Source organism: Pteronotus mesoamericanus, unplaced genomic scaffold (genome assembly GCF_021234165.1).
Source record: "Pteronotus mesoamericanus isolate MK-2021 breed Mesoamerican mustached bat unplaced genomic scaffold, CSHL_Meso_final contig_182, whole genome shotgun sequence".
In the NCBI taxonomy this organism is placed as follows: Eukaryota; Metazoa; Chordata; class Mammalia; order Chiroptera; family Mormoopidae; genus Pteronotus; species Pteronotus mesoamericanus.
In genome coordinates this window covers 35,162,649-35,295,613 of record NW_026555078.1, presented here as the reverse complement: position 1 = coordinate 35,295,613, position 132,965 = coordinate 35,162,649, and the positions used below count along the sequence as shown (strand labels likewise).

Sequence of the window (132,965 nt, the reverse complement as noted above, 5' to 3'; positions counted from 1 at the left end):
TCACCTGAAAGGGGATTACCCTAAGCATTGGAAGGGCCCTTGGAGGGCCAATACGTTTTTACTTCGTTGTCACTCTGCTCTTGTCAGTCCTTGGCATTGCCCCATCTTGGATCCTAGATCTCAGAAAGGAATTCTCGGGTGCCTCATTTTCTTTCATTTATTTTTTTAAGGATTCAAAGATTCGGGTTTCTCAGCTTCTCAGACCCCTGTTTGCCTTGTCCAAAGCCCTCTACTGCTCGTCTGTAGACGACATACTAATCAGAGTCAGGAAGTCCTGAGCTGGACCTTGGGGATGATTAGGAGGCAGGGCTTTTACCTTGAGTTTATTTTTGAACAGAAGGGGAACAGAGTGGGGAGAAAAGAGAGGATGTGTATGTGGAAAATGAAGGGATAACTCACCGGTCAGTTGCCTTGTTTACATGAAACAAAGCAGTCTGTGTTAATCGTTAATCAGCAGTAGAGGCAGATCTTTGCACCGTTCACTTCCGGCTTTGCAGGTATTTATTTGTTCGTGTGTTCCCCTGTTTTCCCCACCAACCTTGGCAAACACAAACACATGGTATTCTAGAATGTCAGAGACTTTTTCGTTTTCAAGAAGAAGTAGTAGTAGTAGAACTGACAGATACACTTCACCTGTGATAATAAACCGAAACTGATTATTTTGAGTTGATGCATTAAGGCATGGGGGCAGGATTATTTGATGCAGGCTACCTGCAACCTTCACTATAAAAATGAAAATTCAGATCGCAGAGGCTGGTAAAATATCCAACCCATTGTACTCCAGGCTTCAGGGGTTTAGACCCTAGGCCGCTGGGGCAAAACTGAGACTGACTTTTTGACTCATGCAAAACCTGAGACACTGATGATCTGCATAGAAAGGCATTTATAGGAGAGGTGGGGATGAAGGTGCAGCCAGCCAGCTGAGGCCAGAAACACCCTGAGAGAGAGCAGAACCACATAAAAATGATTGATCTTACAGAAAATAACTAGGCCTGTGTGGTAATGTTTGGGGGGAGGGGACTGAAAGAGAAGGGTCTTGACAGATTAGATAATAAAAAAATGTGTTCTTAAAATCAGTTTTGAATACCCCTTGGATGGTCACAGCATTAAGCCAATTTTGAGTTATGTCGGTGTGAAATAGCTTGATCAGCTTTAATAGCTGGATGAAAGAATAGGGCGGAACAGTGGAATGAGAGGAGGGATCTGGGTACATCTTACTTCCTGGGAAACCTCTGGGCAGCAAAAGGCAAAATAATGTCTGGGCACTCGGGTGGGGAGTAAGGAATTAGGGAGTGCAAAAAGAGATGGAAAACTCCAAGGGCAAACTTACTGTTCCTTAGATTTGCTGAAGAGAGTTTCAAAAGAGTGGATTCTGCCCCCACTATCTACCTAGATGTATTAAATTCTTGTTGGAAACCCAAGATAATAATGAGCTAATAAACACACTATTTACTCGATTCAGTCCCTAGTCAGTGAGCCCACACCCCTGAGCTGAACATCTCTCAAAGGGGAAAAACTCACCTATAGATTGTCCCAACTATAGAACATGCAGAGGGACTGCTAGTCCACCCCATGTTAAAGAGAACTTCACGGTACCAGACGCTTTGGGTACTCCACAGATCCAGGCTTAAATGATGATAAACCACATGGTCACAGATTATTCCCTTTTCACTTCTCTTTTATTCTTTCTGTAAAGTCTTTAATATTAGCCTGTCTTTAAAACTCATCCATCTATACTTTTCACAGAAAGCAGGCCCAGACTCTAACCTATCTTCAGATTTTAACATTTAACGAGGATTCAATAACTTTGTCTCCCATTTAAGATAAGTGATACTTTCCTAGTTTATGTTTCAAAATAAACTTTGCTTTTTAAATTTTAAGTAAAGAGAAATTAAAGAAAAATAATATAGTTTGGGTGGAACATGTGTTGGCCAAAAAGTAGAGTGTAAGTGTAACTGAAGTTTGGGCAACACAGAGCTTCTGGTCTCCCAGATCTGGTTGAAATCTGACACCAGCTTGTTCTGCACTCTGGTCCAGGACACTGAGGCCGAGGGAGGTTAATTTGCTTGACCAAGAAGGTTATCTTCAAAAACCTTCTCTTGCCCTGGCCGGGTGGCTCAGTTCATTAGCGCAGCGTCCCTATATGCCAGGGTTGTGTGTTCAATCCCCGGTCAGGGCACAAACAAGAACCAACCAATGAGTGCATGGATGGGTGGAACAACAAATTGATGTTTCTCTCAAACCAATAAATAAAAATTAAACAACAAAACAAACCTTTTACCTCTCCTTGACCAGAAACACCAAAAACTGTAATTCCCTGAGAAAGTATATATGAAGTTGCTCACGTCTGTTTACACCAGCCTTGCCCCCAAACTTGTGTTGTTCCTGTTTCTCATCTGTGTCTTCCCCGGGGCTGTTGTGGAGAAATGTTGCCTGTGAATAATGGGCAAGCTATCCAGACCTCACAGGACAAGTATAAGTTGCCCACTCTTGGAAAAGAACCTTTGGAATGTGTATTAGTCTGGGTCTTCAGAGAAGCAGAAGAGAAGATAGGATTAAACATGCAAGGATTTTATTAGGGGAAATGTCTGTGGGAGAGAAAATGGGGAAGGAGCCAAGATAGCAAGGAAGAGCGTTAGAATGTGCTGCAAGTCTGAAAGTGAAAGGGGGAGGGGAGGATGGGAGGGAGCCCCTCAGACTGCCCTGCAGTCCCAGGAGACCAGCAAGACCCCTGAGCAGTTAATGGAACCTCAGTCAGCTGTCAGAGGAGTCCCCATGCTCTTAGTCATCGATGGGAGCAGCCCCTGGGAGGTGAGGCTTCTGCACAAACACAGCAAGGACACCTGGGGACCCTGGTTACGCTCCCTGCAGTTGGATGTCTGTTAGGCCCGGTCCAGTGGCCATCACACAAAGATACGGGATAAACAAACACTGGTTAACAGCCATTATGTTTCAAAGTAGGCCTTCCTGTGTTGGCACACCACTTTCAGGTTCATCAGAACTGCAAATAGTACTTTCCAAGGGCTCCGGCTTGGCTGTTAGTATGCTTTCCTCCATTTAGTCCTCTCACAAGCCCTCTGAGGCAAGTTCTATTGTTCTTCCCATTTTACAGATGAAGAAACCAAGGCTTAGAGACATTAAGTAGTTTGCTCAAGATCACTTAACAAGTACGTGGCAGAAGAGGTTTTCAAATCTTTCCTTATTGCTTTCCCTCCTCTGAAACAGGGTTTGGGGTCTGTTAATAAACCTGAATTCTGCCTGCCCCCCAGTGGGCTCACTCACCCTATGCAGGGTTTGTACTGCTCTCTGGCTTTTTGGCCTACTTCTAATCAGTTCTGAAATTCAGGAAAATGCCAGAGGTCCAGAATGGCCCAGAAACAGGTCATTTGTCCTCCAGAGATGAACAGCGTAAAAAATGAGCTAAGCTTTCTGCTCATTGAATACATTTCAGTATATTTCACACAGTGTTTATGTATGAATCTATCAACCAAAGTTACTACATAGGTGCTGCTGTTTTAAATATTTAGTAAGATGACTGAGAGCCTTGATTTATAATACAATCGAATGTCCTTAGAATATGTAGGCAGCACGGCTGACTGCACTGCCATCTCTATAATTGGCTGTGGCTGTGACCATTCGCTTGTTACCTGAATATATTTGGCTTGTCTTGAAGCAAGTAGGTGATTCTGGCACTTTCAGGTCCTGTCATATTTGATTTGCTCATTAATACAGCAGTTTGACTTGTTAGGTGTGGTCTGGTGGGAGTTCCTGAGAAGCCAGAGGTATTTAACAACCCATCTTCTCCCTGCTCCTCAAATCACTTACAAATTTACTAATGGGCTTATTGTGGGATATGCTGAGACTGGGGAATCGCTCGGTGCCTCAATTTTGATGTCTGCAAGGTAGGGATAATGCTCTCTGTCCTATTCACTCCATAAAATGGCTAAGCTCCAAAAATATATACGAGTGGAGAAGTGCTAGGAAATGTTAAAAGCATTACTAAGATGTCAACTTTTGGGTTGGGATTATGTTCTGACATATTTTGAAAAGTCAGTGTTTGGCTTTTCCCCTGTAGTTTACCCTTTTCCTCTCTACGTTGAGAAGCCCCTCTAGCGCCTGTGCTTTGAATCTCTGAGGAGGTACGTGAGCGCCCCTGGGTTTGTCCTGCTGGCCTAGGTTAACGCTCAGGAGACACACCAACGGTAATAATACCAGAGGGTATTATTACTAATGCAACCAGACTTGTGTTTCAGAACGATCTTTCATCTTGTGATGGGAATGAATGATGTTAATTCTGGGAAAATTTTGCAAAAAGAGATGACCAAGCGCTGGCAGAGGAAGGGAAGCAAGAAATGTGCTAAGCCCAGGGTTTCAGCTGATAATCGTGACGCGACATGCACCTTGTCTCAGGGCCTCTGTCACACAGACCCCTGGTGGGGCCCACATTTGGACCTGCCCTTTGAGTGAGATTAATTGCAGGATTTACCATATAAAGCAGACAGCTCCTATACAAATATTATTGGCTTTAGAATTTTGCTCCCTTAAGGGGTAAATCTAAGGAATCACAACCACCACCTTCTCAAGTGCCAAATACCTGAACGCTCTGAACTGTTTAATTACCCATATTTAAAGCTCTAACCAATAAGGTGCTCAGATAAGGAGGGATAACATTTGTTAGCTTAAGACATATAATACAGAGACAAATAGCTTCCTTTTCACCTAGTATTTAAAAAAATGGAGGCCAGAAGTCTGGATGATGTATGAAAAGCTGATGTCACACAAATATGGGGCTTTTTTTTTTTTGCCTTTCTTGTTGTCTTAAATGTATTATAATCCATTAAACATAGTTTTGCATAACATAACCTATCTCTATTTTACAAAGTCAGTGTTTTAATGTATTGACTTATTAGAAAGATATTTGTTAAGCACCTACTCTGTGCCCAGATTGTGTTGGGCATTTGGGATACATCAGTGAACTAAACTGACCATAAAGTGGATAGACACACTGTTTCCCTGGTACCTTGTTTTCTGGGAACTGACTCCCTCTCCTTATTCCCACCCTTGCCCCATTCTTAGGTATAAATCCCTACTTAGATTGTGGGAGTGGTCATTTTCTAACCTGAGCTAGATTTTACAACTACGGGTATCGGAGTCCCCTAAGGGCATGCCCCTGGTGAAAGAAGGGCCTGGAAGTGTTGGCCAACTTAGAAAATCAACAAAACATCACCAAATGATGTACCCCCATATGTTTATAAGGTACTGTTCTCACTATTAATGGTACAAAAAATACAGGCCATGTCTCCGCCTTATAAGAGCTTTTAAACTAGGTTAAAGCACCATAACTACATAAAAATACAAGACCAAATATGCTAGAGAAAACAAATAATTAGTCCAGCCCTGACTGGTGTGGCTCAGTGGGCAGGGTGTTGTCCCACATACCAAAAGGTCACCAAAGGGCATGTGCCTGGGTTGCAGGCTTAGTTGAGGCAATTGATTGCTGTTTCTCTCATGCAGCCATGTGTTTTCCCTCTCTCTCCCTCTCTTCTCCGCTCTCTAAAAATAAATAAATAAATAAATAAATAAATAAATAAATAAATAAATATTTTTAGTAAGCAATTAGCCCAGACCTTAAGTGCTATCTAAGTTCACAGGAAAGAAAAGAGAATCTTATATTTGTCTTAAAGCCAAATGTCAACAAATGTTTCTTTTTCTTCCTGGAAATTCTATTTACTCCTCACCCTCTTGAATGATATAGCATCTAACTTATTGAATCATTATAAATTTCCAGTTTAAGGTGAAAAGATGAAGTTTACTCCATTCATAATTTTCATGACAAATTATCTCTTTTTTTTGAGGCAAGGATTCGGTGTGAGAACTGCAGAACAGGCTTACACCAGCAGGTGGAGGTATTTGCCATTTGAACTTGACATCTCAGGCTACTGAGTGGTTCAGCAAAGGATGTGATTGCAATTTTAATTATTGCTTTATTTCTTTCTTTGTTCCAGACGTTTATGCACCAAAACACTGTGAAGAATTGCCCATATTCTTTTTTTAATCTTTTTTATTTTATTTTCTTCCATCACCATTGAGTCCCCTTATACCCACCTCCCCCCTGCATATCCATATTCTAAAGATAAATCAAAATTGATTATTCTCATCCCTGTAATCAGAGCATAAAGTAGATGGCACTTTCTCCTTTACAAAACACTAAGTGTAAATATATTGAAATCTAAATAATTTATCCTGATATAGAACATTGATGAAATCTTAAAAATTAAAAAAAATGACCATGGACATGGACAACAGCGTGGTGCTTGCCAGGGGAGGGGGATATAAGGGGACTTAATGGTAAAAACACAATAAAAACAAAATATAAAAATGAAAATCAAAAAAATAAAAATTAGAAGTGAAGCCATGAAAAAAACAACATGGGATCGTAACATTCTTTTGCTAGATTTGGAGCACACACAAAGCTGGGTAGCGGCTTGGACTTCCCAGACAACCACGTGAGCTTAGAGTAGCAGAGTAGATGCATCTCTACATTGATTTATCTGGGGTCTGTCACAGGTTCTCTAGCCTGTGTAGGCATGTCTGCAAACTGGTGAGAGAGGTGTGGGTGAAGTCAGTGTGCCCAGGGGAGCTGGAGTCATCAGGAAAGACGTCAGGCCGTGCCCATTTCTGGGACTTAGGTACACACAGGTTTGTCTAGCAAGCTGTGGGTGGCTGGTGGAGGCTGAGGAACTTCTTGGGTGAGAACTCACCCTAAGGGTAGAAAGAACCTGTTAATTAGCTTGAGCCAGGAAGAAGCCTTAGTTGCCAGAGGATGGAAGGAAGTCTGGTAGGGGCCTTGTAGCAGGTTCTTGATTCTGCCCTCTGGTCTAGCTACCTAGAAGCATGCGTCCCACTGGACAGAGAGACCTGTCAGTAAAAACTAAAAGAATTTTCTCACTAAGCTTTGTAAAAAATAGTCAGATCCCAGAAATACTATTTTACCTTTTGACAGGAGCAAGAGAGTCATTCTTGCACTTCATTCCTGCACGGCTTAGAGGAAGGAGGTTCTGGAGGAGCCCCTGTGCTCGGTGGGCTGAGGTGTCGCCATTCGGGTTGTGAGCCTGTGAAGACACCTTCTGGAGACTCACAGAATCACAGGACTTGCTGTGCAGGGGTTGGAGGTTTGGTTAGGCAAGTGGGAGCAATACCAGTGACATTTCTGTTGGATTAATGAGATGTCCTCTGACTCAAAGTCTCCTGAGAACTAGAGAAATAAGCATTATGTACATACTATTAGTCAGGTCCTTAGATTGATTGAACATTTACTAAAAGAACCTTAATAGCTGTCTCTCTTTTGATGTACAGGATGGGACAAAAGTAGGTTTACAGTTGTTGGTATGGAATATAACACAATAATTAATCAATTATATGAGAATAAACTCTGTTTCATATACTCACAACTGTAAACCTACTTTTGTCTTACCCTGTATAAGCTCTTTGAAAACACTTTTTTAGTGTGTGTAGTATTTTTATAGGAGTAAAAAAGTTACAGACAGATGTATAAATCTTGAGTTTGTATTACAATACATTTTTACAAATGAATAACTTGTGCAAAACCCACCCAGACTGCACAACGGACCATTATGAGCACTTGGAAGCCTCACTGTGCTCCCTCTGGTCAAGCCACTGTCCCGTCCTAAAGGTAATCACTATCCTGATTTCCAATATTGCAAATTACCTTTGGCTGTTTTAAACCCTACATAAGTGGAATCATGCAGTATATCTCTATTTTGCCTGACATTTTACTCAACATTATGTTTGTAAGTTTCATTTATGTTCACGCCAAACATCATATGTTTCTGTCGTTGTATCATGTTCCATTACACGAATGCAGCGCTATTGTATTCTGAATAAACTCTGGGCATTTTGATTTACTCCCTATCCCCAAATCCCTTAGTCTCCAGCACAGAGGTGCTCTTTTCACTTAAGACTGGCCCTAGTTCACGTAAGCTAAGGAAGCTTCTTTAAAGGCTTGGGCAGGGGGTGGGGGCTGGTGGCAATGGAAGAGGAGAAGTATCTCACAACACAGGAAACAGCTTGAAATCAGTCATCAGGCATCTTCGTGCCCAAAGACCACGAGGCAGACACTGTCAGAGGGAATTCTTTGCTGGCTCTTCCTTTGCGGGGGTCCTACTCTGCTTCCATATTTCTAGAAACCACACTTTTAGAGTGTTTTTTCCGCTTTTTCGTTCCCTTGAGACCCCCAGCTGCAGCCTCTGGGATGCCAGAAGGAAAAAGATGTCCCTTTTAAAATGAATGAACAGACAAACAAACAGAAAACAAACCTCTCTGCCCAAACCCTGTCTGCACAAAGATGAAACGCTCACATTACTGCACCGAACAGTTAGCTCCATATTCTCTCGACCACCCTCACTGGGCTAGGCTGGGACTTTCCTTTTACACAATCAGGGGTCCCTTTACATTTTAACAAAAGGAGAAAAAACCCAGAAGAAAAGCAATTTCCCCGCAAAGCTGTTGCCTACAGTGTCCTCGGTGCGGCAATGGCAGTAGTTTTGAAAATCCTTATGCTCTAGCCATGCTGCTCCGAACTCTCGCTCTTTTTGTTCTGCTTCACTGAGGAAACTAATTTTTATCTTCAAGTATATTAGCAAAACACCCTTAACATGGCTGGCCTCTGAAGATCTTCCTTCCTCAGCCCTGAGAGGCCAGCACCCCTCCTGCCCACAGCTGAGGTGTGTACTGGGAGGCATGGTCCTGAACGGATACAGTAAGAGGAGGGGGGGCAGCAAGACATGGCTTCCTGGGTGAAATTCTGTGCAGACCCTGCATTTCTGAGCTGGGTTCTGATGGGGGTTGGGTGACCCGAGCTGCTGCTTCTCTCCTTTCAAGGTGATCATGCTGCTCTGTCTCAGAGGGTAGTGTCTGTTTATTTCAACAAGATCCCTTTTACCTTGGCCACAGCTATGTTTTGCAGGTCAGCCTTCTTCATGCTGACCTTGGTCCAGATTCTTTTTAGGCTCTGTCAAATAATGGATAGGATTTCTCATGCGGTTGAAACTTGTCTTTTAAGAAGCTTATATGCAGAGCTTAGTGGGAAGTTGTAAGAAACTGTATTAGAGATTTTTCTCTGATAGAGCAATAACCTAGAAATTGAAGACTAGAGAATTTGATTAATGAGGGAAATGGAAAAGAGATGGAGCTGAGTATGGCTCCTGAGGTGTGGGGTAAGTTGTAGCTGTTGGAAGCTTTCAGTACTTTAGATACTGTATTCTGGGTGAGAAGTGGTGGCCACAGAAAGGAGGGTGGAAGGGTGCCAAAGAGACACTTTGTTTACTTTGGAATTTTGCCTGGAATTGATTTTGTTCTCCTTCCTCCAAAAAAAGCTCAGAGAAGAGAGCCTCCTAACCTCAGCCTGGTGACCATCCAAGAAGGCCAAGGTCAAGGGCCAGGTTGCAAGAATACGAGATCTCTATCAGAATTTTACCAGGCCCTGGACTTAAACCTTAAAAAACTTTTTCTTTTTTACTGTGGCAAGAACACTTTAATTAGATCTACTCTCTTGGAAAATTTTTAAGTGTACAATATAGTATTGTTAACTATAGTGCAATGTTGTTCAGCAGATCTCTAGAACTTAGCTCGCTTAGCTGACACTGTATGGCCTACTGATTAGCACTTCCCCAAGCCCCCTTCCCTAGCCTCTGGCGACCACCATTCCACTCTTTGATTCTATGTGTTTTATCACCCCCACGTTCATTGCAGAATTATTCACAAGAGCCAAACAATGGAAGCAGCCTAAATGTCCATCTGTGGATGAATGAATAAAGAAAAATATGCTCTATATGTAAAATGGAATATTCTTCAGCCTTAAAAAAGTAGTAAATTCTATAATATGCAATGACATGTATGAACCATTGGAACATTATGCTAAATGAAATAAACCAGTCACATCAGGGCAAATGTTGCATTATCCCACTTATATGAGGTATCTAAAATAGTCAAATACATGGACATAAGCCATTTAAATCTATTCTAGAAAATGGGGAGAAGGCCTGTTTCCCTCTACTTCCAGGCCCCTATCCAATCCCAATTGATAATATCTTCTTCATGCCAAATATACCACTCTAATGGACAGATGGAGCTGAGAAGCGTGACCATTACCAGATGCTATAGGTGTGTACGTAGGTGGGTGTGGTTGGTTTGCTCACATTTACACAGAACAGCTTAAAGGGAACAGTGGGCATATGGAATAATACTGAAGAACACATGGTCTCTGTCTTCAAAAACCTCACATTCACATTAAGTACTTTCCTAGCAAAACTTAAAACTTGAAAAAATTTTAAGTATATTTTTGGAGAATCAACAGTTACACACATAATTTTAAAATTGGAGTTTTAATTTGTTACTCCAAATGGACAACTTTGCACCCAAGGAAGGAAGTGGAACAGCCCACTGGGGTGTGTGTGGGTTAGTGCTTCTTTGCTGTTTGGAGAGTACAGCAGAATGGTTAGGAGTGAAGGCCCCAGACCAGCACGTGGGGATTCAAATTCAAGCTCTCTCACTTACCAGCTGTGTGACCTTTGGCAAACTACATACACTTGATCTTTAAAATGAGGGATAATAGTAATGCCACCTCATAAGTCTGCTTTTAGATTAAACAAGTTAATAAAAATGAAATATTTACAATAGTGCAGGGCACACTGTGAACCCTAAAGTAACAGCACCAATTACACAGAACAGCTTGAAGGGAACAGTGGGCATGAAACACAGTGGCCCTAAGAAACACTGGCATGAACTATACTCAAGAAATATAAATCTTTTAAAGCTATTTAAGGTCAAAACATTTTGTAAACTTTTTCCTCCCCACATCCACAATGCAAACATTCTAGCAATGGGCATTTAATTACATACTGACCACATGCCACTGGAAAGGTCAACAAGAGCTTAACTAAGAGGAACCCCAATGAGGTGCTGTGTTAAGCACTTCACACATTATTTTCTAATGTAATCCTCACAATCACCGTGTCTCATAAGTATTATTACATTCGCTTTGTGACAAATTAAGGGTGAGTGAGGTTAGATTAATTTGTCGAAGCTCGTATCCAAAAAGTGGTTGAAGTGGGCTGGGAACCTGGTTTTTCTGACTTGGAAGTCCATGTTGAGACAGGTATTCAGATCAGCAATACCCAAAGAATGAATTTTTTTTTTTTCCTTTTCAGCTGGGTATGCCATGCAAAAAAAAAAAAAATAAATAAAAATCCCAGTTCAATTTTGAGTAGCTTAGAGGCAGCAATTTCTTGTGTTCATAGCTTGGAAAAGATGTATTAGGTAATGCTGGCTGTGGCCCCAATTTCGAATCGGTTGTGGAGGCTCTGTTGTTTTTTGAGCTAAACCAGCTTGAGTATTTGATCTTCTGAGAAATAAAGTCAAGGCTGAAGAGAATTTCCCCCTTCACTGTTTATTCTCTGCAGAGATTGACACTGAGCCTCCTTGCTTCCTTCCATTTCTAAAACCTTGGCTTTTGTAAAGCAAAGAACACATTCCGGAAATTAAAGGCACAGACTTAAGCAGCTTTCCTTCATTCAAAGCATGACAGAGGTAGAACCTGCCACTCTGCTCATTTTGCTGCCAGTACCCCTCCCACTTTTCTGGAAACAGGAGTCAGATTGGATGCAGTGGTTGGGGTGCTAGGCCGTGATGTCTTGTCTTCCTTGCGTTGAGAGGCAGACACAGGACTCAGCAAAATCAGACCCTGTCTTTCAGGAATGAGAGCTTGAGCAGAGACAAAAAGGCGAGAAAGAGTGGGAGATTTTTGTGCGACGGGAAGGGGTGGTGGTTGAGGGGGGCTCAGAGGAGACAGGCTGTTCATCACTTCCTGCTCCTTGATTCTCAGCGCTGCCCTGGTTTCCATTGTTCTGAGCTGCCCTGCACCATTCTGGTACCTTCCTTCTGTGCCTTTAGGTTAGCTAGAGTCAGGTTTGGGTTTTTGGTAACCTGGCCTGCAGTGGCCCTTGTATCTGGCCCTTCCCCTCTGCCAATGTTGCCTCTCCTCTCTCCTCTCTCTCCCTGTGAGCCCACTGCACTGACTCTCCATAGTTCCTGGGACAGGACCAGCTTGTTCCTGCTTCCAGGCCTTTACACCGGCTCTTCAGCCTGAGTGTCACCTCCTCAGGGAGGCAGTAGTTGACCACCCCAAACTTCCTATCACATCAGCTTGTTTGATTTCTGCTATTTATCACTCTTTAAAATTATCTTGAGCATCCTCTTTTCCTCCCTTCCCTCCTTCCCTCTTCCTTCCTTTCTTCCTCCCTCCCTCCCTCTCTTTCACTTTCATTTCCCTATTAGTATATCAGCTCTAAGAAGATAGAGACCTTGTACATTTTGTTCACTGCTACCCCTAGTAGTTCTAACTGTTTAGCATTTAATATGTGCTCATTAAGTAGTTATTGAATGAATGTGTTGTATGTGGTACACCCTATGTGTAGCAATCACAATATCCTGTAACCAAGTGATTAAGAGCAGGAGTCCTGGACTGAGGCTGTCTGGGTTCAAATCTTGGTCACGCTTGCCTGCTCTGTAACCTTGGGCAGGTTACTTAACCTTTTGTGTTTCAATTTTCTCATCTCTAAAAATTCATAAGTCAAATGAGGATTAAGTCAAATGATTCACTTAAAGCCCTTCATACATTCCATGGCAAACAATAAGATTCAATATATGGCTACTAATATTAGAGTATTACTTAATTGTAAGATGCTTTTGTCAGACAGAGCTTGCAAAATGCACAACTGACTTAATATTGGTTCTCCTAAAGAAAACCAGATACAACATTAAATGCATACAACTTTTAAAAAACCTAATTTATAATAGTGTACATCCCTCCCACCCCCAAATTTAGGGTCCTTTCCTCTTCAAAGTGACAACCACAACTGGGGTCTAAAATGTCTGTCTACCAAGTATGGCCAAAGGCAGTTACATGTTCTGTCATGCGGACACCTGCTCATGATTTGGGCCTTGTTAACAGATTTGTGGTCCTGAACAATAATTTAAACACAAATCATAGAATACTGTGAGGGTTATTTTTTGTTTTTTTTTGTTTGTATTTCCCTTTTGGCTACTTTGGATTGCTGTGTTAATTGAATTATAAATACAAGTAAAGAGAATTCCTGGGAAGTAGCTGGAAGCTTTTGACAGATTTGAACATCGGAATGGTAATTCTTGACAGGTCTGCTGGTACCGACAAATAAAAATCTGTCATCTGTTCTCAAAATTTTGGCAATTTTTAGCTGCCTTCAATTGTATTATCCAGTGCGTAGATATTAATTTTGTGCATACATGAAAATATTTTTCTATCTTGCATTATATGGACTCTTAACAGACCTTTTAAGTGACAATCATGATGTGAATTTAAATCGATCAGATATCCCTGAAAATAACTCACAGAAGTAACAGACTGATGAACTAATGCTTCCCCAATCTCACATCGTATTACTTTTCTGAGTGTACAGGCAATAACACTGTCTGACTATATGCTACCCACTCACTCACTGCTGCATCCTCAACCTTGGCTGCCAGTTAGAACCACCCGGGGAACTCAAAAAACCCCACATTCTTAGGCTGCATCCCAGACCAATTAAATTAGTAGTCTGGTGCCAGTATTTTTAAATTCTCCAGCCCTGGCTGGTGTGGCTCAGTGGATTGAGCACCAGTTTGTGAACACAAAGGATGCTGGTTTGATTTCCAGTCAGGGCACATGCCTGGGTTGCAGGCCAGGTCCCCAGTAGGGGGCATGTGGGAGGCAACCACACACTGATGTTTCCCTCTCTCCCTTCTTCTCCCTCTAAAAATAAATAAATAAAATCTTTAAAAAAAATAAAGTTCTTCAGAAGATTTCAATATGCAGGAGAGATTGAGAACCATCACCTTGCTGGTAGCTGATGAGTTTCTTTGACACATGTAAGGTGTATCTTCATTGCAGAGATGTTAAAGTGTGAAAAACAAAAATCAAAACACGAAACAACTCTTGTATCTGTGAAATAATAAAATAGGGTATTATTGTTATGGTCATTATTAATCTAGTCCTTAGGAAGATTCAGAACATGAAAAATATCATATTGGGTCAGACACATTTTGAAGGAGAATGATGCTCCCTAATTGTCCTGTTTTAGAGTCTTTGAAAAAAGTTTCTACTGGGAATGAGCCTCAGTGATTATTGTTTCCTTTCGTTAATGCCAAACACCTGCAAGAGGCTTAAAGGTGAAGCCCCAGATCCACTTCTAAAGGAAAAGACACATGTGTGAAATGCATTTGAATACCATTGTTACTGAGTCTGCCCCTGTGCCTTCTCTCCTGTTTCCTTTGAGTCCCTGATTTGACATCCCCATCGTCCCTGGACTGGCCCTCAGTGCTTCATCTGCTCCACTGAGAGCCTCTCTCTATCCATTCCCAAGGAAGGGAGAACAGATGCTCAGATTCTCTTAACATCAGCGGTCCCCTCAACTTGGTGATGGACAATGATCTTACACATAGTATATGTATTGTAGGTGGTAACTGCACTGCATCTTAATTCTTGATCTTAGTTAAAATCTTGAAGACATGGGGTTTAATGGTGGCATGAAGTTTTGTGTGATCCTCAGAAGTTTCTAAGATTGACTAATTTTTTTTCTGATAGATATTTATAATTTTTCCTGCAGATATATCAGGTCTGAGTGCATCACTGTACCTAAATAGCTAAGATTTGCTATTCTGCAAAGCCTGCGGTATTGCCAGACATGAAACCAGCCTCTTGAGAAGCTGCAATTAACCTCCAACTACTCATCATTTTAAGCCTGCCCAAACGATAAGACTGGAGACATTTCTTCATATCTGACAACCACATAGCCCATCAGGCAATTAGGAAAATATATTGAATGGAATGGTCTTTTTACAGGTCACATGTGGAAATCAGCATTATAGAAGGAACCATTAGGATCCTTATTGACCTCAGATGACTTGTTCATTATAAACCCATTAACTGTTGGGTTGAAAATATAGTCCAGGAACAGAGTGCAGAGTAGTTCATATTTAATACTTCAATCTTTCCTTAAAAATAGTTTGTTGAATAGAAGCATAGCAATAAATCAATACATTCAATAAATCTATAGTATGAGAAGTGGGTTTAGACAGGATAAAGATGGGTCCAGGTAACTGAAGAAGAAAACAGATAACTTGTCTGGGCAAGGATAACAAAGAAGAGTTCACAATGTGAAATATAAATTGGAGAGGAGACTTGGAAAATGGATAAGCCAATTGCATAATGTAATTCACAGTAACTCAGGCCTCCTTGAGAGGATGAAATGAATATTTGCATTTTTTCTGATTTATTAAAGTTTTAAATATTTTATGTTTAACACCTTAACATCTGGAAAATGATATGGTTAAAGATATAGTTTTCCTTTCCAAATAGTTAACCAATTTTCAAATAATATTTTTCAACATTTTAAAATAATTTTCATTTCCTCCCTGTGATTCTCTATTCAACATCTACTGAAATCTCTCTTTCTGAGATATCTTGTAGTTGTTTTTAGTAATATTTACACCATGTTGATTATTGTGGCTCTGAAATAGTTTAATGTGTCCTACAAGTCAAGTTACTACATTTTCTCAGAATTTCCTTGCTGACATTCTTTCATTAATTTTTGCAGAAGAATTCAACGTATTGTCAAGTTCCCCAAATATGCATCATGTCCCAAGAGGATGGTGAGCACCATTACTGACGCTCAAATGGGATCTTAGTAATAAAGAAGGGAGGGGGTGGAACGGAACTGTGGCACCGTGAGCAGGCTGCACGCAAATAAAATACCATAGCACTCATTATGGGCCAGGCACTGCTCAGAGTGTTTTACATGTGTTGTTTGGTTTAACTCTCAAAACAATTTTATTATCCTCTCCACTTTAGAGATACAGAAACTGTGCATGTGCTTTCATTGCTTGCTCCAGGGCACAAGCTGGCACCCCTGGGGGCCAGGACCAGAATTCAGTCATGGCCCGAAACTGTGCTCTCAGCCGCTGTGCTACCACTTGCAGGGCTGCTGATATGCAGAGCGTAGAGGTTACAAAAATTATACTTGCATTTAACATGTCTTTCATCCCTATTGTGCAAGTCACTTTTACATGCTTCATCTCACTTTGTGTCCCTTTCTTGGTGCAGAACATATATAAATGCAGAGTTGAACATATTGCCCTTATGCAAGAATTTTAGCTGTGGTTGAGAAGCACTGGTTTATACCTTCATGAAGTTCCTCTCTTCAGAGTGGTTTCTTTAGCTTTATGGTTTTTCATACATTAAAAATCATGGCCATCTATCAAAAGATAGTTTGTAATAGATGGTAATTAAAATTTAACATTCAGCCATGCTTACTAGTTAATTATTTTTATTATATTCATTAATTATTAGAGAATTTTAGAAAAAACATTGGGGTAAAGAGGCAAGATTGTGAACCACAATATGCTCCCTTTTAGATTTCACGGTGAGTGTTTATTTTTACCTGGTAGGAGAAGGAAAAAATATGTGAACACGATTTATAACCACAGAGAGTATGTAAGAGCTATTTTGATACTTCCCTAATCATTCTCAGGTTTTCTACTTTCTCCACCACTGTGGCTCCTCAGGAAAGGGGCAGCTTAAAGTCCCTGACAGGAAGGTAGAGAGTGAAATGTGGAAGTGATCTCCACCAGGCCGAAGAGGAAGGAAGCCAGAGCGCTCCCATGACTGGGGGAAGGTAGCAGGGAAAGAAAAGGAAGGGTCAGGAGGTCAGCTGTTAGGTGCTTGACACCCCTCCCCCTCTGCTTTGGGCTTTACCTCAGAGGACAGGTTTGGTAAAATAGGAACGGACTAATAGGTGTGGTGTGAAGGCGGCTGTAAGGAGAGTCCTGGCCATGTTCAACATGGTCCTTTACCCTTTCAAAGTGCACAGTTCAGTGATTTTTCTTCTACATTCAGAAAGTTATACAACCATCCCCACTTCCTAATTCTGTGATATCTAATTCTATACCTGCAGCTTTTTTTAGCACAGCTGTGGCAGAGTGAAGCAGATAACAAATTCAAAGGACCAGACTGGTGTTATTGTGTATTTAATTAGGTGCTTCCATTGTTCACTCTTATTCAATACCACATATTCTGTGTGTAACCAAAAAGCTGGTTCTCCAGATAAAGACAAGATTTAGGTAGCCTCAGTTATGTGTGATGTATGTAAGACCTAAGCTTCCCTAAATAGCAGTCTCAGTGGAAGTAACTGGCACATATATTTGAAGAGTATACGTAGGTATCTTTAGCATAGTCATATAAATTATAAGGTAGTGTGATCTAAGATCTTCTTTAACTACGAAAGTTCCCTTGATTCATAATCAGAAATCCCGATTCAACAGCAAGCCTTCCTTTCTTACTGGTATGTTGAATAGAGGGGCAAAAGATTAATGCAGACGGTAAAGGCAGAGAAAATGATCTCATTTCCAGAAAACGGGATGATTTCTTGTAAATCACTTAATTGCTCCTATGAAAAAATATCAGGAATCAGAAATTCTATTATCCTTAGGACCATGAGAAGAGTAAAAATTTGCCAAAGTGTTCCATTGGGGAGTGAACAGAAGAGAGAAAAAAGGGAGAGAGAGAAATAGAAGAAGAAAAAAGCATTAGGGATGGGGGGGGAGGGGGAGAGAGGAAAGAGCAGAAACCCGGAGGAAGGCAGAGCAGCAGCTGCTTCCAACTGCTTAACGCTCCACTCTGAGGTATTGTAATAACCTGCGCCGTATACTGCATTTTGCCATGTATAATGCACACATTTTGCCCAAATTTTTGAGGGAAAAATAAGGATGTGTGTAATACACAGGTAGCACCTAAAATACCTTGCATCTGTTCTTGTGTTTTGTAATTATTTGTCACATAAAATTTCTTGTACCATAATATGTTCAAAAAGAAATGCTAAATTTTTTTTAAATACAAAAAACAAGTATCTAAATATAAATAAATAAATAATTGAATTAAAAAATTAAAACAAAAGATTCTTTTCCTGAAAGTCTGGACCAACAACATGGGTGTGCATTATACATGAGAGCGTATAGGTGATGTTTTTCTTTTAATAAAAAACAAAGGCAGTTTATCTTAAGAGGCTATTAACAATGTAAAGGAGATCAATAATGTAATTGTTTAAAAGAATCACATTGGTTAGCCATATGAATGTATAAAAGACAACTGTATTATTTAGCCATAAAAAACAATCAAAGAAATGTTGAAGGTTTGAAAAATTCAGTGACACTATATTTTGCAGTACAAGTTTGTGGCATCTTTAGAGCAGGTTTGTTAAAGTTAAGTCCCCAATGGTTGTAGGCAGACCCCACCTGCATCTCAACTTTGTTTCACGCTAAGTTAAGATTGAGGAAGGGGTGAATAACACATGTTTGATTCAAGAGCTCTGGGGGGCTTTCTAATTACACTTGATCGAAGAAATGTTGCTTTGACAAAGGCAAACTGTTATTCCCAAATAGGCAAAAAAACAAGATATTCTAAAGAGACATATGATGTTCTCGCATAAAAATTGTTTATTGGCACACCAGAAAGATCCATTTTTTTTTAGTACAGTCGCTGTATGCATCTATAATTGCCATTCTGTGTAAACTACATGTTACAAGTCACTGGAAATCTAATTAGCAGGATGAATTTCATAAAGAACAGGGGTAACTATGAGTCTACAGCGGCCCAGCCATCGAGTCTCATTGGAGAGTAAATCAAATATCAAACTAGTGTTGCCCTGCAACAGAGTTTTTCTGTAGCCAAGAAAAACCAGGATGGACATAAACAGGATAGCACCCATTCAATAAATTAGGTACATGTAACTACAAAAACTATAACTAATAGAAATAATCTAAATCAAGTAAGCACAAAAGTGAATAATTAGCTATTTACATATGTTACTTTTAGCCAAACTTTAACTTGTTAGCTTTCGCATCCTACTTCTTTTTTATTTGTTATTCTCAACCCCCCCCCCCCCCCATGGTGAATTTCTTGGCTCTCTGGTAAATATTTAGACCACTATTCAGAACCTCTTTCCAGATCTTACATTTTCTAAAATGTCTTGTCAAACTAAAGAATCTGAAGAGTAACTTACATGTAAGTCTATCTCTATATAGAAATAATAAGCACTATTAGTTTGCTACCACTCATAGCAATGACCTACAATTTCATTTTCTTCCAAAAATTATTTGAACTATTCTAGAAAGTTGGGCGGTAAATGGCAGCGAGTGGGTGGATCTTTCAGCTGTAGCAGGCACGGAGAGTATGCAGGGCGACAAGTGTGTTTATCCTGAGAACGTGAACGCTGTGGACTGCAACTTAAGATCCTCTGTTACTAAGGATGGGTCCCTCCTCTGGCCACTATTTTTTTCCCCACATTCATTTTTAAGGCTTAGTATTGTTGCAGTGTTAACAAATAAGAATGCTGACATCATTTCTACCAAAGAAGGGCTCTGTGATGAACGCCAGCAGGTACCGTAATTAAAATAGCATGCCTGAAAATGCATTGAGTTGGTACGTTTCTGGTGCTATGGCCAGAATATGTAGATTTTTTAGCATCGTTCTAGGGGATTGAAAAGATCTTGCCATTGAGTCCCTCTCTCTCTCGTTTATTTCCTTTCTAGTTCATAACAATTTGTCGTTATTATATTTTTGGTTAGTTCTCCTAGGAGAATATAAACTCCAAGAGGGCAGAGACCACACCTGTGTATTCACCACAGTGTTCTCAGTGTCTAGAATATAGTGGCTGGTCTATAGTAGGCTCTCAATTAAAAACTTGTATTAAATAAACAAACCAAATTATTAAGTCCTCTTGTCTGCTTATGTCTGGAGACTTTCCAATTTCATTCAATGACCAGGGTTCCTGGCCTCTCCTAATGACCCAGCTATTCTAATGACCTACCCACTGTGAACCTTTGGGTAGCTACGTTTAGCTGTATTTTTGTGCTTCAATGGATAGTAACACTTTTCAATGCTACATTCACTCTGTCCACCTCTCAAAGATTAGCTATGCAGAGCTAACCCTGCAGGAGAGGTAATGCGGCAAGAACATTCTAGGAGGTAAACTGCAGGTTCCAAATTCAGCTCATTCTTCCCTACTCTCCCTACAACCTCTGACAGAAAGCTGAAGAAAAAAGTTATCCGGAGATTTTTTTCTTGGTAATGCCACAGTTCCATGTGTCACCAATAACATGATCAGAAAGGAAACAAGATATTACTCACTGACATAAAAATTAAGTTAAAGAAAAGCAAAATCTGAAAGTGGAAATGAGTGACATGGTGGGCTGGCTAGGTCCTTTGTTGGCTGGAACTGCTGACGTTGGAAGCGAATGCAGGCATTACAGCAGTGGAGAGGTTGGAAAGGAAAGGGGCGGAGCTGTGGGGTGTGACTACGGTAGAGGACCAGCTTTTCTCTCCTTCTCCCCCTCCTCCCGGCTCTCTGGCATCCCGCCGAGCTCTGGCTGAGCTCCTTGCTGTGGCTTCTCGGGCGGGCGGGCGGAGGCAAGAACAGGCAGCTGGCGCCTCCACAGCACATCCTTAGGCTATTGATGCTCTGCTGGAGTAGAAGTCAGGGACCGGGAGCCCAGTGTGAAGCGTGACCTGGGGGAAGAGACTGTGAGTCCTGGAGGCACTGCAGGAACACTCCCCTTTTCCCCCAGCCCCAGTTGCATTCTCCTGCCCAGGGCATAGTGGGCGTTCCTATTTCAAAAGGGAGTTACTCACTTTTCTTTAACATCTATTCTAGAACACTTTAGGAGAACTCTAGTAGAATTCTGCCTGTGCTAAGAACCTGGTCATCATGGTGGGCTCTCAAATCCTGGAGACACTTGATGACGGGGTTCTCATTTTAGGATTCTGGGGAGCTTGTGTTCCTGAAGATCCGGGCAGTGATCTGCAAGTAGCCAAGCCTGTTGTCCGGATCATAGTGATCTCTGCCAGATCCGTGGTTAGAGAACAGATGAGCAGGCAATACTTCCTTTATCGCTTGTCCACTAGTTATTCCAATTAAGATAAAGCTTTTATTTGGGGATTGCATAGCTGATTGTCAGGTATGAAGAGGGCACTTACACTATTTCACTGATTTCTGTCCAATCTCAGACCTCAATGGACAAGAACCCTTTCACGCAGTACTGTCATCTCTCCCGTTCTTGTCCCATCTGTCTTCCCCATCCCAAGAGTCTTTCTTTATCTAAAGATACTCAGAGCAGCTAAAAATGTGGAAAACTTTGAGGTTTTCCTAAGGCTCATTTCTAGGGTATTTTATGGTTTTCTTTCTTCCACCGTAGAGGCTGAACCTGATAGATTAGATTTCAGCCTCCCCGAAAACCCTGACTAGTTGCAGGAAGGGAGGAAGGCAGAGGTCACTGGGTTGCCGTCCCTTCTACTGTACGTACTGATAAACAACAATGGATTTTTAAAATAGCTCCCCAGGCTGGTTCTGAAAGAGCAAAAGTCACCCGCAGTATTTCGATTCTCAAGCCTTAACTATCTAAAGGTAGCCCTTTGCTGAATGAGATTCGTGACTGACAACGAGGGCTCCACCTCAAGGGGGAAATGAATGCCCAAGTCTTAGCAGCGGCTGGCAGGGCACAGCCCTCCCTGCAGGGTTCTGGCCGTCTCTCCCACCGCCTGTCCCCCCGTCCCCATCTGCTCCTGCCCGTGGCCTCTTGGCCCTTCCTTGCTTGTGTGCAGCCCCTCATGGCTGAGAAGCTTTGCTCTGGCTGTTCCCTCTGCCTGGAAAGCTGCACACAGCTCGCTTCCTCGCCCCTTCAAGGCTCAGCTACCTGTGGGCAGATGGCAATAAGGCCTGCCGACGCCGACCACCCTGTATAAGAGGGCAACACCCTCCCAGCCCTGGCACCCTTGATCCCCTTACCCTGCCCCCGGGCTTCCACCTTTTCACTTGTTGCCTTCTAACACACTATATAATTAACGTGGCATTTGTGCTTAATTGTTGTCTGTTTCCTACAACTACAATGCAAGAGCTCAATGAGGGCAAGATTTTTATCTGTTTCCTTTTCGCTGATAAACAATACTTAGAAGAGTGCCTCACATATTAAGGGCACTCAGTAGATATTTGTTGAATGAATGACTGAGAAGAGGCTGTTGTTTTTCTATTCACAATAAATCAGAAGTAACTAACTTTTGGCCAGGAACTGTTTTCTATCCCCACAGAATTGAATAAGAGTGCAGAAAAGGTGCTTGAAATTTCTGATAATGGTGCTGATTTCTGTCTTATACTTCCTCTCTCAGGTGCTTATGGAACTGCACAAGTCCCTTGTCCTCATGCCAACTGGTTCAAGAGTTCCATTTCTACTAGAGATGAAACCAGGGCTCAGAGGGACAATCATTAGCAAACCATGAAGAGAATTCCAGTTTCCCCCTGGCTGTTAACTAGACTGTGTCCAAGTACAACCGAGGGGTTCAGGTTAGTTCGGAAACGTGTCGGTTGTCAATGTTAATCCTTTCCCCGCCTCCTTTCCTGCCTGTCTTGGTCTGGGCCTTGCACACTGAGCTCCCCTCTCTCAGGGATGATTTACCCATCCACAGGCAGCCTCGGAAGCCACTTCTAAACCCCGGGGCACTGTGCTTACCTGCACGTTCCTATTCAGGCTGACTGCTGGGAAGAACATGCCCTCCACATTCTCGAATGCTATGGGCCCTTGCTGTTCATCGTTGATAAAAAACGTCAAGGTTTTTCTATTTAAATCGAGGAGGACCCCGACTGTGGCCCCTTTTGTGATCCCTCCCTCAGTTCTGTGGAGAAAAACAATTGGGTTTCACTTGACTGTCATCATTCTAGAAGTTTCCCATTTGCGTGGTTAAACCAGTGTTTCTCAACTTGTTTAAAAGTAGCATCTGCTCCATCCAAGGAGCCTTTTAAAACAGTCCCCTCCTCCCTAATACTCCTCTTTACATGATATTTCAATACAGATATACTGTGTATCTGTTTATGTGCTGTATGCACATCTGTGCTTTATTTATAAAAATAATAAGATTTTTTTTTTGCTTTTCTCTCCAAACCAATTGTCACTGCCTTGGGGGAGGTATCCCCCCGTGTTGAGAATGCATAGGTTTAACCACGTTGCTCTGCTGTTGCTGAGAGTGAACTCATTCATATACGGTGACCACCACTGCAGCACAGCTCAGAAAAGACCAAGGAAGCATTAAAAGCATTAAAGACCAAGAAAGAAAGTAGCCTTTGGGCTGTCAGAGTTCTGCCCATTGCTATGATGTACACTTTGCACAAAGAGTGTGGATTAAACATCATTAATTGAAAGTGATTTAATTTGAAAACCAAAATAAAGAAGAAGTTAAGCCCAGCTTAAACATATGCATGACAAGTTGGATTCGGGGCCTTAGGCTTCCCATTAAAGAGGAACACCCATTCCAGAAAGATGGTAATTTTGACATGCTGAGTTTGAATTGAGAAGTTGGAGGCTCTGTAAAATGACAACATCAAAGAAGGGGATTCTCCCCTATAACGTAATTATACTGTAGAAGATGGACTGATTTTAAAGAATCTGCATTCAAATATCATTTTACAATGAACTGTGTCTTATGCTTCAATGGATGGATTCGCAAAAGCCATTGAGCATGGATGGTCAGATTTGTCATTTCCCCTCTTTGAGATCTAACAATATTGAAATTCATCCTCATCTCAGCAGAGCCCAGAAATTTGAGAGTGCTGTTCTTTTTCTCAGGCATGCAGAATACAGCCCACACATGGATGCTGAAAGACGAGTTTGTATGTGTAAAGTGTGTCTTGTTAATTCACACCTTCAACAACCACAGCACAAGTGACATATAGTTTGCATGCAAGCAGATGTGTTCAGCTTTAAGAATGTGTTTCTGTGATGAGTGGCATTTGTGTCATTATTCACTCCTTCACTCCAAAATAAAGAAGCTAAAAGGGAAAAGTAAGCATGGTACGTGGGTGATGGAGTCAAAGATCCAGTTACAGAGGGTTCTGAAAATGTAGATTAGTGAAGATAACCACTATTCCTAATAAAGTTTGAGCTCAGGTTGAAATGGTATGTGTGTTCACTTAGAGTGATAACAAATAACACACATAGCATGGAGGGGTATAGAAAATATCCAAGGGGCCAGGAAGCAGAGGCCCTAGGAGACCTACAGGCTAGAGAAGGGGCAGTAATGAGAACATAGAAAAGGCTGAAACAAGGGAGGCCACCATCCTACTGCTTTCCCACTTTCCTTCTGACCTGACTGGTTTTTTTTTTCCAGAGACACCAATGAGAATGTATCCTGGGGAAATCATTGAGAATAAGGAGGAGCAGTGTCCATGACAGACACTTACCTACCTAGGAAATTTGTGAAAAATACATTTGAGGAAGAAAACACAAATCAAATGAAAAAGGAAGTCTTGGGAAACTAGTACAGAATGGGTTAAATTATAATTGCTTACATTTTGGTGGTAGAGGAAAACCTAAGGAGATTACCATGTTCTCTTTCCCCAGCAAACTGTGTACTCTGAACCTACAATTACAAGAGCGTTTTTCAAGTACAAAGCTATCTAAATTGGCACCCATAAGATTCAGTTGTTAAATGGCTTCTATTCTGAGCAGTGGTATTGAAAATAATCAAAAGAAGAAGAACAATGGCTTCTGTTCCCAGGTGCCTCTGATATGAGGCATTTTTGCATGTGCCATTTAATTGGGAACACTCCTGCATGGAAAAATATCATTATCCTAATTGGGTGGATTTAAAAATTGAAGTTTAGAAAAACTAAATAACTTGTCCAAAACTGCTTTTCTGTTAAGTTGAAAGGCTAGATTTTAGAATCCTGAAATGTTTTCCTGTAATAGACATGCATGGCGCCTCGTAGTTTCCAGCCATGGGTGGGCTGTTAGAATGAAGGGCTCAGGAAAGAGCTCATGTCTCTGCCATTATTCAAAGAATAAACAAACAAAAATAAAATACCCACTAGGATGGACTCCGTTAATACGAGCAGAACTCCTGTGCTATTTAATGAAGACCACCTGTTCAACTTCCCTAACATTGTCTATTTAAGAGGCCTTTGAACTTGGGTTCTCAGTCTTTACCAGCAGCCAACGTGAAGAAGGCTTGGTTTGGGGGCTGCAGGGTACCTGTTGGTGTGCGAGTTGTTGTGCATGAACCAGCTCCGGTTATTGTCCACATACATTGCCCAAGCTTTGTCGTCCTTTCCTAACATCACATCCTTCATCACGTCGATGCGAGCCACACCAAAGGCAGGGTCGGGGTGGTTGTCGTAGCGATCCACAGTTAACTCCCAGTAGTGGACACCCTTAGAGAAGCCGGTCTTCCCTAGCACCACTCGGTCATCGTAGCTACTGCAGGTCACAGTCAGGTTGTCATTGGAGAAGATGATGTCAGAGTGTGCTGAGCCAGGGTCAAAAGCAAACCAGGCCACTGGGAACAACAGAAGGGAGTGGGGTTATTAAGACGGACCCATGAAGCCAACACCATAACAGACTCCTGGGTGGCTGAGGAGCGCTGTGTCCCATTTTCATGCTGCCATGCAGGAGGGAGGCGTCCAGGGCCAGAAGGGGACGTGAGTGAGCAGACAGGGGCCATATCCTGGGAGCCGGTACTCTCTGCACCCAGAAGCAGGCGGAGCACACATGACCGATTCAGCAGGGGTTACCTGGCTCAGACTGCACTCCCAACCAGGTGATCCGGGAGTGAGGTGGCATCGATTTGGGAAGGTGCAAGTCCCTTCACCCGGTGACTGGCAGAACAGTACACCAAACACCATAAAGGGAGAGGGGTGCGCTAAGATGCCTGTGTAACCCTGAGGCGGGGAGGCTAGGATCTAGGGTCCTAGATGGAGGAAGGATAAAACACACTGTGAAACCAGGAAATATTCCTTCCGCAGAAGTGCTCGAATCTAGTCATTTTGAAAATGTCCTTAGTGCTAGCGAAAGCTCAAAAAAAGCTGTGAAGCTATCAGCAACGTAAATGAATTTTCATTAGTGATCATGACTTCGGACATAAGATAGTTTACTTCCTTCATAAAGTAAAAATACAGTTTGCATGTTCCTCCTAACTCTAACGTGTGAAGTATTTTGCTGGAGCGGTAGATATTTCGGACATTAGGTGCAGATAGAATGATGTCTTTGTACACACTGTTATGCCCCAATCTCTAAACGCGCCTACCAATAATGCACTGGAGAGATGTCACTGCTGATTTATGGAACCTGTGAGTCACCTCACATGCACTTCGGTCTTTGCTATTTGTAACAGAATAAGGTTATTTCATACCTGCCAACAGCTTTTTAATGTCAACTGTTGTCATTCCAAGTGAAAGGCATGGGAGAGAGAAATAGGAAGCAAAATTGACATTGATAAGAAAATATGGCTCTTTTAATAGGCTAATACCGAAAAAGGGCTCAATTTAAAACACCACAAACGCTACACAGTTGGTCTGACTGTACCTTTACTCACACTTAATGCTCATAAATAGTGCTTTGCACTGATGTATAAGAAAACTGGCCAAAAAAGTAATCTTGTTTGAGATATAAAATTAAAATACAGCTATTTTTTCCCATTTTTCTAAGTATTTGAGAAGCTCTTATAATTGGATTTGAATGGCAGACAATTTTATTGACATAAAATAAGCTACTGCAATTTATTTTGTGAAGGAAGTTGAGCATACCAGTCACATAAGTAAAAGACAACAATTACAATAGGTATACTTGCCTAATTGAGTGTAAGGTGCAGACTGTGGTTCAAAATTGCATCCTATAAAAAGATACTACACATCAAAGCTATGAAACAACAACCAGGTTGATAAAAATTGTTTGTATATACTTAAAAAGCGCCAGCTAAACAGAGTCACCAGAGGCCTGATTCATGAAAAACCAAAGCCCTTTTTTATGTTCGTTTACTTTGATGAGTAAAAATTTCTTCTCTGCTTTTTTGAAATGAAAAGTACATATCTTTTCTATTTAATAAATCCTCCTCTAATTGATTCTAAACTGTACAGCTTAAATTTTCATCATCTTTGAAAATCAATCTTTTCCACTAAGGTAATTCCACATTAAGAAGGCTTACTATTTAAAAATGAGAAAAATCCATCCCATTGGAATTGGAAAAAAACACTGGATCTTGATAAAACTCTACTCTACATCACTGTTCCATACACTTCTGACTCAGGTTAGGACTTTGTTGTGATTTGGGTCCAAGTTAAATTCTATGTATATAACTAAATGTGAAATGTAATCTATGTGTTAATAAATATATGTAATAATTATTAATAATGACATTAATTAAATGTGATAAAAATTACCTCATCTCCGTCTTAGATGGTTTTGCGACATCAGTCCTTGTCATCTAAGGGAGAGGAGAGGGATGGGGGGCGGCGGGGGTGTGAGTGGCCTCAGAGAGAGCTTAGAATCACCTGTGGAACTTTTCCTTAAGCTTTGGATACCCCTATCTGCCCTGCAAGAAGGTGCATTGGGGTAGAAGAGGCAGTCTTGTCTTAAAATGTTCAGATGTGACAACTACAATTTCAACTGGTGTCGGGGGCCTCTCTAGACAATGTGTTTTTGATGAGCACTAGGGTATCCCTTAGAAAGGATCATTTAATTTTTTTTCAACTCACTAAGACCCTAACATGCTAATTCCTAAAACAACTGAAGGATACTACACTGAATTAAAGAAACTTCAGAAGAATTAAGAAAGAAACTTAGAAAGGACTAATGATTGAGTTAAAAGCAAAATTTAAAAGATTTTGACCTTACTTTTGGTTACTTGATTTTACTGTGGGATAAATCCCATACAAAAGAATCATATTCTCCAGAGAACAGATGGAGTTTTAAAACTGAATCTCATATCCGTCTTTGGAAGTAAATTTGTAGAACTCAATAGGGCTTTTAAAATGTTTAAATGAATCATGCCTTGTGCAAGTCTTTCTCAAAACAAGTTTTCTGAAATCTTACATTACTTTAAACACACCATCATACATTTAGGATTCAACGATACAACTAGAGCAGTGCTGTCAAACACAGCCATCAAATACCCACAAACCCACATTTCCTTTTATTCTTGAGACAGTATACATTACAAAAACTATTACGATATTTGAGTACATGAGACACAAGTGAAAAGAATTCCATAACAAAGCATGTCTGAAAGCCAGTAGTGCACAGAAAAACAAGAAGAAACGTAAAAGCACAAAGAAAAATGTCATTTTAAAGAGAGCTTGAAGTCCCTGCATCCTTTTTGCACTGTCATGCTGTGGTCTTCTTCATTCCAGGAAGTGGGATGATCAAAAACAATAAAAATAAAAAGCAAAAGAACCCCCTGGAAATGTGAAACGTGCATCACGTGTATCCATGATTACAATATAGTCCTGAAGAGATCAAGTAGGTCTGCACTGTAGGCATTTAAGGATTCTATTTGCTAGACAGTTCGCTGCGTGGTAACCCCAGTCTAGCTTCCCTGAGGTCGGCCTAGAGCCCTGTCACAACCTGCTTGGCTGTGGAAAATCAGATCTTTGGCCCTTAAGCTAGTTAAGGGTTTCTAATTCAGCTAGTGGCGATGCCCCCTTTTTGCTTGGAAACTGCCCTCCCTGCCCAGCCTTGAGCCCAACTGTCCTACCAGCGAGCGCAGGCTTTTGCAGAAAAATGTTTTACTTTCTGCCCTCTGGTTTGCCTGCTTTGTATGACGCATTTTGCTGTTGGCGTGTTTTGACTTTTATTTTTTCAATAAAGATCTCTTGAGTCTATGTTTAATCAGACCACTCCAGGCTGGATGCACTGATCCAGTCCCCCAGACACAGCTGGTTTCCTGGATACAGCAGGGCTGCAAACCTCCAAACTAAGCCTTCCACCCAGCCAGTGCCTGGGCCGTGCTTTGCCACTGCATGTGATGACAGAGCAGGCTCTCCGTGGCGGTACCAGCTTGTGCAAAAAGAACAACTTCACTCATCGCTTTCCAATGCCATTGTACATTGACCACAGCTCGATGGTGGGTCCTCACACCACACAAACAAGAACGCCACAAAGCTCCATCACCCAAATGCCCCTTATATGGAAGCAGGCCACAAACAGAGAGACTAGCTCATCGCCATCTCCACGCACATGAATGGCAAGAACAAAACAGGTGTTTCAGAGACGCCTCCAAGGCACAGAGATCAAGAGGAAAGGTCAGACGAGCTGGGCTCACCCGGTGCATTGAGAGACTGTAAGGAGGAATGCAAGCTCAGCTGGTGGGGTGAGGATCGGAAATCAAAGTAGGATCTCCCGGGGAAGCTGGGCTGTAGATTAAGGGTGGAGGAGAAAGGACTCATTCTACGGAGCGGCAATCTTTCCGAAGGCACTGGAAAAGGGAGTGTCTGTTCTTCTGAATCTGTGTCTAAACGTAAGATCAATGCAAACTAGAGATCAGAAATCTGCCCGTGGCCGGTGCACAGCCCCCAAGACCTGCTTTCCAATGCCTCTGTACCAGGCCTCATTCAGCCGGCAGCTGCCACAGGCATTTACTAATCCAAAATGGCTCGGGCTGGCAGGGGATTCTGGGCAGGTCAGAACCCAAGACCTGGCAGAGGTCCCCTCAAACATCACAGCCATTTTCATTCCCCCCAGGTTTTTTTTTTTTTTTGGTAGAGAAAGCTTCCTTTTAATGAAATATTTTTAGAGTTGAATTTAGAAACTTTAGAGGTAAATTTTAACCCCTGATGACCAAGAGGAAATTAATACTTCACCCCCTTTAGGTACTTCCCAACTTACTACCTATACAATAGTGGCCTCTTAAAGGGTTTCTACTTAGGAGGTGATTTTTAGGAACTCTTCGCTGTTCCAAAGTTCCCCCTTTCTCTCTTCATATGCAGTGTTTGGCAGAAGCAACACCTGCTTGAGTGTGGTTGGTAGGGTAATAATATGCATGTAATAATTTATAGTTTTAATTTGAACATTTCACCTAAAATGTCATATGGTGTGCTTGAGTGTGACATTGTTATGTTACAGAATTAAGTGCTTCTGATTTTGTAATAAAAGATTTGTAATAAAAAAGGGGTGTTATTTGTGCTGGACCCTGTATATAATTTTTTCCATTTTGAAATGGATGAGATGATTTTTCTATACCAGCATACTTGAGACTTGCTCTTTGGATACGAGAGGGAAGTAGAGTTGAACTGGTAACTAGGGAAGGAACTTTACCTCTCTTTCTGAATTATGATCAGACCCTAGGGGTGCCACTTGAACGTCTGCTTCTCTAGTAATAGACTGTGGCCAGCAGTAAGGTGCATTGGTAGTAAAAAAAAAAAAAAAAGAAAAAAGTCTTCATTTTCAGATAGTCAGGTCTGGTGTGAAGACCACTATTCCACCAGAGAAAGGACTTATCAATCACTTGATCTGTTTTTAGAAGGGCTTATGAGGTAGTTTCTCTAAATTGTTAAGATCACTCCCTTCTCTTTGGTTAATTGTTAACTGGTTCTTTGCTGAAGGATGATTTGAGCAGAGACAGATGTTGTACGGCTGGGGACTTCTCAGGACTTCGTGTGATAGTCATAGCTCAGGAACTACAGCTGACATGAGGGTGATAGTCCAAAACCAGCAAGGAACTTCCTTGTGGGAAAAAATAATTTTATTTCAGTTGGCAGAGGGTGTTCCTGAGAATATTTTTTCTGTTTTGAGTTTGTTAGCATGTTTCTCCATGTTAAACATACTCTTTACTCTGTGCAAATGCTATTATGGGCATGTTCAAGCAAAACTAACTGCAGTGTATGTGAGCAGAACATCATCCTACTTGAAGGTGTCAGAACAAGGGTGTTGGTGGGTTTTAATTTTAATATTGCCAAGAGTCAGTCTCATTTTCATTTATGAACTTAGAATGTTATTCATGAGGGGATTTTTTTTTTTTAAAAGAAAAGTATAAACCAGATCTCAGGGAAAAGGTATCGCTATTTACGGGGTTAAGGCACTGTGGTCCCAATAATAGTGTATTTAAATTTTCTTCTACCTGAACTTCATATGGTTTGCATGACTCGACATATGTAATCACTTCTTTGTTCAGAAATAGTAAATCAGAAATAATTCCTGTTATAATTACCTCAAGGCAAAATTAGTATTTTAGTTTAATGGAAAAATTTGAAAAACAACAACACAGCATTACAAATTGATGTGGGCTTCTTTTAGAGAGAGAAGGCATGTACTGTGATATTTATGTCAGTAAAAGATTTTTTATTAATAAAAATTTGCTTGCAAATGTAGTTTTCACCAGGTGCTAACAATCAATTCATTATATTGAAAATGCTAGTTGCTTTAAACATTAAGAGAAAGAACATATACAGTAAAATTGATTTCAGAGTATATTGAAACCCCAAGTAATCATCTGAAAGCCAGTGAAGAGATATGTACGGAATCCAGACCTTGGGAGCGTATATGAGCCCGTCACGAATTGTACTTACCTTTTCCCAGCGCCAGGAAGAAAAACTTAGAGTTGGTGATGACACCACTCCGCAGGGTGGGGGCCAAGGGTAGTGACGGTTATTCACGGGATTAATAACTTGACTCTAAAATAATACTTTTTTCTGACTTTTTAATGTGGATCCATTATTTATTGATGACCCAGTTTTCCTTGACTCCTCTCACTCTTGAAGTGTGCCCTCTATTCAGGCAAGATTATTTAATATCCACACACCCATTTCTGTCTTTGTGTTTTTCCCACTTACGGCCTCCCACACCCTACCAACTGGGCTCTTACCCCATTTTCTCTAAGCAGCTCCTACAAAAAAAGTTTTCTACCTTGTCATGAAAACTTCCCAAATGAATTACAAGAGAGGTCGCGTTCCACCTGATCCCAGCCAGACTAGAAAAGCAGTGGCCATTGCCACGAGCACAGAGTGCAAATGCTTGGTCAGTTGCCTGTAAGCCATCTATGCCATTATATAAGATTGTAGGACTCTTAGAGCGAAGGCACATCTTGGTAACATCTGAGGAGTAATCATTTAACTTCCCCTTGAAGTCCCTTGGGTTGAGAAACTCATCACCTTAGGGCAGCCTGTGTCAGGGTGTAGTTATTGCTTACATTGGTCTGGATATGCCTCATTGGAACATCCATTTATCAGTGTAGCACTACTATCTGGGACCACACAGAACAGATCACTAAGTCTTCAAGTATTTGAGGGTAGTCACCAATTCCCTTCAAATCTTTCCTTTTTGGGGATAAATAAAATCTATGTCCAGGCTTCCTTCTATGGTAAGGATTTCAATTCTTTAATCTCATCATGCCCTTCTGTACATGTTCAAAGACATGAACCAAAGACAATAGGACAATATTGGGAACAGTACTGACACTCCCTGGTTTAGTCAAATCACATTGTGCCTACACACAGCTACACATGTGTGCATCTTGTGTTGTACCATGGAAGGCAGGAAATATGTACATCCCACCCCCACCCCTTCCCTTCAAAGCATAAATACTGAGATCTGGAGAAGGTTTCTCAGCCATTAATATTCTATTAGTCAAGACAAATAGGAATGAGATTATCTTTTCTTTTTTTTCCAGGATACATGATACAAAGCCATGTTTTAGTTCCTAGCTAATATCCAGGATGATTGTCATTAGTTTTTAATGTCTAGATCACTGGACAAAGAGAAGTATCTCCTTAAAAGATTTTAATTTCTTGTTATGCTTCATATCATGCAGTGATCCTGTCTGCTGAAGAGCTTTGCTAAGTAGAATCAGTTTAGCAGGAAAGAGCAATGGAATGTGGTGTGCCAGCTGGGAACTGGTACGGCCACTCTCGGTGTATCTGCAACTCTGGGATGGGACTGTCTTCAAAATGGGAATGGGCTAAGGCACACTTTCCATCCACTCTGTCATTGACCATCATTTCTCTCTCGTCCTCGTCTGGATTGCTTTCCCTCCTCCCCTGGGATTGCTCACTACTGATTTGGAGCCTCTACTTGAAAGAAGCAATCAAGAATTATCAAAACAAAGTTTGACTAGGGGACCACACTTATTATTTATTGACTTTTGGGTTGAGGTGAAAAAAGAATAGGTGGTACTGTTTAGCTAACTGCATATTTCTTTTATTCATTAGCTAACATTTAATGATCAGCTACCATGTGCCAGACATTGAATTAGAACTGAGCAGCCGGGAAACATGAACTGCCAGGAGAGCTGACCACCAGAAAAATAATAATTTAGAGAAAATCTGTATTTTATATTATTGATTGATTTTTACTCTTCTGGGAGTTGGATTTCTTGACCGATTACAAAATATACAAAGTACTAAAGATTTCTATGAGTGTTTTGGAACATTTTGGAAATGTAAAGTACAGTATTTGAGGTATTATTTTTGGAATTGCAAGGGGAAAGGCAAACTGACAGAGATTCCTTATGACAGCATGTGCTAATCCAGCTTCTTCTGTGCCCTGGTAGATTCCTTGGTTATCTTCCTGTCTGGTAATGAACACTCCATAATTCCAGCAGCCCCTGGGCATTGGTCCATCAAGATGGTTGCATTTCAGAGCACAGCAAATCAAGACATGTTGCTAAGAACCTCACAAGGCAGCATGAAAGGTGAGTTTCAGTTCAATGACAAACCAGCTGGAAAAGCATTTGCTTTTGTTGGGAAGATTTTAAAGAGACCAAGAAATGGACAAAGGAGGCCAAGTTTCCTTCAATGCTCTAATAAGCATCCAAAGTCACAATTATGTAAATTATGTAATTTACAGTGGAAGGTGGTATTTTAAGCTTTCTTAAGTGTGGCATTAATTTCAGTTGAGAAATGAGAAACAAATCTGCTTTGAAACCTTTTATAAGCAGCAATGAAGCAGCCTCTTACCACCACTGGGACAACTGCGTACTTTGTCACCAAGTCCTCTGCTCCAATTAGAATACCATGGCATTATTTATAAGGAACTGTCATCAGGAGAACCAAAAATTCCTATATATCAAGTAGATAAAAAAATTCCAAAAGACTAACCTGCTCCCCAGAGTATCAACTGCAAAGCACATTCCCAGAACCGCCCCCCAAAATAGGATCTGGATCCAATTCAGTCCTATGGAACAATTCAGGAAGCTCCTTGGGATATCATGTATGTTGTCAAAATGAAAAGGAACAAAGTATCTCTCTTTTCTGGGCTCTGAGACCTGTCATCATCCCTCTCACCTTGGATTTTATAAAATCTATCCACATTTGCTCAGGTATGATCTACCTCCCATCAGGATTTTGTCCTCACAATGCATGTTCTTCTAATTAAATTATATTGGAGGAGGCTTTAAAGCTCTGAGTCAGGAAGAGCAAAGCAGAGGCACAGGAAAAATATCTGCAGTGAAACCGTAGTTTTCCTGATGGGATCCCATAACAGCTATTTTGATTAGTGTTGAAATTTCAGTGTCGAAGGCAGACCTCGAAGGCCTACGAAGACCCTTAGAGGAGGCAGGAGCTGTCTACCCCTGTTCATGGCATTTTCTGAGGTAGTTAAGAGCTTTCAGTAATGATTTTGAAGCAAGAAGCCACAGGAAAAAGAAGAGGGTACCAATTATAAAAAACTTAGAGGTCATCTGCTCTAAGTCTATAAATAAAACCAAACAAAAAACAATAAAACCCCACAACAACAACAAACTGAAATCCTGAGAGGTTAAGGGACACATTCGAGCCACACTGCCAGTTGTAGGGGGACAGGAGAGAGACTCAGGCAGGATCAATTCCTGCTGGATAAAATTTGGAGGGTGACAATGCCACTGTTGCTCTGTTGGGCTTTGGAGAGGCGTAAAGGGTAAAATTTATGCTGCCGGCCCTGGGCGTATACCAGTGGTCTCAGGGGTGATCAAGGTTTTTGTAGGTGACTTAGTATCATCTTTCAAACTCTGTGCTATATTGAAGATGAATCCTTCTCTAAATAGAGTAATTCTGTGGACTCTGGCCGTTAGGGATTGAAAGGCAAACACAGCACCCTGCTCTGGGATTTTGGCCAGAGGCGGCGCGGTGAGGCAGTCCCTGTTGCCTCTGAGATCAGACAGGGTTCCCCACCCCTCCCCCACAAGGTTCCAGCTTCTGGGTGTGTGGGTCTCAGGACTTCAGGGTTAAGACCGCAATACTTATGCTGATCCCAAATCACTGAAAAAGATCTGCCAAGAGATTTAGGGCAGCTGCCTTGGAGCCAGCCTGGGGTTCGATTCTGTCTGCACCACTGAACAGTCTCTGGGTTATTTCCTTTGATGTGTGGGAGAAGCAGCTATCACATTAGGAGGGTACTCTGATGCTGGGTCTAAGGGGGGGGGGGAGAATACATTTTTATCTTTATGAATAATGCTTTCTATGTCCTCTTTTAGAGAACAATTTCTGAGATGTAACATCAAGGATCCCAACCCTTTTATTGCCATTAGACAAAGCAAGCCTGGAAGTGTTGGGGAGATGGACTCCTATGGACATTCAGCTAAGAAGATGCTTAAAAACACTCTTTTTTCCCCCCACTGCTCTGAGCACTTATTTGCCGAAGTGCTGAAATTTACAGCTTTATCTGTAGCCCGGAAGATCTGGCTCCAACATTCCTTTTCCTTCCCAGGCAGTGACCTGGCTCTGCGGACCACGAGGGTCCCCTCATACCAAATGGGGAGAAGGGCCTGTCTAGGTAAGCGCTCTCGTGGGGTGGGGGTGGGGGTGGGAACTGGAGGAAGCTCAAGACATGAAAAAAGGACAGGACCTGAGGAGGAGCTCGGATATTGTGCTGGAAATGACAGCTACTCCCACTCCTCCATTTAAAAGCATGAATGTTTTATTCTTTTCAACAAAACTTGCATATGACTCTTTGAAAGTGTTAACGCCCTGTTTCTGGCTGGGGTTTCTGGATAAACACATGAGACAGCTACACAATGCTGCTTCGTTTTGACAGGATGTTTCAAACACCTGGCAGACAGACCTAGGGTTGTTTCCCCTCTTTCCTTCCCTTGAGCTGAGAGCAGATAGCACTTCCTGTGGTCAGCGCCCAGGTATACTGCGCTGGGCACTGGAGGCTGAAGGGCCAGGTCTGACACGTTACCTAACCTCTCAGAGACTCAATTTCAAATATGTAAAGTGGTGTATTATTAATAATAATATTTTCCTCATGGAGTGTGTGGTAGGCTGAATAATGGTGTACCCCAAAATGTCCACATCATAATCCTGGGAATCTGTGGCTGCTTTACTTTCTACAGTAAAGGGACTTTGCAGATGTGATTAAGTTAGGGATCTTGATTTGGGGGGATTATTTTGAACTATCCAGATGGGCCCAAGGTAAACACAAGGGTCCTTATAGAAGGGAAACAAGACGGTCAGAATCAGAAATTGGAAGAGCGATGCTGCTGGCTTTGGAGGTGGAGGAAGGAACCATGGCCAAGAAGTACAGGTGGCTTCTAGAAGCTGGAAGAGGAAAGAGATTGGATTCTCCCCTAGAACTGCCTGAAGAAACGCAGCCCTGCTGATACCTCATTTTAAACCCAGTGAAACCCATTTAGGATTCTAACCTCTAGAGCTGTAATGTGATAAATTTGTGCTGTTTTAAACTGCTAAGCTTGTGGCAATTTTTTAAAGCAGTAACGGGAAAATAATACATAGGGTAAATCTGAAATATTGCAGCAAGAGAACAGGGGTGTTCAGACATTAGTGATGGGTTCAGAGGTATAGTCTAAAGTCTATGTAGCTGTCATTTTTCATGGAATATTTTAATGGTCCATGAAGAAAGTTCTTAGAAGCATGACACAAAATGAATTAAGGTTTATCATCATAGGTTTTTTTTGAGGGGGGGTGTTGAGAGGCTTATTTCATATTGTGATTCCAGAAAGCCTTCTGAGTTATACCTAATACCTCATTACCAAAGATTCCAGATAAGATACCAACTTTTAAATGCGTAAGATGGAAATCTTTCTAAAATGAATTATGTAACTTCTTAATCAGAACATCTGCCATAGAATGTTCTCTTTTGATTTTTTCTTTGCTCTGTTTAGTTTTTCCAGTTACTTTTTCTGCTCAAAGCTACCAGCAGCCTCAATTCACTTCTATACCAAATCCTTCTTTTCCCTCCCAATGTGCTGCTTCTCGTGCTCTTTGTGAATGGCTCAATGAGGTCAGGGGAACTGTGCGTAAACTAAGAGTAAGTGAGAACAGAGTGAGGCCAGGGGCTCTGCTGCGAGGCTAACACAGGAGCTTCTACACCTGAACTTTGCCTTTCTTTTTTCCCAGTCAGAGGTCATTATGGCTTCTTTCTTGATGGTAAGATAACTATCTAGATTGTGGGGTAGATATCTTCGTTTTAGAGAGATCAGGTGGTACTACATGTTTTAGGTGCTCTGACCAGGTGCAGGATGTTCAGGAAGGAGGAAGAGTAAACTCACACTGTTTAGAGCAGGACCATGCCCTGAGGTCCTGGGGCCCAGCCCAGTGCCTGACAACATCAAGGTGCTCAATTACTGTTTTTGAATGAATGATGTGCTTTTCATAGTCACCTTATTGCAGATTTTGAAGTTTTTGCTTCGTATAAAGCTATTCTCTTTGTTTGGCTTTCTCTCTTTGTTCCTCTCTTTTCTGGGAAGTCTTTTTTCCCCTTTAGCTCACGTTCATTTTATCTGCAATATGTTGTATTTCATGTAGCTCTTAGGTGTAAAACAGACAGGATATTATTCCCATGAAAATATGCATTAAAAACCCTCTTTTAATTCTAGGTGAAATAAGTCAGACAAAGACAAATACCATATGATTTCACTTATATGTTGAATGCAAAAAACAAAAAAAGAAAACACCCCAAAAATAGAAACAGACTCATAGAACAGACTGATGGTTGCTAGAGGGGAAGGGTTGGGAGACTAGGTGAAAAATGTTAAGAGATTAAGAAGTACATATTGGTAGTTACAAAATAGTCACAGGGTATGCACAGTACAGCATAGTGAATATAATAAAAGACATAGTAATAACTATGTATAGTGCTAGGCTGTACTTAAATATCAGGGAGATCATTTTGCAAAAGATATGATTGTCTAACCACTATGCTATACACCGGAAACTAATACAAAATAATACTGAATGTTGACTGTAGTTGGAAAAAAAAAATAAAAAATGTAACTGAAAAAGTTAATCAGGTACAAAAATATCAAAAAATAAAAGCTACTTGTAAAACCTTCCAAAAACCCCTCTTTTAGAAACACTTTTATTTTTTTTTGAAACGTTTTTACTTTTAGAAGAGACTGCTTGTAGGTTAAAATTAAACTCTAACAAGTATAATTAAAGTGATAAAAAATGGAATGGCTCATACATTTCCGGTCCAAAATCTGTTTGGAAGGTGACTTGAAAATACAGATCAAAGACCTTAAAAATGTTCATACTCCTTCGTCCACTAATACCACTTCTAAGAATTTGTCTAAGGAAAATTATCATTTCACACGAAGATTTGTGTTAGAGTATTTACTGCGTGGAAGGTGCAACCCGTCGTGCTCTGGCCGCCTGACGGCTGCAGCGCCCCCTTCTGCTGGGAGGACTGCGGGAAGCAATTCCCCGGCTCAGCGGGAGACCTCTTTTCAGCCAATTAACAGTCTCTAAATTATGTAAGTCCGAGAAATACTACCTTTGGTCTCTTTCATTTTCTCTTCAGATTGAAGGAAAAGAAAAAGGAACAGTCTGTTTAGCTGGACAAAGGGAAAATAGGAAAAAATAGAAAAGTTTTCTATTCTCTTCTCAGCCTTTTTTTTTTTTTAGTAGCCTCTCAGACACAGAACAGACTTTTAAGTATTAAGAAGGTCTTGTTACATAATGTTTTTAATGGATATTCTTTTGCAGATGGTTTCAAAGACTGTAACACAGACATGATGGCTACTTAATGAATTACTTCAAAGATATATACAACCAGGGTTGTGGGCCATATTTTAAAATTTTGTTAACATTTTTAATTGTTTACAGTTATATTTCATCTTAAGTCAGGGTAATTTGGTTTAGACTACAACTGATCTTATTTGCATGGCTGTTATAGGTACATCCCAAGAACTTTGCTTTCAGGGAACTAATCAAATATGCACTTTCCTTTCCTCTTTTAGCAACACATTCTTTATAATTTGCATTGAATCACATGATTTTTCATTGCTTTCCTGACCAATTCTCCTATTCAAATTGTCTTCTTGCTGGTCCCCCTTCCCTCTTTCGCACTGTCATAAGCTGCAAATATGCAACTATTCGTGTGTCTAGTTCTTTAAGGCCTGTCTCTCTTCCCAGGCAGCAAGGGCAAGGTCTGCTTCATACTCTCCACCCAAAGCCCAGTTCAGAGTGGGCACTTATCAAACACTGCCCAACAAATAGATAAACAAACGAATTTGCTTTAAAACAAATGATGAGACTTCATAACAGTGTGGACATTTCTCTGCTAATGTTACCTTTAGGTCAGCAGAAGGTTTTGCGACAGTTCAAAGAGTATAAGTGATAAGTGATTAAACCTCAGACTAAATGCATGTAAATACGAGTTCGATTTGCTGTCACCTATGAATTGTATCCTTCTGAGATACAGACATTTTGTTTTGAACTTTGGAAAGGGATTAACTGCTGTTAAGAAGATACAAAAGATTTTGTTACAGTAGAAAGTCAAAACCAACCGCCACATCACCCCCAATAGCAGCAAAGAAAAAAAAAATCTTCTAAGTAAACCTTTTCAGGAACTATAGAAAATAATATTAATAAAGTGTAAGTTCAGTTAATGTATCAACACTCCATCAATAACATTTTTCTCATTGACTTCTAAAAAACAAAAACAGGATATATTCTTGAATTCTATAGGCTTTCTGTATAGTTACAGATTGATTAAATAGTTTATTTTCAAAAATGAGCTGTTCATTATATTTTTTCTTGCTTTCTAAATCTTGTCTTATTGTTTAAATGAATTAGAATGAGGGAGAAACAAATAGAACAAACCAAAGTTATGGAGAAAGTATGTGTGTGAACTTTATTTCATTATGAGAAAATCACTTCTGTGCAGTAACAGAGAATACTGATATCTACATGATAATGAGGTTTTCTTTGTATTTAGATACATACCTTATATTTGTACACAAGATATAAAATTCATGGAGGAAATTATTTTCTACAGTACAGTTTCTTTGTTGGAAGAGGACTTGTTCCATTAGTTTCTTTTAGAAAACGACCCCCAGTTCTGTGACTGTGGTACCAAGGATCGCAGTTCCAACTTTGTAATTTATTAGACACCATAATCTTATGTACAGTAAGTGAAAGCTAGAAACTACATCCTCCTGCAGGATGAAAAGAGAGACGTAAGTGCTCAGGCTGCTATGCTAATAATTGATTTTAGCAGAATAGTATGATTTCCACGTATGAATAGAAATAGTTTTCCCGTAAGTCTGATGACATATATTAGTAACATTGCTGCAGATGGTTTCCCTCCTCTGATGGCATGCACCTCGCTCCTCAATCAAATGCCCTGTACACACAGGGGAAACCAGGCCATCACCATGAAGGGCCTTCTGCATTGCATCTGAGAACCCTTGGGGGGCTTTAGCGGTTAGCATGGTACCTTGGGAAAGGAGGCAACTGTTCCCATCCCAGAGAGAAGCTGCTAAAATGATCATTCCAGGGGAGGCTCTAGCTACCACATCCCTGTAACCCAAATGGAAGCAGACCATGTGGGCATTTTCCCTTCAAGAAATCCTTCTCTTTGAATAGCATCCCTCACAGACTTACGACCACTCCCCACGCATGGTTTTCACAGCCAGGGGCCTGTCAACCTTGCTGTGGGACTGGAAGTTGTGCTTGTTTTTAACCATGTGGACAATTTTAGGGGTGACTGGCACAGGCTCAGGTTTGTGGGAAGTGGGGGAAAAAAACACACCACCATAGTTTTTTTAGCTAATGTCTTGGATTTGACCCAAATCAACACAATTAGTTCTGCAGAGGGAAGTTATGGAGAATGCCGGTGGTGTTGGGGGCAACTTCTATAATTAAAATCATACCCAGAAGTTCTGAAAATGCTTTGGCACCAACTAAAAATATCTCTTCATAGTTTTAATTTCATGTGTCACAATGGCTTTTAAAATGAAAACGTTAAAAGCCTCAGAGGTGATACCTGGCCATCATATTCAAGCCTCTCTTCTGAGATGGATGGCTTGCCTTTGATGACAATATTTACAGTATAGCCAAGAAGCAACTAGAGGCTGCCCTTTCATGGTGGCCCTAGGCAGCCTAACCAAGCCTAGAGGGGCTGGCAAAGATGCAAATAGCGAGGTAATGTGGAGTTGCTGGTCTCTTCCTGTCTGGTGCCCACAGGAAGCCTCAGTCCTGGTGCTGCTGGCCCGGGGTTTGGGTGTGAAATGGAAGCAGTCCGTGCTGGTTAAGCCAGGGGGCGCCGACAGGCCCTCTCGGAACAGCTCTAGCACCCCAAACCCATTGGAAGCACAGTCAGTCAGACAAATCCACAGCTGGAAAGAACCTCGGCCCCACCCTCAGGAACAAACAAACAAGCACTAAAAGGCAATTTAGAATCATCTGGGCAAAACTGGCACATGATGTGTATCGTGGAGGATGGGAGCCTGCCCTAGAGCCTAGATACATTGGTCTCACATACCGGGGACATTCAGACCTTCATTGTTCAGCTTCTTCAACTGCAGCTTATTTAGAGTGTTACCAAAGGAAGCCGACGGCCCAAGCCATTTGAACTGCCGCTGTGGACTCTTTGGTTTGACATATCCACATACCATGGGCTCTCTAGCGGCGGGAGAGGAACAGCGGCCTGTGCCAGAGTGCAGAGCAAGTCATGGAAACACTTCAGAGTGTGGGCACTGGTGGGGTTACCTCCGGCTCGCCAGCCACGTTAGACGCCTCGCAGCTCTCGCTCTGAGGGGTACTGCTGAAGGGCCTTACCCTCAGACGTTTGGAGGACCAGGGTCTTGCTGTACTGGCTGACGCCTGTTTTGTTGAAGGCCTTGATGCGAGCGTTGTATGTGCTGTTGAAGTGAAGACCATCCACGGTGCACATTGTCTCCTTTCCAACATACACTTCCTGAGGGTTAACAAAGAACAGGCCACCATTTAACAAGAACTGTGGTGAGGAGTTAGGGAGGTAGTGTTGCCCAGTGGTTAGGAGCAAGCGCTTTGGCATCAGCCTGATCTAGATTTGAATCCTTTGAGATATTAGGCCATTTAATTGACTGCTTTTAGTCTCAGTTTCCTCATCTGTAAAATGGGCAGAGTAATACCCACCTTATGAGGTTGGTGTGAAGATTACACAAGGTCATGTGGGGAAGTTGACTAACATAGTGCCTTGTATTTAGCATTAGCATTGCAACTTAATGAACGGGAGTTATTAGCAACTAGGATTTAAAAAATTAAAACTGGATGTTACAGGCAGCATTCTACTTATTATTAACATGGCATTTATATAGTGTGTTACACTTATGGGCTCTTTATCAGTGTGATTTGTGAAAAACAGGCTTGAAAACCTGAGGCTGGCTCTATGCTCCATTAAAGACCTTGGGAACTGTTACAAAGACTATACACTCAAAGCCATAGGACTATAGGGTTTTGTTTCATTTTTTAAGATTTTATTTATTTATTTTTAGAGAGGGGAAAGGAGGGAGAAAGAGAGGGAGAGAAACATCAATGTGTGGTTGCCTCTCACATGCCCCCTACTGGGGACCTGGTCCACAACCCAGGCATGTGTCCTGATGGGGAATCGAACCAGTGACCTTTGGTTCTCAGGCCAGTGTTCAACCCACTGAGCCACACCAACCAGGGCAGGACTATAGGTTTTCATCACAGTACAGAAGCAAGGGGGAGCAAAGAGGGAAGGGAGGAAGAATGACATTTCAAAGGCTTAAAATAAATCCTAGCATAATGCATCTTTAGCATAGGTTAGGCATTTACCTCCCTCTTTAGCTGTTCACTTTGCATGCAACATTATGCTGATGTAATGAGTAAAAATAATTCACATTCAAAGCACAGCCTTAAAATGACAACTCTCCAGTGGGACGCTAAGAAGATGGGAATCTGGGATGGCAGCATGCTAAGAATTTTATGTGGATTATCTAACTGACTCTTAACAACACGTGAGATACATGTTATTGTTATCATCCCCATTTAAAAACTGAGGATGTGAAGGCTCAGAGAGGTTAGAGACAGGCACAGTCCCACAGCGAAGGGACGGAGTTTGGACTTGAATGCAGGTACACTGACTCCAGAGCTCGCAGTGCTGCATGTACTTTTTCTTAAGAAGGATTGTTTCTATTCAGAGACTCCTTCTTCCACCTTTGATATGGTACAAGGGGAGGCAGGCCCTGCCAAGATGGCCTGTCCCCAGGAGAGGTGGTATATGTGGGCCTGAGACTCCACGGTGGGTCCTTGGAGGGGTCACCGGTTTTGGTCAACAAGGAATAGGTGCTCGGCTTACCCGGAACTGACCACCATTGCCGTCATCCAGCTCCAGAATGTATCCTTCAGCAGGCACAGTGGACAGAGGCGGCTGCTTCCAGGACAGCGTGGCGCTGTTGTTGTGGGTGCAACACTCCTCCAGCTGTAGGATGGGAGTTGCTGGGACTGGAGAGGAAGCTAAACAGAAATTAGTGTAACTCTGGCTTCTGCTGAGTTGCAAACATTTCAGTATCTTGGAATGATAAACATCCCTCTGATACACACTTGACAAAGTAGCTCTCCCCTGGGTGCTGGTCTCCAGGAATGGAGCTGCTTCCTAAGCTACTGTGTTGCCTTTTCCCAAGCCCAGGGTGGTGCTTCCCACCTTCATTAAAGGGGAGACAAGTGCTCTGTTCTCGCTCCTTTGAGCATCAAAGACATCATCCCTAAGGAAATGTTTTACACGAGGGACAGACTTCCAGTCCAGCTCAGCCCACTAAAGCTTATTTAACCCAACCATGGCTGATAAATTTATCATACCATTTATTCTGAGCCCTAAACCCCAAGTTTATAAACTTGGAATTACCTATTCTGAAAAATATCTTTGAAACCACTATATTTCTAAGATTCTCTCATTTTTTTAAAACCAGTGAGTCTACTCAAGGCCTTGTGCATATAAGTAGCTAAGATAGTATACTTTTGAAAATTTGGTATCGTTGACACAACAGTTATTTCTCAGATTTGAAACTTCTGAGGAACTTAACATCATTCTTTCAAGGTAGCTATACCTTGAAAACAGCACTAGCTCAAGTCCATTATTTCTGCAGGTATAGAACAGTCAACCTTGAGCCTACAAAGTAGTATGGGAGCAGATGAGGCCTGGCAGTGGAGGGCCAAGGCGTCCTTGTGACCGTGTGAGAACCTGTCAAGTGTCACTGGTCACAGTATAACCCTGTCTCCATTTTGTGCTGAGTCTTCTGTGTTACTGAAAACTGCAGATTAGTTGAGCCTTCAGACACACAGACAGAGAAATGTTAGGTAATGAATAATCCAAGTTCCTAATATACAAACTTAATATACATATCTGGGAACAACGTTTTTAGCAACTGCTTAATTTTTTTTTAGCACCAAAATGTGAATTTATTTTTGTAGCACTTTAGCAATAGGAGAGAACAGTTTGGATCACATCCAGGGACATTTAGGTGAACAAATGCTAATTGTAGAACACCTGGTATGCTGTACCAAAACTGGACTACAAATGTCATGCATTGAATTAAAGATCTGCTCCTTGCCAGTCACCCCAAACAAGAAGATGGTTAATTTAACAGCAGTTTAGGAAACAGGTTCTCTGGTAGATAACCTAGAAGGCAAGAGCAGAGACTATACTATGAGAGATGTGAAGGTGAAGTGGGTCAATTATACTTAAGAAAAGAATGTGATATAGTATGAGAAAACCATACCTGAGTCACTAGATCAAAAATAATCAAGTTAAAATTAGGACCAGTTATTGGAGGTGATCAGTTTAGGAAGACATCATGTTTCAAGTATCAATGATGTGGAGTTCAGGTGGAATCTTATTGGAGGACAACGGCTTCTGTAGCCTCAGAAATCCCAGGACATCTGGGACGTGGAGGATAGGAGATACAACCATTGCCTTGTTCAACAGAAAGACTACAAGGACTGGATGGAGGAAAGGCGAGACCTAACTCCCTCTGATGACTCTAATGACCATCTCTGTACATAAACAGGTATCACCTAGGAGTTGTAATTAAAGAGTTAACATTGGGTTATTATACATGTTAGGAAGCCATTTTGTCATTTAAATACGTTTCCTTATAAAAAGAATACGGTTTAATATATTAACTGTGGTGTGAATATGAAAAATTTAAGTGAACCAGTCTATGAAGGGTTTCTAATAACATGGAATAATTCTCCTTTGCTGAGAAATGCCGGGTCTGGTTTCAGGAACTGTAGCCCTGCCGACGGGTGAGAGGGCCCCCAGGCTGGAGCTAATCAAGGAGGCCTTCGGAAAATAGGCCACTGAGGAGACAAAACCTGTTTCCCTGGCAGGGACTGCCCTCACATCACTCTGCTTGGCCCTGGAGGATGGCTGGTTAGTCAATGACGGGTAAGACCCCTTGATGGAAGGGGCAACCTAAGACAGGCACAGCCACACTGGGCATCAGGGAAAAACTTAGGGGGAACACAGAAAGGGCAAAAAGACCCTCTCCCACCCCTTGGCTTTGATATGGCCAGGGTCCTCATTCTATTTGAAAGAAGTCTCCTTATCTCTTGGCGGCTCCCTCCCCGCGACTGGCTCAGGTCTGAAACAATACTGGAGACAGCCCTACACTGGATCTGGTGGTTCCTGGGGAAATGAGGCCTAGAAGTAAATTCTTTAAAGCATGCTTTGTTCTTCCTTTAAAAGCTATGGTAACCAGCTCATGCTGGGAAGGAAATTTACATTATTCACAGACCCTGACCCTAAAACCTTTGGTGCTCTCATGTTTACTTGTCTCCTCTCGGATCCCATAAATCGGTGTGTTCCTGTCATTTGTTTTCTTCAAAACATCATCTATTTTCTGTGAATATTAGCATACTGATGTAATGAGATCACCTGTACATTCCTATTACCTGGCCCCATTGATAACCCTTTTAATAAAAGCCTTTGGACAAAGGGGTTCAGGGCCTTCTCCACTAGAGGGAAGAGCCATGTCCCCTCTCCTGGCAGACAGAGAAGGGTCTGGAATGATTTATTATTTCCCCCCATCTGTGACAACCCTGGGACGGGCTCTGCGGTATCAGAGTCCAAACTTCCTCCTCAACTGGCCCAAGAACAGGGACCTGAAGAGTCCCTCTCACACTCCCTGGGGGATATTTGCTCTCAACGGCCCTTATTAGTTAGCGCTACCATAAACCCACAATTCCTAGGATTCTGCTTCATTAGCTCCCCTATTAGTCTTCATTTTCCCTTTGTCCATATTTCAGGAAGGTCTACCGTTCATCAATTTTAAAGTCAACGCATAAGATCACAGTAAGAAACCAATAAGATGGTTTCAACTTGAACCATACAAATGCTTGCAATGTCTCTGATAAGAAACTCAAATTTCCCTGTGTAGACATAGGTATAATTAAAAAATTAATTGAAATACATGGTGTCATGTATAATTAAAACATGTGAACTTCATTTATAAGTCCTCAGTGCATACACTTTAAAAGACTAAAAGGATAGAAAAAATCGAACCACTTACTAATCTTCAGATCTTAATCTTGTTCCAGGTTTAAACAAATAAGCCAACACAAAATGGAGAGAGTGAGCGCGACACTAAATGTGGGACCCTAGACACGTGCGCATGTCTAAATCTCTTTCTCAATGTACTCACAATTATTTCTTCTTTTTCATTATTTACCCCAAAGTGATGTTGCGTATAAAAGGCAAATGTGATAACATTAAGGCTGACATTTTAGAAAGACGTATTATATAGTGGGTATTATATCACCCCATTTAACTTTATTAGGTATAAAATAAATGGTCTACAAGAATCCAAAGTATTTCCAAATTAATTTACCTTTTGTGTTTTGGAAATGGATAGCATCACAGTTCCTGGGCTGAACTACAAGAAAAAAATGTTTAATTTTATTGAAACTCCTGTCACTGAAGCTGCCGTAGCTCTGTTAATCATGAACACTTTTACGGTCATTCCTAGACATCTCTGTTTTTTCCTAAAGAACTGATTTCTCCTCACTGATCAGAGCTCTAGTTCTTAGCAGTCTCTTAGCCCGTAAAATCAGGCTTCAGGCTAAAAGTCTCCTCTTAGATAGGAAGGGGCAGCTGTTCTTAACAACTTCTTGAAGGGGCCTGGTGGAGCTATGGCTCAAAATTAAATTTCGCAACAGTGTCTTTTTATACAAAAGTTTTCAAATGTTTTAATCTTTTAAAGGCCATTCTGGTTCAAATTACATCTCAGATTTTTTGTATTCATTTAATCTTCCCCCTAATCCTTCAGGTAGTGAACAGTCATGGTCTTCTAGAATTCCTGTGTGATCGGTAACAGGACATGTGAGGAAGGGAAGTTGGCCGTCCACCCTCGACATGACAAAATAATGACAGTTGATGCTTTTGGGCACTTACCGAGTGCATGACAGTGTGGTGAAGAGTCTTCTGTGTGTTCACTCATTTAGTTTTTGTAACAATCCCACAATAACAGATGCTGTTATCTCAATTTTGTAGATGAGGAAACTAAAACACGGAGAAGTTTCCTGGCTAGTCAGCGGCAGACTGGGATTTAAAGCCAAGCTTTCGTTGCATTCCCCTGCCTCTCTAGTCTGCTGTTTAGTAAGAGCGCACTCGAGGGGTGTCCCCAGAGCAACTTCCAAGGGGAATGTTTCTTTTTGGTTTCCATAGGGGAACGATAAGGCTTCCCAAGTATTGATGTTATAGATTATGAAATATTCGACTGTAGGACCTATGGTGGTTGGGAATGCAATTTTCCTGAGTCACCTCTGAAGTTTCCTTTGTGAACTGTCATTCCTGTTTATGGTTGCTGAACAATACAAATGGCACGTGAGGAAAGTTTAGACTTTAGAGGAATGGAGGAGTGATAAGCTATTTCTGGCAGTCTGTCACTAGTACACTGTTAGGGATAAACATGAACACAGGTTTTGAGGACATGCCTTTTAGGCCCCCAGACCATGAACGGATTACATGCATGAACAGATTATATTCAAGTCATTGTGTGTGCTCATTTCCATCACTGCCAAACCTCTGGGTGCACTTCCTCTATGATTTATTGGACAGCCTGTTCAGATCACACCGACCTTGCCCATGACCTTGGCGCATACTCAGAGCTCTCACATTCAATATGAGTTAATAAAGATAAATGTGTTTTAGGTGAGTAGAGGCACTTAAAGGGATTAACAACCATTGGTCTCTGTGCTTAAAAGGTGTGGTAGAGTGTAAGTCACTGTTTCATCCTGGTTCAGAAGGGACACATTGGCATTTCATCTCAGCACCATGACTAGAGAATCTTGGGATACTTTGTGTATTTAGACAATTCTGGGATAATATTTTTCCAAAAGGGGGTAGGTATCTGAAATCTATTCTGAACCAAGCAGCAGAGCCCTTGATGGCCTGGGAAAAGAATCTTAAAGTTTTCTTCCCATGACCTGGGAAAAAGTCGACAATACCAACGTGGAATTAAGGGGAAACTAAAAATAAATAAATAAATAAATAAATAAATAAATAATAAAACACAGAATATAAAGCTTAATCTGTTGTCTATTATAAAAGAAAAGCCTGAGAGTGCAAACACCACTCCCAAGAGTCTAGAAAGAGGGTAAGAGGATTTTCTAATCAAAATGCAACTGGAAAACCTATCATTGCAGTTTAGGGATGTTTGAACAAAGAAGGTACCAGCATTATCCACTTAGATTTCAATTGCTTGGGGGTGATGTGAAATCAGAAAGAACAGATTAGTAAAATCCTTAGTTAATAGCATAATTTTAGGCAGTGCATTCTTGCTGAATAGTAGCTGGCCTGAGTGGAAACATAAAAATTAACATCGTTTCTATCTTCTTCGGTATCAAGGAAAAAAAAAAAAGGCATTTGAAATGAAATTTCAAAACCTGAGAGATGCTAAAATTTTGATTCAAGAAGTAAGCAGAAATTTTAGTTTTCAGTTTGGATTATAACTTCAAGTGCATATTTTAAGTAATTTTGAAAATATTTTAACTTCCTGCTATAATCCACAATTAGAAGACAATTGGGACAGTTAGAAAATGTATTGCATGACACATACTGTTAGTTTCACCATGGTATGTAAATTTTGGTCATTTATACATGGATTTTGGGGTGCAGTTTCTTGAGATGTTTTTACTGATAAGTAAAAATGTGAAGTGGCAGTTTATTAAACTATGAATATCTTTAAAAGAGTCTAATACTACACTGATACAGTTGTCTATATGATAACAGATATCCAAGAGGCCAGAAGTCTTCACCAAGCCAATCAAGTCCCAGGGCATCACCAGCGCTGGCCGTTTCCTTCCATCACAAGCATGTGACAGATAAAAATTACTCAGATTCTACGGAGGACTGGGCTCTCAGTGAACTAATTAAACTTAATGAGCACAAAACAAAGCATATAAATTAGCTCTGCAGAGGGATACTACTCTCAGAAGTAAATTAAGATGAAGTGTTAAAAAGGAAAGAAAAAAAGGGAATAATCCCGCCTCATACCAAATGGCCTGTTTTATTGCCTTCATAAATAACTGCTCTGGATAATTTTGTGTTCCAGGTGACTTTCTGCTGTGCGTTCTGCATGACGGCCTTGAGAGCGCTTGGCCATCCTGTGCTCCGCGTGCAGGCTAGCGGACGGCACACACAGCTGCGTCCACGCTTCCTTCTGCCTGCTGCCTGACTAGCCAAGTGGCAATGCTTTAGGAATGCGGTCTGTGGTGCACAGACATGAACCTGAAGTTTCCGTACCAAAGGAAGAGCTCGTTCACTCCAGTGCAATTTTTCCCATCCTACCAAGTGGCCTGGACTCCACGGAGGGCAGACGGAAATGACTAAAACTGACAGTGAATGGGGGAGGCGCGGGCTCTGCCAGCAGATGGAAGCATTTCAAACACCCGAGGCTTTTACCCTCCATCTGCCCTCCTCTCCTGCCAAGGCAATCACCAAGGCTAATTGGGTTGGCTCGTTTTTCTTTTTTTCTCTTCCACCAATAGCCCTTACGTTGCCCTTTGGTGACATATTTTCTCTTTTGAGCTGTTGGGGACATAACCTTTCAATGATTTCATCTCACTGAAAGAACTGGGTACAGAGAGATGCCGAGGGAAGGGAGTTTACCTGGCGCTCTACGCACTACTCAGATGGCTGCCTTTCACAGGCTACAGTGTAGGTAGGTCTTAGAGAATGAAATTTAAACAAGAAAGAAATGCTGCAACAAATAATTAAACTTCTTAAATTTAAGAGAGGAATTCAGTTATTCCTTGCCGAAGCCGCTTGGTAAGGCACTAACTGTACAGCACCAACGGGCAGTGGTAGGCGTGGGCCCCAGAGCCGTGCTCCCTGGGTTTGAATCCGGGGCCCCGCACTCACTAGCTGTGTGAGCTCAGGCAAGTAACTCAGGCTTCCTGTGCCTCAGTTTCCTCAGCTGCCAACTAGGACTGTGAGAATAAAAAGAGTTAATCCATGTGAAGGGTTTAGGAGAGTGCCCGATTTGGGAAGCGGTCAATAAATGCTAAACATTTTTGTTAGTGCAGCAAAGTATTTTTGTTTATAATCTATACATGACTTACTTCAAATATGAATGAAGGCCTCATTCCAAAGCAAAACATACTAAACAAAAAAATGAGAAAACTGAAGACAAAAGGGGGCAAAGATCCATTAAAATGGTGAGAGAAGTACAGGTACCAGACACAGGGTGAGTCTAAGGGTGTGATGGAGGCCATCGGCAGACAGCCTAGAACTTGCTGGGCTGTATGGTTCTGCCTCTCTGATAAAGGAAGCATGTAGATTTTCCCTACGAAACAAAAATTTTGAAGCACTTACTTCTAAGCTATTTATTATGTGGATGCTTAAATTGGAGGAGTAAAGAGCAAATCAGTTTCTTAAAAAACATCAGAAAACGACTGAGTTCTAGAGATGGAGAACAGATCGGTGGTTGCCAGGGACTGGGGATGGCGGAGGGGCAGGGCGTGGGTGTGACCCCACGGGCTGGCCTGAGGGAGCGCTTCGTGGTGATGCAGTCGTTCTGTGCCTCGGCTGCGGTGGTGGTTACACACCTGACAAAATGGCACAGAACTAGACACACACGAGGTGCCAGTGTCACTTCCTGGTGTTGACATCGTATGATAGTTATGCAAGGTATAACCGTCGCTAGACACTGGACGAAGTGTACATGGGACCTCTCCTTACTATTGTTGCAACTCCCTGTGAATGTATCATTATTTCAATATGAAAAGTAAAAAAAACCTATCAGATATATTTTTCAAATGCATATTACTTGCACTGCCATTAAAATATTGCGTGATTGGCTTGAGTTTTTATTTTGATTGGCAAGAGTTAATTTCTTTAAGATAATTTTAAATATTTTTACTTTTCCTCAGCCACCCCAAAATCTCAGAGATCTTGACATATTCTTTAATCACATAAATAAAAAAGTTAAAGTTTATTTTTCATTTTCCTTTTCTCTCAGTAGCTAGACTCGAATTTTCCTGACCAGTATTGGCAAGCCCCTGATCCTCTCCAATTCTCACTAATCCACGTTCATCTGTTTGCTCACTACGTCTATCCATGTGAAAGCAGTCATTTCAATTCTGAAGTCCCTTGATTTTTATCAATATTTCTGGGTTACTTTCTGTAACACAATTATATTTATGTACAGTGATGCTCGCTCTCTCTTCCTATCTCATTTTTTGTCAGCTATTCTCTAATGCTGAGCCTCTGAAATCTCTGAAGATTCTCAAAGTGATAAGCACTGAGTTTATATGAATTTATCTGACTTTCTGAGAGGTGGATTACACAGCTACATTGTACGGTAAGACGGGAGCCACCTCTCAGGTGACTGATAAATCTAATATCTGCCTTTTGTTTGCCTATACCCTGCTTCAAGCACCAGTCTTCACTGCGCTGGTGCTCTGGCTGGCGGTGGGGGGAACCCAGGCACCCACCTTTCATCTGCACGAAGTCCAGCTGGTGAATGGACTGCAGCAGAGGGCTGTTGTCCAGACTCAGGTCGAAGTCCGTGGTCATCCTGGGAGTGAGCGTGCCTTTCCCCCACTGGTCCTCAGTCAGGTGCACTCTCCTTATGAGGGCGTCAGAAATCTAATCACATCAAAGACCACAGCCTAAGAAATACACCACCACATTGGACACAGAACTCTGCTCCTCAACTCTCTTAGGGTGTTACTGCCACCTTCCTTGGGGCTTACGCCATCTTGTCTCTGTGCAGGTGGGAGGAGACTGTTAGGATGAGGGTGGCCCAATCTGGACACTTTTGTAAGTCAGAGGCAGTGACATAAATAATTAACAACTGTTAATTGCTCTAATAGACAAACCTGGATATATGATCATGCTATTTATGACTGATCGACTAAAACCCAATAGTTTATACAGAGGCAGCATATGGTAATCTGTATAATGGAATTTCTTCCACTTTAAGACATCCTCTTCCTGTATCACTCAGTTCTTTGGCAGAGAACCCTTTCATTTCTTACATTTGGTCTCTGCCACTCTCGGCCAGCTTGGTAGAAAGTGAGTTGCAAGGGATCTACATATTCCTTAATAAAAGGTCCCTTAATCATTGGGATTGAAACAAGTTAAATTCAGCTGACATCACAGCATCTCACTAAAACAGTGAACACTGAAGAAGCTGTGAGACATCCAAAGAATGAAAAACTTCGCCTTCTTTGTGAAAGCACTGATTTACCGGCAGAAGGAGGTGTCCAGGAGACAGAAACGTGGCATACTTAGACGTTTCTAGCCCACAAAATTGTCCAGGAAAAGGACACAATTCTTAGGCAATAACTCTGCTTTGGTGAAACTTATATGGAATTACGTTTTCATGTTAAACAAAAACAGAAACAAACACACAAAAAAGCCCACGCACTTCTCAATCTTGTAGCACGAGCGGAAGAGACTCCCAGGACGTCAGGGCAGTTTTGCAGGCACCGCGCACACTCAGCAGTGTGAAGGTAGGTTCTGTTACGGAGGGACCCACGTCTAGCCAGAGCACTGGGAGTCTGGCCTTGGTGGACTCAGTCTCCTGGGAGACTGAGAATCTGAAGCGGAAACTAACTGTACTGACCTGCAGAAAGCCGCTGGGATCGTTTTCCTTAATCACCTCCAGGCAGTACTCCATGAGGCCCGTGGTCTGGCGCAGTTTCACTGTGCAGTGAGAGATCTGATCTCGAACCACCTGGGAGTGATGACAGAACAGAATGGTCCAAGATGGCAGAGAGCAGACAAGATGCAAACTGGGACCTTGGAAAGCTTCTCTAAACCGGAACCCAAGAGCACCATGGAATGACACTAAATTTATGAGACTACTTTGCGGTGACGTCTGCAGTGGACAATGGCCCCAAAGGACAGGTTGGATAATGGCTCTAACGGGAACTTGCAGTAACAGGCCCCGTCAGAAGGGCTTGCAGAATGAAATCATCTGGTTACCTCGGCGCCTCAAGGGACACCTTCCACAGGTCCCCCTTGCTCCCTCTTCTGGGAAGCTGACAACCCTGAGCTGCTGTACGTGGGGGGGTCATGGTCGGCCTGTAAAGGAGCTGAGCAACCTGAGGTTAGGCTGCAGCTTCTGCCCTCCCGCACAGTAGCCCCCCTCCTCCCACCCACTGCCTGCCCCTTCCAAACAGCAGGCAGCAACATCGGAACCCAGTGCCTTTCTTGTTCTGATTTTCTTTCTTCAGGTGGGCGTTGAGGTGGGACTAGAGGTGGAACTTGCTGAAAGACAATGAGCAATGACAACTGAGCGAGAGAAAAGATGAATGCAGAATTAAGTTTTAAGAATAACCCACTTAGAAACAACTCATTTTGGAAAGCAGTTTTAGAGGCTGCTCTATTTGCCAAACTGTGAGTCAGCTTTAACCCAGAAAGGCAGTTTCTGCCTCTGGGAAGTTGCCTTTGCCCAGTGTCAAATGCACAACAGTCTCTGAAAAGTTTCTTTCTTTAGAAATGCTCATCTTCTGTGTCCTCTGCTCAGTGACCCAAATCCTGAAGTGGTTTCTGAAGCACAGAATTGAGTAATAGTTTTCTAGGAATCTCAATCACTCACAACCTAGGTATTTTATGCTATTTTGCAAAAGTCCCCAAAACATCTGGCATTACAGATTTTATAGCTAATAACTAAAAGGAGTTTTTAATAATAATTCTTTAACAGCTTTTAATGATCTTTAACAACTTTTCCTTGTTCCTTTTTTTTCATTTTTTATTATTAATTTATTTTCCTTTAAAGATTATTATATACTTTCCAAAACATTTGGAAAATAGATGGGGGAAAATGGCAAATTATCTCACTTGTCTGATGTAAATTTTTAAAGCATTTGATATTTCCTTTTAGTTTTTTGCCTTGATTTATTTATAGTTGCACAGAGCATGTGACAATTTTACCCCCTTCCCACTTATCACTCTATCATAACACATTTTTCACATTGCAATCAATAAATGATTGGCTACGTAAATATCCCATTGAGTGGGCTATCATAATATATTTAACCATTTCTGTTCCCCTATTTTTGGACATTTAACTTCTTCCTATTTTTTTGGACCATTCATTCATTATTACTACTCTTTATTTATAATTTTTTTATTGTGATAGAATACACATAACATAAAACTTGCCATTTTAACTATTTTTATTTGGACCATTCTATGGTAGTAAATACATGCATACTGTTGTGCAACCATCACCACCATCCATCTCCAGAACTTTTTCATCTTCTCAAAAGGAAACATTGTATCCATTAAGCAACTCTCTATTCTCTTCTCCCTTCAGTCCCAGGCAAATATCATTCTATTTTTTGACTCTGGATTTGACTGCTCTGGGACCCTCATGTAAGTGGAATCATATACTATTTATCCTTTTGTGACTGGCTTATTTCACTTAGCAAATGTCTTCAAGGTTTATTCATGATGTAACTTGTATCAAAATTTCCTTCTTTTTAAGACTGACTAATATTCCATTGAAAATATATACCATGTTTTGTTTATCCATTCATCTACTGATGGACTCTTGGGTTGCTTCTACCTTTTGGGTATCATGAATAAAGCTGTTATGAACATGGGTGTACACATATCTGTTCAAGTCCTCATTTCACTTATTTTGGGTATATACCCTGAAGTAGGATAGCTGGATCATATGGTAATTCTTTTTAAATTTTTTGAGAAATCATCATACTGTTTTCCACAGTAGCTACATCATTCTACATTGCCACTGGCAATGCACAAGAGTTCCAATTTCTCCACATCCTCACCAACACTGATTATTTTCTGTTTCTTTTTAAAAAAATAACAGACACTCTAATGGGGGTTCAGTGCTATCTTATTGTGGTTTGAATTTGCATTTCCCTAATGACAAGTGATGCTGAGCATCTTTTCATGTGCTATTGGCCATTTGTATATTTCCTTTGAAGAAATGGATATTCAAGTCCTTTGCCTATTTTTAAGTTGGGTTATTTTTCTGCTGTCTTCTGATGCACAAAAATGTATACATTTTCATGAAGTTCAATTTGTTTACTTTTTCTTTTGTTGTGCCTTTCGTGTCATATCCAATACATTATTTTCAAAGCCAGTGTTGTGAAGTGTTCGCCCTAGTGTTTCATTCATTTTGAGTTAATTTTTATATATGGTGTTAGGTTTATCTTCACTCTTTTGCATGTGGAGAGCCAGTTTTCCCAGCATCATTTGTGGAAAAAAATGCCCTTTCCCCACTGAATGGTCTTGGAACCCTTGTCAAAAGTAATTTGACTCTATATGTGGGCGTTTATTTCTGGGCTCTCTATTCAATTTCAGTGGCCTGTGTGTCTGGCTTTTTGCCAGTACTATACTGTTTTGATTATGGCAGCTTTGTAGTAAGTTTTGTAATCCAGAAGTAAGAGAACCCCAATTTTGTTCTTTTTCAAGACTGTTTTGGCTATTTGGAGTCTCCTAATTTTTTGAAAGATGTATTGCTATTGCGTTTAAACTTTCAATATAATTAAAATAAAAAGTGAAAGTGAGATTTAAAAATCTCTTTATTGGAATTAATGAAAGAAACCAACTTTGATATGACAATTATTTGATTTTTGATTTTGGTGGGGAGGGTGGAGGAAATAAAATTTAAGATTGATTTATTTTCTTCTGGCATCTAGTATGTTTCTGTCAAACCACTACCACCATCTGTCAGTCTGTGATGAAGGAACACAAATTCTTTTATTTTTTTAATCAGAACAGAAACAGGAAAGTTAAGTTTCTGCTTCTTGGGCAAAACATTACAAATGCAAAGACAAGTGTCCTATATTTAATATGCTGCTCTTCTCTGCTTTACAAGGCTTACCTAAATTGTCCCCATAAGATGTTTCTATATTTTGGTAGTCAGTGCATCAACACCACCAGATAGCAGAAACCTCAACAGTCATTATTGACTACCCAGATGGCATCTGCCAAGAATATGCCTGGTACTAAAAGTACAAATAACAAGCACGAGCCTGATCTGAGCACAGTAACCCAAAGCGAGTCTGCTTTGGAGGCGAAATAGACTAAATTGTTTTATTTACTTTCCAGAGCATTCAGCTCAATGTAATTTTATAAACTAAATGTGCTGAAATAAATACAACACACGGACCTCATGAAATTCTATGTCTGCTTTTATAAATTTCCTTCTCAAACAAAGTTTATCTGGTGCCAAAGGAGCTGAGTGTTGGGACTCCTTGGCTACCCTTAAGAAGTTTCATTGTTGTTCTGCCAAAGGCTGGGTGTCAGCGGGGGTTTGCTGTGGCTCCTGTATGCCTTGGTTCAAAAGTCTTGGGCAGGCTCCGTATCCCTGCGTTCCTGGCTCTCAGTTCCCACCATTACAACAATAGATTGTGGTCTATCTTTACATTTTAAACCAACCATTTTACAATACTTACCATAGCCTGTGATAAAATCATTGCTACAAAGGAAGCTACAGTGTTCCCAGAGGGAGCATTTTTCAGTGCATTGTAATTGACTTCTAGTTCCTGATTTAACTTAGAAAGATTTCCCATCTTATGGAAATCAGCTAGAGAATTAGAACTTTAAAGAGTATATTTTTTTTAAAGAGTGTATTTTTTTCTTTGTGTCTTTATCAGCCCTCTTACTTGCTACCTTCTTCACTGTTATTTCTACCCCTTTTATCATTATCATTGTAATTTCTATGAAAAACAACTCATAGCAAGCCAGGCCGTGTCTCTTTTTCTCCGAGGTTCACGTTTCTGTGCTGTAGCTCTGATGCTCCAGAGAAACCCCTGGCACCACATCACAGCTGGTTGGACTCCAGAGCTCCTTTCCGGAGGAAATGTGCGAGTTGAAGGAATGGCACAAGCAGGGACTGGGAGCACAGCTTCCTGCTTTCATCTGCATTAAAGCCTAAGCCAGCTCTCCAGGGATAACAAATTAATCTGTGGCCCATAGTTTCAGGGAAGGCTCTCACCGTTTTTATCAGCAGTCATCATCTGTTCTGGATGGCGAGTGCCTAGTAATCATTTGAATGGCTTTATTTTGTTAAGTGGCAAATTGATAAAGGTCGTTTCTTGAGTCGGGATATGACACCAACACCTATTAGGAAACGGAGAATCTGAGAATGGGCTGTGGTGTCCCTTGGAACGCTCAGACTTTCTCAGCAGCAGGGAGCAGCAACACAAGATCGTTTCTACGATACGAATACAAATTTTTTTCTCATTCCATCTCGAACAAGTCCATGTCTTCTCGCCATTCATCTCATGTGACATATCCAGCAGTAAGAACTGAGGTTAAATAAGGGAAATTTTATTATTTTGTCTGATTTTTTTTTACCTTGACACCCTTCCTTGACCTCCATTTATCTCTTCACCTTACAGATGGCTCTTTAAATTTTTCTTTATTTCTTCTATTTAATAAATACTTTTTATCATAGCATTCTCTCTCGTCATAGCATCTGGAGGGATACCACTAATGAATTTTTAGTCTAAGTAAACACGAATGTTCTCTTTTTCCTATTTCAAGGAAGCCTTTTAAAGGTGTCCAACCTGCGGCCCGTGGGCTGCATGCAGCCCAGGATGGCTGTGAACGCAGCCCAACACAAAATCATAGATTTACTTAAAACATTATGAGGTATTTTGGTGATTATGTGTTGCAATGTATTTAATGCATGGCCCAAGACCACTCTTCTTCTTCCAATGTGGCCCAGACATGCCAAAAGTTACCCTCTGCTCTGGTGTTATCCATTCAATCTTCATTAGCAACTGATCATTTCAAAGATAAGTCTGGGGCTTTGAGTTTTTAGTCAAGAGAAAAATCATTGAGGCCTATTAAATAAATAAAATACCATACCTGGTTTGAGGAAGACTTGAGATTTTAACAGTAAAGCTCTGAACTGTCTATTCTAGAAGTGTAAATACCACCAATGGCTTCACCAATCAACACCAAGTGGAATGTGAAAAGCATGCTCCTAGTGTAAAGAAGACTGTGCCCTTGTATAGAAAAGTTGATGAAGGAAGAAATACAAACCATTTGGAGATATGAACATGTTAGCGCAGTCCCACCCACACAGGGGAACATTTACCATTTACAGTGGGCCACAGTAAAAGTGATACCTGGAGTATGGTGCTTTGTAGAACAGAAGGCAAGTGGGGTGCTGAGGTTTACTCCATCATCATCGAAGTATGCATTATGCCTTCTAGAGGTAAGAAGTGTCATTCACATCTGGATTTAGGCAAGAGTGTTAAAGAAGTTCTGTGACTGTCCTTGATTAGCACTGCCAAGGTGTGTAGAGAGTATTCAAAGGTATGTCCCCTAACCTTGGTGAGCTCCAGCTGCACGTGATAGCATCCTGCTGATTCCAAGGGTACCCTGGGTGCTCTATTTTAGACTATACAGACTTTCTGGGACTTTTGTTCCTATGCAGTGGGAAGCAGAGGACCACAGAATTTGCCAAGGGAAATGGAAAGGAATTGCCCATTAAAAATGGGCTTGTAATCAATAATAATTGTGGATAAATTTTTAGAGTTGACCCCCTGAAGAGTTCTGATGAAGACAGTTCAAGGTTTTAAGTTGTTATGGTATGCCTAATTTTTCCAAATAGCTTCATTGTAACAGACTAACTGAACTCCTTGCCAGTAATTTTATTGGGACTGAGCTGATTATTGGCTTAAATATGTTGTTTTTTCTTCCTAGTAATGGCTATAGCCAGTCAAATACTATATAATTATTTTTAAAATTTATTTTTATTTTTTATCTTTAGAAAGATGGGAAGGAGGGAGAAAGAGAGGTAGAGAAACATTGATGTTCAAGAGATACATCAATCTGTTGTCTCTTTAATGCCCCCAACTGGGGACCTGCCTGTAACCCAGGCATGTGCCCTGACTGGGAATCAAACCAGCAATCTTCTGGTTCGCAGGCCAACACTCAATCCACTGAGTCACACCAGCCAGGGCTGTATAATTATTTTTAAATTCTTTGTGAGCTTGAGCAGGTACTCCTTCTTCCTTCCCTTCCATTTTCTTCTCTTCCTCCCTCCCTTCTTTCCTTTTTCTCTCCCTCCTTCACCCCCTAAACTAACTCTTTCTCTCTCTCTCAATTAACTTGCCTGTTATGAATCAATGGCAAAATAGCTGAAGTAAGCATTTTGACAAGCCAATAATAGCCCTAAGTGTAAATTTATACTCAATGATATGGCCATATAAGTATTTTTTACAAACATAATGGGAACATAACAGGCAATACATAACAAAGATAATGATGATGATAATAATAATTTTAATGAAATCCAACAGTAAAGTAGGATTCAAAATCAATCATTCTATAGATAATTAAAATTGGGACATGGAGATCCTCTATAAATATGAAAAGCTCTATAAAACAGTAAGCTTTATCATTATCCCTCAGCATTCTAGCTGAGTAAGTTTGTTGGTATGTTAATTTACCAACCACATGTGGAAATTAAAGAGTCAACTTTTTCAGAATGTTGTCGAATAACTATAACTTTCTTTTTCCAGAGGACTTTGGAGCTGAAAGGTAACTAAGAAGACACCTATAACATACTATTCAACATATGAATTCATTTTTTATTTTATTTTATGAGATAGGAAGGGAGGGAGAAAAAGTGGGAGAGAAACATCAATGCGTGAGAGAAACATGGATTGGTGGCCTCTTGCATACCGCCAACTGGGGACCTGGCCAACACCTCAAGCATGTGCCCTGGCCGGGAATTGAACTGGTGACCTTTTGGTTTGCAGGACAATGCACAACCCACTGAGACACACCAGTCAGGGCTGAATTCATTTTAAAATATTGGGGAGAGAATACATATAAGATGATTGCAAAATTATGTCAAATTCTGAATATTACATAAATAAAAATAATTCTCAGATATTTCTTTGGGTTTAGCAAAAGAAAAATGGCATTTGTATAGTTTCTGAAAAAAGCACAGTCTCATTAATAAGACATTTTAATATAAACGTTGTCACAAATTCCCTGTGAGGATCACAGACAGAGGGGACAATACTCAGGGCCCTACTCAGCTAAGGAAGACCTGGGAGAGGTGTTAACAAAACATACGGATAGGACAGGAAACCTGGGGATCCAGTCTATTCTGTTGATCATCGGGATAAAGCCCAGTAGTTCCAAATATGACTTGGTAATATTTTTTAAAAGCTCAAAAGCTTTTCTTCTCGCCAGTAGCTTTCTGACATTTGCTTTAGTTCACCACATCCTGAGAACAGATATTTGGTTCCCAGTGTTTTTTTCAAACCACAAAATAGTATTAACTGTAATTTACATTTCAAATGGTGTTCCTAAAATATGGTCACATCTCCATATCTCTCAAAGCCGTTTTTTCAGCTTTTAAAAATAGTTCACCAAACTTAGTGAACTCTTTTCTAGGATAATCAATTATAAACTCAGGCCACTGAAGAATTTCAGAGGTTCAGAGACAGTGGCACCCATGCTCAGGCTAATTCTTCACTATACACAATAATTTATGAATGATAGGCCCTTAGGAGCCCTTCTTCAGTGTGCTGACTGAAACCAGATTTCCAGATTTTTGTCTCAGTAATAACATCAATAATAATAGCAAATATTTATTGAGCACTGTGTTCAGTGTTTTCCAGTGGCACATGAGGTAATTACTACTTCTAGCCTTATTTTACATGCAGATAAAGGAAACTGACATATTCGCTTGCCCAGAGTTAAGACCTGGTAAATGATAAAGTGTGTCTTCTTTATAAGAACCCTACTCTTTATGACCCTCTCACCGCTCAGCTCCATCTTGCTCAGAACAAGAAGTATTCAATCTGCTCAAGCCATCAGTGCTTTCAGAGAGGGGCATGAGGAGACTATAAAGACTGAGTTTATACACACTCCCCTTCCAGCATCCCTAGCCTTTTGGGTGGCTCAAGAAGAGAAAGTTGCCAGAAAAACATACACACACAACTCTCCTCTTTGTCAGCAAAAAGCAGGCCTCTGGAGAATTTGGCCAAGGGAAGCAGAAGACCAAAAGATTATCCCTGCCGGACTGTGAGTGATGGGTTAGTTAACAAAGACAGAAAGAAGAACTGTGCTTGGCAAGTGATGCCTATAAAAGGCCAGTCTTTTCTCACAAATCTGAACAGCAACAGAAATGACAAGAAAGGGGAAAGGCGGGAGGAGAAGAGCGGAGAGAGGGAGACATGGAGGCTGGCATCAGTAGTCATGGCATCGGCATTGCTGGCTGTTTTTAGAAGCAGCGACAGATACAATCAGCTGAAACAGCAGAGAAACAAATCGCTTGAGACAGAAGACACAACAGCTTTGCTGCCATGGGGGACGACCAGCCACCTGCCTCTGGTTTCCATAGCCCTTTGGGATCTGGAGCAGGGAACCCCACCCTGGGTGGAATGGGGGCAGGCAGCTGCCTCTTGCTCAGCAGTCCCCAGAAGCATTAGTGTGCCGTGCGGGTCAGGCCACCGGCACCAATGCACCATTGTGGGACCTGGAGTCCCAGTAATGCGTTAAAGCCACTCCTGTGCCGTCTCCATCTGCATCCATAGCACAGCCCATAACTGGTTTTCATATAGTCCCGACCTGCAGGGGCAGCACTAAGCAGGGGACTGGGAAGCCTTCAGGCTCCTCTGCCTCTTTTGGACATAAATAAATGACGCTTTCTCAATTTCCTCTTCCATTCCTGCCCTTATATCTCTCCCATATAGAAATTTGGAGTGGCCACTATAGTCACCATCTACATGACTTACCACAAACTGTTCATTGTGTTCTGTTGAAATGTGCCAGAAGTGTCTACAATATTTTTAAAAAGATATTTCAATGGAGAAAATTTATGGCTAGATACTAAAATGGTTGGCCCGCTATTTAGAGGGAAAACCCCAGCTGTCCACTCATTTCCTAAAGACAACTGTGTTTTCACGTTAGGTCGCTCTATGTGATCCAAACGGTATTTTGGGTTCTACTACAACAATAAAAGCTCTCGGTTTCTGAAGCATGCCAAAATGAAGGGCTGCAGTGATGAGCTTTTAAAAATGTCAGAGCAGTGGCAGAAACAAAAAAACGCCCATCAGTCCTCAGGACTAACTAGATGGAGCAAGACCACGGTGCCCTGTGCTAATTAATAATCCCCATTTTCTTCCCCTCAGCTTTGCCAAATCCTGCAGGGAAGGATGTAAGCCGCCATTAGCGCGCACCTCCCAAAGTGTGGGTTACTCCCATGCCAGCTCTCCCTTGATGTACTCGGTGACCTTTTCAGCTGGAAGTGACTTTAACCTCCTCCCAACTTCTGTGGCATTGGTGTCTGGAAGCTCACTCTCTACCTGTGCTGGAGTCCTTCGTGGGTGTGACTTAACCTCATCCACTGAAATGTAAGCTCCGTTAAGGGCAGGGCTTACCCTGAGTCACCTTCTCTCCCCCTCCCCCCGCCCCCATCCAGCACTCAGCTCCCAGCAGGTGTGCACTAGGCTCTGGCTGACTGGTGAAAGGGCGAGGGTGGGGACTCGCCTCCTCTGGGCATTGCACTTCTACCAGCCAGAGGCAGTACAGTGCTGCGGTCTAGATTCTGGGCTCTGAACCAGGTCACCAGCACTGAATTCTGGATCCTTGGACCAGATCTTAATATTATGGTGTCATGGTTTCCTCATCTCCAGCGTGGGGATACTTGTAATAATGATCTTGTAGAGGTGTTGTAAGGAACTGAGGAGTTGATCCCTGTACCACCATTTGTACAGTGTTGCCTCAAAAGTGTCCCCCAGTGTGAGCTATTGCTATTAGGAAAGTCAGGCCTTGGTTGCCAAGGATGCTCATTCTATGTTGCTCACTGGGCAACTACAGACTCACATCTCAGAGCATTTCTAGATTTTAATTCAGATTTAAAAATGGTGACTGTAGAAGAATTTTTCATTCAGGCCTAACCTGACTATTTTGGATGAAACTGTTTACGGAGTAGAAGTATTTTCCAGATTGTTGCAGCTAAATCTATGAGATTAAAATCCACATGGTAAAACTTTCAGGGAACTTTTTGGGTGAAAAACAGTGGCTTTAAGAGTGCCCCCACTTTCCTTCCCAGTATATTAAGAAATACTACATATGTTGTCATGAGACATTGCCCAGTGGTTCTATAGGGAATTCAAAAGGAAATAACTTGACCCCAGATTTTGAAGACCAGAACCTGGAAACTGATGAACTAGGGAAAGCCATGTAAGTAAAATGTGCCATTATTCAGCCTGAACAGGCCACGAGGAGCCGCCTGAGAGCTCAGTGCCTTCCTGAATACCTTCACTTCCAGGACAAAGGCTCCCCCAGGCAGGGTTGGTGTGGCACCCCTCAGGGCCCTGAGTGGATTCTAAGATGAACCGAGAAGGTCTTCCAGTTAGACTCACCACCAGGAGGCAGCACTGGTAGCTCTGCAAGGAGTGTCACAATCCCCACCCTTGGTTCTTGGTCTACACCAAGAGGCTGAGGCTCTGAACATTAGAGCCCTGGGCACTTTTCTTTCCAAGCTCTTGGTTCAGATTCAACTTCCAGATGTGCAATTTTCTTTATCAAGGAATCTGCTGGGCCTCTCCTTGATCCAATTCTGCTTTTGCTGTCTCATCAGAATGCTCAAAGAGATATGGTTCTGATATAGCACCAGAGGTGGTCTCGCTGGCAAATGTGGTCATGGGGCACGGCTCTCACCAGCCCTTTCTGGCTTGGACCCCGTTGTCCCAGCGCAGCCTTCTGTCTGCCTCCACTCCACAGGCCCTTTCACAGGGACAGCTGGGCAAGTCACAAAGGCAGGGGAGAAAGGTTTATATTCCTGGCTTTGCGGAAGGAAGAAGCAGGCGTGTGGCTCTAAGTGTGTTTTGAGGAGCAGCGGGTGGGGAGTGGAGGAGGGTGCTCAGAAGAGACATCTGGAGTGTGGGTTTCTTAACCTTTGGGGAAAGTGGGAAGCTTCCCCGGGGTAATGGTGCTCTTTCTCGAGCTGCCTGGCTCCCTGTCCTCCTGGGTTCTGGGTCCTGGTGTAAGAGCGGGGCACAGAGGAAGGACTGGCGACGCTGCTGTTCGGGGCTCAGCATTGCCAGTCTCGCTGCATGTCTTGCCCAGGTCTCATGGCCCTGTTAGAACCTGGCTTCTTGCCTTGTTTCTGGGAACCATGAACCATGAACCGGGTACTGGTCTGGCTTGAAGCTTCCCTGCCACCAAGCTTTAGACTCAAATCTTGTCAGCTGTGTTCTTTTTTCTTCATTTTCAAACTCTTCCTTGGTTCTACTACTGGGTCCTACTCTTCAGAAACGGGGCTTTTCTTGTCCTTCAGGGACTAGAGCCTGTTCTAAACCTGCCAGGCAAATCTGTCACTAACTGGACTGTTCATCAGCGACCAGCTCCCCTCTGGTGTGTCCACTCACTGCTGCCCGCTGTTGAAGCGCCCCGATGCTGACTGCCCAGCCCCCACAGAGAGCCTAGGGTCAGACCTCGCTTCTTCCTCCACCCCGGTCCGAGGCCAACCCCACCCACTGGTAGGCACCCTGAAGTTTACTGGGTGTGCATGTGGACCTCTGCTGACTTCCTACTTCTGAGCGTCCCTCTGCTGGGCCCTTGCCATCTATCCAGCCTCCGCCCAGATGTTGTTGCCCTGCTCCAAGGGGGCAATGAGTGGGGTATCAGATGTCTCCAGGAGGACCAACCCTTCTGCTGGGAGGGGCCCAGACTTGCAATCAGTTGATTCTGCTGTATGATGACAAGTCTGTACAGCGGTCCAAATGCACAATTCGCTTCAAAGTTAAAACAAATCTTGTTTGCTTCCTGGAAAGTACAGATTCCATTTCCCAGTTCAAAACTACATGATGTCTCTGTGTGGTCACTCTGACTACCCTGTCTAAAATCCCAACCCCCATCCCCAGTACTTCTCACTCCTCTCTCCTTATTTTTTCCTTAGCACATTTTATTAATGTATTGGATATTTTACTTACTTATCTTGCTTATTGTTAATCCTTCCTGGTAGAATATAAGCCCCATGAGGGCAGGGATTTTGATTGATTTTATTGTGCCTATACTCAAAGCAGTCTCTGGTCCAGAAGTCACTCAACACACATTGGTGAGTTAAATGAACAAGTGAGTGGTGAATAAGGGCTATGCCCACTCCTTGCCAGGCAGGCTGCTGGCCACCCCGGGCTGTGGGCACCCTGCCTCCCCCTCCTGTCTAGCCTGTCCCTCGTGGCCCTTGAGCCATCTTGGCGGCTCTCTGCTCTGCCCGCGGTGCAGCACTCACCTTCAGCTTGTGCTCGTGCTCCTTGTTGACGCGTGCAAGCAGCTGGGCTTTCCTTCTGTTGAGGGCGTCGATGAGGGCATCACACTGGGCCACCAGGCAGGCCTCAAACTCCACATTGTTCTCCTGTGCAAGAGAGAGCACACTTCTCAGCCAAACGGTGCCTGGGCGCCCCAGGCTGCCGGAGCAAACGGAGCGGGCCGTCTACTTGCGGGGTAGAGATCCTTGGCAAAGAGGGACTCTGTCCACAATGCACAGTGGGCATCTTAGAAATAACTGGCTAAATTTCATTCTATAGTGCTTGTGTTTTGCTTTAAATATAGATTGAAAAGATATCTATCACTCGAACTTATTTTTATCAAAAGGGAATCATATCCAAAGTTTGAATCATATTAAATAAAATAAAACTTGGTTTGTAGAGCTGAACATGAATCCTTTGGAAAGCTGGCATATGTCCAGCTGTGTTTGATGGAAGGTGGCATTCAGAAAGGCTGGTCGCCTGAGGAAACGGGGTGTTGTTGGGGTACGAGAGATAAAAGAATCACTCAATTCAGAGAGAGAAAGAAGAAAGAGAATGGCAATGGTCTTCAATATGAAACAATAATCCAATGATACTGGATGTTTATAAGAATATCAAGGGCAAAAGTACTTGCTCGTTCCATTAGGGAAAACAAAGTGAGCACAAATGCGTAGGTTGTTAAAGCTGGACATCATCCAACAGCTTGTGGGGGAAGGGTAACCATGTTCTAAATGAATGATACCTTCCCCATGATGTGTAAATTGAATCCTGGATCTAAATTTTTAAATTAATTTAAATCTGTACATGCCAGACTATTCTCTCACTAAATTATACACATCCATTAAAAGTAATCCTTTCACAATAAGCTATGCATATTCATTTTGACTCTCAAACCATAATCTGAAAAATTATTATAATTTATAGCAAATCAAAACTACATACTCAGGTATATACTGATACCACAACTGAGTAAACTATACACTTTTGGGGACTGGCAAGGAAGGAACAGCTTAGCTTATCAAATTTTAATTTATATCAAAGCCATATAGAACTGTATCTCTCTCTTAATATAAGAATAGGTATCTGTGGCGGTTTTCAAGTGCAATGTCTTCTTTGTGTAAGGCATGCATTAGTAATGGCTTGTGCAATGACTTCCACCAATGTGAAGTTTTAGCTTTCACGGCAATTGCTTTTGAGTTCTCAGAGAAGTCCCCTGGAAAACATCATCTAAGAGCTCTCTATGTCCCATGCAGGGCAGTACTGGGAGGGAGTGGGGGGAGCCTTCTCCTCCTAGGCTCTGATTTAGACCTGAAAGAAAGCTTTGTCTGATGAAGAGGTGAGGTTCAGAGGCAAGCATGGGGCTGCATATTTCATGCCAGCGAAAGAAAAGAAGGGACTCTATTGCTTTGGAAAACAGAAGGAAGGGTACAAGTGTTTGGTTGTTAGGGAATTAGAACTTTTAACATGGCACATGTGCCAAAAATAGGCAAAGAAATCAGTGTGAGATGCTTTGGAAGGCTGGTTTACATTTAAAAAGCCATTTCTGCCTTGACATGGGTTAACTATTAGCTCAGAAAGACAATTTACTGGAGGCCAGAGCCAAGGTTACTTCTGTGAGGCAAATCTTAAAACATAGGAATGGCAAGCAGTGCAGAAAGTCCTTATTTTAGCACCTCGTGTAATTTATGGCTTCTTCCCTTTAGCTATAGGGAAGAATTCACCAGCTTCCAAATGCTGGCTGATATGTCAGTCACTGTATCAAGACAAAGCAATCTGAAATTAAAGGAGAAGCATTACTATGGGGCAGGAAGGAAGGAAAGAGGAAGAAAAGGAAGGAAGAAAGGAAAGAAGGAAGGAAGGAAGAAAGGAAGGAAGGATGGAAGGGAGGAAAGAAGAAAAAAAGAGAAAGTGTGATTTGTTTGTTACCATCAGGTAAGATATAATTATTGGAAGGTGTTTTGGGGATTTATAGAGTTTTTAAAAACTCAATAATAATGACTCTAAATTCAGAAAGAAATAAGACTCTTTCAAAATACACAGTAGTAGAGAATTAGGACCTCTGTGTGGAAGATAGGAACCACTTGGAAAACCAGGTTCTTTCTGGCTTGTTGGCAAACATAACCACCTCGAGAAAGGTATGTTCGAAGTTCGACTGTATGTGTGTTTGTATGTTTTAGAAGAGACAGAGCAGAAGAACAGGGTTTCCCCTGACAACACATAAAAATAAAAGAGAAGAAACAAACTCTCCCACCACACAGTTACATCTTAACCTCTGGGTCTCAGTTGCTGCGGTACCTGGATCTGCTGGACCATGTTGCGGAGCTGCACCAGGAATTCCTTGGCTTCTTTGGCCCTGTCCGACAGCCCGTTCAGCGCCTGGGAGAGCTGGCTCTGCAAAGACGAAGAAGGAAACCGTGGAGCTATAGTCACGTGAAGTAGCAACAAGATCACGCAGGGTTGTGTTGACCCCAGACTCAAGACTCTTCAGTCTCTTCAGGTTCCTTTTGTCTTAATTGGACCACTTAGCTGACATTTGTGCATGGGTTCTGTCAACAGCGGCCTCTAGGATGCCTTCCACAGACCCCTGAGTAGTTTCACCTCCGAAGCAGTGAGAACTTCCTGGCTGTGGCAGCAAAAAGCCCCCACCAGCTAATATTTGCCTGGAATTTCCTCCTCTCATTACATAATTAATTCAGCAATAATTTATTCAATACCTATTGTTTGCAAGAATTAAAAAAAAAGAAGTCAGATGATCTTATAATTATCAACATTATTTTGCCCAAAGGGCTATTGGTCTGGGGTTGGGGCAGAAAGAGTGAAGAGAGTCAAGACCAGGATGAGGGAAGGAAGGAAGCATGACAGGTGTGGTGCTCTGGGACCATTTAAATGTGAAGGTAGATACAACGGGCACAACAACATTCTTCCCCTTTAACATCATCTTCCTTCTCCTGAGTACGGGCCTGTTGCCCTGACTCGTCTCCACACTAGACTCCTAAGCCAAGGCATGCTGTCTTTGTGATTTCCCCAAATCACACTACCCCATCCATATAGGGATGCAGTTTTTCTGGGCGGGGGGTGGGGGGAGCATATGTCTAGGGAAGCACTGGCTCTCCCAGTTTCCCTGTCTGCTGGGTGGCCACAGGGCACATTGCTGATCGATGAGACCTAAGTGGAAATCAGCTGGGAGCTGGCAGAGTCTGAGAAAGCCTCTGCTCTTCTGCTGACATGGTACCGGTGTTGCAGGTGCATTCTTCTTCCCTTCTGTTCTGACTTTATGGCAAATGTCTTGTGATTCTCAAGAGGAGAAGGCCAACATGATAAGAGAAAGAGAAAGCCTTAGTTCCACTGGTATCTGAGCAGCTGAACCAACACTTGAAGTCTCCTACCACTAGGCTTCTTGTTCAAAGTAACTTCAAGTACTGGTACTGGAGCTTTCCCTCACTTGCAGCCATTACCACTGTACTGGGTACAAAATCGCATCACCTGGCAGCCTGGCCACAACCTTCCATTTTATTAAATACAAAGCTGGGCACTAAATCTCTTTGAGAATATGCATGCCACATGCTTGGTGGAGGCGATGTAGGGCAGTAGAAAGAACAAAGGCTTTGGCAGTGTTTAAATTCTGGCTCTGCCTCCTTACTAAGTGTGGCCTTGAGAAAATTAGCTTCTGGCTGAGTTATTCCAATGAATAAAATGGGAATAATAATAATATATTGTAGTTGAGTTATTGTGAGGGTTTAGTGCATTCACTAATGTGAAAGTTCTTGCTAGTTAAGGGTACTGGTTAAGGGAACTATTCTGAATTAATAAATGCTGCCAGATATTGGCTGTTCAAACTTCTACCTACAGTTTTACCTCATCCATAAATAGAGAAGAATACTGTTATTCTTGGGTGTTGTGAACATTGCATGACATATAATACCTAAAGCCCAGAATCATGCTAGTGCATGGTGCATGCTTAATAAATATTGGCTGTTATTAACTCTTATTTATCTTTTTTCTTCCTGCTCACAAACACCTGCTGACTGACTGGGGGCATCTGAAGGGGAGATTCCTTTAGGAGAATATCCTTTATCACTTGTGCTTTGATTGATGTACTCAGACTCGAGGAGGCTCGACTGACAACACAAGTAAGTAAGGAAAAGCACAAAATGAGCCAACACTTGCTGAAAGGGCTGCTCAGCTCCTTATTCCTGGGTCCCAGCTGCACTGTAATCTGGGGTAAAAGTTTTCGCTTCAAGAACTTTTTCCAGCAGCCCAGGGGTTGAAGGAAGAAAAGAGGGTCTTATTTGCAAGGGCAAGCAATAAAATGACAGAAATTCTAAGGAAGAAACTTTTTCACCGGTACTTTGACACTCACAGCACTTGTTTTCTTGACTGAACAAAAGCTGGCTGGGTTACCGCCGTTTTCCTCCCCTTTTTACTATTACCCTAAGACATATAACCTGTGCCTTACTGACATTTGGAGGTTGGAGCACAGGGGCCAAGTCCATTCAATGGCACAGAACTGTAGCTGCTTGATTTCTTGTATTCTAGCTTTGCAATTAATTGTCTACATAATGTAAGTCAATCCTCACGTCACCCCCCCCCCCCAAAGAATTGTTAACCAGTTGCTGCTACTTATTTAGAAAAAAAAAATTCTGTAGGTGACAAAGAAGTCTGGCCTCACTCACTTGCAGGATTTTATATGGCAAAGCAATATGTGAACTGCAAAAATCTATTTATTTGCAGAGTTCCTCTTTTTGTGTCTATGTCAAGTCCCGAGGATGCTTTCTACCTGGCAGATGACTGTTCTGGTAGTTGATAAACAGCTGTATTCTAAGATAAAGATCTAGAAACCTTTCTCTGAAGCTTTGTTAACTTGTGGAAATTGAGCAGGAGAAAATAAAAAATCCTGGAAACTGTTTATCACTAGAAAATGCTCTTACTGTAAGGATTGACACGCGGGTTGCTTTTATAGTATAGTCTTTTGACCACATTTATAAACTACATCTGACATAGAAGAACTTTATTATTGACTTTGTTTCCCAGAAGGCATTTAAATTCCTGCTCTGTGCTAACAGAGATCACAGAGTTTGTATTCAGGACCAGGGAGCAACCCTGTGAGTTTATGCCAGCACACCGAAGAGGCAAATATTTAGTGTGTGTTTTCATTACGGTATCTTTGGCTGTACGTGCCATTAGAAGCTGTTTATAAAGCTTGGCAATGATTTCTTGGATATTTATTTTCCAATTTCCTGAAACTGTGTCCTGATCAGAAAGTGAATGAGAGTGAAAAAATGATGTTGCTGAAGAAGCACCGACAAATTTCCAGTCAAGCGCTCAGAGCATGTTCTGAATAGCCAAGCTCTCCCAGAAAGATGGCAAGTTGTCTGCAGCTTGGGGAGAGAAACAAAGAACTCCACCTCCTCCTCCCCTCCTCTCCTGATTTCCCCCTCCAGTTTCCACCCAGACTGGCTCCCCTTGCCTCCTAAAGGACAAAATGTTACAGGAGAACGGAGTGCCTGTTGACGATGTTTCAAAACCTATTATTATTCAGGCTCAGCAAATGGGTAGTGCATTGTATGCAGCCTGACCAAGCTCCTTACTTGCCTGCGCATCTGCCCAGCCCAGCTGCTGAGCATGCTCAGACAGGAGACAGGGTCTCCTTTCCTTTCCCTGCTGTGAACATTATTCATGTGTCATCCATTTCCCTCCTTCCTGAAACGTTCCCCCTCCCCCTCTCCCGCTCCCCAGGCCCAATTTACTACAACTATTGGATGGAGACAGATTGGGGCAAATGGAAGGAAGCTTCCTGGCTGTCTGGGATCTGAAATTACAGGCACAACCTCCCTGCCTCCCCAGGGAAACTCTGTCACAATGCACGCTGCTGAGGACGGCAACCCATCCCACCTCCTTCCCAGGTACCAAGATCAGCACAAAGCACTGGGGCGCAGTGACAATCCATGCAATGTGATTCTGAAGGAAGCCCTCCCCCACCTTTCCCAGAACAACAACAATTCTTCTGAAGAAATTCTGATTTTTGAGTCTCACTACATACTGACATTACATAATTAAAAAGTAAAAGCAAGACATTCCAACAGTTACAATATATTGGCCATTTATTCTAAACCCGAAACTGATGGGTTCTTTTAATATGTACTCAGTTTAATCCCAGTCACCACCTGCCATTATGCAGAGGCTCCGGGAGGGTGCACCTGGGCTCAGATTTGACCACTCACATAGGAAGGGCTGGAATGCTAATTGTTGTGTGATTCCAAAGTCATGCTCTCTGCTCCACCCTCCCAAAGAAGAAAATTCTTCCTTCGCTCATGCCAGAAGGAACAAAACCAACCCATGGTAAGAGCATGTAAGACCAAGGAAGATGAGTTGATAGGGGATTATAATTGATTATGAGGGAATTTAATTATGCTTAACAGTGAGACAATATGTAAACCATAGCATGGCTAGTTAACCTACAAAATGTTTAACTTCTTTTTCCTGCATGAAGTTTTTTCGGTGAATTTGAAATGGATCCTTGTCAAAGAGAGGGGTTCATGGAAAGTGCAAGAAGCTTTGGATTGGGGTCCAGTGCTGGCTTTATCACCTAATGACCTGAGAGCTTCGCAGAAACCGGGCTAAATGTGGAATGAGGTAAACAAATGAGAATTCACCAAGTGAAGCTTCAAGCTGAGGAACCTCCAAGCTGAGCTGCCCAAGGGCCTGATTCTCCTTCTAGCTAAAGCTTCTCTTCTTCCTGCCTGCAGCCCTCCCGTCCCCCCGAAGAGATCTCTCCTCTGGTTTCTCCGGTGGTGGGAGTTCCTGGGTCAACCCCAGGCGCAGCTCACTGTAGTTACAGGAGAAGGAAGCCTCAGAGGCTAGCCTGCCTGAAGGAGCCGCCCTGTCTTCAAGCTCGGCAGCAGGGCTAGGGCAGTGAACAGGTTGTCATCTGAACACTGAGTAGCTGAGCCTGGGAAATGAAACACACAGTCCAGGGGTGAGAGTGTGTGTGTGAGTGTGAGAAATCTGAGTCTGTGTGAGAGTCTGTGAAACTGTATGTGATTGTAGGTGTATATGCATGTGAGTGTGAGTATGAGTTCAGAGTGTGGAGGGTGCAAGAGAGTATGTGAATGAGTGTGTATGAGATTTTTCATCAGCAGAGTAGTCTCCTGGCTTTGCATAAGACTGGTATTAGAGGGGTCGGATGGGTAGGGAATTTGTCCACAAAACTGCTGCTTATTTCTCATTGGTTGTGACAAAGAGTCTCTCTGTGGCCAAACTCTAGCCAGGCTCCTCTGAGCTGTGTTCTCAATGAGGCCTCAACTTTGGCCTTTAAAGACTTGAATAAAACACCAACACAGTTTCTAATACCTCAAGGCCACATCCCTAAGATGACACTAGTCCCCCTTACAGTGTTTGTCTGAGAAAACTCAAGGCTGCCAAAAGAATTTACTGTTTGTTCTAGGCTTTCCTCTGTCTCCCAGTCCCTGTGCGGGGTAGCAGCCTAACCTCTGGAAGCGCCTGCTGGCACAACCAGGTGGGTATCACATGAGCCAACTCCTCCTTCCCACTTTTTGTAATTTTTCACTTCTCTGACTCTACCGAGTTCCTGCCCACCCCCTCCCTCCTCCTTCATTCTCTCTTAATATTCCCAGTCCTGTCTGTAAAAACTGAAGCTGAGGTCAGTTAATCCTGGACTTTTTTTCCTGTTGTAAATGTACATTACTGATGAAAATCTGTCCTTACCACTTCCCCCAGTGTCCGGCTTCGTTTACCGTTGACAGGAGCAGACCCCGGCTCTGAGCTAGGGGAGGCGGGGGCTGTCCCTGGGCAAGGAGCTGACCCTCAACGGGCCGAGGTCAACTGAAGGATAAGTAGGAAAGCCTATCACTAACGGATCCAAGGTTCCCGGCCTAAACTGGCACATCTCTTATATATGAAACAAATCTCACCATTTTCATTGTGAATCTGACCCTGTACGTTGTGTGGAGGACAGAAAGAAGGGAAACCTTATGGACTTTTAATCTAACACACTGTTACATGTAACCCTCTTTCCCACTGCTCAGCGCCGGACCTGCAAGCACAAGCACACGTTCACACCCAAAGCTTATGCAGAATGCCATCTACCTCCTTTTTAATAACCATTTAAATCTAAACATTCCGTTTCAGTCACTCTTTAAACCATAAATATATACTAGAAATGCCATTATTTCATCAGGTTGTAGCAACTGAATGAGATAGATAGGCAATGGGACCAACAGAGACCATGCGAACCGGTTTATCAACACTCTACGAGATTCATGTGACAAAGAAGAAGAGCAAAGGAACTGGCAGAAAATCACAAGGCCTCTTTAGGCCAAAGCCAATCACATGGCCAAGGATGACAATGGGACAGGGCCACGCAGTCCATTTACAGGAGGCCCTGCAAGTCACGTGGCAAAAATGGGGAGGGAGCAAAACGTTGTGAACCACACTGCAATCGACCCCAATGTCTGAGTAATTATAATTGACCAAACCCCAAAGTAGGACATGTGGTATGACAGAGAGTTTTGATCATACTTATTTTTCAACATTATTTTATTATAAAAATAATTATTAAACAAATGCTTACAATATGTCAGGGGTTAAATAGAAGAACTTTCTATCCATGATTTCATATAATTCTCACCACAGTCCTGTGATGTAGGTACTGTTATTATCCTCACATTGCAAATGGAGAAACTAAGCCTAGAAAGTATAGTATTTTAGATGGGGTTCCCTGGATGCAGACTCAGAGCATTGCATAGGAATGCTTAGTTGCTGAGTGCTCTCAGTAGATCCACCTGTAAATAAGCTAAGACGTGAGAAGGCAAAGGGAGAACAGCGGTCTGCAGCAGCCTCCACCTGTCCTACAGGGAGTTCTGGAAATGAGGTGGCCCCGGAGGGTTGTTCTCGAATCAACGCAAGGGGGTCCCAGCAGTCACTCACAGGACTCCCCTGAAGGGGAAGAGCCTTAAGCAATGCAGCTGCCTGTTGGCACGAGCAATTTCTAGAGTAACCTATCAACAGTGACATCCGCAGCAGCTGGAAAAAGGATGTATCGGCCTTGCTTTTAAAAGGGGGTCTGGGCAGAGCACCACAGTATCCACTACAGTTAGGTAATATGTCCATGATCACATAGTAAAAGGCTAGAGTTTAAACCTAAGTCCACCTGACCTTGAAGTCTACCCTCTTAACCGCATAGGTCTCTATTGGTCCCATTGCCCTATCTATCTCATTCAGTTGCTACAACCTGATGAAATAATGGCATTTCTAGTATATATTTATGGTTTAAAGAGTGATTGAAACGGAATGTTTAGATTTAAATGGTTATTAAAAAGGAGGTAGATGGCATTCTGCATAAGCTTTGGGTGTGAACGTGTGCTTGTGCTTGCAGGTCCGGCGCTGAGCAGTGGGAAAGAGGGTTACATGTAACAGTGTGTTAGATTAAAAGTCCATAAGGTTTCCCTTCTTTCTGTCCTCCACACAATGTACAGGGTCAGATTCACAATAAAAATGGTGAGATTTGTTTCATATATGAGAGATGTGCCAGGTTAGGCCGGGAACCTTGGATCTGTTAGTGATAGGTTTTCCTACTTATCCTTCAGTTGACCTTGGCCCGTTTATTAAAAATAATAATTATTAAATATTAATAAATTAATTAATAATTAATAAACATTATTAAAAATAATAAACGGGCCAAGTGATTTAAAGTGTTTGCCAATTTCCATGGTATAAAAACAAAGTTGATTTTAGGCTACCCAAATGATATTACTGAACATGGAGTTGGGAAGAGATGTGCACCATCAGTTCTTTGGAGCTGGGAGTTGGTCTGAGCCAGGCCAGCACACCACTGGGCAGGTCCCACCCAGCGGCTGGGGGCCTCATAAAGGAGACACGTAGAACATAGCTTCGGACTACCACCAATGGAACTCATGTGAACAAGAAATAAAACCTTTGTTTATAAGCCATTGAAATTTTGGGGGGTGTTTTACCACCAAACTAATACAGATAACAATTATAGTTTTTCCCTTCATGATTTATTAATTTAATCATGATTCATGTAGTTTCCCCATGGGCCAGGCACAGTGCTTCATGGTAGGAAAATAATGATAACAAAAGTAAACACTACCCCTTCCTTTAAGGAACCATCATTGCCCTGAAACTACCACTATCTTTAGCTTAGTAATGTCCATTTAAAAGTTCTCTCTCATAGGCTCTCTGATGAAGCAGAAGAAGACTAGAATATTCTAACAACCAACAACAGAAATGTAGCTTCTCTGTCTCTCAGGAAAAAATGCAGTTGTTGGCTTTCCTAGCAAGACATGGCCAGCTCGGGCCACAGGTTGAATTCCAGAGATACTCTAACAGCTTTTAAAGTCCATCAAACTGAAGATGCTTCTCTTCTTTAGACAGGAAACTCTTAAACTGGAAATACAAATCAGCAGGGAAGGCTTTTTCAGCAATGAGATAGAGGAGCCACTTTTCATCTCACAGCACAGAAAAAACAAAACAAAAAAAGTGTTGCTTCACCCAATGTTCACAGTTTCTTAGGAAAGAAATTAATTTGCCATGTCTCTATGGCTTTTGCTTAGAGTGCTGGAGGCTGTAAAAGAATTCATGCAGCAATTGTGATTGAAGACATGAAACTTTAATAAAGCGGGAGGCGTAGAAGCCATAAGGTCAACCCCACTGTGCCCAAAGCTCTGTCAGGGAGCATGCCTTTCTACAGATATTCTAAGCCACGATATGTGTGTTGTTAGGCAGTTACTAAGTATTTACAGCCAAGGATCAAAAATATGCTTTCCTTGGGCTAAGCCTTTGTGTAAATATTGGATTTCGCATCCTGGAGATGGACTGCAGGAAAGATCTCCTTTGTGCATATGCTGCCTTTCCTCTGGAGAATTCTACGGCCCCAACCAGCAGGCTCTAAGTCCCTTTCCAGAAAGCTGTTTCTTCTACGATCCCCCTCTGGCTGCCTTCATGCCCACACTCCTGGTACTCCATGGTCTTCCAGGTGCTATAGCATGCTGCTTTGTCTGTTGCTACCAGGGTACAGTTTGAAGAAGGAAAACAGATTTGAGATCTATAAAGTTTCCGTTCTCTATAGTATTTAAGTGCCCCAGATAGAAACGCTCAGTTCTACAATTAAGGGCTTTTCACTAAATAAATAAAAAATGCTCTTAGAAATACATGTGATAAAGTGGAAAAAAAAATCACTGAACTATTTTTCATATAAAAAGCGCTTTTTTGGAGACTCAAGTGTTAAATGCTAAAGTGAAAGTGACTTTTTATTCATCCTCTTAAATTTCCAGTGATGAGAACTAAATATCTGGTGGGAGTTTGACTTTCTATTTATTTAAAGAGGTAACTTTTACTCCTTATTTCAAAAGCAGAACATGCTCATTTCAGAAAAATCAGAAAACGAAAGGACTTAAAGGAAAAAAAAAACCCCAAAATTACCAATAGCTTCAGAGACACCATATTAACAGCCTGAGAATGAACCTTTGGTTTATCCTTTGAAATCTTGTATACATTTATAAGCAGATATGTATGTCTCTATACAATGTAAGTCAACAAAATTGAGATCATGTCATAAGTCCGTTGTTTTCTTAAAATTCACTTTTTTCACTTAACATACTATAAATGTTTTTGCATCTGGCTAACTATATGACTACTCCCTTTGAAATAACACTGGTAAAATTTGAAGTTCTGAAGCTTTAGATGGAAAACAATATGATCACAATGAATAAAAAGAATATGACCCATTGCAATCTGTGGACACATTTCAAGGCTGAGTGAAGGACCAAGAACTGGCTATTCAGCTCTCTCAATACACAGGTGAAGTATCTGAGGCACCTGCCCTTCTGGTAAAGCAGAAGTTCTATGAGGCTGAGCTGGCTCAGGACTAATCACCAGGAGTGAAGCTTACCCATCAGGCTATTGAATTTCAATGATTTCTTAAAAATAGGAACAGAAATGCCGCACAATTTATAATAGCCAAGTGCTGGAAGCAACCTAAGTGCCCATCAATAAATGAGTGGATCAAAAAACTATGGTATATGTACACAATGGAATACTACGCAGCAGAAAGGAAGAAACAACTAGTACCCTTCATGACAGCATGGGTGGAACTGGAGAGCATTATGCTAAGCGAAATAAGCCAGGGGACGAAAGACAAATACCATATGATCTCACCTATAAGTGGAACCTAATCAACAAAACAAACAAGCAAGGAAAACATAACCAGCAACATTGAAAGAAAAAAGAAACCGACAGTAACGAGAAGGAAGGAAGGAGGGGGTTGACAGGGAAAGGAAGGGGAAGGGTCAAATCAAGGAACATGTATAAAGGACCCATGGACAAAGCCAAAGTGGGGAAGGATTGAAGGAGGGAGGTGGGGGTGAGTGGGGCAGGGGAAAGTGGTGGTGGGAAAATGAAGACAAAGGTATATGAACAATAAAAAAAAAAAAGAACAGAAATGGATTTTTGGTCTCTTCAGAGCAAGTGGCTATTGTTCATTTTAGAAGCCTAAACTGATGTATGTTTTGAATACCGAAGTATTCCTTTCCAACTTAAATCTGTTCTGATCATCAGCTTATAGTTACCCTGAAATTTCGGCTTACTTGAACCTGCACTTATCTTAGAAAAGCTACATTTTTCAAAAGCATGGGGTCATTACGAGGCTGGAAAATGTTAATCACAATATCTGAGTTTTAATTCTGACTTCCAGACCCCACTACAACATCGATGCAGACATTTGCACATCTTCTTTAAAAACAAAGGTTGCTCAAGGAGAGGCCACTATGCGGCTTCTAGATTGACAACACTGAGTGCTGGTGAGGATGGGGCAAATCACCTACTGCCACTGGCAGTTAAAATGGTATGACCACTTGGGAAAACTGGAGCTTTCTAATAAACTTAAATGTACAAAGGCCTGTCCAGAAAGTATCCAGTCACGTGCTATGAAAAATAGAGGCATTTATTGAAGAAGATGCAAGATACAAGAAATATTGTACACAGGACAATGATGCCTCAATCCCCTTCAAAGTAGGTACTTTGGGATCTTACCCAGTTCTTCCAGCATCTCTTCCACTGTTTAGAACACTCTGCAAAATGCTTTGTTGGAATTGCCATCAGCTGCCCTATTGTACTTTCCTGAATCTCATTGACAGTCTGAAATTTCTTCCCTTCCAAAGGTGATTTTAGTTTTGGGAAAAGCCAGAAGTCACAGGGTGCCAAATCTGGTTCATTGGTGGCAGACTGAATCAAGTCATTAGCAACTGCAGCACGACGTTCTTCTGCTCTGGTAGTAGGAACTGCAAAATGAATTTTTCCATGACACATTTCATGCCAAGATCCTCCATCAAACTCTTGGACACAGTAGTGTTTGGAATCCCCCGATTAACTTCTAGTTTTTGCACTGTCAGTCGCTGATCTTTGTTGATTGCAGCCCGTACACGTTCAACATTCTCAGGTGCTCTGCTTGTTGCAGGCCTTCCAGAATGTGGACCACTTTCAACAGATTCTTGACCATCTTTGAAGCGTTTGGGCCACGTTTTTATTTGCACTGCAGTCATTGTATCATCCCTGAAAGCCTTCTGAATCATCCAGATAGTTTCCGTGGAGGAATGTTCAAGCTTAACGCAAAATTTGATGCACATTCATTGCTCTGCTCACTCAGTCATTCTGAATGCGAGGGCCACACAGTGCACCTATCCTACACGTCAGCATATGTCCACAAAAGACTTGATACAATGTTCATAGCAGCTTTATTTATAGTAGCCCCAAGCTGGAAGCAGCCCAAATATCTATCAATAATAACATAAATAAATAAATTTTGTCTATTATACAATGGAATACTGCGTAGTAATAAGAAAGTACAAACTAATTACATATGCAAAACATAAATTATTTTTAAAATATTATTTGAAGCAAAAGAAGTCATGTACCAAAATAGTTCATATTGTATTTATGTAAAGTTCAAGAACAGGCAGAAGTAACCTATGATGATAGAAGTCAGGAAAATGGTGACTTTTGGAGGTGGGGAGAGGGACTGGAAAGTGTTTTGAGGGAATTCTCTGAGGTAGAGATAGGTCTGTATTTTGGATCTGAGTTGTAATTATGTATCTAGATACACCCATACAAACATATATACGTAAAAGTTTATTGAACTATAAACATAAGGTTTGTAGAATTTACTGTAGATAATTTATGCTTTTAAAAAAATGGAAGTTTTTTTCCCCAAGGGTAAGTACTCCTTGTATATTTTCATTTGTTTACTAAGAATTCCATGCTGTGTGAAAAATAAAAGTATTTTTGTTCAGATGGTCTTGTTTTTTTCCAAGTGAATTTAAATAAACACCCACAGACCCCTCAAGCATCTTATGCGTGATATGGGGAGCCCTCCCCTCGGAGGCTGCTGCTTTCTGCCGTTCGCCTGGTCATGTTGTCAGTTTTCTTCGGTTGCGCACACCCAGCAACACCTGAAATCTTGGCACATGGCAACTGCAAACTCTGCTCTGGGTGCCCTCTCACAATAACATAATTTTAAATTTAAAGACGTGGCTGGCTCACAGTCCTTCTAGAGGAAATGGATACCCATTTTGGAAAAGTGGCGATTCCTCAGAGGGAGGAGGAATGATTGGGGCCATGGAGTAAGAAATGGGATGACACACACTCCTCTGCCCGTACCTTTGCCCGCCCTCAAAATTGTCCCATCCTTTATGACGGCACCAATACCCTAAGGCTTGTAAGACACATGGTCCCTTCCTGTCAGCTCATGATGCCATAACTTTGCAGGAAGAACTTGGGTGCAGATGCGCTGGGTTCCTTTACTTTGACTCTGAGTTTGAGAAGCATGTGATCCTTTCTGATTGATAATAAATCTACATATTCCTCCTCTGACTGTTCTAACATTTAATTTATAGAGCCTGAATATAAGGAAATTAAATTATCCTTAACATAACTCTCCCTCCCACTATCATGGCTTTAATTACTCTGAGAACAAACTAAAATACAGTCTTATTATTCTAATAAATGATCTTCTTCATTGGCAAAATTGAAACCCTTTGGGATATCTTAAATAGCTTTGAAAACACATTGAGGAGTCCCTTCACCCCAGAATGGGAAGGTTTTATTAGAGTCCAGTATTTATAGGCCAATTTCCATCCAAAGTATAATTAACAGTGATCATCAATATTGTTCAGGAAAATGGATCGAAGCCATGTCTGATTCCTTTTCACCCTTTCCCTCTGCATCTTTGTCAATCCATCTCCATGCAAGTGAATTGTAGCCCTAGCCTAGTGAAAAGGGAATGTTTCCATGACAACAGATTTTCGCTCTGCTAGTTAGAATGTAAGATTTGACTCACAGAAATAAATCTCACCACGGCAGTGGGTTGATTTTGTAAACGACTTAATAACTGTGCAGTCGTTTCCAAAGAGCCCATTATAAGCTTGCATGAGCAAGGGTAGGTTATGTGGGGTGACTTGTGAATCTGCTGCTAACATCACACAGACAGCAATGTGCAGGAAATGTCCGTTTTGAGCTGCTGTGCTTGCTCAGTGCTGCACCCGCCAAGTGTGGACTGAACAACCTGGCCCTCCTGTGAATTTCAATCATGTTTTAATCTGAGGTGAAGGGAATAGATTTTAGAGCAACTCATAGCAAATGACAAGTGTTCATCTCCAAATGTTTTTCCTTTTATTTCCAGAAACTATTAATTTCTTGAAAAGATGAGATTCCCAGAGCTGTTGTTAAGGTATCCGGTATGGTATGAATTTAATTGCTTATTATTTATTTCTTTGTTAAAATTAGGTGCTTCTTTAGTACCTCTTACCATCATTTCCCCTTCGTAGTAATCTGTCTTATTTTATCAATTAAAAATTGTATAGAAACATTTTCAGGTTTTTAATTGTCACTTAAAAACCTAATATGATGTTTCAAATAATACTTTATAAACATATTTTTCCCAATAACATTTTTATAGATCATAATGGTTAATTCCAATTTGTAATGAAAAAATTGCTATCCATCTAGTGTCGATAATTAAATTCCATTAACTCCACCCCCGAATCCATTGAGCTATGTTTCCTTCTGCACAGTGGGACTCACTGCTGAAGCAGGAAATTCGGTTGCACTGAGGTTTTGTCCTCAGCAGAGAGCCAAGGAGGGAATGAGTGTGCAGCTTTAAATAAGGATGCACGTATTCAGGATGTGATGAGGACCCTCTGCAAAGTGCAAACTTGACAGCTCAATCAGCTCCCTCCCACCCCAGCTTGTGATGCATTATGCTCAGTGAGCTGGATTTTAAAAACCACTGCAAGTATTCGACAGCAATCTCTCAGCACAGCACCTGTCATTGTTCCCACCCAGCAGAAGATGCTTCTGACCAAATCTGGTCAAATGTTCATCTCCATGTTGTGCACCTTCCTTGTCGCCTCAGCCTGTCCCCCGGTGCCAACTCTCCTTCCTTCTCTCTAAACTTACGAATGACCTGATACCAGTCACTTAAAAATGATCTGCCAAATACTCCATCCATTTTCCTTTTATTGAAATTCATTCACATTAAATTTTTATCTAAACCAAAGATTTCCTTTTTAAATATTTTATTTCTTTGTCAGTAGCGAGGGAAAATTTTGGTAATGTTGAGAAAAGAAAAATTAAAGTTAGAAAATCTGAATAAAATCAGTGAATTGAATCAATATTATGTGATATGTGGTATGTGTTTTTGTATTGTAGTTTGTGCAAAATGTTACCACTGGGGAAACTGGGAAAAGTGTGGAAGTGATTTCTCCATATTATTTCTTACAACTGTATATGAATCTACAACACAGTCATCTCAATTAAACGAGGAAGAAGGAAATCACTTCACATGTGAAAATGCTGGGCAAGTATTCTTGGTCTTCTATCCTATGATAGAAATTTATTTTTTTTCACTCCCAGAGAAAAAAAACAAGGTGATTCTCATTAATAAAATTATTTGAAAGTCAGTGGAAAAAACATTCAGACTTTCGAACCAGACTGCCTGGGATTGAATCCTGGTTCTCCCAAGTCCCGTGAAACCTTGGACAAATTAAAAACTCTGAGCCTTAGTTTCCTTCTTAGTAAAATGGGAAAACAATAGTATCCACATCATCGAGTTGTGAGGACTAAGTAGTTCAATGTATGTACAATGTTTACAACAGTGGCACATTTTAAGTGCCTGGTAAATTGTTGGTTCTTATTATACAAACACAACGATACCACGTACATAAAGTCTGAAGATAAGTGATACTAGAATAGGGATCCAGATGTGTAGAGTAAGACTAAAAAGAAATGCATGGATGTTATAAATACAAATTCAGGACAGAATTACCTTTGATAATGGGAAAGGGAATATCCCTGGGGGAGGGACACAGAGGGAGCATCATTTGTCTGCTATTTTTCAAGGCCTGTAGCTCAAACATCACCTCTTCCGAGATGCTGTCCTTGACTGGCCCAGCCCAGGTAGAACCGTCTGTCACCACCCAGACAGCACCTTCATTTACTTCTGCAGCACTCAGCCTTCCGTGGCTGTGTCTCCTACTGGAGCTCTTTGATGGCAAGGTTGCAATCGTTGATTATTGAGGATGAAGATAATGCCCAGAAAACCATTCTGTAGGATGATGGAATCATGAGACTGAATTGATACCAGGGATGTCCCAACGTTAGAAAGTAAGAGAAGACAATTAACCCTCTACATAAAGATATTTGATTAGTAAATAATTAAAATATTTATGATGTACCTAACATGTGCAAAGCACAGGTCCAGGCCATGCTGTAAAACACAAACAGGAGCCCTGACTGGTGTGGCTTAGTGGAATGAGCGCCGGCCTGTGAACCAAGGGATCACTGGTTCAATTCTGAGCCAGGGCACGTGCCTTGGTTGCAGGCCGGGTCCCCAGCACAGGGCATGGGATAGGCAACCACACATTGATGTTTCTCTCACTCTCTTTCTCCCTCCCTTCCCCTCTCTCTAAAAATAATAAATGAAATCTAAGAACAAAAGGAAAAGGACAAACAGGATAAGGGACACATGGTCTAGTAGAGGAAAAACTCACATATATGACCTGTATTTGGTAAGAAAAATGGCCAAAGAAGAGTACCAACCAATGTTATGGGTGAATCTGAGAGATTCCTTTTTTTTTCCAAGTTAGAATAATGTGACACATCTTAGAGAACAATAACAAAACTTTCTATGAAGATATATAGCTTTTAATAATATTTATATAAAAATATTTTCATGGAAAATATAGCTTTTAACAAACACATTTAATTCTAACTTAAAAAACACTAACTTAATAGAACAATCTTTTAAGTAAATATATTTTTATATAACTTATTCTTTAGACATCCCCTTAGCAAAACTTATCATTGCATAGTACAGGCCCTCATTTAGGCACTGAAGACTCACGTTTCTCTTCCTGATAATAGCTTGCTCTGAGATGCCATTTCCTAAAATGTACTCGCCTAAGATTCTGTTGTTAATGTTAGAATGATGAACATCCAACTAAACCAAATTAAACAACCCACTTGTTTTGCAGTGCAGAGGTTTTCAGGGTTAAAATAGTTGTGTAGCAGCTTAGGGAAGGATCATTGCATGGGCGCCTCTCCCTTGTAAATGTTTAATTGTGTGTGTTCTGCTGGCTGGACTGAATACCATGCCGCTCTGTCCCTGAAGCGCAGTTTTGAGGATTCTCATTTCACAGAACTTACAGACAGGGGCTATATTCAACGTGACAGTCTAGGAAGAGAGTCACCAGCCCTTTTCCCCAGTGAGTATGATATCAGAATGCTCATTACTCAGCATCTTCCTTTATGCTTCCAAGAGCCCTTGTTAGCTGAGCACTGTTAGGAAAGTTCATGCATTCATCTGTCTACTTGCCCCTCTATCAAATCTTTCTACTGAGTGTGTCCTGTGTAAAAATTATTAGTTTGTTAGTCGAGATACAAAGACCAACATGACTCAGAATCTGCCCTCAAGAAGCTAGTGATTCAGGAGAAGACACGCATGCAAACTGTTGAATAAACACACAAAAAGTGCTCTATGAGAGGTGTGTGTACAGGGAAGCATGGAGTTAACAGAAGCACCCAGTTCTACTTTGGGGTGGGTGTCAGTTGAGAGAAGACTCAGGGAGGAGGTAAAGCTCAGGAGCCGTAGGAAGGCTGTTCCTAGAAGAAGGAACATAGCAAACGCAGGCATGGAGGTGTAAGATGGCCCGGCTTGGTTGGGAACTGTGAGCAGTTCAGCATGACTGCAGGAGAGCAGCGAGAAGACATGGGCCAGAGGGTTCCTGATGCTTTCTCTGTTTCCGGCAGTAAGCATAGTCTTCACTGATCAGGCTGTTGCTAAATTTCTTAAATTGGCAGGCAGAGGCATTATGCTTGGCTTTTGTCTGCTGGCTTTCAGGAAAGGTCTGAACCACCATCTCATTCGTAGTATAATTTACCTTGTACCTAGTGATACGCCTTTAAAAGTCATTATAAAGTTCCATTTACCCTGAAGTTTTTATTCCGTTGATATATCATCATTAAGACAGTGCTAGACTCTTTGAAGAAGCCTCAAAGATGATTGATTTTTGGCAAAAACAATGCACAAATTCAAAAACAAAATTTCTGGGTTATATTTTGAATGCATAAATGTGAAGTCATTACACCCCAGTCTTATCATTTACATTAACATAGTTTAGTATAGGCACCATTCTGGGCTTTTATTCTTTCTTTAAGACTGAAAAGATTATACTGGCTCTCATTGTGACTTGCAGTAATGTGAATGCTTCTTAGTACCCAGAATCCAACAGACATACAAACACTGTGTAGATACTTCCATGCACAGGAGATAAGGTGGTGAACAAAACGAATCCCTGCTCTCACAGAGCTCACATTCCGATGGGAGGCAAAAGAGCAAAGGTAGATATACATATTTAATGTAAGACTATATACGTATGTATATGACATTACATAGATACAGAAGTCTGTCTCTCTGGCCATTTCTCTGTCTATATAGCTATCTGTCCAAACATCAAGCAGTGATAATTGCCTTGAACAAAAATAGAGCAGGGTAAGGGAAGAGGGAGAGAGAGAAAGCGATTGTGTACATGGGCCCCCTAGACGGTACGGGGTCTCAGGGAAGGCCTTTCTCAGTGGGTACTTATTAAACAGGGACCTGAATTAAGCAAGGAAGCAAATCACATGAACATCTGGGAGGAAACCAATCCAGACAGAGGGAATGAGTTTGGTATGTGTGAGAAGGGGCAAAAAGATGAGGGTGCCTAGGGAGGCGTGTGGTGGGTAGAGAGTGGTAAAAAAGAGATCCAGAGGGAAGGACCAGGTCGTACAGGCTTTGCAGGTAAGGAATTTTGGAATTGATGGGAAGGTATTGGACAGACTGACATGATCTGATTGACCAGTTACATAAAAGAGTTATTATAATCACAGGAAACTCTCCCTGTGGAAGATTGTATTCTCCCAAAATGGCCATATCTTGATACTTATCTCTTCCTAGATGTACTTCTGACAATGTGCCACCAACAGAAGTGTTCTGTGTTCCCTCTCCTTGAATCTGGGGAGGAGCTTCAGACTGCCCAAACCAAAGGAGTATATCAGAACTGATCTTGCGTGCCTCTCAAGGCTAGGTAGCAAAAGGGATAGAGTTTCTGTATGACTTCAAATTCGTGGTCTCTGTCTCCCTCCCTCCTGCCTCTCCCTCTTGCCAATTCTTCCTCCCTCCCTCTTTTCTTTCCCCGTCAGGGACGAGCACCATGGGAATCCAGCTGCCAGGCTGTGAGGAAGCCCAGACGCTTGGAGAGGCTGACACACAGAGGAAGAGAGGCCTCCTGCAGGGCCCCAGCACCATGCTGTCAGCTGTTTGAATGAGGCTCCTTGGAAACAGATTATACAACCAAGCCTTCTTCTCCAAGCTGTCAGGTGACTTTGGTACAAAATAACACCTGACTGTAACCACATGAACCACAAAGCGAAGCCACTCCTGACTCCTGATCCACAGAGACTGTGAGATAAGGAATTGTTTTTGGTCTCTAAGTGGTGTCTAAGAGCTAGATCATGTAAAGCTTTGTAGGTCATAGTAAGGATCTTGGCTTTAACTGTACGATGGAAGGTCATTGGAGAGTTTTAATAAGGAATTGATATGCTCTGATTTTTTACCAATTACAAAAAGAAATCATAATTAGATAACCACATGAAACCATCTTTGTCCCTAAACATGTTATCTTTTTTCCTTCCTCCTCTCCATTTATGTCATCTCTTCGATCCTTGCTCTCTCTTTAATGTCTCTATCTAGCTCGTTCTCTCCCCCCTGCTCCCTGTTGCTTCTTGCTTCCTTCCTCTTGGTTGTTCTCATTTCTTCCTTCCTCCGCCTGTCCAGGGCCACTCAGAGGAGCTGTGATTCTAGGAAGCCAAACGGCCACTGCGGAGAAATGATTGAAGAGAAATTTGGCGTGGTGGGGTGATGGCAGGCAGGCCTTTCCAGGCAGGCCTCTGCTGCACACTGAGGGTGAGAGACGGGAGACTGTTTTACAAAGCACCCAGGAAGAGATGCATTCACATAACTTGCAAGTGTGAGTGTAATTAGCCAAGGAGTATAATGCAAAGAGCTAAATGATCCTAAACTTGTAATGTTAATGAGGTATAAATATGGGCCCCCAAATAAAAAAGATGGGACAGTCTAACAAACCATACTTAAGGTCTTTTTTTATGATAGGCATAATGATCCAGCAACTAAATTTTATTCATGTCCTTATCTGACTTATTAAATTAATTCTCTCAGCATATATTTTCCAATGGTGGAAAAAAGACCTATGTTTCAAAGCAAACTACCAACTACCTAACACTTAAGGAGCCCCTTTAAAAATAACAAAAGAGAGGAAGTCTGCAAAGAAGATTAGGAAGTAGTTTTTAGTTAATAGTGTCTCTTCAGAGTTTTTTAACCCCCCATTGCATGTCTGCTGGAATTCCTCTTCTCCTGGGAATTAAATTTGATCATCAACAACCTCATTCCCTAGACTATCGTTACTATTAGGAACATTTACTTTGTATTTAATCCCTGTGGACTTAATTTTGAATGGAAAGGAGGCAGTGATTCTGTTTGAAGCAGCACAGTTGATCTGACACATGATCATTCTTCAATGATATGAGACTCTGATTTCAAAGTAGGAGTTTTGATGTAGGTACAGAGATTACCAAGATTCTATAACATTCAGTTTAGCTGCTGCCACTAGGTACTCAGACTTTTATTACTTAAGCAGATTTTTCATTAGCCCTCCTTTTAAACTGAAGGCACAGACATCATTGCCTATAATACTCTAATTGTTGAGGGTTAGGGTTCAAGCAGGTCACATCACTATATTGGTGTACCATGTGTGTAAATAAGCTCCATACCTCACTTCTGGTTTTACTATCTTTAGAGTCAAAACAAAACAAAACTTAGAATTAAAAAAAAATCTTGAAAAATGACTTGCACAAAGCACTTTTATTTCTTATTTATGAAACGCTTTATTAATGATAATAAAATGAGCTTTATTTTAGGTACTTTCGGTATTTATCAGAGAGCCCCAAGAGAAGTCAAATTTCAATTGTGCATTTCCCCCCATGGTCCTGAGGGAATTCCTGTGCTTCCTCCAGTGCTTTCTTTTCAAGAGCTGAGTGTTTATGGAGGGGATGTCTCTGATTGATGGGGAAATGATGCGCAGTGCTCACTGACACTAAGGCCCTAATTCAAATGCAGAAGAGTTCATTCAACACTCAGTTTGTAGTGTGCATTTCACATTCTTTGGGAGTGTCTCTGACTCGCAAGCTCAACTGTACAGTTGATCAGAATAGACCTTCTTATGGATGGGAAGAGTTACAAACTGTCAGCCAAAGATAAAGTCTAGAAAGGAAAAATTTATGGGCAAGGATGAATCTACAAGGGTCTGCCGTCTTAAAATCTTCAATAAAGTTGTCAATTTAATCAGCTACCGTCTCTAAAGATAGATGAATATTAAAAATTCATTATCCTAAAATGTAGTTATTCAAGTCCAGAGACTATCATAGAATTGACTAATCTTTCTCCAGAAATCATTTTGACATCATTTTGAAAGTATGATTTACGACTCACATAGAAGAGAAAGGATTGGATCATATACTCATTTGCCATATTACTTTGAAGTTATAATGTTACTTCATTAAGTCTCAATGCAATCAATTGTGAGAGGCGCCATTATTTTATGTTCTAATAAGAAGAAAAAGCATTGCCAATTAAACTATAAAACCATGTTTTCTTATCACAGTGATTATAAGACATACCCTGATTGCAAAGATCATAAAATGTGAAAAATGTGTGTTGTAGGCAGAATAATGGTCCACAAACATGACCACACCCTGATCTGTTAGGATATATGGCAAAAAGCATTAAGGTTGCAATGGAATTAAGGTTGTTAATCATCAGATGGGGTAATTATCCTGGATTATAATCACAATGTAATTATAGGATCCTTAAAGTAGAAGACGGAGGCAGAAGTCAGAGGAGGATATGATTACAGAAGAATGGTCAGAGAAAAGCAAGGTTGCTGACTTTGAAGATGGAGAAAGGGCTATGAGTCAAGAAGTGTGTGCAGCCTCCCGAAGCTAGAGAAGACGCAGCAATGATCGCTCCCCTAGGTCCTCCAGAAAGGAACACTGCCCTGCTGACATCTTGATTTTAGCCTGGAGAAACCTGTGTCAGACTTCTGACCTACAGAACTGTGAAAAATAATAAATCTGTGTTGGGTCAAGCCACTAAGTTTGCAGAACTTGTTATGGCTTGGCTAGGAATCTAATGTAATATACATGGTAGAATCCATGAATAAAATATAATGTATACAAATTTGAAATTGTAATATTTATATTTTACTAGATTAAAAATTCATGAGGATTATTCAACTATTATCCATAAATAAACTTTTAAAAAAATTTTAGACAATGCTCAAAAGATTAATTATGCACCCTTCTGCCATAGGAAATAACCTTCATTAGGATGTATAAATTTAGAAAAGTATGTCCAAAAACTAACCTCACTATTCAACACTCCACTCATGTCTCTGATGTTTCATCCACTTCTGTTTATCATAGATGTAGAAAAAACAAACCTTTACAATGGGACAAAAATTATGCCTATGCATTTATTATCCTTGATCCAGCTAAAAAATTAGAATATTTCAGAAGTATTAAAATCTCTCTAACAAGACCAGAAATTAGTTTATAGTCAGTGAATCTTTATCATACAATGAAATGAAAAACATTAATTTTTGTTTTATTTTAAGATATCAAATTATTTGTGTTAGCCCTCAATCCAGCACATAAATACATTAATTCTACACAAATGTATCATTTGCAACTATATTACCTAAATACAAAGCTGAATTTCTAACAACAAAGCAAAATAAACAAACTCATGAAATAATCCCTAATGCCAGATATGCTATATTCTAGATTCCAGATCTTATAACCTCACATATAAAAACTTGACATTAAACAAATGAGTCCAACATTTTCCAGGAAGTTTGGAAATGTCACCTCACATATGCGCAGCAAGCTATCCATCAGAGGACAGAGTACTCTGAATACAAAATGGGCAACCCAGGCAGTTGATTTGGATCAACGGCTCAGCAAATCATCAAAATAATCATTTTGTTATTCTTATGTCATTATCCATTCTTCCAGTGTCACAATTCCAGGAACTTAATTATAGCAGGTGCAAGATCTTGATTTTTCTGGCAAACTGTTTTTGTTTTTTTAAATTTCTTTGGTTCCTCTATCATTGCTATCTTGCCATACATAATGCAATTTGCCTAAGCCTTTCTGTTATCTCCTTCCTATCAAAGGTCAGTGTTTTCAGCTTCTGGGATCTGAACATTTATTAAGAAGCAAGCATTTATTAAGGTGAAATAGAGATTTAAGGCAATATCTTGTACCTGTTAATATTCATCTGGCTTCACTTAGCTTCTACCCATCAGAATAAATAAACAGTAAAAGAATAAATAAACAAACCCATCTCCCTTTCATTAACACCATCATTCTGGAGCCTTTTGCTTTCTGAAGTACTCATTGATGTCTCTTCGTTAGCCAGCATAGGGCCTCAGACAAATATCTTCACGGCCACAGGTGCTGTGTTCTGAGTCTTCTGATTCCTATTTCATCATCCTAAAACCCCACCACCCTTTGATAGGAATTGCTGCTCACAGTTTGAAGGAAAGCAAATTACTTGGGTGGCCTTGACAGCAAGTGACTGAGCTAGTGAATTGTTCTATTACTGCTATTAGCCTGATTATTAGGAGTGCGGCTCTTTTTTACAGAACTAAAATGTTTCTCTGTCTTGTAAATTGACAGATATTCCTTTAGTTGTATTCAAGAAGGTTGTAATGGAAGGTTATGTTATTTCAGCTTATCGATCAAGGGATTTGTTTTCTGAAAGTCATCATAATTAATATTATTAAAAATCGAGTTCCCTGCCTTTTATACTAGTATTCTACCTGCTAAAAAAAAAATACACTAAATTTGAAATACTGCTTTGTCATATTTAAAATTTTTTCTTAGATTTTTCATCTTTAAAATTTGCTTGTCAACTTTTATTCGTGACTCAATAAAAATATGATATAATAGGTAGAACAGCATTGTATATCAGCAATTTTCAGAAGGTATGGAAATCATATAAAATTAAAATTATGGTATTTTCATCTGAATTTATTTTTCTTTTAGCAGTGTGGCCTGTTGATGAAAGATAGGCCAGGCTTATAAAATCCACAAATTAAAAAAATTCTTTTGTGACCAAAACATTTGTATAAGGCTAAACCATCTCTCTGGAAGTCGAGTAAGAAATAAGTTAATACACTAGTTTAGAAACCAATTAAACATAATTTACTCAAGGGAGAGAACTTTGAGACCTGATTCCAAGCCAATTTATTCTGCTTTTGAAATTAAATTCTAATGACCTTGATTATTTATTGAGTTGCTAAGTCTACAACTCTTTGAAAGTAACATTTTTATCAATAGATCACAGTGAGACGCACCTATCAGCATAGAGACTGAAAAATAAGGAAAAATGAAGAAAGGTCCATGGTAATCTAGGGGCCCTAGGCTAACACATTTTAACCTCCCAAGGTAGGGCTGAGGGCGTTCTTGCGTTAAAGCACAACACAGTCATGCACTGGAACTCAGAGCTGAAACTGGAGTCTCGACCAGACATAACCACTTCTGATTTGAGTGCCCTTGAGCTGCTACTGAGGTGCTATGAGCCTATCATCCACAGAATGGGGAGAGTTATTCCTGCCTTGCCTACTCTATCAGCATTGTTGGTTGGGAAGACCAAATGAGATATCTATGTATTAGTTAGGTTATTGATTCAGGGGCATACACATTTGAATTCTCTCCACCAGAATAAAGACTACATTTCTTAGCTTCTCTTGCAACTGGGTGTGGACCTAGAACTAATTTCTCTCCATTGGGATGTGAGAAGTCATGTGTGTGTCCTCTGGGACGTGCCCTCCCTTTGCCTTTTCCCGCTGCGGTGGTAGGAACGCAGGTGTGGTGGTGAGGCATCTTGGACCAGGAGGTTGATGGCAGCAGGGCAAACGTGCTTAGATTCCTGATGACTCTCCAGCAGAACGAATACACTCAGCTCAGACTTTTATGTGAAAGAAATAATTTCTAAATTGTTTTAGCCCCTTCCATTCAGAGGCATGCAGTGTTTCTATCACATTAATTCAGAACAACAAATTCCATGCAAATTCTGGATAGGATTTGTTATGAGATGTTGGAAGAATAAGAAAAGTATTGTTGATTCTTAAGCTTAACAGTTATATTCTTAGCTCTCCACACACAACTAAGAATTCTCATGTGATGATTTGTATTTTTCTTCAGACACTGTAGTAGGAAACAAGGATCTTGGAACACTTGGGCAGAGTACCCAGTTCTTCAAGTTCTCTAGGGCAGGTCAGAATATGTTTGTAAAGGAAGAACTGATAAAATGGAGGCTTAGTCGGCCAGGCCTAAGACCGACCCGCTCGAAGCAACCCCACCCACGCCCCACCCCCGACCCCCATGCCCTTGCCAATCTTCCTCACAATAGTTCTTGGGAAATCAGCTCTTTCCCCCAAGGAGGGAAACAGTGGAGCACAGAAGACTGCAGAGCAGAGGAAGGGCAGAGATTTTTTATTTCCTCTAAATATCACTTCTACAACCTTGCCTCACGTTACCATGGTTACTACATGACTTATAAATTAATTTTTACAGAAACAGCATTCATGGAAGCCGATAAACATAGCATTGAACCAGGTGCCCTCATTAATAATAGGAAATACAAAGTAATTTTCTAAAAATACAATGCTAGGTAGTCTTTCCTTTCAACATTTACTTTTAATTGTTCATCAATATTCAAATTGGAGGAATAGAACTGGGGGCACAGTGAAAAGGATGGAAAAAAAATACAGCCTTACTAAGGAATTCAGTATTCCTCAACTGTGGCTTTGGACATCTAACCATCAGTGTAGCTTCTTTAGAATATCGGTTACTGCTATGTTCACCGCTTCTGGTCTTAACCATGGGTCATATTTTCTGGACTTTTGAATGTATGTCAGATATTACATTGAAAAGAAAAATTAAAGTGCCAGTTTTACTAATGGTGGAGTAGATTTTATTGGAATAACCCTCATACAAATATCAATTATAGACTTTGGGCAAAAATATATATTTAAAAAGTAAAAGCATTAAAGAGCAAACAAAGCAGACATAAACTGGAAGGAATTCCATGAAGATCTGAGTGGCTGGAAATTGAAAGGGTAATATTACGAAGGTGGGTGCTACAGAGAGCAGTTCCCTAAAATCTGCATTTAAATCCCCCTGATACGCTTGGCTAACCCTGAACTGTAGCTATTTGGGAGAGGCTCAGGAGAGCCTAGGGGAACCCAGTGGCAGGTGTAAGGGTGAAATAAATGAGCAGGGATGCTTGAGCAATGAAGAGGATCTAAGAGGAATCTCAGTTTGAGTCCTGCACTACCCAGTAGTTGGTAAACATCTTAGCACATTAAGTTACTACAAGATCAGAGTGATTACCTAGTAATTTACGTGTGCCAGGAAAAATACTCTTTAGAGAAATAACAGAAAGCAGAATTTAAAAATATATATCATTTGTAATGTCTAGTATATAATAAAACATTATGAAACGTGGAGAAATAAGAAATGAGATCCATTGTTGAAAAGAAAAAAAGGAATAAAAATCTGTCAGTAGAAACAGAACCCAAGACAACCCAGATGTTGGAATTAGCAGAGAAAGACATCAAAAACAACTGTTATAAATATGTTCAATGTCTTGAAGAAAAATGTGGTCATTATGTATAAACAGATGGAGAATTTAAACAAAAAATGGAAGCTATTAAAAATGAGCCAAATAGAGATAATAGAACAGAAAAGTAAAATAACTGTAATAAACATCAATTTAACAGACTTAAGAGTATACTGAAGTATGCAGAATAAAAGGTCTGAAAAGAGATTAATAGCAATTATTCAATCTGAAGGAAAAAGAGAAAAAAGGTTAAAAATGAAGAGAGTTTCAGTGACTTTCAAGAAAATATCAAGTGACTTAAAATACATTTAATTAAAGTATAATAAGGAGAGGAGACCAAGAATAATGCAGAAAAAGTATTTGATGAGATAGTGATCAAAAAAATCTCAAAATATGGTTTTAAAAAACTCAAAAATTAAAATTCAAGAAATTCAGTGAAATCAACAAAAGATGAACTTAAAAATAAACAAACAAATCAACCATATACACCTAGGTAAATGATAGTCAAATTCCTAAAAACCAGAGATAAAGAGAAAAATCATGAAATTAAACAGAAAAAGACATTCCATAAAGGAGTAACAGCCAACTTCTCATCAGAAAAAAAGAAGGAAAGATAATGGAACAAAATTTTTAAATAAGAGGTAAAAACCCGAGAATTTTATATCCATTGAAAATAACCTTCAAAACTTAAGGCAAAATAGAGACATTTTCAGATAAACAAAAGCTAAGAGAATATGTCTCCAGTGGACTTAAATTACAGGAAATGTTACAAAAAATTTTTTTAGGGTGAAGTGGAATGATATCAGATTGCAATTTGATTTGAATCTGCAGAAAGAAAGAAAGAGCATCTGAAATAGGTAAATATATATGTGTAATATATAAAAGAATTTCCCCCCTTAATTTATTTAAAAATTTTATGACTTTTAAAGGCAAAAATTGTAGTTGCATTGTGGAGTTTACAACATGTGTAGAGATAATATATATATGATAATAGCAAAAATAAGAGGTGGGAGAATTAAACTACACTGTTGCAAAGTACACTGATATTTATGTAAATGTTCATTCTAAGTACTGTAATCAATTAAAGATGTATATTAGAGTCCCTAGAACAGTCACTAAAAATAACGCTAAGAACTTTAACTAAAAACCCAATAAAGGAATTATAATTATTATAAATACTAAAAAATACCTCATTAACCCCAAACAAATGCAGGAAAGAAAAACAGAGAAACCCGCCGACCAACAAACACTAAGCAGATGGGACAAACAAGAAAATGGTAGACCTAAATTCAACCTTATCAATAATTATATTAAATTCAAGTCTAACAACCTCAATTAAAAGGCTGAAGTTGACAGAATAAATAAATAGGTCCCAACTATAAGCTGTGTACAAGAGCTGTCCTTCAAATTTTTGTATTTTAAAGATACAAACGTTAAAAGAAAAGTGATAGAAAGAGAAAGGGAATAATAAAGAAGTCAATGAAATTGAGAATAACAATAAAGAACAATTTTAAAGTTAGTAGTTATCTCTTTGAAAAATACTGATCAAGAAACAAAGACAAAAAATATTGGTAACAGGAATGGAAGAGAGAATATCTCTCCATTACAAATCCTACAAACATTAAAAGGATAATAAATAAATATTTGAGCCCTGGCTGGTGTGGCTCAGTGGATTGAGTTCTGGCCTGAGAACCAAAGGGTCACTGGCTCGATTCCCAGTCAGGGCACAGGCCTGGATTGCAGGGCAGGACCCAGGTAGGGGGCGCACAAGAGGCACACACATATTGATGTTTCTCTTTCTTACCCTCCCTTCCCCTCTCTCTAAAAATAAATAAATAAAGCCCTAAAAATTACTTAAATAACTTTATAACAATGAATTCATTATGTGTTAGATAAGCTTCATTCAGGCATGAGTTATAATGCTGCTGGCCATGTGTTCAATGATAATGAGTTAACAATATATGTAAAATAAGGTCTCTATAAAAAGAAACACACATAAAACAAGGTGATATATTTATGGGTTGATAAAAATGTTGTGACCAGACTACTGCAGAAACCTAACTCTGTATTCCTTCTAGAAGCAACGTTTCAGTATTTGCTCATTGAGTGTTTGTGGTTTCTAGAACATAACTACTTTGAGTAATGAGAATCAACTATATGCCTTTTTCAAAATTGGACAAACCAAAGGCTGAGGCCAAATGTTTTCTGAAAAATGGACAGTATATTTCTTTCTAAAGGTGAAAACTATTGCTATTATTCCTGTTCCTATAAAGTAAATATTAAATGTTCAAATCTTGCTACCTTGCTTGAATCATCTCGTCCCTGTAGCCATTTGACTCACAGGCTAGAAAGTGTCCAGAACTATGATAGAAAACAGTAAGTCAGATATTGAGACAACAGAGTCTGCCATATAAGACAATGTTAAAAATCTTGGGAAACATAATACTTTACACTTTGGGGCTGATGGGAAAGATGGAGTAAGAGTCATATCGCTTAAGAAAATGATGGGAAGTAAATACCATCTTAAATGGCAAATCGGAGAGATTGGTATTGATCTCCCCATGTGAAATGTTAAGAATTCTGAGCTGCATTTGGATTACACCTGGAAACGAAGTGCCATGATTGACGGTAATGGCTCCCATGGGGCCAGAATGGAGGAGTGGCAGGTGCTATACATCCACCAGTCCCAGCCTCCGTAATGTGAGGGAGTCCCATGAAGGGACAGCATAGCGACAAGGGGGGAGGGACGCACGGAAGGGGAACTTACTCTTCTCCCAGGTTTTGCTCTGGCCTGCCCATGCCAAGTGCTTTGAAAAAGCACACGTTTCTTCCAATGCCCAGGACTGGCCAGCCTGGTCATTGGAAGAAATATGCCTGGACCTTCAGGAGGTTCTGGCAGGATCTTCAATTCCTCCTAGAACATTTCAGGAAATTTATTTCTACTTGAGAGACTTAACTCTTGCTCCTGAAATAGTAGTCTTCATACTGTATCTTATTTTATTCGATGAGAAAAGATACTGAAGAAGGGTAAAGTAATTAGGCTTCCATGAGAAGCCTGTTTGGTCTATTTGACCCACATCCATCATGCCAAGCGAAGGTTCCTTAACAGCGAACTATTCTTTAAGTTTTTATATTTTCTTGCCATAGAATCAGTTATGGATTAATAGATTGAACTCCCACATCTAAATAAGGATTGAAAAATATAAGACAGCTCACACAATACACAGGAGGAATTCAATTTTTAGTGGACAGGTTTAAAAAAAAAAGACTTGTAGATAAGGGATAAGGTTTTTCTATTGAAATAATGGAAAGGAAAAAGAAGCTTCACTTCTGGAAACGTTTTGAAATCAGAATTACTTTTTTGAGGTTATTGAGGTTTCAATTTATTTTTTTTCTTACAGACTATTAAATAGCTCTTCCTTTCATTTGAGGAAGAATTGTTCTCTTTTGAAAATGTATTTGCCTTTACACTGTTTGCTCTTATAAAATGCTTCTCTCTAAATTGCTTTATAATATTTCTAAGCAAAGCCCTGAAATATGCACAAAATCTGATAAAGACTTGATAGAGAGCAATGTACACTGAAGCAGAAGCTCTGCGTTGAGAATAAATTACAAAAGAAAGCAGAGGAAAGGCAAATCTTTCCTCATTAGTACCTCTGGTCCACAAGGAAAAAGCCACTTATTTCAGAAATAGGGTTTGGTTTTGTTTTTTTTTTTGTATTTGTAGATTTAAAAAAAAAAAGAAATTTAAAAGACAAGCCAGTAAGAAAAAGCCAAACAACCCAATGGAAAGTGGGCAAACGACTTAGCAGGCTCTACACAAAAGAGGATATTCAAATTACCAACTTATGAAAACATTCTTAGCACCACCGGTTATCACAATGCTATACTACCACTATCTACCCACTGGAATAGCTGAAATGAAAAACAAAAACATATACTAGCGAGTTTGGTGAGAATGAGGAATACTGCTGGCAGGAAGGTACTAGGGCACCATGACTCTGACACCGCTTGGGAGCACGTATTAATGCTGAGCTCATGCACACCCAGTCACCCTGGAACTTCCCCCTGGGGATACACCTAACAGAACTGCTTACATTTGTGCCCCAAAGGGTAAGTACTATGCTTATAGTAGCATTGCTCCTAATAGCCCAAACCTGGAAACTGCCCAAATGCCCACCCATGGTAGAATGGATAAATTGTGGAATATTCCTAAACTGGGATACTATCAAACAACGAGAATGATCTAAAACTACACGCAGTAATATGAATGAATCCAACAAACGTAAAAGTGAGCAAGAGGAGCCATGCCTAAGAGTGCATGCTATATGTAAGTACATTTGTGTGAAGTGCAAAACCAGGCATGATTAATTTGCTGGTGGAAGGCAGGGTACTGGTTCCCCTCAGCAGGGGTGGATGGAGACCAGTGACGGGAAGGGAGCATGAGGAAGGCTTCCAGGGGCTGATAATAATCTATACCTGACACAGGACTGATCACGTAGATGTGATCAATTTGTGAAAATTCATTGAGCTGTTCATTCATAAGTTCTACACTAAAAATTTCTGTAATGTTATCTTTTTCTGCAGCTGCAGAAACTATTTTAGAAAACGTACAATCTGGCAGTTCCTCCTGTCTGACATTGAGAAACAGAGAAAAAGAAGCTGTCCGTGCTGGCGCTGGCTTGTGTTCACTCTCTTCCCAACTCCAAGGTCAGGGCCTTCATATCAGGTAGCCTGAGGTCAGCTCTGGCAAATGCTAAAAATCAGGACTTTACATATTTACCAGCAGACCACTGAGTAACAGCAATAACAACAACATAAATCCCACACATCTATTTCTTCTACATAATTAATAACCACTTGAAATAGAAGGAACTGGGCATGTAAAATGAACAATACTTTACTCCTCTTAGAAATTTAGTATTGAACTTGGCTTTTGCCCTGAGATAAGGAACTTCAGGCCAACTCAAGCTTCAAAATCCCCAGGGTGAGGGAGTGAGAAGGCATGAGCACTCTTACCCTTTGTTTTCACTTTTTATGTCTGTCAATCAAATGCTACTTCTCATTTTAGGAAGTAAATATCAAAAACAGCTTTTTTATTCCTTTTTGATCAGCCCCCTCTATCCTGCCCTCTTCTTTCTCTGCAAGTAAAAGACAAATCAGTGTTATCTATAGACAAGGTCATTACAGATCGACCAGTGGGTTGTTCCACTTGAGATCTTGAGATCTGGAAGCAAAGCTCAGAGATGGGCAGCATGGGCCCTTCTCTCCCCACTTAGCTGCCTCCTGCTGACAGCCCTGCTCTTACCTGACTCTGGAGGCCCTGGAGCACTTACAAGCCCAGGGTCAAACGTAGGAAATGAAAGATGCTGCTGCCACCTGGTCTATCTTCTTTTGATCCCCAAATGGTGGAGCCCCAACTGAGACACTTGCAACGGGAGGAAAATTAAAGTGTCCCTTACAAAGGCACACGCAGCAGGTAGCAGACTGTTTTATTCAGGAAACTTCTGTCAGGAACTAATCCAGAGAAATGTCAATAGATCTGGATCCCAATTAAATCTTCCACTGACTTGGACCTTAGCGCTCATCTAACCCTGTATCCTTATTCTACACATGAGAAGGTGGAGGTCCTGAGGAGTCAGGCAGGTTGCCCAAGAGGTAGATACAAGACCAGAAAGGGGCCTGTAACTCAGCATCTCCTGCTTTTTCTATTATTCTTGACCAATGCTATTCTAAATCCCTTGATGGACCTCTCCCCAACTCTCACTCCGTGTTAATGGTTCTGAAGGTGGGATGTACAATACTTTTTAAAAATTCTGTTCCTTCTTTTTTTTTCTAGAAAAAAATCCAAAAACATGTTATTAACTTGTTGGCATCTTGGAATCTGGACAATGTGGATTTACAATAGATATTTATATTTGAAAATATATACCAGTGGTTTTTTTTTTAAAATATTGAGAATGTCTCTATTACATTTAAAATGTGATTTGGTTTACACAAAGTTTTCAGGAACACATGCCCATATGGGGCTGCATTTTGGAAACATTTCTTAGCAGCTTATCGTCTGTCAATTTTTTTTTCTCCATTTTTGCTGCCCTCCTTTAACTCATGGCCCGAATTCCTTGCAAACACCCAGAGGCGAGTGCGAGTCAGAAAGCACTGGAGCAGGCTCTGAGCAGGAACAAATGGCAACCCAGATGGCTGAGCTGTCCGGGCTCTCAGGACTTGGGGGATGAGGTAGGTCTGATCTATTTGAATTTTTCTAAATTTTTCTAACAGTTTCTAAATGACCCAATGTGATAGGTAATTTTATGTGTCAACCTGATTACATGCCCAGATATTTAACTAAATATTATTTCTCGATGCATCTGTAAGGATGTTTCTGGATGAGATTAACATTTGAATTGGTTGACTGAGTAAAGCAATTTGCCTTCTGTAGTGTGGGCAGGTATCATCCAATACATTGAGGGCTTAAACAGAACAAAAAGGTAGAGGAAGACAGAATTAGCCCTTTATGCCTACCTTCGTGAGCTGGGACATTAGTCTTCTCCTGCCCTCATACTAGGAACTATACCATTGGCTCCCCTATTGCTTGACTGGGTCTCCAGTTTGCAGATGGCAGACCATGGGACTTCTCAGATGCCAAGTGCATGAGCCAATTCCTTATAATAAAGTGCACTCATGCGCATGCGTGCACACACACACACATGGTGGGGCAACAGTGGGTTTACAGTTATTTGTATGGAAAATAATACAATAATCAATAAACAATAATACAAGAATAAACTGTATTTCATGTACTCACAACTATGAAGCTACTTTTGCCCCAGCCTGTATATTTGTGTATATATACATTGGTTCTATTTCTCTGAAGACCCCTGGCTAATACACCCAACTTCTATCTCATTTGGTGCAAGATGCACTGAATGCAAAGAATCTTTTATGTGCTCTCCTGTAAGGGAACATAAAATCTAAAAAAGGATCACAGCAAGAATTCAACAAATGTATCATTAAATAAACTTTAATTTTGCAAGCAGGGATTTTTAAGTGTTGTTTTTTTTTTTCATTGCTATATTGCCAGCACCTACAAGAATAGCTGAGGACCAAGACAAAAATTAAATGACCTTTGAATAATAAAAGCTATTAATTATTGAAGACCTGTTAGTTAGGCACTTTTTAAAGACAATCTCATTGAGCTTGCCCTACAACTCAAGGAGGTGGGAGGTGTGTTCACACATGAAACTCAGTTATCGATAGACTAAATAATTTACCAAAGATAAACTCAAGTAAGTGAAGAAAGTGAGTTTTTCTGGCTCCAAAGTCTGGGTTCTTTCTCAGGATGCATTGTCCCCCTTCTCTTATGGAATGATATATTCTCAAAGTCAGGAGTGACTCTAAGGGACTGTCATAACCTCCTGCTAAAATTTTCTGTCTTTGGACCTTCCTTTCCTCTTTCTTTATCCTCTGCCTCTCTTGTGAAAGGTACTAAAAAAAACAAAACAAAGAAAAAAACCTTTGGATTTATTACTAGGGTACAAAAGTCTTTTTAATACATTCATTCTCTTGTCCAGTTCTTATCACCACCCCAGGTCTAGGCAGAAATGACCAGCCCCATTTAGCAGGTAACACTAGCGCACATGAATCATGCACTTACTCTGGCCAGGCTCTGTTCCAAGGGCTTTGTGTCTACCATTCCTTTCATCCTCACAACAATCTCTAGAGCTTGGTCTATTATTATCTCCGTTTCATAGATGAGAAAACCAAGGCATAGAGAAGTCAAGGGATTTAACTAAATTCAAACAGCTAAGTAATGAAAAAGCCAGGGATTAAACCCAGGCAGTCTGCTTCAAGGCCATGTTCCAAACCCCTTTACTGTATTGCCTGAATAATAGTAGACCCAGGAAGAGAACCCAGCTATCCTGACCTTATACCAGTAAGCTGCACAATACTGTGTAGCTAACCCCCACTATAACTTTATCAAGAAAAGGGATCTTCTGTTGGACTCTACTACTTTGACCCTCACTCTCATTTTAGTGCTTGCTATAAAACCGTTTAACCAGAGACTAGTTTTTGCATTTCTGTCATGTTCATTCTCTTTCCTCTTTCTCCTGATTATTTTATTGTCTTTTACCTGAATTCCTGCTGTGCATCACAGATTCTCCTAGCTTATACATGTGTCAAAATGCTGTCATCATTTGCTCTCGGCCAACGAGGCACTGATGCAGCAACTTCATAATGGCATACGTGATCAACTGATTCTAAGTGCAGGGAGGAAGGAGTCTCATGCTTCCTGTAGGTGTCATGGTTACCTTGATAGGGTATTTTGGAGCTTGAGGTAAGGGATCATGAGCTGTCAGACTTAAGATCTGGCCCTCAGTCTCAGCCTCAATACGCACGATGTCCTCCTGACTCAATTCTAATGATTCTCACTATTAAACAAAGCAATGGTTCATGGTGGACAAGACACTGATATGAAATCACATCTCATGGTACAGTTTACAGAGCAAATATTGTTCTAGCAACAACTGCTCCATGACCTTGGTTTTAATATATTATAAGAACCAGTTCTTCTCAGAAGCACTTGGGAATTAAAATAACCACACACCATTATCTGTGTAACCATTATGTAGTCCTCTTTCTGGGCAAATGAAAGTGCTTTGTTTATGTGATCTCCCTGACTGTGTCAGTTTCCCCAGTTGAGCAGCTTACTAAAAGTGGAGCTCAGTGCCAGCTGAACAGCCAATGGTCTCAGGCTACGCCATCAATATCCTGAGTCTGAATCAACAACAGTAACGGGCCCACCCATTCAGCACTGGACCTTGAGGTAGTTACACTGAGGGTGGAGCTCTGAAAACAGATCATGTAAATTCTTTCACAAAGCTGGGAAGATTAGAGAACAATATGGTAGGAAGTTTAATATGCCACTGATAAATATGATTTAATCCCTGAAGAAAATCAGAAGATACAAAGAAATACTAAATGAAATTATTTTTCAAGTCTAATATTTATGAAAATTTTATACTAATCCCTTCAGACATACTAATTTAAGATATCTCTAAAAACACTGAGTTACTTTTTGATGGCTATGTCTCATAATAATAACTTTTATGCATATAGTTTTAGAAAACTTAATAATTGATCATAACCCAAAAGCTGTAACAACATGCAAAATAATAATATAAATGGTGAATTGATGATTTTGTTCTCATAAAAGTTAATCGAAGACTTGAGGGACTAAAACTATAATATAATTGAACTATTTGGTTTGACTCAGAAGAGAGTAATTGACCAGTCTTTGGCTAGCCTCCAAATTGGATAATAATCTTCTACCTACTAAATCATTCCTTCTCTGTGTAGCAGATGAAATCTATAAATTATTCTACACTTCCTGCTCTCATTGTAAGCAGAGCTTCCAAGTTCCACTAAATAGCCATCATATTTAATTTCCATGGTGGCTACATGTCAATGGATTCTGTGTTTGTAGTTAGTTAAATCATTTTATGGCATGTTTCAGAAGAAAAGAGTTATGTGAGTACATTTTATACAACCCAGAGGTATATGTTATAATCTTATTTTAACATCATAGGTGCTCGGCCAAGTGTATTACCGTGATCTATTGTTGGGCTCAGCGGCAGCCCCGACACCGCTGCCCACGAGGTATGATCCGAGGAATGGTTAGCGTTGGGACTTTCCCTGGGAAGGAAGCCAGGGCTGGGAAAGCCAGTGTTAGGCCGGAGGCAGAATGTGCACAGACCAGACAGACTGGGCAGAGACATGGTCCTGAGGTTGCTGGGCAAGGTTCTGGAGCTGGATGAGCAGACAGGATGCACAGGGCTCAGAACAAGGCACGGAGATGATCAGGAAAGAAGGCTCATATATTGAAACCAAATCTGGGCTTGCAGGCAGACAATTCACAGGAGACCACAGGTAGAGGGGAGAAGCAGAAAGTACTGGTGGCCAGTAAGGAGCCAACAAAACAGGCAAGTAGTGCACCAGAAGAGAAGAGGAGCAACAGGAGACTCTCTTTTGCCTCATCCCATAAACTTCTTTTGTACTTTTGGCTACAGCAGGAGCCAGTCGGGCAGTCAATGCAAGGGGTCGGCCATGCAAGGCAGCGGTCCCCCTGTGTGAGGGGCACAGCAAAATCTGACCTCCATAGATTTCTCCTTTTCCATCCTCATGCTAAAACTCCTACCATTAGATGGATCCTTTGAGCAAAGGCACTATCTCTTGAAGGCCAATGTTAAAAAAAAAAACAACCTTATTTATAATGAAGGAACATTAATTCAACTGTACAGGCCTTATTATCCCCTTAAAGAGGGAACAACAAGGGTAAGGTAAACTTTGACACTTGTAGTCAGGGTTATAGAAAAAAACCCTGTGATTATAGTTGTCTGTCTGGGGGCACAGGAGAGCCTCCAAAACAGGTTTAGTTTTTCAATTGTGTTTCATTGACTACACACACACACACACACACACACACACACACACACAGCTGAAAATGGGTCCTTGGATATCCATAATTAATATGAGTTCTAGGAAATCAACAGGTTTCTTTTTTGTTTTTGTTTTTTGGTAATATGTACTGTGTGACTTTGGTAATTTCCTGAAGTGTTCTGGAATTCATTTTTCTGACTTTGGGCAAATAATGGAGGTTGGGCAAATGATTTCAAAGATCCAATGTCTCTTTCATCCGTTCATAAGTCTTAAATGTAGTGAGGAAGCCTCCATGTTGACACCGTAGAGTGACTTTTTAAAAAAGATTTTAAGTATTTATGTTTTAGAGAGAGGGAAGGGAAGAAGAAAGAGAGGGAAAGAAACATCAATATGTGAGAGAAACATCATTTGATTGCCTCTCATATGTACCCTGCCCTAGTAACCCAGCATGTGCCCTGACCAGGAATCGAACTGGCGACTTTTTGCTTTGTAGGATGATGCCCAACCAAAGAAGCCACACCAGTCAGGGCCCTAAAGTGACTTCTTTGAATATTACATTGGTAGCCCATAAGTAACAGACATCCATTATCAAAGTCAGGAAAAGTGGAACTAGAGGTAAGGAGGAAGCACAGCCATCATATCCAGGGAGCTTGATAACTAAATTATTTCCCCATCCTGCTTTTGGATTTTTCCATGTTTTCTATTTGTCAGGAGCCAATCCTGGTAGAACTTATTCATATCTTGCTTCAGAACTGGCTAATAAAGGTTTTTGGGCAAACACTTAGCAGTAGGTCCTAGATGGTCAGTCTTGGCCAGTTCTTCCTCACGCTTAGCTCCATGTCTGTTTTTTATTTCCTGTAAGTCTCTGAGAGATAAGAGGTTCACATCTCCGTCCCTTTAATTGTAAAGTCTCCAGAATATAAAAACGTGATTAAGTGTCCAGAATATAAAAAGAACTCTTACAACTCAACAGTAAAAGAGAAGTAAGCTGATTTAAAAATGGACAAAGGATTTCAACAGGTATTTCTCTAAAGAATATAAAAAAAATAGCAAACAAGTACATGAAAAGATGCTCAATATCTCTAGTCATTGCAAATCAAAACCACAATGAGACACCACTTCACATCCACTGGAAAGGCTCTAGTCAAAAAGACAGACAGTAACAAGCCTTGCGGGGGATAGGGAGAAATTGGAACCCTCATACGTTGTTGGCACAGATGTGAGATAGTGCAGCCTTTTTGGAAAACAAGAATCAAAGATATTCTCAATGCTAGAAGCATTACATTTCTTTTTGGCTTTATAATTTTAAAAATTAAGCTATTTAAAATATTTATATGCTGACTTGTCAGTTAATACCAATAGTTTTACTAATATATTTTCTATCTACATAGCAAGACCTTACTATCAATTCCAACTTCGCCACAAAATTTTTATATGCAGTGACCAGAGGAATCAGAAATCCATGTCCAGGTTGTCCAGGTATAAAAGTGCCATTTTTGAGCTGTAAGGAAATGGTAGTTACATTCTGTATCTTTATTGTGCTGATTGAAGTCAGCTTGAAATCAGTGCTTACACTAGTCTCTATATACTCTATTTCTTGACCCTCAAAGTGGAAAGTAGAGAAAAATTTATTTAATACTGAACAATGTTTTAATTCCACCAGTGTCAGATTTGCTTGCATAACGGCAGAAGAGTGCCAGATAACACAAGTTCAATGTAAACATCAAGCTTCTTCATACTATATTGATTATGTGCTGAAAGGTGTTTATCATATTTCTTTGCCAAGTCTTGGCCAGATGATTGATGGTCAATACAATCAATACAACTGCTTGTTAAAAGCACTGTAAGATTTATTAGGTTGGATGGAAGGCCAATTTTACACTTGATTTTATGTTACGAATGCTCTTGGGATAACATTTCATACATGCGGGGTGTGGGGTGTGACATAGCATAAGGGACACCATTTTATCAATTTCATCTATTGGTTTATCATCTGGGTGATGGCACGAATATCAGCACAACCACTATGTAATGGATTATACACAACAACAGCTCCCGGCTATTTGCAGTGATGAAAAGAAACTAAGGTGCAGATGATCAGAAACGGTAGATTATTTTATAGAGTTATTTTTCTTTGGCTTTTGGTGAGTTGTAATTACAGTTGAATCTGTGTATATTTAACCTTTCAAGCATTTGCTCCCTACAAAATCAAAACGCCTTACTAGGTAGACACGGTTTAACCTCCAACATTCACATTTATTTCTTTCTGTAACCTGCCTTGCTCATAGAGTAGGTAACGGTTTAGGTTGATGCACACCACAGGTCAGAGCAGTGTGGGCCTCTCCCAGGCTTGTCCTGGAGCACAGGAGAGAGTGGTAAGTATTTGGTGTCAAGCAGTTACTTCTAAAACTGCCAGCTGCAAGCAAAGTAAGAGTAAAAATAGGATAAACAAAAAAAATCTCAATAAAGCTGAATTGATGCTGTCTGGCTGGAAAATTGGCTTCACATGAATGAATCAGCAGTAGATGAGAATTAACCATCTATGCACACAGGCTAATGATAGAGGTGGCTATTCCCATACCAAACAACAACATTTAGCATTTTACTTCCAATGCTAATTCTTTAAGAAACAGTTTTTTCTTTGACCAGAACTGGTAGTATAAAACACGCAAGGCTTACGAGAAACAGTTTTATTTGGTGGTGCTTTAATCCTTTCTTAAACACTAGGTTTTTCCAGTTCATATATTCCTTTTTATATTATGGTAAAAGGTGGGGTCAGGTATACATTTTTGAACAGGCATACATGTATTTTCTTTCAACCACACTGGCAATGGGTATAAGAAAAAAACTGAAAGTAAACATAAAGCAGATACCTGCTTACAGGTTTAAACATATTTTTATGTTTCCCAAGATAGACTTATAAATGTTTTAGATCTGCAGAGATAAAGATACTTAAAATGCCAAAAACAACTTCACATAGTTTCTTATGTCATTTATGTCTAAAAAAAAAGAACAAAACCAAACTTATAAATAGTTTTTGGTGCCCTTGTAAGGCTTGCACCTGAGGTGAATGCCTCACTTGCCTTGCCCTAATCTTCTGTACCCATACAACCAAAGGCGTGCGGCCATGACCCAGAAAGTCATCCGTAACCACCTGGCTCAACTTCAGCCACGTTCTTTCTCTAAATTTAAAAATGTGAACTAAGAGACACAAAGACACTAGTTAGATGATAGTGAACTGAACTGAAATGTCCGTTGAGTTGGGGGTTGGAGGAGTCACAAAAGGCCTTGTGCAGGACCAGAACCTCATCCCAAGAAAGAGAAGTAGAGAAAACAGAGTTAAGCATGTGGCAAATTGTATTATTTGTTTAAAATGTTCTCTATCCGTTCCTATAGGACTCTTGCTGTTGGAAGAGTATGTTTCCTGCAACATGAACATCAGGTTTGGCCATGTGATTTGTGTTAGCCAATGGAATGTAAGTGGCAGTGATGTGTTACATCTGAGTAGGATCTTCAAGTGCTGTTGAGTAGTTCTGCTTTTTTCTCCTTCCTCTGCCATAAGCTTGGTATATCTCAAATACGTCCTTCCAGCCTAAGTTCAAGAAAAAGGAGGATGTGCAGGAGGGCCATAGCTGACTTTCAGTGGGCATTGACATCAGTAAGAAATTAGACGCTGTAATTCATTGAGATTTGGAAATTGTTACTACAGCATAGCTTATTCCAAACTGACGAATACAGACAGTGAACTTAGTTTCTAGCTTTCCAGTTCCATTCTCCTTGTGAGTTGATTTTGTTTCATTTCCCGTGAATTCCTCTGAGATCACCGAAGTGGACTTACAGCCTACAATCCCTGATAAAAACGATATTATTTAAAACTATTCTGTTCTTAAACATTTATCTGGTAATGAATTTTATCCTCTGTACCAAGGTTAAGTTATATGCATACAGACAGTTTGAAAAATGTTTAGATGAGAGAAGTGTAATTTCTTGTACTGATGGTAAAGGTAATTTTTGTGCATTATCTTATTACTTAGTAACAGATGGCTGTAATGATTTTCTCTTACTTATGCAAACTGTGATTTGACCCTGAATTCCAATTAATAGTATCTTTCCTTGGCATATAAAGAAAGAACAATTTCTAATACTTCAAAGTAATAACAATATCTGAAAAAAAACCTGAGTCATACCAGTTGTCATTTTAGCTTTGTTATTGAAAAACGAAATACTTTTGTCTAATATATAAATAAACCTTTGTGTAATGTTCTTATTCCCTGAGCTTAATCCAACTGAGTATTCTGTTTGGACCTATAATGATGTGGCTCACTCTTTCAGGCCACCATCCACAGCAGCCTTTGTGCTGCACTCTCTGCTCTGAAAGAAGCAAGCAAAGTACTCCAAGCTGGGGGATGAGATTTCTATGTAGTATTTCTTGACTAGTGAGACAATAACTTCTGTTTTCTGCAAAAACTTTCTCTTTGGTCAAACTGAAATTAGTAAGTTATAAACATTTAAATTATTATTTCAAAATACCTCCACAATATAGTTTTAGCTCTTTACATCCTTCTGGGTAGCACACAGAGGTAATAAAACTTGTTTAAATTTACCAGCAAGTAAGTGGCAGCATCTAGTCTGGAACCCAGATCTCCAATCATTTAGTTCTTTCTGTTATGTCTCGGTACAAAGAGGAACAATTTATTTCTCTGTAATATTCTCCTTAATGCCTCTAAGAATGTTTACATTGTACACAGAATGTTCTGATTATACTAAAAGTAAACTTTTTAAAAATTAAAAAATATGAACATGTGCTATCCGATACATTTACCACAGGAACATCTTAGATTATATTGTGTTTACTGTTGATATATAGTTAACTGATTATATAGTTACATTATCATTTCAGTTACATTAAATAACAAATTTTGCTACATAAATATATGATGAGATGTCACCATACTACAAAGCAGATATTTTTTCCAAAACACTTTGAAAATCAAAGCATAACCACTCTTTATTTTAAAATGTTTAAATTGCAAATCTGCATCAAAAAAAACAAGGTAAGAAATAACATTTGAGACAAGATTCAGAATGAATAGCCAGTAATTAGGATACAAAGGAAAAAAAAAATCCTTGCTTAACAGCACAAACACAAAAGAATGGTCAAAGATAAATTACTGATTCAATGATTGATAAAAGATATCAGGAATTCAAGAATAATGTTAGATTTAGGAATGTGAATTGCTAAAATTACAAAGTAATAAATAATGATTCCAATTTATACAAAATCATTTTTTGTGTAGTAGTTCTTTATACCAACCTAAATTAGATATTATATATATATAATTTATATATATTATATTAAATATATTTATATATAAAATATATAATATATATTAAATATAATATATATGATTTTTATATATGTATATATAAATATATATATCAAGTGCTGATACTAAATAAAACCTGTTACCAGATATTTATTTTGTAAAACCATATCATGCATTATTTTTTATGGGTTTTTGAAGGTCATATATATCTGAAAAGTATTTTAATTTGGTGATTTTGAAGGTCATATATACCTTAAAAGTATTTTAATTTGGTCAATTGACAACTAATAAATTTTAACTAGTTGTTTTTAAAACCACTTAAAAATAAACTTTGGTCATTTTGTCTTGAGTGTGTAAGATAATGACTTAGTGCCCAAGGACAATATTTATTCACAAGAGTTTCTTTATCACTAGAAATGACTGATTAATATGGTAGACTATTAATGAAAACTTTCACATCTAGTAATCACCTGTGTAGATAATTAACTGTTCAACTTTGAAAGAGTTACTTAGTGTAATTCTTTTCTCTGCTATATCTTAAAGGGCATAGAAATTATGATCCATGAGCTCTTGTGGGGATAAAGATATCATTAACTAGAATATAAATAGACTGTATGAGAAAAATTAACTGCACAGAAACCTCAGGTCCTGCTCCTCCAGCCACAGGTCCTCTGCGAAGGGTCGGAATCTAAGCCTGCAAGCCGAGTTGGCCAAGGTGACCATAGAATTTCCCCACCCTACTCCTCTGCCTCCTGAGTGCAAAGCAGCCGGATCCGCAGCCCCTCCAGAGGGTTGGGAAAAAATAAAATGTTAACACATTATCTACCTTATTAAAGAGATAAGGTGGGGGAGTAATGTTTGTTGTTCATCAACAGATGGTGAGTGAATGTTAAAATCTGTCATCCTTCTGCCTTATTTTTTCTTGGCAGTTTGATAATACTGATATTGACTGAACAAAATTTTATTTGCTTACTATTTTGGAAAATATCTGCATAAGATTAGAGAAGAAATGATCTTTTTAAAAAAAATTAACCAACATTCCCTTCCTAGCCTACTTATATCAAATCTCAAGGGCTTTTACATTATCCTTTTTTAGCAGACATCCAAATTTCAACCCAATCCCCATCACAGTTTCTACTCACAGCTTCCATTACTGATGAAACAAATGGTTTAACATTTGAAATCTACACAGGGATAAACAGATTTACAGGTTGCTTTTAGTCTGATTGGATAAAGTATACGCTCCTGTTCACAGCAAAAAAACTATGGTTTGACTATCCTAATTAGTGTATGGCTCTAAGCTTACAGGCAGGGTGATTAATTTCTTAGTTCTAAGGATACTGTTGTAAGGCAATTCAACATAGTTGGCAGTTTAAGAGTGAAATCACACAAGGAAATAAAAACTGTCCATGAGTTAAATTTTTGAAAACTTTCAAAATTGTCATTTAAAAACATTTAAATTGGAGCATTTTCAAAATAGTGGCATGTGCCTCATGGGACTCAAATTTGTTCTGAATTAGATCTCCAGGACTAATATGGTTTAATAGGTTATATGTGAGAACACAGATGACTGTAAATATGGATTGTGTTCAATTAACATTGAGTTGAGAAACCCTCCCTGATTGGTGAAAATGGTGATTGCTTTTTACTCTTTCTGTAAATAAAATATCAATGACCCCTCTCAAAGGCCAGCCCCCAAGGAATGCTGGGAAACCCGGAATAGGGGCATAGCTGAGGACTGAACAGCCTCTCTAGGCCCTGCCTTATCCTTGGGCTTGCAACTGAATGATGTGAAGAAACCTTCCCTACAACAATCTGCCCTGCTCTTTACACCCCCCGACTAAGTGGATTACTTAAAAAGTAGAAGTCAAATTTATGCACATCTCCTCAAGAATGGTTCCCTTCCTTCTAAGCCCTGTGGAGGACATTATAAAGACTTATTTACTCTTGAAGTTTATTTTCTAGTGGGGGCAGGAGAAAAGGAAGCAATAGATATTCAAAAGTAACATAATTAAAATACATAGCAATCCAGATAGTGATAACTACTACTGAGAACCATAAGTAGGGAGGAAACTAAGGGGTATCTGAGATGAGTGGCAGCATTAGGGGCAGGAAGATCTCCCTGCAGAGGTGACATCTGAGCAAAGATCTGAAGGAGGGAAGAAAGTGAGCCACTCCAAAATGGATATAGCATTTTTGGGAAGAACATTTTAGGTTGAGGGAACATCAAATGCAAAGGCACTGGGGCCAGAAGGTGCCTGGTGAGGAACAGCAAGAGAGACATAGTGGCTGGAGCAGAGGGAATGAGTGGCAGGAAATGAAGTTGATGAGGCCAAAGGGGAACACGTCATGTAGATCCTGGTGAACCACTCTAGGAACTGTATGAGAAACGCGGGGGGCAACTGGAGGATTGTGAGCAGCGGAGTGGAAGGACCTAACACCGAAGCTCGCTTTGGTGGACGTGCCGTCAAAAGAGAACACAAAGATAAATCTGGTAACAGGTGTCTCAAAGTTTGCATCCACAACTGCTGAAAGAGGAAAAGGACTGAATCCTAGACAAATGGGTGTGTGGGTGTTGGGAGGTCGGGGTTAACCTGGGACACACGCTTGCCTGGCCTTCAGGCCTTAACTGCACAGATACCTCAGGTCCTGCTCCTCCAGCCACAGGTCCTCTGCGAAGGGTCGGAATCTAAGCCTGCAAGCCGAGTTGGCCAAGGCGACGATAGAATTTCCCCACCCTACTCCTCTGCCTCCTGAGCGCAAAAGCAGCCGGATCTGCAGCCCCCCCGGAGGGTTCGCGGGGTCTGGGCCAGCGTCGACTCATCAGTATTCCGCCCGCGGCGTTTCTCCCGCCCACACCGTGACTCACAGCGCCTGCCTTTCCAACAGCTCCAGCCCTTGGCGGTCCACGCAACCCAAGAGCCCCAACCTCCTCCCCGGGGACCGCGGCCAGAGCCCCACAGTCTGGTGCTGCCTTGGAGGGGCCCTGGGGGTCCTCGGCACTGGTGCTGCTCTGCCCAGTTACAAAGCGCTTTCCCGCATTCTGGCCACAGCCGCATGCTGCATACCCGCAGCGTAGCGGGGGCGCCCCGCTCCTGGATTATAGCGCGCCCAGGGAGACCCGGTCTAAGACATCCCCACAACAGCTCTCTGGGGATACTCAACTCCCCTGTGCACCGTTTAAGAGATCCCTGCGCTTCCTGCAATGCACCAGACAGGGGAAGCAAATATTGTAGGCACCTGCATTGCGCCCCCGCTAGGATGCACTGTGCGCAAAAAGAGGACTGTGCTGCCAAACCCGAGGATCGGAGGCTTCGGGAGTTAGGGTTGGGTTTTCTAAGGACTCACCTTGTGTAGTTTCCACATGGCCCCCAGAGCCTTGACTTCATGGCTGGAGTGTTTGCCCTCTTCCAAGCACTGGTAGCACACGGGCATCTTGCACTGCACGCAGTACATGCTGTGGTTCTCCAGCTCGTGGTCTGTGCAAGTGGAGACCTTGCGCGGGCTCAGCCTCCGGCTCACACGGCCCTGGGCCGGGGGCACCAGGCGGTGCTTGGCTAGGGGACCCCGGGGTGGGTGGCAGCGAAGACGGCATGGATCGCAGTAGAAGACATCGCACTGTTCGCACATGACGGTGGCCTCCTTGGGCGCCTTCTCGCAGAGCTGGCACTTGAGGGCCGCGGCTTTGCTCTGCTGGTAGCGGTCAATTACCCCTTCCAGGACTCGGTTCTTGGGGAATCCACGGAGACCCCGGTCATCCAGGATGAGGCTACGGTGGCACTGGGGACAGGTGATACAGGAGTTACGGGGCACCGGGGCCAAGGCCGGTGACAAGTGGGTGGCCGGTGGCGGCATAGCTGGGGGAAACACGCGGACGCCATTGGGGGACTTCTGGCACGGAGTAGTGGGGGCGCTGGCAAACCCCCCGTAGGAGCCATAGCCACTGTCTGCTTCGCTGTACAGGCTCATCTTGTCCAGATCCAGGTAGTCATAGTCAGAGACCCCGGAGCCCGAGGCCCGACGGCTCTGGGGGGACTCAGACTCCGGGGTTTGCACCAAGATGTTGCGGGCGCACGCCTGACATAAATTGTGAGAGCAGGGCAGGATGATGGGCTCCCGATAGAAGGAGCCGCACACGGGGCATTTTAACTCTTCTTCCATCTCTTCCATGGGGACCCGTATGGAAGCGAGACAGCCCGGCTGCAACGGGTGGCTGAGCTGGCGAAGTGGCTGACCCGTCTGTTTTGTCCAGCACCTTGGCCAGCGGCGGCGGCGGCGGGAGTCCCGGCAGTGCCTTCCCGCTTCGCCTAGACGCAGACTCCGGGTGAGTGAGGCGCTCTTTCTGTGAGCAACAGCGTCGTGGCGCCGCGCGCCTGTCCGGGACCGCCCCCTCCTGCCCTCCTAGCCCCGCCCCCGCCTGTAAACAGTAGCCTATTGGGCGGCAGACGAGAAAGCGAAGCTCTTATTGGCAGAACGCCCCGTCTTTCTCCTCTCTCTGCAAGCCTTAGGGGGTTTGGTGGAGGACTCTGAGGACGAGGGAAGTCTTTGCTCCCGGCTGCTTGATCTCGGGAGGGGGCTGGCGTGCGTTGGCGAGGGGACTCGGAAGGAGGAATTAGGCGGTATGAGTCATCCTCGCCCCGCTTTCTTCCGACCCGGATCTGGTGCAGTCATCCTGGAGCAGGGGGCGTGAGAAACCCTTCCCCGCAACGAGTGGGCTGGCGAAGGGGGCTGGTGCTTCTCGCCAACAATCTGCGTTGGGCTTCCAGCTACGATCTCCGCGCCGACCACAGCAGATACCCCCGTCAGCCCCCACCCCTCCGCCCTCTTCCGCTGCTGGCAGCCTTGGCAGGCCCTCACTCAGGCCTAGATTTCTCTATGGCAGCCAGGCTTTTGTCCCCAACGTGAACCCGCGGAAGCCGCCCCAGGCGCTTCCCCATCCCGGCAGTCCGACGGCGCCGGGAGGGAGTCTGCAAGTCTCTTGCAGTCTTTAATCTTCAGTCCCTGGTGTCTTAATAATATCGACTTCCTAGAGATTTAAACTAGGTGGCCGATATAAAGGCTCATTATATTAGTTCAAATCTCTGCCCCTTCATTTCCCTCTTTAAGTTCAGGCTGGGCACAGAGGCTTCTTAAGGTATGGTTTGAACGAGCCTCTGTCTCTTCACTGTCCCTGCCTCCCAAAGCCCTGTTCTCCCTCCGCTCTCAGCACCTGGCCAAGCTTTCACAAGGCCAGCAGGACCTTTGGCTCAGTCGAGGTGGGAGTTGTGTGCTCATTTCTGAGGGCCCATAGTTCAGTAACGAGATCCAGATAAATCACTGTCGCTGTGGAGTCTCAATATTTGATTCCAATCAGCGTTATTCAATGTCACGTGGCCTGAGCATTTACTCCAGTTTCAGAATGGTGGGTTTTTTCTGTTTCCTTAAGTGATGGTGATGGGAAGGGGATGAAGGGGGTTCTAGTGTTAGTGCTCAATATTAGGCACCCTTCTTCTCTCCAAACTTTGCTTGAGATATCTGGTCCTGCCCCTTGCCTGCAGAACTGTTGAGTTGATAATAAAGGACCCCCCGCCCCCAAAAATCTTTGAGTGAAGTGACATAGTGACATTTTGAGGTAGTAACTTATCTGAAATAATGCATGGCTGTCTTTTGTTGAATAATTCATGAAATGAATGACAACTTTTTCTAAATTCTAAGAAATACTCCAATTTTCCATTTTCCAAAAAAGAGATAATTTAATTATATGCAGCTACATTTATAATTTATAACCACTTTACTGCCCAGAAAAAAAAAAAAGTGTTTTTATAGTCCTGACCTTGGAGAAATAGTCCAATAAACTAGGTTATTTTTCCAACACTTTCTTCAATGAAAACAGGACTTGATCAAGGGGGGGTGGGTGGGAGGGAATATCATTGTTATTCAAAGTTACACTAATCACAAATGCTATACAATTTATTTTTAACTTGGCTTTTAAATAGGTCCAGAGAATTCATAGTTATGTATACTCTGTTTACATAGAATTTCTTCATTTGGGTCTGGAACATCTGTATCTGCAGGGTACATCTAATTTAGAGGTCCCAAGAGAATTGCTAATAACAAGTAGGTAATTGTTAAGAAACTTAAGCTTTTAGTACCATTCATAATTTACAATCCTTTCCATGACGTTTGTATGCATTCGGTCAAAAGTCGCATAGCCTTGTGTCAGGGCTTTGGACATTTCAAGGTGAGCAGTTGCTACCCTTTTTATGAGTTTGAACTTTACTCATCACAGTACACCATCTGCTATAGGTTGAATATTTATGTCTCTCCAAAATTCATTAGTTGAAATCCTAACCCCCAAGATGATAGTATTAGGAGGTAGGTGGGGCCTTTGGGAGGGGATTAGGTCCGGAGGACAGAGCCTTCATGAATGGGATTAGTGCTCTCCTAAGAGTGGTAGAGGAAAGCTCCCTTGCTCCCTTGCACGGTACCAGGAAGCAGCCCCTTACCAGATACCAAATCTGCTGGCACCTCGATCTTGTATTTTCCAGCTTCCAGAAATGTGAGAAATAAAATTCTGTTGTTTATGAGCTACTAAGTCTATGGTATTTTGTTATTGCAGCCCAAACAAACTGTCTGAGAGCTCTATCTAAGACACCATCTAAGGTCTGCTTATCAGCAGAAAAGGTATGCTTAGTTCAGAATAAAGGGATAGCTCTAGATAACATCTATAGTGTAATATACTATTGGTTTCACAGAGACTTAGTGGAATATAGATTTATAATATAGGCACCACACGAGCAAATATGTGCTCTATCATGAAATATATTGAGATGATTTAATCGTTAGATCCATTTGGCCAAAAATTAGCTAAATCAATTCCAGGAAAGCTATTAAAATGACTGTTATTTGTTGAGTGTTCACTCTGTTCACCGCACTGGATTTATTCATTTACACACTTACTTTGTTCAGTCCTTTAATAACAAGATGAAGTGGGTACACTTATTCCCATTTTAAAGATGAGTAAACAGGATAAGCCAAGTACTCAAGGTCAATATTGGTGAGGCTGGGATTTGAACTCAGGTACACGTAAGTCTGTTGCTTTGTTGGTTCATTCATTCATTCATTCAACAAATTCTGAGTTCTGCTCTTTCTCAGGCTCTATGTGTGAAAAAAATACACTCAAATGAAGAAATGCTGTTCTTACTTTTCCTGAAATTTTATTAATTTTCTTTAATGAATTCCTCTAAAATATTTTTATAAACCTTTGAAGATTTTACCTTCCTATTGCACTATTTGGCCGTAATGTACCTTACAGCCCTGCAATCAGTTGTATTTAAAGAGAAATAAACATTTGAATGTAATTGATGATATTATAGAAATCCTTTAGGAAATACCTGTCTTCCAGCTGGTGATCACGCCATGCCCTGAAGCACAAGGACGGATAGCCCCGTAATTTCATTGCCCCTGGGGTGACTGCAGATGTTCTCATTGTGTAAAGTGCCTGATTATTTTATGAAATTTACTATTCACTGAAATGATGTTCTTTAGCAATGCAATGAATGAATTTAAAATGTTCTAGCAGCTTTCTATTTAAAAAAAGTTTACCAATGAAAAATTTAGGTGTTTTCCTACTTGCTTTTGACTACAATGCTTAATTATTAACACAAGAGCCTCTTTAATTCTAAGGAATGAACACTCAGAGGAGAAAGCATTCTTTCTCATCTCCCCTCATTCTCTCCTAGAGTCACCAGTCTTTAGCTGTAGGGGGAAACTCAACAAAAAAAGCTGATTCTAGGCTCTGGCACTTTTAAGTTTTTCTGACACATAGATAAAAATATTCTGTATTTACTTTGTGATTAATTATATTGATTAATATGTTTTGTACAATTTGCATTATTTGAAAAGTGGTGGGGGTAGTATTCTGTTCCAAAAGAAATTCAGAAGAAATTTCTTTATATGGGTAATTTAGCACATTAATTTTATACTCACTATGTTTGTCCCATCCTTTGGTAATTTCCATATTTACTTATTGTTGGTATTCCTTTGTCCTTTTAATTATGCAATTATCATAGTAAATTAAGAGTGTTTTGCTTACTTAGTACTACTGGAAGATGACCTTACTCAAATTCTGTAGTATTTCCGACTATAAGTAACATATTACTAATACTTTGGAAAAGGTAGATAGGAGAACCTGGAAAGGTGCAGGTTTAATGAATCTTGTATTAGGATAAGAGAATTGGAGGGTAAATCCAGAAGTCCCAACTTGTGAATAATAGGAATCCCAGAAGGAGGAAAAAGCACAAATGGAAGAAAAACCACAATTGAAAAAATAATTTCCCTGAGCCAGAGGAAGATGAAATTACAGACTGCAAGGATTTTAGAATTACAGATAACTGTGATGAAAACAGACCCAGGCATCTATGGATACAATGCTTGGCCCTTGAAAGACAAAGTAGCTGCATTATTTCTTAAGGGCTTGTTACAATTTCTTTGGCCCTTGAAAGACAAAGTAGCTGCATTATTTCTTAAGGGCTTGTTACAATTTCTTTCAGACCTGACGTTACTTTGGTTTTTCTACTTGTAAGCCCAGAAACCTATTGGTAACTTTACAATAAATTTAACTTTTCTTGGTTAGCTTAAGTGTGCCTTCTTTCCTTGCAATCAAAAGATCAAAATCAAATTATTCAATCACATTTTAATCACTTACGCATTTAGATCTCCATTGTGGCAAATGCTGTTGGTGCTCTGTTCAGTTTTCCTCTGCATGAACCTCTGCGTGCTGAAAGCTGCCTTGTACAAAAAGTGTGAGCTTTTTAGGGATTTTTTTCAGATGAGGGAGTATACTCAGCCAATACATAGGGCAAACCAGAAATTTATACCATTTATACCATTTATAATAACCATAAATCAATGTTTTCTTTCTGCTGGAAGAGGTGTCAGGCTAAGAGGAGCTAAGTGAAGATATCATTGTGGTAATTTCTGTTCTGATGAGATGTTGGGAAATAGTTTTCTGCAAGGCTTGTGCAAATAACCATTCACAACGAAGATTCTTATTTCAAGTCAAAGCAAGTTATCTTGCTTACATTCTTCATGAAGAAAAAGTCAACAATAAAAAAAGCCTAGAAAATCAAACCTTTGCCTATTTTTGGTTTGTTAGGATCCTTCTCCAAAGATTTTAATGTTTATTCATTGTGGGTCAACTCTGGATTTGGGGAGGCATTGAATTATCAACTTAATGATACATTTTTTAACAGCATGCTCCAGAAACTCCCAGAGGCCTCATGTGAGAATAGGTCTCGGTTCCCTCCTCCTCTCATCCTCTGCTCAGGATGTCTTGAGTTTTTTGCACAATGGGATCAGCCGTATTGCACAGAGAAGTAGATAAGAGATAGATAGTTGAGAAGGGGAGGTGGAGTGGGCTTTGGAGGAGAGGACCTGGCAAGGAGAACATTGGGTCAAGACTAAAACATGCAGCTGCAGGATGGGCAGCATTATAGACTTAAGATCAAAGAATGGAGACACCTTGTGCCAGAGTGTGATGGACTCAGAAGAGGGAACAGCTCTGTGCTGCTGGGAAGGGATGAGCAGGGTTTGACTGTGCACACTGGGGACAAGACTGAGATAGAAGGCTACATTCGGTGATTTATATTTTGGCGTTATGTGTCTGGCTTGTTCAACCTCAGCTTTACTTCCGTTTACTGATAAACACATGGAAAAATCCTTAAAATATACATTGAATGCTAATGTGTTCACTTCTAAAATTCCAGAACCCAGAGGTCCAAAGTAGCTCTGTTCCTGCTTCCTATTGGGATGCAAGGCAACATAGCATATTTATATTGACTGTGTAGAATGCTCATGGGTAAACAGATTTGTGATCTGTTTCATACCCTTTGTGTAAAACTGCAGAGGTAGGAGAAGTGGTTAAGTTTTAGTGATGTTGGAAGTTTTGATTGCTAGAGAAACCAATTATACTAAAAATAATTTAAATGTCAAAATTCAGAATGTTAACTTAAATTTTAATGTGCCTGACCAGAAGCCATAATTTTTAGATAGCTGTTCTCTGAGTAAAGACATTCACTCGAGAGCATACATTTAAGAGGGTCAGAAAATTAATTAGAAACAAGCTGCTTCCTTACTAGTATAACTGGTTTAATAAGCTATTTAATCATAATCACTCATAGTTCTATAAGTTTAAAATATATTTTATTTGTTGGTGCAAACTCTTCTCTGCCTCTTTTACTCAGGATGGACTTTGCTTATACTTTTCTACAATTCCTATCTACATTTTGGAGATGAATATCACACCTGTAGCTTCAGATGAAAAATGTATGAACACTGAGAGCTTTATATCATCTCTATTTATGGTTGAGGAAAAACTGAAGTTCAGACAGTTAAAAACCTGAGGTTTTACAGTTACTACATGTAGTTTCTGTAGTTAGAATCTCAAGAGAGATTCTAACACAAATTTGACTGATTCCAAAGCTACTTGTATTAGTCTGCTCAGGCTGCCATAACAAAATACCACAGACTGGGTGGCTTAGCAGAAACTTATTTTCTCATAATTCTGGAGGCAAGAAGTCCAAGGTCAGTGTCAGCAGTGTTGGTTCCTTCTGAGGCCCCTCTGCTGGCTGTGCAGATGCCCGTCTTTTCTCTTTGCCTTCACATAGTCTTCCCGCTGTGGCTATTTCTCTCCCAATCTCCTTTTCTTATAAGGATGCCAACCATATTGGTTAAGGCCCACCTCAATGACTTCATTGAACTTTAATTACATTTTTATTCTGAAAGCATCATTTGTATCCATCCAATCTGGCAGACTCCTGGGCTCTTGGAAAATCTCCTTAACTAATTTCATTGTTACTCCTAAAACAGCACCCCCTCCAAAAAAAGTAATATCCTGCTAGATTCTCTACCATTTAAAAATAAGTTATTAAAAGTTATAGGCCTCGGGTGATATTTACTGGAATCCAGAAATTGTTAGGAGGTGTTTGGGATGTTTAATAAGAATTCAGAGGAATTGTGAGGGATGGCTTTTCCTGGTGAACTCCCAATTTTCATCCGAGCTGTTCCATCAACAGGAATACATCAGAGAGTAAATCAGAGCACCGCTCACAACCTGTCTTCCAATAGTCCTGATTTTTATAACCTCTTGGGTGTCAAATCTAATGGGAGGAGGCTGAGCCTTCCTCTCTATTCTCATTTATCAAGAGCAGGTCCTCCCATTACCTTCTCTTCTCTCATGCTCGTGAGTTTGTCCATGGATATCTACTGCTGAATTCACCACTTGTCCAGAGGCAAAATTAACTACCAATTTACTCTTGGACACCAAGCTCAATGTTAATAATCCTACTTGACAATCTGTTGAGAGCTTCCTGAATTAGGAAGAACTAATAGATTTCAGTTTGCAGAACAATTCCAAATGATTTATTGGTAGTGACTGCCTAAGCAAGGGTGGTATTAGAAAGGTCGTAAGGCAAATTTTTTTTTTAAAGAAAGAATAGTAAAATCAATTAGTGAGGTATATCATGGACAGGGAGTAGTGGCACATGTGTAAATTTTCTCACATGATTAATAAATTCAGAGTTACAAATTATTGACATCTTACCTTGTGCCAGGCACTGGGCTCAGCCCAGTACATTCATTATGTCAGTGAACCTTCGCAACTCTGCAGGATAGGTGCTATATGTCCCCATTGTAAGACTAAAGAAACAGGCATAGTAGAATTAAATAACTAGCCAAGATCATCCAAGTAGGAAGAGTCAGAGCAGGAATTTGAACCCTGGCAGTCATGACAGAGACTCCTTGCAACAATATATCAAGTGTATGGATTAAGATTAGCCACAGGCAGAGCTGAAAGATGGGACTGCAGGGTACCACCAAGCACCAGGGAGCACCACTTTCTTAGATGCGCCCTTGATGTAGTCTTTCTGGCTTGGAGATGGGGGGTGGAGGTAGGAGTGGAGTTTGGGGGAGGATGAGTTGTCTTCTCAAAGTTAAGGTCACATATATTCATTGAGCACTCGCTCTGTGCCAAGCATTTGAGTATATAGCAGAGTTCGCAGCCCCTGAGGAGCTCCAGTTAGGGGAGACAGGCAATAAACACGGAACTTCAGGCCCAGATAAATGTTGTGGAGATATCTAAAAAGAGTTGCAGGGTGGGACTGAGTGGGGCAGGGGGTTAATAGCCAGGGGTGAAAGCCTCTTGAAAAAGAATCTGAAAGATGGGAAAGAGGCAGCTATGAGGACATCTGAGGATAAGTACCCCGTACAGAAGGAGCAGCAAATGCAAGGACCCTGCCCCATCAGGAACTTGTCATGTTGGAAGGTAAAAGACTCATTTGCCATTACCTTGTCCAAGACTGAAGACATGGCCATGCTACAGCGATTGTCTGGGGTTCTCTGGCACAAAACCATTTGGTGGGGAAGACAGAGGCAAATGATTTGCCCTCTCTCCTCTCTTCCCCCCGCCATTCTCAAAATGTGTTGTCAATAAATCAGTAAGGGGGTCACACATACATCATCCTCTAGCTTTGGGAAGGACGGAAGTAATTTGACTGGAGAATACGAATTACAGCGTGTCTTGTAGAAAGTGTGTATTGAGAACATAATGGTCATACACTGATCAAATTAGTAGTAGAGAGAATACCTTTATCAACAGAATTTAGAGAGTTTATCTTCGTAAAGTAGAGAATATGTTAGAAAATTCAAGAGAAGGGAGAGCCATTTTTAATAGTCCTACCGCTGAAACAAATTTCCCATTTGTTCTAGACACATCATCTTTTGGAAGAGTTGTGGAGCGATGGGCACCTGTGGTTTAGGGCTTTAGGGAAATGACAGGACATTTTTTTTCCTTTGAGTCTTTTCCGGCATTGGCTTGAGGTTAATTTATATTAGCTGATGTATTACCTTAAAGTAAAAGAATATATATGTGTTTCATGATCATTATATATAGGGCTATTGGAAAAAACCTGACTTAGTCTTTGCAAAATGGCTTAACCAAGCTTCCTCCTCAGACAAAACCTGTGGTATTGCTGTTCCACATGCCTATACTTATTTAAGAAGCATTTATCAGACCCTAACTAGGTACCTAACAACATACCCAAATTCTGTAAGAGATAAAATTTCAAGCAGAGAAGTCATTGTTCATACCCTTGAGAAACTTGCTTTTAGTTTGGAGATGGTTTTACAAGCATTTGAAAGAGCTAAGGAGCAAATCTAGAAGAATTCAGAATAAAATAACTAGTGCATTGTTTAGTACCTTATAGTTTGTGGATCATCTTCACATACCTTTCTTTGTTTTACTCTCCTGTAGGTCTTTTGATGGTTTTAATATTAGCCCAGTTTCACAGATGAGAAAACTGAGGCTTAGAGAGGTCACATACTCAAGACAACAAGTAAGGTCAGATGCAGGACATTAGTAGTCAAGACCATGGGCTCTAGGGTCAGCCACGTTGAGTTTTTAATTTTGGCCCTTATTCTTACTAGTTTTATAAACTTGGGAAGTTTTTACCCACTTTAAGTCTGAGTTAACTCATTTGTAAGGATAACAATAGTATTCACTTCCTGCAGGTGTTGTACTAAATGAGGAATGTGTTGATGACAGGTAGCCCATGGCTGGGACCACTGTATGCACTTCATGAATTTAGCCTTTGCTTGCTATGAGGTGATGGTGAGCCAGAATTGAATCCTGGCATCGCTAGTGTTTCAAATACAAGGCTCCTCGTGTATGTGTACTTCAATGTCTACTTCCTTAGGTTCAAAACATGGCCCAGTAGTTTGTAAGTATTGCCATGGCCAAGTTATTTAACCGGTCTGTGTCTCTGTTTCCTCACTTGTAAAATGGGGATAATATAGTGGCTACCTCAGAGGCCGCTGTGAAGATGAAATGATTTATTACAGATGCAGTACTCGGAACAACGTTTAGGGAGCACACAGTAAGCTCCCTAAAGGATGAAAGATGGAGGTGGGGGGGGTTAGCTAGGAAGCCTTTTCCCAAGAAACACTTGTAACTCACATCGTGATGGCACAAATGCCAGCAGAAATGAAACAGCACATCCTGCTGATCATCCACCTCACACAGTTGGGGGAGGCATCGTGGCTAGCTTTGCAAACCTATCTCCACCGCCTCTCTTGCACCTGTCAAAACTGCAGGGGCTGCTGAGCAACACATAAAAAAAATCTAATTTACAATAAAGTCATTTTTTTCCCCATGTACATCTACCCAGGCTTGAAGGTGGCAAAACATCTGAGAATTTGCCATCCCACATAGAGGCTATGAACACATCAGCTTGTGCTGCCAATGGGCTTGATATCTGAGCATTGTTGTCATCACAGAGCTGTTTGTTATCTGCCAGGCTTGATGGTTTCCCTCTGAAGAGGGAATTGAAGGTTCTTTACCAGGAGAGCTTTACCAAGTCCCAGATATAATTAAAAGTCACAGCCCTTGACTTTGTAAAGTGAAGGTTTGGGTCCCATGTGCGGTCCGCCTCATTTGGCCCTATGGCCCTAAGACCCTTGCCCATTTCTCTCATCCTCTACCTTCACTTTTCATTACCTTCCTCTGCCAAGGCCTTTCTAATGGGCGTGGGAATAAGCCCCGCTTTGTTTGCCACTCTGTAAATATTTGTCAAATAAAGTTACCATTTATTGTATACCTACTTATCCGATGCTTACGTATATGACCTTGTTTATTCCTCAGATGACCCTCTGAAGATTTGAACATTGACTTGTGTGATGACAGAGCCAAGAATTTAAACATGGTCCTTGTAAAGAGCTTGCCTCTCGTGTCTGTAAGTTATAGAAGTTTTGGTTTTTGTAATAGGATATTATAATTTAATCCTGTAGTACTTACATTTTGGACAATTAAGAGGGGTCAAACATAAGCAAGTTGTAGATTTAATTAAAAAAAAAAAGAAATAATCCTAGATCCTGAAATTAAATTAGACAAATCCTGATGGCTTCACATAAATGTCATTCAAATGGATTTTATTGAAATCTGATGAGGTAATAAAAAGAAATAGGTAGGTCTCTGGCTTTGGAGTCAGACCCACGTGGGATCAAATTCTGACCCCATGGTGGTCTTGAGCAAGTTACCTCACTTATCAAAGGGCCTTAACTTCTTCAATTATAATACAGAGATAAAGTACTTAAGTTAGAGCGTGGTTATCAGAACTAAATAAAATAACACGTAAAGCGCTTGGTTCATGGTTATTTCTAAGTTTGTTTGTATTTTCCTCTCTTTGAATCATACCTCTCTTTAGTGGACATGGAGGGGGACATCTTTCAAAAAACTTTAATGTGATTTTATTATAAAAGAAACAATATTCTTTGCATGACCTCTTCAGACAGGTAAGAATAAACTAATAGCAGAAGAGATTGAATAAAATTAAAGACTTTTAAGCTTCTTAGAGGAATCCCCATTGTTATACAGTAATTGCTAGGAGAAGTAAGGGTACATTTTGAATTTAGGCAATGACCTTAGGAGAGCCAGACTTGGAGAAAACTATTTGAACTGAGGTCATTATGCTCTGGCTGGTTCCAGTTTCCTGTCTAACTGGTGATGCTCAGGGCCAATGTTGACTATTTTAGAAAACAAATGATGCGAATGTGGGCATCTTTTTGTTCCTTTGTTGGATGTAAAAAGGAAATACTCACAGCCATTCCTTGGTAACCTAAGAATCATAAACTCTAACTTGGGAATGTTGCTTTTTCCATAAAATGACTTTGGGGATAGTTATTTTGAAAACAGCTTTCTTAAAGCTGAATAATCATAGGCAAAAATCTAAGTGAAAATGTCAATTTCTTGGTGAAAAGAGAATCCCATTTTAAAACAAGAATATGTTTAATGAGGATTCAAGTACTATTTTTCTTTCTTTAGAGGTACTGTTAATCGCTTCCTCTTGGCAACTTCTGCCATATCATTTTTGGGAATAACATATGGAGAAGTGATCAAATCCATCCATTAGGTAAATGTGATTTATCCTTTAGTTTTTTAAACCAAATGGCTTGGTGGTTTTCACAAAGAAAGAAGTTTTGTTGTGTTAAATGACTAATGGTCCAATTTGTTTTACATTACCAAAAAAGAAGAAGAATTGACTTGAGAGAGTTTGGAAAGGATTTTTGAAGAAGCACTTAATCTTCTGCGAATGGGGCACCTGAAGCATTAATGGTGGTCCTAATCAATCCTCCTTTGTTTCTAAAAATTGAATACTTTTTTTTAAAGAATAGAGTGAAAGGAAAGGGCAGATTCTAGAAAAGGCACTGAGCAGAAAGTCAAGCTAATGGATTTAAAAGTTAGGGATTTAAAATGTTAATATTTGCATCTTCTCCTTCTGTGGCATATATTGTAATAGGCTTCTAAAAGTATAAAAGTAGGGATAGCGTGTTAAATCAATTTGTGTTATATATCACTGTAAAAGATGCTTGATGTTTTTTCAAGATCAAAATAAAGACATATTCATCTCGATCTGAAAGGCTCCTGCTTTTTTTCTTTTTTAATATCTCTTACCATGGGTGATGGGGCACACACATCTTTCTCCTGTATTTGAAATCAGTTCTGTGTCAACTGAGGTCCTGAGCCACTGATGAACCTGAGATAGGATGGGAGAAAAAAGAAACCTCCAATCTGGTGACTCAGGGAAATCCTTTCCAAAGATTTTTTTTTTCTTTCCTTTGCTTATAATCACTTTCCTTTTAATTGCTATATTGTTGAAGATAATGTAGCTCGATTTAAAAAAAAATTAATGGAAGTTGATTTAAGAAGATTAAAAGAAACAATTAAATTCTAAAAAAAACTAGGTTCATAGAAGATATAATAATTAAACCACCATAAGGATAATAGAGTATCCTGAACTTAATGATAGATTGTATTTTTAAAATATTTTTAGAGATATTGAATGCTAATTAATAAGCAAAAGTAGCTTGGGAATATATAATACATATTTTTGGAAAAGACAGATTGGCAGATGTATCAGTCAGCTATTCCTGTATAACAAACATTTGCAAAATATATTAGTTTAAACAACAACCACTTATTATTTCTCATGAATCTACATGTCAATTGGGTGGTTCTGCTGATCTTCACCTGGTTTGGCTGATGCTTTGATTTTAGCTGTGGCTTAATCACTGGCTTGACAATTAGCTGGCCATTTGCTGATCTATGATGGCTTCAGATAGATGACTGTACTTCACTCCATGTATCTAATTCTCAGCAGACTAGCATGATCTTTCTTTCCTCCCTCCCTTTCTCCCTCCCTCCCTTCCTTCCTGCCACCAGAGGGTCCAGCAGAAACTCTTTTTTCAATTCTCTGTGCTTTATTTCAAGTTTATTAATTTCCTCTTGGTCTAAATAGGTCATATGGCCAGGCCCAGATTCAGACTGGACCAGAACTACAGAGTTATGAGGCAGAGGACATGCATATAGAGAGGACATTGATTGGGACCATTAATGCAGTCACCAAGAAAGCCATTGATTGGGACTTTTTAACTATCTTGGAGGTAAAGTGAGTGAAAATTGATATGATGGGTAAGACCTTAACATCTACTAAAGAAATCATCATTAAGATGTGGAATAACCTGACAAGACTTCCTGTAGGGGGAGAATGAAGGGAAGCCCATTTCAGATGGGAGAAAACAATATAGTGTGAATAAGCCATACTTAATAGAGATATAATCATTTATGTTACCATTTCCCAATTGATAAACATCTAGGGTGTTCTATCATTTCTCTATCTCAACCAGTAATGATCTCTCTATGAATCTCTGTATTTATCTATCTTGTTTATAAAGGTAAATGGTATATTTATACATACAAACCAAGCAAATGTAAGATACATTATTAGAAATGGAATTGCTCATTCGAGTAGCTTTATAAATTATTATATTATCAAATTGCCACCTAAACAGACCACCGAAATGTATATCCCTAATAACAGTATATGAGACTGTTTTCCTCATGTTACAAAACTTTTAACTCTTTCCTAATACAATATGAGAGAAATAGTATCTTGTGATTTTTATTATTATTATTTTTTGGTTAACAGGGAGATTAAGCAATAACGTTTTCATATATATAGATCATCTGAGTTCCTTGTAAACTGTCAGTTCATCTCTCACCAATATTATTTAAAAAAATAAGTCTAACTTTTATAATTCTTTGTTTCAACTTTTAATTTAATTTTCAATGTTGTTTCTTTTAACTTTTGATCTTTCTTTAATACTTTACATTCTTTTCATGTTCATATTTTTCTTCTTTATTACAAATAATCTCTTGGGTTTTTTCTCCCCTATGTAGATATCTTTATTTCACTCCTTTTAATTTTTAATTCTCGTATTTTATAATTAGCCTTTTGGTGTAGCCTCTCCTTAGCCTACGATTGAACTTTTACTCAGAAGCCATGGCCCGCAGGGCAGAGTGGAGCCCGCCCCTGCAGCTGCCCTCTCACCCCTCTGGTCTCCTTAATGAGGCTCTTACCCTACAGGAAGCCTTGGGCACCTCAGAAAACTAAATAGATGACCTTGCCCAGGACAACTCCTATTTTCCCTTTGACAGATGGTGCTTTTGTTTTCCTGAAAGTGACACAGAGGTTACATGTTTTCAAAGGTATGAAAAGTCTCGATAACTTGCACCATCCACAAACCATTTCCAGAGACTACTTCTGAGGAGCAGACCTGGGAGTGCGTGAATGGGGAAGGAGACAGAGAATCTGTCCTTTGTGCTTCTCTGTACTGTTTGGAATGTTTCTGTGACCAAGTAGAACTTGCATAAAATATACAATCTAGAAACTAATAAATCTTTCATCTTTAACATTTATAGGCAATACCTATGGGAAAAACCATGCCACTGCCATGCTAAAGCTGACATGGGAAGTCCGTACTCTGTTTTGCCATTGGTGAGAAACCTCCCGATAGATATTTCTGAGATGTGGCACCACAGCAGGTTGGTGTCTGGGGTTGGGGGGGCGGACAGCCCCGACAGTGATCCCTGGCTCCTGCTACTCATGCGCCGTATGATCCTCTCCCTCTGAGTGTGAGTGAGACCTGTGACCAGCAGAATATGGCAAAGGGGGTGAGATGACACTCCCATGATTGTTACTGTACATTAGATAAGACTGCTTGTTGTTAACTCTTGCGCTCCTGCTGGCTTTATAGAAGCAAATAAACTTTGCTGTATTCTTCTCTTGGAACTCCTTTGACCTTACTTCCTACTTAGGTTATTCTCCTTCCTCCCTGTTGCAAACTAATTTATTATTCAAAACTAATTCATTATCTATTATTCAATCAGCCCTTTTGCAAAGCTTTTTCTGCCACGTTATTATCTTGCATGTCCTTTTATTACCGAATTCATCACATTACATTTTTGCATTTATATGCCTATCTTCCTAAGTTATAAGCTCTTTGTATCTCTATGCCTATCTCTAGCTCACAGTAGGCATTCAACACATGGTTACCAACTTTAAGTTATCGGGATTTCAGTGTGACATCGGAAGACCTATCGACACTGACTCACAGGGTTGGCTCTACTGGCAGTCTTCCCCCAGTACCTTGAAATTTGGGAAAGTGACACTGAGGTTACAGCTTTTCAAAAGTATTAAAAGGGGGAACTTTATGGGAATGCAAAATGGTGCAGCTGCTGCGGGGAACAGTGTGGTGGTTCTTCAAAAAGTTAAACAGAGTATGTTTATGAATATGATCCAGTAATCCCACTTCTGGGTATATGCCCAAAAGAATTGAAAGTAGGGACTTAAAAAGATACTTGGCATCAATGTTCATAGTAGCACTGTTCACAATAGCCAAAAGGTAGAAACAACCCACATGTCCATTAACACAGGTATGGACAAGGAAAAATACAATGTGTTTCTATTGTATATTGATATAATTATAATAATTATATATTATTCAGCCTTAGAAAGGAAGGAAATTCTGATACATGCTAAAACATGGATGAACCTTGAAAACATTATACTAAGTAAAAGAAACCAGGCATGAAAGGACATGTATTTTATGATGTTACTTACATGAGGTACCAAGAATAGGCCTATTCATTGAGACAGGAAGTAGAATAGTGGTTGCTAGAGGCTTGGGGGAGGGAGTAACAGGGGTTTAATGGTTACACGGTTTCTGTTTTAGATGATGAAAAAGTTTTGGAAATAGTGGTAATGGTTACACAATATTGTGAATGTATGCAATGCCATTCAATTGTACACTTAAAATGGTTAAAATGGTGAATTTTATGTTATGAATATTTTGTTACAATAACAAAAGTAACTTGGTTGGTCCTCCTGGGATAGGGGAAGGGTAAAATTTATCTAGAGAATGAACCCCCATCTTGTCCCAGGAAAGAGTTGATATCTACAATCAGCCTGGTTTTCTTTGCAAATTACTTAGAAGTAAATAAAAAAGAAAAAGAAATAACCCTTTGTTGCTTTTTTGGAAATGAATTCAGATTCAAAACACATCCCATGTATTAGCCCTTCATACTTCCAATTAATACTACAGTGATTAAATCAGGTTTGTTATTAGATCAATCACCCAGCAGTTAGAGGCTGGTAAATGTTACAGTGTAACTGGAAATTTCAGCCAACCAGGCTAACCCTAGCTCAGCAATTCCTTGTGCAGCATTTTCTGCCAGGGCTGAGAAGGAAGGCCTGAGCCTTGTTTGCTGCAGACTAACCTGAAGACCCAGATCAGAGAATGCATCATGCTTGCTTTTCCAGAATTTCACCGAATAATTTTTTAAAAAATTGATTGATCTGAGAGAGAGAGAGAGAGAGAGAGAGAGAGAGAGAGAGAGGAGAAGGAGAAGGGAAGAGGAAGGAGGAGCGTGAAGAGGAGGAGGAGGAGAATGAGAAGGAGTGGGGGAGGGAGGGGAGAAAGAGAGAAACATTGATCTGTTGTTCTTTTTTATGTATTCATTGGTTGATTCCTGTGTGTGCCCTGACCAGGGTTGGAACTCGCAGCCTTGGTATATGGGAATGATGCTCTAACCAACTGAACTACCCGGCCAGATCTCACCAAATAATCTTAATGCAAAGTGACAGAGGGAGTCAGAAAACAGACTGTGTCTGTCTTCAATGGGCATGTGTTAAACACAGACAGCATGTGATTATATTATAAGCTCTTGAGACAGACCTCTTCTGGAAACCTTTCCTAGTCCTGTTGCTGCTGCCATGGCAACTGCTAGAGCTTCTGGTTCTGTCTGGGCCCTTCCTCCAGCACTTGACTGCTGAAGCGTGACTTCTTTTTGGTGCTCTAGGGAAAGCCCAATTCCATAGACTGTGTGGCTGTCTCTGACTATCGTAAGTGGAATTGTGTCTTTTTAGCTGCTCAGAGCAAAGTTGTTGTTGTATTCGGGGTCTGAAGCCCTCCACCTCTGGGTGCTGCTCAGGGGATCAGGGGATCTCCCTTCAGGTTTGGTGCTTATGTAACCTAGAGGCATTAATGGGGTTTGTTTCTTTTTAATTTTGTGATTCCTACAAAGGAAAAATAACTACAGTCATGGTGCCGAGTAAGTAGGGGGGAAACAAAGGATTGAATGATGTGCAACTACTTGCTGCTCTGGTATCATGACAGTCTTGTTCTGGGCAGGGTCTTAAGCGATGGCATCATTATTATGTTTTGGGATAGAAGCAACAGCCAACACTGAAAAATATTCAGCAATAGTTTAGAAAATGTTGCTTTCAATTTCCAATGAAATATAATGCACAATCTAACAAGTTGATTCAAAAATTCTTTTCAGATTTTTTTTTAATACAAGACATTTATGGGTCATTGTAGTATGTAATTCTTACAATTGTTGATGCTGGACTACTGTTCCTTTATGTTTTTTCATAAAGAGAAGTGATTTTGTGGGAAATTAGGAATAAATCCTTACACTTACAATAACTCCTTTCATAGGAGTACATAATGGCTCTGGGTTTAGAGGTGGTCAGCTCTTAATGGAGTAAGAAGAAATTGGTTTTCTGCATAATAAGGGTTTAGGAATTTGTAGTTTATGGCCTTTATCACTTTTCTGTGCTTCATATTTTCACATTGCTTATCAAAGTGCATTAATGAATATTCATTAAATCCTTACGAGCAAAATCCATTGAGCTAAAAGACTGATATTATCACTGTCTTACCTACTCTGTAAGAAGAGAGAAATAAAGATAGATTGAGTTTATTCTTTCTTTCCTAGAGGAATGTGGCTAGAATAATAATTCACTTCCCTAAAACTGGCTGGAAGATGTGGGAGGGAGGTGAAAAAGAAGCTGGAAGGGAAGAATAAAGTATCTATGTTTTTAAATTTGACTTATGATCCACCAGCCTGGAGATTGGAAGGCAGAGGCTCTTGGCTTCATCTAGACTTCCGATGTTGCTTCTGCTGGTGACTGTAAATGAATTCATACGTTTAACACATCCTAACTTATGGTTCCTTCTGTTTTCTTTACACCACGTTGCAGATGTGCTTGTGTTCTCTCAGTCTCTCCAAGGCGTTTGCCTCAGATACCCCAACACCAGTGAATCCTTTGATTAGAATGGTGCAGGGTATAGCCCAGAAGCAGATATCCTGGCCTCAGGGAAATGCTCAGCAGGGAGAATCCCAGAGCACCTGTGCCCAGCCCTAGGGCCACTTCTCCTGCTACACGATGGACCTTCCATCACTTGACCCCTGGAATGAAGGCTGATGCCCGGCAGAGCAGTCACCATCACATACCATCAGTTTGTCAAACCCTCTATAGTCACCATTGCTCTTCCTGGCTGGCCTTCCTCTTTGGAGTCAACTTTTTGTAGCTGCTGTTGTTCAGTATGCCTTTACTCTTCAGTAAGACTTTTGGTTACATTCTGTATTCAAGTAAAATATCTCTGTTTTGAAATTGAATTTCAATTTAACATTTTTTTACATCCATTTACACAAAAGAGATGTGTACAGATGCATACGTATATGTAGCAAGAAGAAAATTTGCTATTTTGAGGCTTGACAAAGAAATTAGTGCTGTGCAAGTAAAAGAGAAAGGAGACAGATCTCTTTAGGGAAAGTAAAGAGGAGGAAGTCAGAAGTGGCAAGTAAATTTAGAA

At 40.7% G+C, this 132,965-nt stretch overlaps 1 protein-coding gene across 6 annotated transcripts; it reads right to left on the bottom strand.

Moving 5' to 3' along the window:
• Positions 1 to 20,545: 20,545 nt before the first annotated feature.
• On the bottom strand, positions 20,546 to 114,233 carry TRIM9 (tripartite motif containing 9). 6 transcript variants are annotated; one of them, XM_054567050.1, is made up of 13 exons: positions 113,283 to 114,233; positions 68,133 to 68,228; positions 65,822 to 65,944; positions 53,192 to 53,302; positions 52,056 to 52,209; positions 46,949 to 46,993; positions 43,420 to 43,577; positions 41,895 to 42,033; positions 29,225 to 29,413; positions 26,318 to 26,341; positions 25,162 to 25,465; positions 22,648 to 22,810; positions 20,546 to 20,653 (listed from the first exon to the last, which is right to left on the bottom strand). In XM_054567050.1, the coding sequence occupies exons 1-13, from the start codon at positions 114,102 to 114,104 to the stop codon at positions 20,591 to 20,593; spliced, it is 2,391 nt and encodes a 796-aa protein (XP_054423025.1). In that variant the 5' UTR covers positions 114,105 to 114,233; the 3' UTR covers positions 20,546 to 20,590. The 6 variants fall into 6 exon arrangements, with proteins under 6 accessions (XP_054423025.1, XP_054423027.1, XP_054423026.1 ...); XM_054567052.1 differs by lacking the exon at positions 29,225 to 29,413; XM_054567051.1 differs by lacking the exon at positions 46,949 to 46,993.
• Positions 114,234 to 132,965: the final 18,732 nt, after the last annotated feature.

Excerpts from the sequence above, each read along its gene's own strand:
- TRIM9 (XM_054567050.1), bottom strand. The coding sequence starts at position 114,104 with ATGGAAGAGATGGAAGAAGAGTTAAAATGCCCCGTGTGCGGCTCCTTC. Across the intron at positions 43,578-46,948 it reads CCATTTCCAAAACACAAAAG|CTTCCTCTCCAGTCCCAGCA; the intron begins GTAAATTAATTT and ends ATTTCTGTTTAG. Across the intron at positions 20,654-22,647 it reads GCCTGAATAGGAACGTGCAG|GTCACGCTTCACACTGGGCT; the intron begins GTAAGCACAGTG and ends CTCTTCCCCCAG.